Here is a 118,398-nt window from a genome sequence, read left to right as displayed (position 1 = left end):
TACAGTAGCCCAGGAAGCCACGTAACGGGGTCTCTTCCCACTGGCAGAGTTATGGCAGGAGGGAAAATGGGGAAGGGAGGAGTGTGAGAATGAGAACTAGGGGCAGAGCCAGTGGTTGGGCTAAAATAACGGAGATTTGGTAAGTTTCTAGGTGAACCGTTGCCCTCTACTCGATTGAAACAGAACAGTCCAGTGGATATCATAGACCATGTACTGCTAGCCATGAACGAATGGCGATTCTCCCTTGAGTGGAGGTGTGGGGACAGGGGCATGATTTTAGAGCAAATAGGCCTGAGGTCTAGCTCAGGGACCGAGGCAGAGGGACCACAGTGCTGCAGCTGTGAAGTTTCAAGCAGCCGCAGTGACCTCTCTGCAATTACTTGCTAGCAACAGATCCACTGCAGTAACTAAGAAACTTTCGTCCCCCAAATGGCTCAAGCGCCGAAGCTGCGTGAGACATCACAAACGTTTGGGTGACTTTTTGGTACCTCTGCACAGCTTAAGGCCGATCCAGACACAGGTTTTGTACTGGTTTTTGGATGGTATGGCCAGGTAACTGATGGGAACAAGCAGTCATGACACTAGCACCCGTAAAGCAGTGTGGCTGCGTCCCCAGTAAGGTTTCCAAGCTGATGTAGGTCAATCAGTACAAACACTGGCTCTGTCTCCACTGCATTGTAAACCCGGGTCTGGACAATTGCTGGACCCGGGTCTCACCACTATGCTAACGCGTCCACACTGCACTGTGCAGCCTTTCAGACTCCGGTCTGTGGTTTGAGCTGGGTCCCCCACTGCAAAATGACAGGGCTTGGACCTGAATCTCGGCAGGACTCAGGCTGACACCTAGGGTGACCAAATGTCCAGATTTTATAGGGACAGTCCCGATATTTGGGGCTTTTTCTTATATAGGCTCCTATTACCCCCCCACCTCGTCCCGATTTTTCACACTTCTTGTCTGGTCACCCTACTGACACCCCACCTCACTAGCAGGATCCAAGTCAGGCTGATTTGTGTGTGGACGGAAGTCAGACTTGGGCTCAAACCTTAGTCAGAGCCGACACTTGGATGTGCAGTGCAGACATACCCTCTGTGTCTAAAGCAGCCCTTCGTTTCTTTTGGCAACGGGAATTCTCAGGTCCCAAAGATTTCCAGCCTGTCCCCCAGCTTGGCTCAGCATCTCCTGGTGCCAGTCAACTGGCTGCTCAGAGCTGATTGGGTGCAAGCAGAACAGATGGCTTTGCTACCTGCTTAGGTACTTACAGGGCCACCACGACCCACAGTTTCTGAGTATCTATCTTTAACGTATTTCCTCTCAACACCCTGATGAGGTAGAACAGTGCTGTTATCCCCTTTTGAAAGCCAGAGACCAAGGCAGAGGGACCCCAAGGCCCGGATCCTCAAAGGTATTTCAGCACCTAATGCTCAACAGGAGGGTTAGGGACCTAACTACCTCTGAGGGCCTGGGCCTTAGTGACTTACCCAGCAAGAGGCACTGTGGCCTACTGCTGGTGCTGTGACCCACAGGAAGCCTGTTGCCGAGCCAGGAATTGAATCTTTGTCTCCCTAACTCCACACAAGTGTCCTAACCATAATGTGATCCTTCCTTACTCTAGAAGACTTGAACTCGCTGTATGTCAGTACTGCTCAGGTTTAAAGGCCACAGCCTGTCGCCAGGAGCCACCCAGTTACCGTTGCTAAGCTCACACAATTAGATTTACTGGCGTACTTGGGGGACTCTTCCCTAGATCTGGTTTCTGAATCTCTAGCCTGACAAACCCCAGCTCCTGCAATGTAAACACATCTCAAGGTCTATCACTGTGCAGGAGCAATAACTGCTTTGTTCAGCAAGGGTCCCTACGCAACAGCAACCAGCAGAGTAAATGTACAGCAAACAGGCAAGGGTAGAGATTTGCAATGTCAACAGGCCTCCACTTCCTGGGATCACTACGCAGGGCTGCTTCGCACTCCTATTTACTACCCATCAGTGTCTCACTGATTGGCCATCTTATTGCAACCGGGTGCTGTGGAAATGGACTGCTATTGCTGTAATCGGTGGGTAAGGCCACCACTTCTAGCAGAGGCAATTCTTCAGGCTGGCCTGGCTGTTGCTGCTGAGGGGCAGCTTTAGCCACAAGTGAGCTGCATTCAAAGGTCAGAACATTTGGTTATGGGTCTGCTCAGCCCTGTGGCCCCTTTTAAAAGCCAAAACACTTTTAAAAAGGAGATACGGCTCATCTGGACCTTGCCACGGAGAACCACCTGTGACACTGACAGCAACGATGGTGGGTGAAATTTTCAAAAGCACCAAAGTGACTTTGGAGGCTAAGGCTATATGATAGACTTCTGCCAGCACATCTATGTCAGTCAGGGACACGAGCAGATGTGATCCCTGACCAACATCATTGTGCCAGCAGCAGAAGCTGCTAGCATAGGCCCAGTTATATCAGCGTAGCTTTTACCGGGGTAGCTTGTTTCACTCCTGGGGGATGGTGGCGGTGGTTTTACTATTCAGCTACAAAACACAGCTTTACCAGTATGGCTGCATCCACACTAGCCATACTTTGTCAGTTTAAGACCCTGGTATAATAAAGCGCTCCTCATGTAGACATAGCTGAAGTCAGAAGCAGGCTCACAAATCACGTGGGTGCTTTTGAAAATTTAATCCTCTGGCTTGATCTATACTCAAAAAGTTTTGCAGCCATAGCTGTGCCCATTACAACGGGGAAGAGGGAGAAATTCACACCCCACCTGTTAAATCACACCACTGTTAAACCAATCACACTCCTACCTGTTAAAGCTATGCCCGCAAATGCCCTAGTGTAGACTCAGTTATATTGACAAAAAAGTCCCTTTGCCAGCATAGGTTTTTTTTGTTTTGGAAACTTTGCCCATATAAGTTGCGCTTCCACAAGGAGGGTTTGCGGGTATAACTGCACTGGGCGAACCCTTTTGTATGGAGACAAGACCTTTGGTCTCCTATGGAATTTGCCATGACAGTATTTTTAATTTGATCATTTGTGACCACGGTTGAATGCAAGCCCCATGGCTGAAAAGGACATACCCACTTGCATATGTTTGAAAGGCGCAACTAGCAGGAGGAAGAGATGTATAAACTAGTACACCACTCTTCTTTTTGTCTGCTGGTTATTGCATCTTTAGTGTCCTCAGTCCCTTTTGCTGTAGGTCTATTGAACTGCTGGCTCTTCTTGTCAGTTACATGCCCCACTGGAAGTGCTCTGCATAAGCTAACCTTCTCCCGGCTTCTACTTTAACTCTTTCCAAGGCATGGCCTTCAGTCTGGTTCCTTTTGGGTACAGGGAAGACCAATCCTTCCATACACTTTCCTCCAGTACCTCAACATGGCGTAACAGAACAGGCCATCAGCTTCTGCAAAAGCAGCTGCTGAAATCTTGCTATTGGCTTATTAATTCTGCAGTTTGGTCACATTCTTTGGAGGCGATGGACCCTAAGATAAATGGATACATTTCCAGGTAATTATGAAGCCAGAGCACCCTCTAGTGGCCAGTTAAAGAACATACAAGTATGTTTAACTAAATTACTATCATTTTAGGGATTCTTATGCTCAAATAAATTCGTTAGTCTCTAAGATGCCACAAGTACTCCTGTTCTTTTTAATTACCTTGTGTTTCAGATGCCAGTTCCATCTGGCTGTTTGCAATGGAGGGAAGGATGTTGCAACTTGCAGGGTTAAAGGGGTTGAACATCTCGGCAGTCAGACACCATGCTGAAGACAACATTAGAAACACTAAGAATGATCAAAGCTTCTGGGTTTAAAGTGAATATTTGCTTTATACTCCTAAGAAGGGCTTCCAAAGGTGTCAGCTAATGGCACATTTTCATGCATTTAAGGTAGATTGTGTAGTGGTGAACTGGCTGCCGGAATTTAGAAAACCTTCATATTACAGCAGTTTGGGGAAATGAAATAAGTAATGTACTTGGAATTTTTGTACTTCTTTTACTACTCTGGAACATGTGTTTATATCGCGACCCTCTCCTGCTTGACCTGGAAAATCATGATCTTGTGTTTAATGGTCTGTCACTATGAATGACTGCGGTATCTGAATGACCAGAATTGTCATTATAAACGGGCTATGACCTGATCCCTATGGGAGTCAGACAGGAATTCTCGCCTCCTATTTTACTCCATGAAGTGCACAATTGCCCAGAAGCATTATGGGAGGTTTATTTCATGCTCTTAAGCATCAGATATTGGCCAGTGCTGGAGGCAAGATACATGAAATGATAAACTAAGTCTGATCGGGTATGGCTAAGCTATGTCCCATTAGCTCTTCACTGGAGGATTAATAGGAGAGAAATGGACTGTGAGGGAGGCAAGCCTTGTTGACCATATATAAGCTGTTTTAGAAATTCAACTGCTATAAATTTTCTTCCTAAACCATAACGTATGCCATTCATACAGCAAAAGTGATACCTCACACATTCTTTTTTGCCTGTAAGCATGTAGACTAATGGATTATAAAATTACCAGGATACTTTATTTAGAGAATACTTTATTAGTTTCTGTAATCAAACCCATGTAAATAAGACCTTACATATTTAATACAGTGTATTACCCCTGTACAAATGGAAAAAAAATTAAGTTGAACATTTCTAGACCAATATGGCTGTTAATTTCTGTACAATGCCAACTCACAGTACAAGTGGGATACTTTTTTCCAAAGTTGACATCACAGCTAAAGTTTCCAAAAATTCAAATTATATATATATTTATATAAAAAGATAACCAATAGCGATTCACTAGGCATCAATAGCAGCAACAGCCTTTCCAGCTTCTGCAGTCATCTGAACAAAATTATACACATTAGACTTTCAGCATACTTCCTTCCAAAAAGTAAAAAAACAAAAAATCCCAGAAAAAACCAGCAAATTCTGTTACTGATGTGGTACCTGGTGCCTTTTATTAGCTTCTCAATCATTGTCTGGAAGAAAACATTATTAAAAACAGCTCTGGTATAGCACAGTCACTACTACATATCATAAGCAGGTACAGGATATTTTACATTCACAGAAGTATCATACAGTACTGTCCTACAGCTAGAATAATAGAGGATACAATTAAAAAGGCATTATTTGACTTGATTTCTACTTTCCAGCACACAGTGGGCAAGAAGGAGGTGCGATGCAGCTCTGACATAAGAATGCACCTTTTTAGATAAGGTTCTCTTTACTCTGATAAAGTTTCTCTTTAATCTAGCAGCACAGTTCTAAGTGCTCGTTGCTCTATACAGACAAAAGCTGGAAACTGGTTAAAGACTACTGGCTTCATACAAGGATAGCCAAACAGAAGTGAACAGAACTCATTTGACTATTAATGCAATTAGGCTTTTAAATCCAAGGGGTGAATGTCTGAGGGGGTATGGGTGTAGAGAGTAGCGTGTGTGCCAAGAGACACTTTACTGTCGTGATCTAAATACATCATCATATCAAACAAAAGCAACAGCAGTCAAACACTGCCTTTTTAGGGAAATTTGACACAATGTCAATGTCACTAATTGTGTTCTGTTACTTTAGATGCCATGTGGTGAAGGATAAGCTACTCTATGTGACTTGCCAATTATATTAATTCCCATTTCTTTATTGCAAAACAGCAGCCTCTCAAGTCACTAAAGAAGTAAAAATCACACACCTTACTCTGTCCAGCACTGTGTGTCTTCAGACTGCATGATTGGAGAGAGACAGCTTATAAAAGATGAAATAGCAGCTGAAGAACAGCAGAGCATGAATAAAAGAGTATTCATCCTCCCAGCTCTTCAGCCACCTTCTCCCCTGCTGTGCTATTTCCCATTATGTAGCTGGATGGCACACAGATGTGTATGTCAATATACCCACATACACTCCACCAAAGGCAGACCTCAGGCTAGGTTAGAGAAGCTGCAAGCCCAAAGAGACTGCGAGCTTTATTGGACCTGCAGCTGTTTATGTCTGTCAATGCCAGTAGCGTCTATCTCCCTTTATACTGTTTGGAGCCATGAAGGGATAGAAGATTATTGTTTTGCCCTTTGGGCTATGGGTTCACGCTGCTGTCATCTCTCACCCCGCCCTGCCCCCCAGCTTCATAGAAACACAGACTAAGATTTTGTTTCTTCTGTCTTGATTGCCTGAGGTTTGATTGGTCCAGTTCTAACAGGTTTTGTGGTGGCAGCAGGCGCAGGGGTGGGCTTTTCCTCCACTTTGTCCTGGCAGACCCCTGAGGAGTCCGTCATTGCCTCAGCGGGTTTGCTTCCACTTTCGTCCACTTTTTGAGCTTTGCCTCCTGTTGGTTTGCTCGGTTGTTGCTGCTCAGAAAAAAACCTGTGTGTGGATTGAAGAACCTCTGCTCTCTGTTTCGCCTTAAAAAAGGGAAAAAAACACATTTACTGATAGAACTTTAAGATAAAGGTATTTATTTCTTGTAGGGGTTACATTTTAAAAAGTTTCATGACCAATCAGATCGATCAGGATTTCCCCAAAGGGCAACATCTTGCTATGCTTTTAGTTTCTTCCCCAGGCACCCCCGGGCTTGAAAATGCCTTTCAATATAAAAATAAGTGTAGTGGTATGCCCAATCTTCCCTTGCCCTTCCTGCAGCTATTTCTAAACACCTTTTCCATCTTGGAAACATTTTGCTGACCTGGATCCCACTAAGTCCAAGATCTATTTTTAGGGAATGTTTAGAAACTCTGAAAACTGCAAAAAATCTTCACTTATAAATAAGTGTTAGACATCACAACAACATGCAAGCCCTTAATGTAAGTGCTCCTAGTACACGCCCCCCCCTTCCCCCCCCCCCCCCCCAGCCTTGTCTGACACTGGGAACTTTGACATTGTCACCCAGTTGCTCTAGCACTATTGTGACTCTGTCAGTACTAACAAGGGTTGTACAAGTGCAGACCAGCTTTTTGTCATTGCATCTTCTAGACTTGTTCTGAGCAGGGTTACGTGACAGCGGCAAAAATGTTGGCAACTGGCCTACACCAACCATCCCACTGTCACTAGAGCAACAGTGGGAGAATTTCAGAAAGTCTACAGTGCCAATACAGCCATAATGTCCGGATTCAAATTCTCCCCACACCTGAAGACCTCCCACCACTCCCCTCACAATACACAGAAGCTGTTGCCTAGGTTGGGTTAATTACGGTTTCTCTCAGGCTATATATACATTCTACAGCTTAAGTCAGTATAAGCTATGTTGCTCCAGGGTGCGAATAAGCCACCATCCTGAGCGACATTAAATTACACCGCCTTACTGTGGACAGCAGGAGAGCTTCTTCCAACCGACACACCGCTGCTCGTGGGGGCTGGAGTAATTAAGTCGATGCGAGAGCTCTCTGCCATTGGCTTAGAGAGTCTGCACTAGCAGCGCTACAGCGATAGCCTCAGGTACTGCCATTTTCCCAGGCTTGCAAGGTATGTAATTTAAGCCACTTGGTTACACGGTGCAAACTGCAACTTTACCCTCGCTCCTTTCTCTGTAAGGAATAGCACTATGCCGACTAACGCATGATTCTATAACCCTTATTCACACTGAGCAGCACTCATACAAATGCCCACTAAAGTCAAGGGACTGCTCATGTAAGTGCTACTCAACTCCAGTAGGAGTTGCACTCCTCAGGCCCTCTGCAAGCAAGTCCACTGTACAACACAAAAGTAATATGCTATCAAGAATGCTATGCATTTATAAGCAGGACCCCAAAGCACTCTGAACATGAATTAAGCATCAATACTCCTGTGGATAGGTATTCTATCGATTTTACGGATGGGGCAGAGACAGATTGCCTTCCCTCCGTGTAAGAATGGGAAAACAACCTAAGAATCCCAGCCCCCAGTCTACTCTACTGTAATGACTAACCAATTTTTCATGCAAGTAATGCAACCAACATTAATATTTATTAGTGATGGACCAACAGACTGTGGAACTAGTTGCATTTTAAATGAAGCAGCATGGGGACTTAAAACTCCTCTGTGCAGATTTGTTTGTTAGCTAAATCAGGATGTCTGAATGCTTTAATCACAAGTGACAAGGAATGACAGCAATGAATGTGAAATAATCATTTAAAGAATGTATATGGGGAGGTACAAAAAACAAGACTATGTAAGATTTATGTTTGCTGTCTTTTGAGGGCAAACTCAGATGTGACTGGCCTAATTCAGGATCAAATTTTATAGACGGATTAAGAACTAGTCAATTCTGGATAACATTAAGCCTAATTTGTTAGAATTTTGGACTAGCTGTAGCCCTATATAGGTAATTACTTACAAACTAAAAATATCTACAATTTAAGTGAAGGACAGTGAAAGTAACATCTCCCCAAATGCCTATTTTTTTTTTAAAAAAAAAGCTTGTTACATTACTTCTACACCCAGACACTGGAAGTGGCAACACAACTGAAGAAGAGTTCCTTTAGATGAAGTGCTATCCCCATGGGTAACTGATTCTGCAGAATACATGCAGATGTGTAAAGTGTATTATAATCTTATGGTGTCCCCACACAGACTCCCTGTGCCATTGCATCTGCTTCAGGAAATAATAACTTGCCTCTTCATGAAGGGTCCCAAAGTGCTTTACAAGTTTTTATATATGTTGATTCACATCATCTACTACTGAAATGCAGCCACCTCTTGGGTGGAATATGCCAGCTGTTTAAACAGTTTATAACAGGAACTGAGAAATAGGGAAAATATAATTCGGCCACATTACCAAAATTGGAAGTTGGCCAGTACACTTGGGGCTCATCTGGCTACACTCCCCCCCCTCCCGAAAACCAAACCAAAACAAAGGTTATAAGAGACTTTGAGTGACCACTAATAGTCAGGACCTTGGGTTTTACATCTCATTCAAAAGATGCAGTTTCCTGAAGCCTAAACCTCAGATTTCCCTCAAGAATGATAATTGTTTCATGGAGCCATTGGTCACAAAACCACCTGAGAATGGAAGCCTGCTGCCAATCACTACAGTTGCAATTCTTTAATAAAAAAATTAAAAAAAAAAAAAAAAAGGGGGGGGGGCGTAGTTTTAGTTTTTAGTCTCTACTAAGACATAAGGCCTGGATAAAGTGGTTAAGGGTCCAGAGGCATCGTAAGACATAGTTCATAGACACATTTTTGCCCTATGAGCTGTCAAGACTGAACTGGTGTTAACAGCACTGCTGTTCAAAATACTAACCTTTATGTCTTGTTCAGCCTTCATCGTAGCCTGGGCCTGATTGCCTCTGACTCCAGATAGTGATACACAAGGACCTCTGGCCACATGCTGTAAACGAGGGTGGCTCATAAGGCCTGTGGTCAGCTGAGGTGGCATCTGACTAGCCAGTGCCATTGGCGGCCTCTGAACAGGCGCTGGGAAGGTGTTAGTATGTGGGGCTCTTACCAATGGAGGGATCAGGTTAGGCTGAGAGAGAATCTAAGTGGGGGAAAAACAACAAACAACAAAAAACATTTAGCCATTAGAAAATTGCCAACCAGATCATATGTTGGCTTCTCCTTAGAGGGGGAAAAACATGCCTGCTCTGCCATTAAACTGATGTCAAGAAAGTAGGGGGATTTTTTTCTCTGTTAAGACAGGCCATGCTTGGACTCGGAAAAATAGAACCCCCAAGATGATGCTGTTGTGCTTAAAGTGCCCTAACAACTCAAAATTCTACATAAAAAAGTGGGGAAAAAAACCCCAAAATTAAGGCATGTTACCCTAGCAAGGCAGCACCTAAGGCATCACTAGTGAGAAATTTCTCCCTGCATCTGGCAGCATTTAGTGAACCCTTCAATCAAAAAAAACCAGACACAGAGATCCTTAAGTCAAACACTCTGAAACCAAACAGACGAATCCCAAAGAGTCCTTATCCACAGCATATATCATTTTCTCTCTAGTGGCTCAACGACATCCAGTTATAATCTGGAACAGTTACCTTTTTTAGGTGTTCACTGGAATTTTTTAAAAATAAATCATACTTTGGAACACTTCAGAACTGCATCTCAGACAAACGACTAGGAATCTGCTTAAGTTTTTAGAATCTTAAATATGCACTGGGACCCTTCGGAGATACTAAGTCCCCCCACTCCCCTATAGTAGTGTGTATAGAAATGAAGTTGTCTGGAGCTGTGTGGGGAAGCCTGCAAGGCACCTACCTGTACTAGAACTACTCAACCTAGTGCTATTAAGTGCCTCACTTTCAGATGCACCGATGTCCCTGAAAATTAAAATGCATGAAACACCAGAAACACGAGAAAACCTGCATTAACTAGCAAGGTTAACAACAAGTTTGCATTTAACTTGAATTCAGTTGCTTGATAAACAACATTCTTTATTAAATTTAGGGCTTATACTTTTAACCCATCAAAATAAAAACAGTGCCCACAGGTGAGTAGAGTTATAGTCACAGGATTAACTGAGGTATAGAAAAGCAAGTTTGCTTTCAGGAAGCCATCAGTTTCCCACCTGGGGTGCGAATTGTGCAGGAAATGGCTGTGTCATTCTCACAGCAGCAGCTGCTGACTGAAACTGCTTCTGGTAGACAATGCTGTTCATTTTATTGGACTGGTTGTTAGGACTTGTAGAAGCGGCCCTTGAAAAGAAACCAACACCAATTAGAATCAAGACATTGCTATCATCACAAGGATGCTTTTGTAATTAGCACCTCCCAGCTGAAATCTGAGCTCAAAGGAAAACTAGCATCAGATATTCCCTAGCAACTATCATTAGGATCCTCAAGGCAAATGAAGCCAGAACTGTAGCAAGTTAATATGGCAATCCAAAGGGGAAACAGTTGAGAGTCAGAATTACTGAACAGAATGAGCAACAGAATACAGAAGGAAAGTAAATGTTTTGGTCACAGACTTTACCTGGTGCCCCCACTATAAACTATCTCAGACTCAGTAAGCAAGACTGTTTGCTGTGTGTGGCCAGGTTCCCCCCCCCCCCCATTCCACTCCCTTTGTATTGTCTGATTCAGATCCTAAGCTTCTCAGCACTGGGGCCTGTGACATGCACCACGTACACATGCAGGACAGTTGATGCTCCCTAATCGTTTCCATTCTGACCTTTTCTCTTGCTCATAGCTTTCTGAAACTTTTGTTTTCAGGCTGAAGTTCTCCAGGTGTGGGATGAATTTTTTTAGTTTTTGTGAGAAGAAAAACCATGTCCCTCCATTACCATTTTGTTCTGTAACGTTTTGAACAGCCAAGCCGAAACAGATGAAGTTTGAAAGTTGATTTTTTGACAATGCAACAGCCTTCACCGAGGAGTAGTGCATGGCCTCGGTCATGAGGAAATGGGGTTTGATTTGCTTTAAATATCATGTATTAAACATGTGCAATATATTTTTGTTAAGATTGCTACATGAGCACTGATGCAGAGCGTGTGCATGTGGCACAGCTAAACTAAGTCACCCGAATTGTTTTATTAGTTTAAGTCAGTTTATTCCTACAATTTTCAACCTGAACAAGTTTAAATTATTACAACTCCGTGGCTCTCTGGAGTCTTCCAGCCCATCTGCCCGCTGGCCCAATGAAGATGAGTGGGCCCGAGGCCTCCATCAATATACCTTGGGTTCTGCTAAGGTGTGCAAGAGAAGGGATCTCTGCAGTAGTCCATAAAGTGCATGGGACAGGGCATTTCAGTAATTTCTCAAATATTTCCTGATTTTACACATTAACTGCCTTTTCTTTGCAACCCATCAGAATATTGGTGTCATGAAGACTGATGCTCCTTTTAATATTTTCTCCCTCCTCACCCCATCAAAATCTTCTTGCAATGAAAAATTGGAATTTCCATTCAAAATCTGTATTAAACACTGAAGAAGTACAATTCAAGGGATATTGTCAACTCGAGTAGTCCATTTTCTAACTACAGAAGGCACAACATTTTCAGTCCAATTACCATAGCGGAAAGAAGCTACTCACAAATTTAGATGCCTTAATTTGCATATCTGAGAAAACTGTGTAGCTAGTATTTTCTCCTTTGTATAAAGCAAGTAGTTTCTATCTTGCTGAAAAGACCTTAAGCTAAGCAGGGAACTGAAAATCCCTTGAGAGTCTCTCCCCTCATCCCTATCAGGAAGGTTTCAGGAAATAATATTAAAAGGCCGCTCGATCAGAAACTGGAATTATTCAATAAAAATCAGAAATGTCAAAATTAAAGTTGCACTTCAATGCTTAAATGTTTTTAATTTAGTAGGCACATGCTCAAACATAGTACTGTATACATTTTCCCCATGAATCTTAGGATACACATGAACTATTAAATCAATAATTGTATAAGAAAAAAGATTACTAACATGATGCTGAACATTATACTCTTAAACTTGTAGGAAAAAATATGGTAGTACTGTATTTAATACAATATAATTGAAGACCATCTTAAACGCACACACACAAGGGGGAAGAGCAAGTGTGTGCATATGCACTTAGCTTTGGCATTTCCCAATTGAGTACGTAATTATGAAATAATATACATACATTTATAGGTCCAATCCTATAGTCTTGATGCAGCCAAAACTCCCAAGCCTCTCAATGGGAGTTTTGTCTGCTTCAGAACTGTCACATGAGTAAGGATAGACAATTACAAAGATACAGGCAATGAATCAGTACTGTAATCACAATTTTTTTATTTCTGAATAAAAACAAATTACCTTGTGTTACACACAAAAAAACAAGAAAGCAGAAATGCTCTTCGCACAAAACCCTAAAACATTCCCAGACAACTGACTCTGTACATAAGCATCTTAACACAATTATTGTAATCTAATAGAACATTAAGCTTCAATGACTGAAACCAAGCAGGGATTTTGGAAGTGAAGAAGAGAATATATATGGCAGGTTAATTACCTGCCCACTAAATTTCAGCTATCTTGATGTCAACAAGCTATGTACCAACATGTGTGGATGCATTCAGAACCTCTATAGCCACAATATTATACAACAAACAAAAAATCTTTGGGATGATTTGAGACTATTTTAAAAAAAATCCAAGTAGTTAGATATTAAGGGCACATTGAGACTAAGTGGGCTCCATTCAGAACCAGACTTTTGCCCTTACAGGCCATACATTCAGCAAAGACCTAGGTAGTAGCACATGCCTGCGTCAACACTAGTGACATTAGGTTATACAAATGCTTGGGACTAAGATATACTTATTTCCAGGACACAATCAGAATATGTCAATACAAAAATGCTTTGAGGTTGTTCACCAATTGACATAACATTGGGGATCCACCTGAGCTCCTACATTGCATTAAGGGGGAAAACCACAGTCAAGTAAAATGGAACAACTAAAAGAAATATAACCTCCTGTTAAAATAAAGCGCACAAAACACTGAGGGCTGATACAGGTGAGATGTCCACATTGTGCAAAAGTGAATCTGAATTACAATTCATTTGTAGTCTTCACAGGCAATGTATGTTTACATTCCTCTGAAATCTTCAGAACTTTCTAGCTCTATTTCTGCATTGTTTTTTAAAACTTTTTAGTGCCTGCAATTCATTGCCGCCTCAGTTTCTGAAAATACACCCTTCTCCTTACTCCAGATACAGTCAGTCTGGGTTACAATACAATCTATTTCAGGCCCAGTAACTGGAAAAAAAAAACCTTTCCAGAACCAAAACCTCTTCCTCTCCTGGAAGTGTAATGGAGAGGTACAGTCTGAAGTCATTACAATCTTCATCCCCTGTATGTTGAAGGAGTGGAAAATCCTACTGGTTCTTAGTAATTTCCAAATTTTCACATACCAGAAGATTAGTATGAAATAAAGAGGGTCCTCTCCTTTTGCTACTTTTGAAATCTCTGGCCTGATGTAATACCAATTCAGTTGTTCAGACGGACAATAAAAAAACCCCACAAAGTACTTCAGATTTTTCATTAACTCCTAGTAGCCATAGATAGTTACAGTATGTCCTGTTTTCTAGCTTTTTCTATTAAAGGCTTTCCCCTCAAGTAGCATTGTGAGCAGTCACAAAAAGCTGTGTACCGGCAACATAAATCTCAACTTTATTAAATTTTCCTGCAAAATCTGCTACACTTTTTCCTACACCAGCCAAATAAACCTGCAAGCCAGTCTACATACTAATTTCAGAGTTTAAGAACAGTTTGTAAATCCTGCTCTGAAGTGAAAGACTCCATCAGAGTTGCTGTCATTATGTTTACTTTCTAAGGCATAGGGTTTTAAGAAGGGCTTTAGTTTATGCCCTAGGTAATGACGACAACCTTCAGTGCAGGTAAGAGAGTTCTACCCTTAAATTGAATAGATTCTAAAACCTATCCCAGTGCCATCCCAAAGTCTTTTCTGTCACTAATGTGTGTCTTTTCGCCACTATGCTCCCAGGAATCACTTCTAAAAACTGTTCAGTGTCATTTCAATTTCATTCACAAATTAAAAAAAATAATCTTCATGTTTCAGGGCAGTACCCTTCTGGCATAACCGTTAGGGGACCTGATGACATACTGTGATGCTGCACTAAGATTGTTGAGTGTTTAAGCATTATCATTTTGAAGTATTCATAGCCTTCACCCTCCCCCATTAACATTCATCTCTTTCAAAGAATTGATTGGTCGTGCATGAGCAAACAGCTAGTTACAATACTTAATATAGAACTGATTTTATATGAAATTCTGAGCTTAAAAAGGCTCATTTACCGGAAAGGACTGGAGGTTGGAGTGGTGCTTCTACCAGTAACTGGTGGAGTTCCTGGTTTAACATCAATGCCGCTTCCAAAGGCCTTAAGATCCATTTCTGACATCTGGAGAAAAATTATTAACAGCAGTTTAGCCCAAATGCATCACTTGTGGTTTAACACAAGTGCATCACTTATAAGGACAATCACAAATGGCCCATTCTATCCAGGCTGCTATTACGATGGGGGAAAAAACTAGTTGCTTGCAACCGAAGAACATCCAAGCACATGGCTGTCCTTCCCTGCATGCAATTACTCCTCATGACAGGGAAAGAGGTTACTCACCCTGTGCAATAACTGTAGTTTGAGATGCGTCTCCCTATCGAAGCTCCAACTTTAGGTAAGCATGTGCCCTACGTGTCTCCGATTAGAGATTTTTATTAGCAGTGTCCATTCAGTCTGTGCACATGCTACTGATTTCCTCAAGCCCCACGCTGAGGCTATATTAGGCTGTACAGGTGAACCGCCCTCAGTTCCTTCTCCATTGCTGTCTCAGAAGGAAACTTTGAAGCAGAGGGAAAGGAGGATGGGTAATGGCGCACCCAGAGGGGGACACATCTCAAAGAAGAGGTTACTCACTCTGAGCAGTAACTGTTATAAGTAGTGTCCCTATGAGTGCTCCACTTCAGGTGGAGCAGTAGCCCCATCAGGAGGGGGAAGCTTCAGAGTTGAGTCAATTACAGAGGAAAGAAATGCACTGCTAACTGCTGCATCAGATCTGGAGGCATCGGTTAAAGCAGAGTGTCTGGAGAATGTATGTACCGAAGACCATGTAGCAGCTCTGCAGACTTTAGCAACTGGGACATTTGTCATCTTGTTGAGTGAGCTGACACACCAACAGGAGATTGAGATGCTCACAGCAGTGTAACAGGTTGTAATGTACCCAGAAATCCATTTTGAAAGCCTTTGGGTAGAAAGAGCAGAGCCTTTTGATCTGTTTGCAAACTAAACCAACAGTTAGTGGAGTTACTAAATGGTTTAGTCCTATGTACATAGAAGGATAATGCTCTTCTGACATCTAGAGTATGGAGCACAGTCTCCACACTGGACTTGTGAGGTTTCTGAAAGAACACTAGCAGGTAAATGATCTGATTCAAATGAAACTCAGAGGACACTTTAGGAAGGAACTTGGAATGCAGACGTAAGGAAACCTTATCCTTGTAGAAAACTGTGAAAGGAGGATCTGCCATTAAGGCCCCATCTCTCTGACTCTGTGGGCTGAGATATTAGCAACCAGGAAGGCTGTTTTCATAGAGAAATCCGATAAAGAGCAGGTTGCCATCAGTTAGAGGGAAGACTTATAAGACTTAAGAACCAAAATAAAGGTTCCAAACAGAAGTAGGGACTTTCACAGAGAGATTTCCCAGGCCTTCCATGAACCTTGCAGATGTTGGCTGAGCAAACAGGGAGAACCCCTCAATAGTGGTATGAAAGGCTGTTAAAGACTGCCAGATAAACCTTGAGAGAACTAAGTTACAGCCCTGCTTTCTTTAGATGTAGCAGGTACTCCAGAACAAGAGGAGTGGGGCAGAATGTGGGACTGTCTCCTGGAGATCACACCAGCGACTAAATCATCTCCACTTGTGAAGGTAAGTATTTCTGGTAGAATCTTTCCTACTATTTAATATGTGCTGTACCTCTGCAAAACAGAACAACTCTAGCCCCATGAACCATCAAGGAGCCACGCCTTGAGGTGAAGAATGCTCAGAATGCAACAGTCACCGGCATCCTGAGAAAGGATTTGAGGCATGATTGGGAGACTTGTCGTCGTACAGCGAGCTAGATGAAACAGGTAAGTAAACCATGCTTGCCTTGACCACATCAGGGCTTAGAATGACTCTGGTCTTCTCCTATTTGATTTTGTTAACCATTCTGAGGATCAAACACATCCCTCAGGGAATTGGGACCTAAACTCCCCCTTGAATAAAAGAGGTGGCATTTTCTTTTTGTAGCTGTTGCAAAAACGTCCACTTCTGGGAATCCCCGAATCTGAAAAATGCCAACCAGGTTCTGGAGATTCAGCTCCCATTCGTAGTCTTGAGATAAATACCTGCTGAGAGCATCAGCCATGACGTTTTGTCTGCATAGAAGATACATTGCTGGGATTCCTATGTGATGTTTTATGTACTAGTTCCATAACCGTATCGCTTTGGGATCGAAGGAAGGGGATCTCGTTCCTCCCTGCCAATTGATTTAGAACATGCAGGCCATGTTGTCCATCATGATCCTTATGGATCTGTGCCTGATGAGAGGCAGAAAATGAAGGCACGTATTCTGACTGCGTTGAGCTCCAGCAAGTTGATATGGAGGATGGTTTCTTGGGTGACCATTTGCCCTGTACTATGAGAGCACCCAGGTGTGCCCCAGTGTTCGCTCTAATTTTTCCCACCCATGTGCGAAATGAATTTTGTTATGTGCACCAATATGAAGGTGATGTGTGACATCACCTTCATATTGGTGCACATAACAAAATTCATGTGGTGGGGGTGTGGCTGAGGGGTTCAGAGTGTGGGAGGGGGCTCAGGGCTGCGGCAGAGGTTTGGGTGCAGGAGATGAGGGCTCTGGGCTGGGGCCAGGGATGAGGGGCTCCAGGCTGAGGCAGAGGGTTGGGTGCAGGAGATGAGGGCTCTGGGATGCAGGAGGGTGCTCCAGGGCTACGGTGGGAGAGAGGAACCCCCCCGCAGCAGCACCTGGGCTGGGGGTGAGAGGCACCTCTCCCCACCGCGGGAGCTCTGGGGCTGAGGCTGCAGGATAGGCAGTCCTCCCCCAGCTGATCCAGGCTGGGAGAGGGCCGGCCCAGGCCATATTGCCCGGGGCTGTGCCAGGCTGCCCCACCCTGGCTGGGGCCGCGCCAGGGCCTAATCCGGCTGCGCTGCCCCAGCAGGCCTGGGCGCCCTGGCCAGTCCAGGCCGCAGGCTGAGTTGCAGGGGCAGCTCCCTGGGCAGGTTCCCTGAGCATCTGCGGGACACTAAATAGGCTGCTGTGAGGCCGTGCAGCTTACAGAGAATTTAGGTGTGTCCCCATCCTAACAGAGATGTATCCGTGGTTATGGTTACTGCTGGTGTCTGCTGAAGAAAAGGAATCTCTGCCCCTACATTGCAATGAATGTTCCATCAGTCTGGGGAATGAGTCACCTGCTGGGGAGTGTGTGTTTAGGAGTAAGCTGATCTGAGCCACCCCTGGCAACAGCAAAGCTGTAACCTCGCATGTTCTGTCACAAAGGTGCAAGCTGCCATGTGAACGAGGAATTGAAGACAGTTTTGAAATGAAGTCTGGGGGCTCCCTGCAGTAACTCTGAAAAGGTCTGATAATGTCACAAATCTGTCCATGGGAAGGAAGACCCTGGCTGCTAAAGAATCCAAGGATGCTCCTATAAATTGTACGTTCTGAACAGGAGCTGTGGAAAAATGTACACTATTCAACTGCAGACCCAAGTCTAAGAACAGAGAAAGCATTTTCGCTGTGGCAGAGGATACCTCTTGGATGACTAATCCTCGAGGTAGGGGAATACTATGATTGCCTGACGATGCAGGTAGGCAGCCATCACCGATCGAAATCTGAAAACCTTCAGAGCCAAGGAGAGACCCAACAAGAACACCTGATACTGAAAACGATCCTCACCTACAACAAAATGCAGGAACCTTCTGTAGGACTAGTGTATTGGTCAAGGGCCAAAAACCAACCCCCTGAATTTAGAGAAGGAATTATAGATGCCAGAGAATCACCATCCTAAACTTCTGAGGCCTCACGAGTTGGTTTAGGAACCTTAGATCTAGACTTGGTCTCCACCCTCCGTTTTAATTTGGTACAAGTAAATACCCCAATAGAAGCCTCTCCTCCATGCTGACTGGGGACAAGTTCTATTGCTCCTAAACAAAGAAGGGAGTTTATTTCCTGTCTGAACAGGGACTCATGAGAGGAGTCCATGAAGAGTGATGGAAAAGTGGAATGAGGAGGCTGGAGGTAAGTAAAATGGATGGTGTAGCATGATATTATTTCCATCACCCATTTGTCCAAGGTGATACACTCCCATGCTGGTTGGAAATGGGAGAATTGGTCTCCAAATGGAGGAAGGTGGGCAAAACATTATAGTTGGCAAGCGAACAGAAGTGGGGGGTTTGAACCTTTGAACATCCCGTCAAAACAGATGCTGTGATAATGAAGGCTGCTGCGTAGACACATCAGTTGGGTTAGAAGGTCTCTTTCTTTGGAAGTGGTCTCTTTCTAAGAGGTTCTGTTGGTCTCTGAAACCCAGAGAATCGCATCAGACCAGATCTTTGAGCCGTTCCTGATCTACTAAACTTCCTTTTGTTTGCAGGTGTGTAGACACCTAATGAGTGTAACGTGGCCCCACAATCCTTAAGGGTACGCAACGACTCATTGGTGTTTTCTGCAAACAGACCGAGTCCATCAAATGGAAAGTCCTCTATCATATTCTGGACTTCTCTGGGGAAGCCAGATAGCTGTAAACCAGGAAGCCTTGATCATCACCACTGTTGTAGAGATAGAGTGGGTTGCACTATCTGCAGCATCCAGAGTTGCTTGAAGAGATGTTCAGGCCAGTAATTGTCCCTCAGCCACTGTGACCTGAAACTGGTCCCTTTGGTTTGGCGGAAGTGTTCAACAAGCAATGCAAACTGTTTACAACTACATAAAATATACTTTGCCATCAGCACTGGGTAATTTACAATATGCATCTGTAGGGCTGCCAATGAAAAGGATTTTCTCCCAAGCAGGTCTAAGTGCTTCTGGTCTCAGTCATATGGGGTGGACTTATAATGATGTTGCTTGCCTGGTTCATTAACTGCATCAATCACAGAGTGTTAGGTGGAGGGTGGGAAGAACAAGAAAGAGTCCTTAGTGGACACGTAATTTTTTTGTTTGTTTTTTAAATTGGCCCTTTTACATGTTGCCCCTACTGTAGCTGGGGCTTGCCAAATGGTTTTCACAGTTTCCAGGAGAGCCTTGTTGATAGGAAGGGCAATTCTGGATGGTGTTGCAGAGTAAAGAGTATACAACATGTTGCGTTGGGATTATCTGTAGGGATTCTGCTACCTGCCTAACGAGATCCTGGAACTGCTGAAAGTCATCTGCCATAGATGGAGCAGGAGGCACTACAGCTTCACCCGGAGAAGATGACAAAATGGTAGCTTGAGGAGTGGCTTCTTCATCTGTCCTAGTTTCTTGGGCTTAAAATGTTTTCTCCTGTTGCTGGGCAGGAGAAGCTTGAGCCTCCCTACCATCCCAATAGCCAACTCTAAAATTAAAACACATTTGTATGGGTGGTGAGAGTTTGGGCACCCCTATTTGGAAAACAGGTTATGCAGCACGGGGAGTCCATATCAGGGCTCTTCCCTAGAAACTGAATCTTGGCAATTATTCTTTGTAAAGGTAAGCAGGAACTGTGCACAGCCTTCTGTACAGTAGGTCCTGGAGTAAAACAGATCCAAGCTGGCAACCAAGTCATCTTTTGCCCCAGACATACAACTACGAGACAGGTTCTGTCAGCTATTTAGACACTGCCTTTTAATAATGGCATTTATCAGGGTGCCAGTTGCAAATCAAAACAATGGGTGAACTTAAAACTTTTACTATGCTCCAAGCAAAAAAGTCTAAGACATTTTAATGCCAACTTTATGGAGGGTGATCGGTTTGAGGCATCAAAATATATTTTTTCAGTTATTTTAAAGTTGTTCTTAGAGATTCCCGGTAAACTTGACTCAAACACCTCACCTCTATAATTCCACCTTGTCAGAATCCCAAAGGTCAGGGAAAGGGCTCCTAGACTGGGATTGAGCCAGGTGCTCTGATTCCGAGTGATCATCTGTGCCTAGACTCCACCTGATGTGCTCTACTATTGCTGTCTCCAGCAGGATTAAAAACTGTAGAATACTTTATACTAAGTACAATTCCTCTGCATCTGCTGCAGAAATCACTAACTTGTCAATGCCCTGGCACAGAACTGTTTTTCAGAGTCCAAGATCCCTTTTTAAAATGGCTATTTTTCTAGCTTTATAAAAAATATCTTCCAACACAAACCATAGTCCTGCCTTTCTGAGCACAAACAGCCTCAAATCGTGGCCCTGAAGGTGTGAATTGCTCCTTTCATCATCCATATGAGTTAACTCAAATCTAAAAATTAATTTAGAATGTCAACTATTTCACTGCTGATCATTTTAGCAAAATCATCCAACTAATGTCCTTATCCCAAAGTTATGAACTGTCCCACATTCCTCCCCAGATGCCAAAAGCCCAAACTGTCCCCTATACAACTTCCAAAATGCCCCACCTTTCTTCCAGCAACTTCTAAAATGCAATTATGAATTGTAATACAAAAATGTGTGACACATTGCCTCAGTAAACACAGAGCTGGGATCAGGAGCACTGCTACTAGAGATACTGCTAGAGATATAATTGGGGCCATCCTTATCTTCAGAATGTCTATGAGCTGCTGTTGTTTCTGGTGATACCAACTGCATGGGATGTGCAGTAGTAGTACCATCATCATAAGCTACACATCCCAGTGTGGATTTGTCAACTTTTTAAAAAAAAAACTGAATCTTATAACCCTCTCTCTAAAAGTGCAAAGTTTCAAAAAGTTCAATGAATAGATGATTGTTGGGGGTGGAATAGATCTGGACAAGGAGAAGAAGTCTGGAGATAAATGTGAGAAGTGAGGGACATATGCTTGTTTTGTTAAAAAATTATATGTTTGCTGTTGAAGAAAAAAATGTAGAATACTTCACGTTGTTGTTTTAGTTAAAGATCTGTCAATTCCTCATAATCCCAACAGTCAAAATGTGAATTAGTGTGCTGATCATCTACTCTTAATTACTGAAACCCTTCTCCTCTCCTTCAAAGCTCCAGAGAATTCAACCTGACTACATATAAACTCATATCTTATCCCATAGCTCCTGACCCCTCTGATCTACCAATACCACACTCAATGCCCTCTTCGTCTGTTTCTGCCCACCTATGTGCCATTTACTGCACTGTTTCCTATGTATGGAAATGCCCTTGTCTGCCAAGCCATCATCATTTTATTAAAATCCCTCTAAGATGAGTTTCTTTCAAAATGCCACAAGAAGGAAGTTAATAATAAAAAAACCTTGCCTGAGCCACCAAGATATACACAGGGCTTAAAGTGCCCTACCTCCACATGCCTTTCCAATTGTTTGCTATCCTAGCCCCTTTTTATCATACCATGTCAAACTAAATTTTAAGATCATCTGGACAGGGACCTCAGTTCTTAAAAAAAACTGCCAACATGCTCACAACACTGCTGGATGCTGTAAAAATAGTGTACATTAGTAATGGAACATTTTCATTATTGCACTATAGGCTTAAATATGTAATTACCTTTCCAGTAGCAGCAATCATGCTGTGCTGAGTTCCTGCAGGGATCAATCCTCTGAAAGGCTGGCTTACTTGTGCAGGCCTACTCAGATTCTGAGCCTGAGCCTGTGGTGGGGCGTGCTGCAGTGGAGGCTGTAGGGACTGGGGTAGAGCAATTAGTGGCTGTCCTGTGGATCCAAAGTTGGGCAAAGAAAGCTGTGAGCCTGGTAAAGGTACAGTCACCTGGAGACAATAAGGAAATATCAGTACCACAGTACAAGCTTAATTACTTAACTATATCAAGATGGCTTAGTCATTAAATTATATTTCAGATTAAATTATATTTCACTTAATTAGTGAAACTATCACCCAGAGGGATGCAGGCAAATAAATCTCTTAATTTGTTATGTAGAGATTTTATAATTAGTTCTTTCTTAATCCATTTGGATAGTTGAACTTCAGAAACAGTTACAAATGCATCAAATTACAGGTTGGATCCTAACTGTACTATCATTTCAACAGCACTTCACAATAAAGTAAATTAAACTCAACTGATAATTACAACATAGTTACAAAAATGGCAATTTTCCATCAAACAGCTCAAATGATCAAGCTGTCTGCTGGGTATCAAAGTTAGACTTTACTTGCCAAAGAGCACACAAATGGAGTTTTAAGGTTAAAAACAGAAATGATAGACTACTATCCAACCACCTGACGACACCTTTTTGTATTAACAGGGGTCACCGTAACCAAATGTGCACACTAACAGCTGGATGGAAGTGATAAGGACTTGAAAATATTAGTCAGTCAAGTAATTATGTTAGTTTTTACATCTAATCTGTTTGTATGGTGCATAATCATAAACCCCTCACCCACCACACACACAAAAAATGTTTTGAGGGCCTCTAAAAGAATGATACAATATTCTCTAAAGTACAGTGAGTCAAGTTTAAATCAAGATTTACTGTAAGCAGCATAATGTTGGTTACAAGTAGCTATTTCACCAGAACCCCTGAAAACATTAAACACAAATACCCATAATTTTGACTTCCAAAGTCTTTCATTTGGAGGAGATATTAACTTTTTAGGATACTTCTAATCTACCAGATGATGGATTTTGCACTGTGTTTCAACAGGATTTAAAGTTTGTGGAGGTTTCCCTCATTCATACGGTTAATGTTTGACAGACTTGTCATAAAATAACCAATTGTTTGCATATGTTACAAATAAGTGTTAGAAAGTTGTCAAATCTAAACCTTAAGTTGTCAAAATGTGAGCCACTGAATGGTACTAGATTTGCAAACATCCCACCGTGCTTGCACAAGACAAAATCAAAATTTTTTTCCCTAATATAATCTTAAATTCCTTGGAAATACTCTGGCACCACAAACTTCAAAACTGGGAAGTGCTACAGAGCCACAGGATAAGACTAGATATACACAGGTAAGTATGACAGACAACTGCGTGCAAACTCAATCAACTTTGCATATTTGGGGTACACACATTGGTCCCCCTGGAAATGTGACTGGTCTTATAGGTTTCAGCTAGTCAGTGATGAGCCATAAGCCATCATTAGCAAACAGGCTATTTTGTTTGTCTGCTCTCTAAATGCTGTAATTACTTGGCTCTCTATGAAAGCGCTATTACCTCTGACTTGTTCCCATGAAAGACAGCAGATACTCGTATTACTTAACTGTTATGTACGGTATTGCTTCTACTATCACTAGACCAGGGGTTCTCAAATCGGGGGTTGGGACCACTCAGGGGGTCGCGAGGTTATTACATGGGGGGGAGGGAGGCTCGCAAGCTGTCAGCCTCCACCCCAAACCGGCTTTTCCTCCAGCATTTATAACGGTGTTAAATATACAAAAAAGCGTTTTTAATTTATACAGAGGGGTCGCACTCAGAGGCTTGCTACGTGAAAGGGGTCACCAGTACAAGTTTGAGAACCACTGCACTAGAGAGACAGGGGTGTAGGAACACTCTTTTGCCACTTATACAAGTGCATATTAATGACTTAAGTCTATCACTTGATTTTCTTGCAACTTGTGTGTCACTATGGTGGCTCTATTCTGAAAATTCTCAGCTCTAGGATCATGATCTTAAAATTTTTATTTTCCTACGTTGAAGTACACAATGTCAGAAAAAAACAGTCCATAAAATTGATAATAAAAAGAAATGCAATTTAGGAAATTTACCATGCCATAGTTTACCTGCTGAAGAGCACTGGGAGACGGAGCTGTATTATAGAAATTGCTCTGGCCAGGCTGTTGAACTTGTCCAGAATATAGACTGGAAGCCTGGGTGAGAGTAGCTCTGGCCTGGAAAGAAAGAAAGATTGACAAATTGCAACAGGATACCATTAAATTACTATCAATAACCAGGATTACTAAATGTTAAGAGCATGGCAATTTATTCTGGATTTAAAGTCAGTTCAATTGCAAAATTGCTACAGCGTAAGAAGTTGGAAAATTAGAGACATTTCAATTTGTGGTGAAGCCTCCATTTCTGTTTAAAACAATCCAAACACAGGACAGTGTCTTTATTGAAAAGTCAAGTCTTTATGTCTGTAAGTTGCAGAGGTATCCTCAAACTACATAGTTTGTTACAAGTGAATTGGAATGTTGGGGCACAAAACAGATTGCCTGGTAAAGATGATGAAAAGAAACCATTAAGATTTCCTGTAATGTGGCATCAATGCTACCTAGATATTATAGAGATGGGCATATCCGAATACAGATGAAACACGGTATTACAAAGGTCTTGGGGTTTCATAAATTTCAGTTTAAATACAAATTTCAGTTAACAGATATGGATATTTGGCATCTCACCTATCCAAGATGGTTAGAAGCAGGTCTGAATAATACAGAGTCCAATACCTTAATACTATAAAATGCAGTGTATAAGAAAATTCCTCCAGTATTCTTTATCATTATTTGCTCCAATAAGTGATACAGACCTCAACTTGAAAAAAAAATTCTCACCTGGAGAAGATGAGTATCAATGAGCTGAGAGCCTCCTAGTCCTGAAGCTTGACCAAGCTGATGTTCATACAAGATGGGAATAGGCTGAGTGTTAGAAGTCTGTTGAAATGCAAGACTTGATTGTGCCTTGGCAAGTTCCTGGTGCTGCACTGTTGGGAAATTGTGTAAGGCTGTGCCAGACAGAACTACTGGCGATGGTTGAGACAGACCACTTTGCATAAAAGCTTGCTGTGATCTACAAAAGAATAAGTAGTGTTTTAGGCTTTAGTTTGCATTACAGATACAATATATGAGAAACTGCCTTTGAAATTTAAAATACAACATTCTTTTTATAACAGAACTAGACCTGTATCGGCATTAAAATCAGAGAGCCAGATATTCAAAATGGTTGCACACACAACAGATCCCATTGAAGACAGTGTGAGCTGCTGGGTACTGGTCCTGAATGTATGGGAAGTCAACTAAACTTCAGATCTGAAAAAATATTTTGTAAGTTATTTTAATTTCTTTAGTATTAAAGTATATTCAACTATTTTAAATTACATAGAAGAAATGTTTAAATTAATTGCACTGCCACATGTGAAATCTGTCTGCTTCCAGTTCTTAGTCTTTGTCTTGTAGCATCAGGCAGAGGGAGGTACTACAGAGTTTAGTAGCAGCACCTCAGCATGAAAAAGTGTTTTGTTCTCTTGACCACAGATGACCCTAAGTACATTAATTCTTTGACTCCATAATACCTACTCACTTAGTCACTGGGTATCAATGGGTATTTTTAACAACGAATGTTTGGTATTATCTGAGACATTGACTGCTGGGAACAAGATCCTTAATATTTAAATTGATATTTGGTTTCCTTGCTCATTCTCCCCATACTACTCATTTTGGGTTTTTACACAGGAATACAGCAAAGCACTACCTAAAAGCCTCTCTCAGCCAGCAGTCAAAGACTAGAGGCTGCTTTCTTAGCCCATCTGGAAAAATCTGCCTTAGTTTTAGGAACAGGAGGGAGTCTCATTATTATGAGCAGCATAGGATCTGCAGAATAGGAGTTCTACTCCTGTGCATACGGGGCTCAACTCAGCTTCATTAAAGTCAATACAAAAGACTCCCAATGAAACGCTTAGGAGAGGCAGGAGACCGAGTTGTGAATGAAAGGATTTATGGACACTGAATTCAACAACATTCTGCTTGGCACAGTATTAGTGACATTTTGAATATGTGGATTTTTTGAGGGGAGTAAAAAGGGTGAGAAAATAAAATGTATAATGAACTCTGGCTGGTAAGTTAACTAGGGAGAGACCACAGTATTTCTAACAAGTTTTATTTTTGTAGGTCATCAACTGGTCCCTAAGCTTTGTAGTTCATTTTAAGTCAAATCTCTATTACTGGATCTCACGCCTGAATTCACAAACTAACAAGGATTTTAAGAGTTGCTATTAGGCTTCAATATTGGTCTGAAAAGGTGGGAGTGGTGAAAAAAAGAAATACTACAATGGATTGATCTCATTTGTTGCTTTTCCTTACTAAAGCAAAAACATTTACCTATATGGTTGTAAGGAAGAGTTGAACAATTCCTGAGCCTGGGAAACAGCAGGTGCTGCTCCTAAACTCAGTTGGGCTTGGTGTTGTCCTTGTAGAGGTGCATAGATGGGGATGGGAATCTGCTGAACTGAAGTGGGCTGTAACAAAAATAAATAATTAAATATCCAAGTGTAGAAACAGTCACATAAAAATCCTGGTAGCTGAAAATTGCCTAGTAAAAACCTTTAAGGGAAAAAATGCCTGTACCTAACATGCAATGGGATTTATAAAGGAATTAAGAGACTAAAAAGTAGCTGCACGTTAAACACAAAGGTTATACAGTGAACGCATGACAACTTTCTAAACTGAAAGTTAACTTTATTGAAGAGTTGACAGATTTGCCATTTCCAAATAAGTTGTAGAAAGAATCACAGTTCACTTCTTACTGAGGCAATGAACACAGCTATTTAAAGTTAATTTCTGTCTAAAAATTTGTTATGACAAACTTTACAGGCATTTGATTCTGATGACCAACAATAAAACAGAAAAAAATCCCAACAATCGCGCTCAAGAAATTCAGAACCATTACGAATGTGCAGTTGTTGTAATATAGCAACAAATGAGAAGTCAGAGTGCATGATAATGATAGTTTGCTCAGCTATCTGTAGTATATTTATTAAATGTAGGCCCCAGTAAACAGGGGTTAAAAGCAGCCCTGGAGAGGGCTGCAACTGGAAAAGCTGGGCTGATTAAGGAAGCAGATGCAGCTGTGGCCAGCTCAATCAGGGCCCAGCTGGCCCTTATAACAGGGCAGTGGGCCAGGAGCTGGGAGGAGTCCCTCTCACTGGAGAGAGAAGGACCTGGCTGCCTGGGGGCTGAGCAGTACTGGGGAAGGGCAGAGGGAGCTACGGAGCTCCAGCCTAGTGAAATCCCAGGCTGCAGGCCTTGCTAAAAGGCCCAAAGGGTACCTGAGGTGGAGCAGTGCTGGGGAAGGGCAGAGGAAGCGAGAGAGCTCCAGCCTAGCAACTCCCCAGGCTGCAGGCCTTGGCAAAGGCCCAAGCAGGTACTAGGGTTGCAAAGGTGCAGCCCAGGGTTAGGAAAGGTAGCAGGTCCAAACCCCCCTTGCCGATGATGAGTGGTTTATAGACAGCAGTCTGCCCCAGGGAGCGGGGGCTAGATGATGACCGGCAGTAGCCACTGAGGCAAGGTGGGGATAGGGGTTGGGGGCTTCCCTGGGAGGGGAGACCCAGAGACGGAGGGGTTACTGTTGCTGGGGCAGAACCCTGACTTAGAGGGGCACTGGGGTCTGGGAGGGACACGGGGCCAGTGGTAGGCGAGACACAGGCCTGCAGAGGGCACTCTGTGCTGGAAGAGCTAATTCCCTAGACGACCAGCAGGAGGAGCTGCAGGGTGAATCCTCACCCCATCACAAGGCCATTCAGTTGTTACTTTTCACAAGTGTTGCTTTTTTAAAAATTGGCTAACATTTTAGTCTATGGACTACATGCTGCATTCTTAATACTTGATCTTTATTACTCATACTCTGAGCCACTTTAGTCAGATATTCCATGTGACTTGAGCACTAATATTTTATAAACCATTGTAAGTCACTTGGACTTGATTCTCCCAGGCAGATGGACGGAGTACTTTAAAGTTAGCGGGAGATAAATCTAGGAGATCTAAAACACTTTTAAACCTTTTCCTTTACTCTCTTCTACAAGAGCTTTATATTTTTGGCCTATATGGGGATCCCATATTTAAAAACACCTAGATTCCTTCCTGATAGAAACTGACCATCACAAACAAGATTTATTGAGTATTTACAGCAGAGTTCACATTCAATTTTCTTGTTACATACATGAGAATTACTGCACTCATGTACACAGGTTTGCTTTGGGGAGACAGCTGGTACACTTCCTTAACTAGTTCACTTATTAAACTTCCTCAGTACCTAACTTTTGGCCATGGCTTTCAGGAACACTGTTCCATTATTGTGTAATAAGCAGTGTTCCATTATAAAAAATTAATAGTTCATAGAATAGGAACTCTAAGATAGCAGACAAAGACACAACAAGACCCAATGACTGGAAGTCAATTTAGAAGAATTCAAACTGGGAATAAGAACTTTTACAATGACAAGAGGGGAATCAACCACTGGAACAAGTTACAAAAGGAGCTGGCTAATTTATCAGAATCTGAATTCTTTAAAGAGAGGCTGGACCACTTTCTAGATTGGGGTAGGCAACCTATGGCACGTGTGCCGAAGGCAGCACGTGAGCTGATTTTCAGTGGCACTCACACTGCCCAGGTCCTGGCCACCGGTCCGGGGGGCTCTGCATTTTAAATGAAGTTTCTTAAACATTTTAAAAACCTTATTTACTTTACATACAACAATAGTTTAGTTCTATATTATAGACTTATAGAAAGAGGTCTTCTAAAAACGTTAAAATGTATTACTGGCACGCGAAACCTTAAATTAGAGTGAATAAATGAAGACTCGGCACACCACTTCTGAAAGATTGCCGACCCCTATAAAAATGATATGTTCTGATTCACCCACAAGTTACTGGACTCATTAGTATTCTTCCCTATTACATAAGCAAACAGCGTCCTCAACTGCAGGAAGAAAAACCATAGTGAGCACTTCTGGTGTGAACGTATACTCTTGTATGAAGCAGTACATTTCTTAGAATACGGGCTTCTACTGGAATACTGCTATAATGAAATCTTTGTTCACATGAATGTTGACTGAAAGACCATAAAAGGCTGTGTACATGGTCAAACTGAACTATGATAGATTGGGAATGCAATGCAATGCAATTTAGCATTTATAGATCTCTTTCCCCCCTGCAACTATCGGCTCCACTCAAGTTATAACAGCTTTACAATGAAGGTCCAGTAAGATGAATCCCCAAATACCTGAGAAAGTCCTGGTTGAAAACCTTGCTGTTGAGCCAGGGAAGGTGGAGCCAGACGTGCATGTTGAGTGCTGAATAAGTGGCTTGTGTCCATGTAGAAAGCTGGGATCTGAGCTGCAGGACCTCAGGAAAATATGAAAATTAGTGTCTGAATGTAACGTTTTCCTTCTGGGCAGATTTCCACATAGTGTTGGAACTGCAGCCAGAGAGGAAGTTTTCTATTTCATATTTACAAGTTAGATTAACTATTTGCCTGACTGCTGGCATTGGGGGTGGAGATTTGGAGTGGGAAGAGATTTTCAGTAAACTAGCGAACAGGAGAGTTTTGAGAGGGAGTTCTCCAGGTGAAGAAGGAGCAACTACGTGACTCTTGGGGTGAGTCTGTGGTGTATTTGCTCGGTTTAAGTTTATAGTGTGGTCTGTTTGGGGACTGTGCGCTGAGCCTAGCAGCCTGCTAAGCAAGGCTGAGAGCTTCCTAAGTAGGCTCTAGCCTGCCATCCTTGGATCCCTAATCCCTTCCAAATCCCTTCCAAACTCACGGAAAACAGGGGTTTAAAAAGCCAGCTCGTAAGTGACCAGAGGAGCTAGTGAACAAGAGCAGCAAATGGGAGTTTTACAAGGGAGTTTAGAGAGGGAACATGAAATCAAGATACACCTTATAAACATCCTCTAAACTTGGGCCAATAAAACTTGCTCCCCCACAAACCGCCCCCGAACAAAACACGGAAAAAAAACCATGCAAGAGTACAAAGAATGCAGGCAGAAGTCCAGCAGCAGAGTGGGCTATCCAGTATATTGCCCTGAATGCAGCAGGTACGATTACCTGCGTTATGGGCAGGTGGCATTGGTATGCATTTGGTGTAAGCAGCTACTGGCTCACAGAGATCAAGTACAGGCTCTTGAGACCAGAGTGGCTGAACTGGGGGATTGGATTATTAGAAATATTGATAGTTGGGCTTTTGATGGGAGAACTGCATGGTGAATTGCTTGCCGGATGTGAAGGTTGCGGATCTCTAGAGACATCTAGACAGATGTATGGGCAGTGCTAGGGAGGAGATGGTAGTCATGGTACATGTAGATACCAGTGACATTAGGGAAAGGTAGGAGAGAGGTCCTGGAGGCCATATTTAGGCCATGGTTGCATTCTCTGAAATTCTAGTTCCATGCCCAGGGCCAGTTAGGCAGAACTGTAGTGTCTCAATGTGTGGATGAAACAATAGTGTTAGGTGGAGGGATTCAGGCTTATTAGGAACCAGGGAACTTTTGGGGAAAGGAAGAGCATATATAGGAAGGATGGGCTCCACCTAAACCCGAACAGAACCAGACTGCTGGCATGTGAAATTTAAGACTGTAGAGAATTTTCTAAACTAAGGGCTGTGTCAAAGCTGACAGGTACAAAGGAGCACACGATTCAGACAGACACATCCCTTAGAGGAGGATTTATTAAAGGGGATTTTCTATATCCTAGTAAAGAGGAGAGGACAGAAGTTGATAAAGGACAGGTAGGAGCTGAAAATAACAGTCAAATGAAAAAGACTGATTCAATTACACACCTTGAAGGCAAACACCTAAACATTAACAAATTTTACAAGTGCGTGTACACAAATGCTAGAAGTCTAAATATTAAGATGGGTGAACTTGACTACCTGATATTAAGTGAGGATACTGACATAACACGCACCGCAGAAACTTGCAGAACGATGATAATCAATGGGGACAAAAATACCAGGGGACAAAATATATACAAATAACAGAGCAGGTTGTGTTGGTGGGAGTGTGGCACTATGTGTGAAAGAAAGCAGGGTCAACTAGAGTAAAAAAATGTTGGTGAATCAAACTGCACCATAGAATCTCTATGGATAGAAATTCCATGCTTGAATAATAATAATATAGCAGTAGGAATATACTACCAACCCCCTGACCAGGATGATGACAGTGACTGTGAAATGCTGAGGGAGATTAGAGAGGTTACAAAAACAGTAAACTGAGTAATAATGGCGGATTTCAACTATCCCCATATTGACTGGGAACACATCACTTCAGGATGGGATGCAGAGATAAAATTTCTAGACACCATTAATGACTATTTCTTGGAGCAGCTAGTCCTGGAACCCACAAAGAGAGGAGCAATTTTTAATTTGGTCCTAAGTAGTACACAGGATCTAGTTCAAGAGGTGAATATAGCTGAACTGCTCAGAAAGAACAACTGTAATGTAATTAAATCTAACATCCTTATAGGGGGAAAAATACCAAAGAAACCAACCACAGTAGCATTTAACTTCCAAAAGGGGAACTACACCAAAATGAAGAGGCTAGTTACGCAGACATTAAAAGGAACAGTCATAAGAGTGAAATGCCTGCAAGCTAAAACATTTTAAAAACACAATAGAGGCTCAAACTAAATGTATACCTCAAATAAAAACAAGTAAGAGGAACAAAAAATGCCACCATGGTTAAAAAACAGAGTAAAAGAGGCAGTTAGAGACAAAAAGATACCCTTTAAAAATTGGAAATCAAATCCTACTGAGGAAAACAGAAAGAACAAACTCTGGCAAGTCAAGTGTAAAAGTACAATAGGGCAGGCCAAAAAAGAATTTGAAGGGCAACTAGCAAAAGACTCAAAGACTATCAGCAAAAATTTTTGTTTAAGTTCATAAGCAGGAAGCCTGACATTCAGCTGGGCGGGCCACTGAACAACCAAGGTGCTAAAAGAGCACTCAAGGAAGACAAGCACGAGGGAGATTTCCACACCCAATTCTTTTTAGGTGACAAACCTGAGGAACTGTCCCTGATTGAGGTGTCCGTAGAGGTGGTTTTGGAACAAACTGGTAAAACAAACAGTAATAAAGTCACCAGGACCAGATGGTATTCACCCAAGAGTTCTCAAGGAACTCAAATATGAAATTGCAGAACCACTAACTGCAGTATTCAACCTATTGCTTAAATCAGCCTTTATACCAGATGCCTGGAGGATGGCTAACGTGACACTGGTTTTTAAAAAAAGGCGCTAGAGGCAACCCTGGCAATTGCAGGCTGGTAAGCCTAACTTCAGTACCAGGCAAATTGGTTGTAGCTATAGTAAACAGAATTATCAGACACACAGCTGAACAAAATCTGTTCGGGAAGAGTAACAGTTTTTGTAAAGAGAAATCATGCCTCACCAATCTACCAGAATTCTTTGGAGGGGGGAGGGGGGGGGGCGTTAAATAAACGTGGATGGGGTGATTCAGAGAGTGTACTTGGACTATCAGAAAGGCTTTGACAAAGTCCCTCACCAAAGGCTCTTAAGCAAAGTACCCAGTTATGGGATGAGAAGGAAGGTCATGCCATAGATCAGACACTGGTTAAAAGATAGGAAACAAAGGGTCAATTTTCACAGTGGAAACTGGTAAATAGCAGGAGTCCCCCAAGAATCTGAACTGGGACCTGTGCTGTTCAATATATTCATAAATGACCCGGAAAAAGGGTTAAACGGTGAGGTGGCAAAGTTTGCAGACGATACAAAATTACTCAAGATAGCTAAGTACAAAGCTGACTATGCAGAGTTACAAAGGGATCTCAAAACTGGGTGACTCGGCAAGAAAATTCAATGTTGATAAATGCAAAGAAAAGCATTCCAGAAAACATAATCCCAATGATGCATATAAAATGATGGGGTCTAAATTAGCTGTTACCACTCAAGAAATTTCTTTAAGTCATCGTAGATAGGTCTCAGAAAACGTCTGCTCAATATCCAGTCAAAAAAGCTGACAATGTTAGGAACCATTAGGAAAGGGATATATAGCAAGACAGAAAATATAATGCCACTATATAAATTCATTGTACTCCGCATCTTGAATACTGCATGCAGTTTTGGTCACCCATCTCAAAAAAGATATATTAGAACCAGAAAATTACAGAGAAGGGCAACAAAGGATTATGGGTATGGAACAGCTTCCATAAGCTATGTCTACACTACCGCGGTAAGTCGACCTACGCTATGCAACTCCAGCTACATGAATAACATAGCTGGAGTTGACGTACCTTAGGTCGACTTACCGCAGGGGGTCGATGGGAGAAAATCTCCCGTCGACTTACCTTACTCTTCTCATCGGGGGTAGAGTACAGGGGTTGACTGGAGAGTGAACTGCAGTCTATTTGGCAGGTTCTTTACCAGACCCGCTAAATCGACTGGTGGACTGATCTCAGAGCGTCAATCCCTGCTGTAGTGTAGACCTGCCCATAGAAGGGGAGGGATTGTTCATCTTAAAAAAAAGGGAACTTGGGGGGGGAAGGAGGATAGGATAGAGGTCTATAAAACCATGAACGGCATGGAGAAAGTGAATAAGTAAGTGTTATTCACCCGTACCCACTGCACAAGAATCCAATGAAAAACAAACAGAAGTACTTTTCCCCCCACAACACACACAGTCAACCCGTGGAATTCATTTCCAGGAGATGTTGTGAAGGCCAAAAGCGCAACTGGTTTCAAAAAATAATTAGAGAAGTTCTTGAAGGATAGGTCCATCAATGACTATTAGTCAAGATGGTCAGGGATGCAACCCCATGCTCTGGGTGTGTCACATAACCCCTGCCTTCCAGAAGCTGGACAACAGGGGATCGCTTGATAAATTGCCCTGTTCATTCTTCTGAAGTATCTGGCACCGGCCACTGCTCAGAAGACAGGATACTGGGCTAGATGGCCCACTGGTCTGAACCACTATGGCATTCTTATGTACAAGTGGAAGGTGGGCCCCACCTGCCCTTTGAGCTTTTGCATATTTATAAACTGTGCATATGCATCCTGAATCCCATGAAATTTAGTGGTATGGTAAATACTGGGCAAACCTCTAAACGCCCTATTTTATAACTAAGCATTGTGTGAAGAACATGTTAATTTATGCAATTTAAAGGAAAAAAACCATGTACATCTCTACCCTGATAAAACGCGACCCAATATAACACGGGTTCGCATATAGCTCAGTAACCCCGGGGCTCCAGCAGCGGGGCTCAGGCGACAATTTATAGGGCTCGGGGCTCCGGCTGCTGCGGGGAGCCCCGGGCCCTTTAAATCACTGCTGGAGCCCTACCGCTACCCTGGGGCTTGGCCGGCGATTTAAAGGGCCCAGGGCTCCCTGCAGCCAGAGCCCCGGGCTCTTTAAATCACCGCTGAAGCCCTGCCGCCGCTACCCCGATATAACGGGGTTTCACCTGTAACGCGGTAGGGATTTTTGGCTCCTGAGGACCACGTTATATCGGGGTAGAGGTGTAGTTTCTTTATAGTTACAGAAAGGTATCACTGAAGAGACACTGCTGCAATAGTTTATAAAATTAGACTAAAACCAGAAATGACTAAATTTAAACAAATACAGATTTAAAATTAAAAAATGCAAAGCAGGTTACAGCAAAAGGGATTAATACAGAGAAGATACAAACTTGTTTTATTTAATGGAAGTTTCTTTTGAAGTATGTTGGTCAATGTAACACCATTCCATATCCATATTGTGCAGGGCTTGACCACAACATATGCACAAGGTAATACTAGTGTATAAGCAGGTATGTAACCTGCCCTCTAGTCATTCTGTTTTTGCTGCAGGTGGTAAAAATGGAACGTAGAGTATGTAATAACTTAGAAGTACATCACTAACTTCAGACATAATTTCATCTGAGTTGTACTATGTTTTTTTTTTTTTTTTTTTTTTAAGTCCTACCAACTTGTTTAACTGAACTCCAAAGAAAACAAAGAACTAGCTAGCACCTTTCCCTTCCAACCTCACAAACACTATTACCTGCTGCAGACTGAGACACATAGACCTGTGGACTCTGCTGCTGCTGGGCAATGAGGGATGGCATGCAGCTTAACTGGGAGAAGTGACTGGCAGAAGCAAGGCTGTTTGTCTGCAACTGCTGTGGTTTCACTTTACAGATATTAGGAGGATCTGAAGTGGTTGTAGACTTTGTACTCAGTGAAGAGGTAGTGTATGTTCCAGCTCCTGGATTGGGGAAAAAAACATGTATCAAATGGTTTATTTAAAATGATCATTCAGAAACTCATCTTTGAGTAGGTCTGACAAAACGTTGGAAGCATCGACTACCACAGGCAAGGGTGAATAATAAAAAAGTACTTATAGAGATGGCTGTGTGGCTGGGGTGCCAAAACCTTACTATTTCTTAAAACATGATTGCGCTTTCTGTTCCAGTTATCCAGAGAATATCAGTTTGCCATAGTAAGAAACCTTCTTCAGTCACCTCAGCTGGGATTGGAGCACACCTTCCCTTTAAAGGTGTGCTCCAATTTTTCACATATGAGAAAATTTAATTGGATATCAAATTTTAATTTTTTTGCCACTTTTGTAAGCTATAGTGGGAGTCAAACACTTTCCCACTAATGTTTGTGCATAACAGTAGTGAAACCTGTGTTATCTGAAAGTCTTGTGGGATACTCTCATATTACATATGTTTGTATAGTGTCTACCACAAAGAGGCCTCAGTCAGCACTACTGAAAAACAAAATCTGGAAATTTTCAGACAACTGTGGGAACTGGGTAGCTGCCACAGCTACTGGTTTCCCCAAGGCCAGCTGCAAGAAGACTACAAGGAGGGGGAGAGCAGCTGTATTATACACAAAAAATTCTGTGCAGCCAGCTGAAGAGGAAGGTGGGTAAGAGGAGCTTCCTAAACAGTATCTTCCAGATCCACCCGACTAGAAAAGGGAAACAAGAAAAACCCCTCTCCCCAGCTGGATATGCAGTAAAATTATAGGGGAAATATCAGACCTCCCGATAAGAGGGTTTTGGTAAATTGTGGTTTGCACCGAACAGACTAGAACCCAATATCTAATCTCAAAGAAAGCGATGAGGTTGGCATGATCAAAGGATAACACAAGTAAACTGGATAAAGGGGGTGATGCAACACATAATATGCAATGTAAAGACTTATACCTGATAATGAAGTTGTAGGTGTAACTGATGCCACAGGAATAGGAGGCATTGATGCACTTGAGAAAGAGCTGTAAGTGCCACTACTTGGTCCACTGCTACTGCTACTGCTTCCACTGTTACCTCCAGTTATGGGAGATGCCGTTGAGGTTATTGGAGAACTCTTCTCCCCCACATTTGGAGAATTCTCCCATGCTTTACGTGCAGACTCCATCTATTTAGGAAAAAAAGGAAGTTTTTTCTTTTTTAAAAAGAGAAACAGGTTAGCTATTTAAAAGATTTTCTCTCTTCGGTTAGTCCTTCAGTTAACAATTCATTTTAGTTAAAAAGGAAGTACAGGCTACCTGCGAGCCTCCTTGCTTAACATTTGATCACTATGATTGCACAATGCTGTGTGTTCATGCAAAAAACCTATAACCCTAAGTGGGAGCTTCCAAATAGCTCCAACTGACAAAAGTAATCAACCATTTTAAATTTTCAGTATCCAAGATTAAATTTGCTCACACTGACTTGTCTCCTCCCCGCCCCCCCCAAACGAGGGGAGTGGGAGTAAGGGAAATATATTGTTTCATACATGCTTAAAATACCATAAAAATAGGTTCTAAAATAAAAACATTCGCTTTAAAATTAAATTGTTTTGATAAGTCACTGGTGCAAAAAAGGTAAGAAAGCGTTTCTGAGATTGGACATAGCTGATGCATGTTGCAATGAAAAATGTCAACCACAGAAGCGCAAGTTTCTATCTTCAGTATGATCCGTAACCATTTAAGGGAGTACAGAAAGATCATTTTTGTCAAAAAGGCATATTTGAATACAATGTCCATTTTATTTTGTAATTTTAACATAGGACTACACACCACCACATAACTAGTATGCTTGTTTGGCTGCATATTTTAAAACCTTAAAGAAAATAATTTGGGGCTGAAACTGTACCAAATATAAGTGTCTCATGCCCACTGCTCATGTTAGAGGAAAAAATAAATACACAAAAGGTCAAATCCTACTTTCTGTAATCATGGATGTATGTAATCTTGCATAGCAACAAATATAGTCAGAGTCAAACACGCTTTTGAAGTGTTTAAAAAAAATATGTATTTCTAAGCTGTTCCACAAACTGATCTAAACAACCTAGTGGTTGACTGGAGCCAAAAAAAAAATCCCAAGATTTTAGCACTATTATAATTTAACAGCAAACCTTTGAATTCCATGCAATAATTCTAGGGAGAATGTTGAGGGAGTATATTAAACTGACAAAGGGAAGGAAATTTTACTATAAATTTTCAAATTAGACTTGCCACAAACTTAAATCATTATTATGGTCCATGAAGTTCTACAATGACAAACGCCCACATATTTAAATGTTGAGGTTTAGCCATTGGAGACTATGGGTTCCATGTTGCAATTCTTCATTTATCAGATTACAAACTGTTGAGGGCAGGAACTATTTTCATTTGGTGCCTTGTTCAGAACCAAACTCATTCAGTGCTGAAAATGCACAAGTCTGATCAGAATGGCCTAGTCACTTGAACCAAGATGTAGCACTTCTTACTGGACAAGTAGTCTCTGATGGCCACACCTCCAATTATAACAGAGCATGGCTGCAACTACTTCATTTTACGGAAATTAGGTCCACATATCCCTAATTTAAGTTATTTGTCTATACATCATAGAAAATGATGGAAAAACCAATATAATTTGTATTTAAATTTCCACTGTTGAAGTGTAAAAAGGTATCCGACAGGAGGAACTATTTCAAGTTTCTTTTCCCTCCACACAAGTGCTTTTACACACTTCATAGAAAATATGTGACTTGACTACTTCCCTTTTGGGGACAGATTCTTCCCATAAAACACATGCACTGAGGCTGAGCCTCTTCTAATAAATATATCAAATGTGGGCCAGATTTGTTCACACCCCCTTCCACCCTCACACCAGATGAGTATTTCCCAAAACTGTAAGGAAAATATATTCTTAATAGTAATTTAAATTCCTTGAAGCATTCACATGTAGTGTTTTACATGGAGCAATCTCTGAGCGAGACTAAGACCTAGCACCTGCAGGTATGGATGAATGACGCTTTGCTCCTTGATACCTCAGAGTTCAGTGCCTGGATCTTGTGGAACCTTTCTTGTAGGTAAGCCATTGTCTCACCCGCATGCTATTTTGATCCTGAGGTAGACCATCTTCATAGGGAGAGCAGGGAGAACAAGTTTGTCACAAACCTGGTAAGAATAGATATATCTAAGACCTTAGATTCCTCAGCCAGGCTAGATCACTATCATTACCTTTGTAAACACCATAGGGGAAGATGACAGACAAGTAGTTTTTTTAACTAATATTGGTAATTTCTGGAGTCAAACTGAACTAGTGTCTGTGACAAGGGTCTGACCAGAATATGTAAATAAGCTTTTGCCAGGTCCATTGATGTTGGAAGGTCTCATGGAGTGGTTCCAGTGATAGCAGAAGCTAGAATCGCCATCCCGAATTTTGTCTTTTATCAACCCTATTCACCCTCTGGGACCAGATTGGCCCAGACTCCACCAGACCCTTTCTCTAACTATGAAGAGCATGCAGCAGAGTCCTGAACAGCTTCCTTCTTTAGGCTTTGTTTTCCTAGCTGTAGGATTAGGGCTCCTGCAGAATGTTAAGTTTCTCATCACCTCTCAAGATCAGAGAAAGGATGAAGGGATGTGAAATTCCAGGGAGTATCCATGCTACCTCTCTCCCACATACCAAATGTTTCAAACATGTTTGGGAGAAAGAAGTTCTCTCAATTCTAAGACCTTAGAGAAGCAGCAAGAGCATCCAGAATGATTTTGCCTTCTCTCTGTTTTTTTGATCTTTGTGGTTTTTCTCATCCGGGGGAGAGGGGGTGTGTTGGATAGTGGGGGCACGGAAAACACAACGGTCAACCTGAGGCCTCTCAGCTGTTGATACTGTTTGGGCCTTAGCCAACTCAAGTGCTCCAGGGTCCCAGCATTCAGAAGTCAATAAATGATTGCAGAGGAAGCAAGAGAAAACTTCCCTAAGAAAAAACAGTTTCTGTGAGCGAGGACAGAAAAACAGAGAGATTCCTTGCCAAATGACTTGGTTACTCACTTAGAACATTTAGATGCAACCCTGGAATTTAGAAGTATGTTGGGCAGGGAAGTTTAAGAGGATTGTGGACTTCCCCCCCAAAGAGCCCTTGATCAGAAAAGGCCTGGCTAAGTCCTAACATGGCTGACCTGTCTTTGCAAAGATGTCTCCTGAGAAGTCTTGGTTGATGTGAGGGAAGCAGAGATCCCAACAAGCCTTCCACTTGGAGTATCTTTCCCTGGCAGAGTGAAGCCCAGAGAAAGGAGCAATTGTGGCAGAGTCCCCCACCCCCTCCCATTTCTTCTGAGAGGATCTCCTTGCAGATGGAATGCTATGATAGGGGATGGAGGAACAAGAGGAGGCTGGAGCGTTATTCCATTCCAGAAGAAAAGCCTAGAAACTCTTGTTCCTCTAAGGGAGGAGGGTTGGAAGATAATGCTCCCTGCTGCCCTCAAAGCAGCTTTTAAAAGCGAGGATTACATTCAATAGGATGGGAGAATAGTAGCAATGTTCTGTTTGGGTACCAGAGACTCTGGCATGAAGATGGTAGGGGCATGGTCAAGTCCTAGAATGCCCTGAAAAAGTGTGAACTGCCTTTGGTATTTGCAGGAAGAGATGCAAACCCTGAATGTCTGAGTAGAGGGCATGATACGGGGGGGAAAAAGGCTTCCCAAAATGTTGTAGACTCAAAGCACTGCAGCATAGATTTTAGACAAAATTCCTCATCAGACCTACTGTGGAGATAGCTATCATCTATCAAGTGTTTATTAGGACAATTAAATCACCCTGGTATAGAGGTGCCCCAACAAAGTTACAGGACAAGAAAATATACACAAAAGGAACTCTCTGCTCAGCAGGTGTGAAACTGTGCTCACGATGGGTAATAATCCTACCTGTATCAAGTGTTTAGTGAATGAACTACGTATTTCCAGATGTTGTTCTAAGTTTAACATTTAAAGGTAACAATTTAAAAAAGTGCTTCCAGACACCAGAAAGTTAGATTATTGATAAATAATAAATTACATTTCAAATTTTAGCAGGCTAGCAGAGTTCCCCTTGCTAAATTACTCTTCCTTCTCTATCACCTCCCCAAATTAAAACCACTCTTCTGACCTCACACTTTTTTTTCTTAAAATAGACTAATTTTTCCTGGCTGAGACACTTTAAACATATACAAACAAAAAGAGGGGAGGATAATTAACAGTAACTAGGGTTGCACCACTGGGTTGTGCTGTATCGTAATGATACGGACTATGAAAACTGGAAAGAAACTTTCATCCATCACAAAACCAGTTCAGTGAGAAATTCTCACTGGGAGTTGCATGAAAATTCCTTGAAAGCCAGTTAGCTATGCATCCAATCCTCTTTCGAGTGAGTTCTAGTTTGGACAACATTCTGCCTTCTGAAAATTAGAGGAAGTTGCAATGCTTTTACTAGTTCAGTGTATAAAAGCACTATCACATAGCTCATCTATGGCACTGGAAAGGATAGACTCTCCTAAAAATGCTGTAGCCAAAGGACAGAGACCAGCTTAATAATGTTAGTGAGTTATATAGCACACAATCCAAACCCTCCCAACATCAGACTACATACATGCCATAGACCAAATGCTCTCACATACTTGCTCCACACTGCACAATAAAGGAGCGTGAAATGTCAACCACCACAAGTATAGCAAAGCACTTTTGTACTAGTTTATATGAGACAATAGCTGTTGACATAAAATAACTTACTGCCAACCTACTTTTCATTATTTACTACTCCAATCATCTAACTGTACAAGTCACACATCACTAATCAAAACGAAAGAGCTAAGAAAGTCAAGTACTGCTTGCTGAAGCCAATGCACTGCTCAGTTTTTAAAAACCTGTACAACCATCAATCTGTAACCAGCTTGTTTTAAACAGACCTATCCACCAATACGTCAAAATATGACAGGTTTCTGTCATGAGCAGCATGCCACAATATTTACACTCTTACATGTGTCTCCCTAGAATTAACTCTTAGGGTAGTGGGAGTCAAGATTGAGGCCAAGTGTTAATGCAAAATGGGGTTAAAGAGATTTATAATTTAATGCATTCCCTTTGATACACCCTTTTGTTTCAGCCATCTGTTTATATGCAAAAGCAGTTCAGAAGAGGAAACAAAGGAAGGCTCTAAAAAGGTTCACCAGCAAGTTCTCCATTATCTTTTTCCCTTGCATGCAAGAAAATGACCCTTAGAGGGATGTGGTACATACCTTGAGGGTGAGGTCCACGGTAGCGGGAGAAACTGGAGTTAGGCTGGAGCTCTGTTGTAGAGTCTCCCTCCTAGGGAGGGGAAGGGTGTGGGGCAGGGGCACCTGAAAGGCAGGCAACACACATCACATTCTAACTAAGTCTGCTACAAAAGCCCCTTAAGAGCATATGCTCAAGTGGTGCTAATAAATTAAATTTTCTTCGAGGCTTGAGCTTTTAGCAGGGATGTTTTGACAAACTAGGATGAAAATTTGGAGGGGAAAGGTTATTTAATATGTGTTCATGTAATACCGGTCATCTCTGAGAGTGACTGCAGGCTTATTTGTCCATGCACCAATGTTTTCTGTATAGTCAAATGTCATTTAGCTCTTTGGGAATTTAGCCCAAAATATATTTTTAGTTCAATGGGGTACAAAATTATTCCCAAATCAAGCCTGGCCCTATTAGGATCCAAACTCTGAGATGCAACTTCTACAAAAAAAAGAGAGAAAGAAACTATGTTCTTCAAAGTCACAGGACCACAAAATAAGCAAAACTATACCTGGCAACTAATGCTTGCATATGGCTATTTCTAGTTTCCTAGCTCTCTTTCAATAGGACTCTCATACAAAGGCCAAGTTTAGGAGAAAGAATGCAAATTTGACAAAATGCAATCAATTGTTGCACAAGAAAAAGCTAATGATGGATTTGCTCAAGGTCCTAAACACAAGATCTGAGAAAGTGTTGCTATAATCCTTGGTATAGTAATAGTCTCTTACTCCTATCTATCACCAACTCTTAGATTAGGCACAGAGCATACAGAGCTGCCACATAATGAGATTAATCTCAAAATACATGTACTGAAACTTTGAAACTAGACAAAAGCACGAATCTGTTGTTGCTGGGAACCCATATTTCCTATGTGTGTATCCAACTCTAGCAGGCAACAAGGCAATACACCAAGTTCAGCAGGACCAAGGAATTACAAGACAAAGTATCGTATTTTGCCTATGATAGGAGTCTACCACTAACAAATAGCACAAAAAAAAAAATCACAGCATTATGAACGGAAGAGGTGCGCAGGAGTAGCTACAAACACCATTGCCACAAAAATGCATTAAGGATGTTGCTATCACTAAATTCATTTAATAGGAATAAAGTTTATTTTAAAATTATAAGCTCTCTCGGGAGAGATGTAGGAGTAGGACCTGTCACAATTCCCCCAAATCCAGTCAACTCTGAGCTAGTTATATTTGCATTGCTCAAAATAGCAGAATCACAAGATCCAGGTTCCTACTCTTGACAGAGACCCACCAAGTTCAAGATACATTTGAAGTCACTATGAGTCATACGCTAATTAGTACTCTCTCTCACCATATAAGAAAAACTAATACAGACAACAAATCCCACAAAGCCAGGATTGCTGGCTTTGTGGGAAGTACTTCAAGCATTATGACTGAACTCTGCTGTCTACTTTAAACACTCCACTAAGTTGGTTCCCTCACATTTGATAGCCACAATTAATTTCAGGATCCAGATCAAATTAATTCTTTAGGGGACTTTCCTTAGCCTAGCTTACAGACTCCATCTCTAACTACTAGTACAGGCCTCTTCTTTCCCTTAGTCTCACAAATGCTGTTGAGGGTAACTTCTCTGTAATTCCTGCTATCTGGAACTGTCTTCCTGAATCTTGACCCCATCTCTTTTCAAGTATCCTCTAAAAAATATCTTTCCCTTACATAGGCTTCCAAATTTTTCGTTATTTAAAAACAAGAAACACCACGTAACACACAAAGAACTCAGACAGGTACTAACCAAACTGAAGTTGTTGGTTGGTTGGTGTTTTTTTTTTTTTTTTTTTTTTTACAGTGGAATTACACAATGAGCAGCTGGTTAACATAATGGAAACCTAATTAATAGCTAACTGAATGTAACATTCTGTGCTTTTAAAAAGGAAGACAAGAGTATAAATACATTTTCCCTGTCCCAAGTCAAGAGATTCACTACAATAGACTTACATTAGTCACCAAAGTCTCCTCCATTTTTGTACTGCTAGCAGCCACACTGTTAGGATGAGAAGAAGGTGTAGTGTAGTCTGTCACAGACTCCTGTGAAGAAAAATAAGTCCATTAAAATGAACCCCCTATCTAAACTAGGTTTTCTAGTCTCAGGCTTAGTCTTTTCAGACAGTGGTTTGACTATCTTTTACATAGAGGCAGTTCACCAAGCAGTATGATGACAGAATTTCATCACACCTATTAATTTATTTTCTCAGAAGGCACGTCCAGCAATTCTCACTGCTGAGTTACTTTGCACTAGAAGAATTTGTGGAAAATTTCAGCTCTGTCAGAGGCAGCATATCCCAGAAAAGCCTCGCCTTTAATCATGTATGTGGTTCAGATGATAACTTTTAGAAGTTAAATACAACTTTTAATATTAGGCACACGGCTATAAAACAGAAGAAAACAGTATAAAATAAGATCAGATGTTTCTTAAGTAAGCAGATGAAAGATAAGGCTCTCCAGATTAAAAAAAAGAATGGAAGGGATGAATATGCACTTTTCTCTAAAGGGCTGAGACTTTTCTTTTTCTGAAAAGATGAACAGGTGGAGAAATCAAAGTGCACATACAAGAAATTTCACTGGTGGCAAGTGGCCAGTGAAAGAAACTGATCTGGAAATGGCAAGATCTTAGCAAGTTTTAAAAAGGTAACTAAGAAGTCAACTCAAAGCAAAAAATTAAGAATTTTTACTAGCTCATTACAGGATGAAAAACTCCTCGCACTAGTTCCTGAAGTCATTAAAATTCTTGTATGAGCATTCAAAGCCAACTCTTGGGAATACAAAGACAGGTTTTAATACCCTCTTCCAAACAGCATTTCTGTCTCCAGGATTCCTTTTCTAAAGCTATACTACCATGCCTAGTGCGACTAGATAGAGTTGTAGAATTAGTCCTTGCAAAAGGATGTTGGGTCTTGTCTGGAACCAAAAGGAGGACCAAATTGCCATTTCTAGGTCTGCTAATTACTATGTGAGACTAACTTTTTAAAAACACTTCCTGAGTTCAGAAATATTGGGAAAAAGTATAAAGATGATCCTTGGCCCAATACTAGTGGAGAGACAGTCAACTGCTATTGTTCCTGGATCCCTTCTGGAAAGTACCTTTTATGATTTTTCCATGGATGATGGATGATTTCCCCCTTGGATTTTTCTGCCTGGAAAGTGATTTCATGGTGTAGATGAGGATGAAAGTTCCAGTCTTCCTTATCCAGGATCATTCTGCTGCGCTCACCTGCCCTCCTATTTAGGTTTCCCTGCACTAAGATCCAAGGTTCACTTAACTGAACTAGCTGCCGCCAGTGATTGCCAGGATACTGTACGTACATCCCCCTTTGTTCAATAAAGTCATTGTCCTCAATCCTCATTAGGTGATGACTTCCTGCAGGAACATTTCCAGGGAACAAGCTAGGTGTGTTGCTGGATATTGATCTGAAATTCCTGCTCTGTGTTCTCTGTATTGATATTGGCTTCCAATGAGGTCTCTCCATTGAGTTGGTATCCACTGCCACCACTCCCTACTAGGGCTGGTGAAGAGAAATAACTTGAATAATATGGTTTAGTTCTTGTCCTCCTCTGGTTGTCAAAGTACATGGAATACATACTTCTGACCACACTCTTCCAAGTATGATCTCAGGATGCAGTATTCACTGGAGTGGTCACTTGTGGAACCTGATCCGAAGATCCTAGCACAGGGGTTCTCAAACTGGGGGTCGGGACCCCTCAGGGGGTCGCAAGGTTATTAAATGGGGGGTCATGAACTGTCAGCCTCCACCCGAAACCCCGCTTCGCATCCAGCATTTATAATGGTGTTAAATATATAAAAATGTGTTTTTAATTTATAGGGGGGGGGGGTCGCACTCAGAAGCTTGCTATTTGAATGGGGTCACCAGTACAAAAGTTTGACAACTGCTGTCCTAGCAGCCTGAACAGAGATGTTCTAGCAGGCATTGTAAAGTTAGGTGCTTTACATGTCAAAACCAAAGTAACTTCTAAAAGGTGCAAAGAGCCTGCACCAGGCTTCTCATTATCTTCACTCTTACAGGGCTGAACATTATTTGGGACAAGACTGAAATGAGTTCACTTTCACTAGCAACGTTGCTGTATTTGCCACTTACTAAGTTATAGGTCTTTATGACAATAAGAGGCCTGATTCTTCATATTATGCCAGTGTAATTACACTGAACTAGTAACAGTGGAGGATCAAGCCCACTGCCTACCTATGAAAACAGGTGTATACCCACTGCATTTCTCAAGGCTGTGATAGTCACTATCAAGATATTGATTAAACCCCCAAGAAGTCATCAGCACAACCAAAGGAAGGGTGTCTTGACAAGATGTTCTTGTTTCAGAAAGACTTGACGAACTTCATCAGGAAGGGTGCGAATCAGAATGCAAAGGTACATAGTCACTAAATCAATGAATATCAAACTGCCAGGGAGATGGCAGACAGAACTGACAGTAGATGCTTCACATTTAAACTTCTTCCTCGTGAAGCTGTTGAGGCATTTAAAATCTAGGATTTCTATCAACCTACCATTCTTTGAGACTATAAATAAAATTGCACATATGCTTGAATTTTACAATCAAATATATTTAAATAACCCAACAGAAGTTAAGTGTCTTCAGGATGTTGGCCTAGAATACCAATCAAGTGTCTTAACTACAAGAAACAATGCACAAACTGTCTGTTTAGGCAACACCCTTCTTGTTGGAAGAATTTTTTTACTGAACTAAAAATTAAAGGTTGCTAGAAACGCAAGGTGGGTGAGGTAAAATATTTTATTAGACCAATTTGTGTTGGTGAAAAAGACAAGCTTTCAAGCTACACAGAGCTCTTCAGGTCTGTGAAAGGTACTCAGTGTTATAGATGTTCCACAAAGTGGAACAGATGGTTTAGCATAAGTAGCTAACCTATTGTAAAAGACAATTTAAGGTGAAGTGGCCAATTAACACCTCAGCAGTCAAGACAAAAAGTGGAGGTTATGGAGCTAGAATGCTGTAATGAGGCATAAATCCAGTGTCTTTATTAAAACCATGATTTTGAATGTCTAGCAAAGTTATGAATTTAAGCTTCCGGGGTTGTCTTTAGAAGGTATTATGCAGGCTCCCTTTGAGGAAGAGGACAGAGATGGAGTGACAGCTGGAGCCAGAATATGAAACAACAGCGGCTGTTATTGTCAATGAATGTCAATTTCACCGCTGGTAGGCTCCCTGTCCTTGAGATGGGAGCCTAGTAGTGCCAAGAATCCTGGTTGCAGATGTGGCTCCCAGGGCTGCTGCTGCCGTGTGGAGACCCTGGCAGCTCCCAGAATCCTGGCTCCAGTTGGGCACTTGCAGACTGGCTACTGTGTTGCAGGGAACCTGCCAGCCTACACTCCAGCTGTGAGCCCTGCTCTGGGCTGACAGTTTGGGTTGTCAGCCTCGGGTCAAGGGGGCTCCAGCTGTGAGCCCTGTGCGGGGCTGTCAGCCCCAGGATGGTGGGGCTCCAGCTGTCAGTGCCCCACAATGCCCCACTTCAGTCAGTGGAAGCACTCCAGGTGAGGACACGCACAAAAAACAGAAGCAGCACAGGACTTGGCTACACTTGCAAGTTAGAGCGCATTAAAGCAGTCCCAGGCGCCCTAACTCACGACCTGTCCACGCTGGCAAGGCACTTAGAGCGCCTGGACTCTGCAGCTGGAGTGCTCCTGGTAATCCACCTCCATGAGAAGCATAACGCTTTCTGCGCCTCAGCTGAAATGCCCCAGCATCAGTGTGAATGAGGTGTTGCATTACTGCGCTTTGATCGGCCTCTGGAAACTTCCCATAATCCCCTTAAGTCAAATGGCCACTCTTGCGGATATGCCTTTGCAAAGCTCCGTTTCTGACAGCCGGCATGCTTATCTGCTCTGGGACAAAGCAACCATTAGTGTGGAATGTTGTTGCTGTGAGTGTGTGAGAGAGAGGCGAGGGGGGGGGTGGTCTGCTGCTGTCTGAAACTTACAAGACAGCATGCTGACATGCTCTCTGCTCCCCAAAAACCCACTCCCCCCCACACATATACACAACACACTCCCTGTCACACTCCACTCCCCCCCCCCCCATTTGAAAAGCATATTGCAGCCACTTGCATGCTGGGATAGCTACCAGAATGCACTGCTCTCTGTCGCATTGCAAGAGCTGCTAATGTGGCCATGCCAGTGCGCTTGAATCTGACAGTGTGGACACACCGCAGAGCTTTTCCTACTGTGCTCTCCGAGGGCTGGTTTAACTCACATCTGCAAGTGTAGCCATGCCATAGTGTGGATGTGAAACACCGCTTTAATTACTGCAGATGGCTGTACCTGGACGTAAGTCAACTTAATTTTGTAGTGCAGCCAAGCCCTAACCCACTAACGCCATTTTTGTCCTGCAGAGGTGTTAACTGGCCACTTCACCTTAAATGGTCTCTTACAATGTGTTAACTATTTACTCTAAATCTGTTCCACCTTTTATTTAGTTATGATTAAGGCTACATTTATGTCACAGAAGTCACAGAACCCTTCCAGAGACCTCCCCGACATTCTCTGCTTCATCCCCAGGGGTTGTGGGACTCTTGAGCTGGCAGCCAGTGGGGCCCTGGCAGGGTAGCAGCGACAAGAGGCCCCCTGCAAGGTTCCAGCGACAGGTGACAAGACTCCTGAGGGGGTCCTCCTCAGGGTTCCAGCAATGGGCGACAGCCTCGCAGGGGGAGGGGGGAAGAATGCCTTGGGCAAGCGGCTGGGGGTGCCCCATTTTCTCTTTGGGATATATCGTCACCCTGCAGCTTCCATTAACTACAAGTCAGTACCAGATGGATTCCATTACTTTCAAAACTGGTAGGACCGATCTTGTTGACTGTACTTATGAATTGCAAGATGTGGTATACATATCATTTTAGTGATTTCTGGGGGAGGTGGAGAGGCCAGTGTGGTTTATTTATTTAGATTTAGAAGACAGCAAGGGGTGTCTCACCATAGAAATATAAAACTGTTGAAACAAATGGGATGCGGCAGCAACTCCAAAAAGCATGTCTGTCTCTTCTCATATTATATGGATCATCATCATGCGGACATGTTCTATATTTATAATGTAAAAAGCATGACTAAACAGCATGGGTGCTCTCATTATGGAGCTTTTTTTGAATGGGTGAAGTACTCTGCTCTGGTTCTGGAGTAGCAGACAAGGTATCCTTGACTGTTGCAACCTGACAGAGATGGAAAACTCACCAGCCTCTTATGTGAGCAATAGACTTCTTTTTTTTTTGGTAGTAAAAGGACTGCTCACTGTGTTTAGCTTAAAAACTTTAAAATCACTTGTAAAGCTTGAAAGTTTTTCTTCTAAATACAGCTTTCCTGCTTGGTTTTATACGCGAAATTTAAGATTTGTCTACCTGTTTTTCATGGAGGACTCTATTATGATATCTCAATAATGAGTGAAATTTGAACAGAGAGGGCAAGGAATATTTAGATAAACTGTTGAAAACACTGTTTTGTTAACACCTATTTAACTCAAACAGCTGGGAGAAAAGATCTGTGAGAACATTTCAGCTAAGGGCTGGGATAGCTCGCATTTCAGCACTCTGGTCCTTTAAGCTTTCCTGCAGACACCAGACTTGATACTCCTGATAGCTTCAACTTGCGTTTAAAAAAAAAAATTAACACAAACCCACCCTTTCAGGCCTTCTTTGTACTTAATAAAGGAGCCAAAATATCACAAAAGCCAATTTCTCCCTTTGTGGGTTGCCTGTGACTTCTTGGGATTAGGGAGAGGACAAAAGGATATCAATGTATGCTGCTAGTGCTACTATCCAGGGCCTTGCTTTTGGGTAGTCAGCTGAGGCACCTTTCCCATTCTGAATGCTTCCTGGGAAGAGTCAGGCAAAGATGATTATGTTCTCCTTACCCTGATAGGCCTCAATGGGATGCTCTGGTCCTAGAACAAGAGGTTACAAAAAACCCATTGGGTTCTGACAATAAAGGAACTAGGCCCAAGCCAGGATGTACAAGTAAGATGCAGTCATGGTCTCCCCTGCCAGTCACCAATATCACCACTTCAGGCCCTCAGAAGTTACACTTCTCATCTTACCAGTTTTTGGTGGGCTCAAGCCATTTAAGTCTGCTGGTTCAGGGAAGCCAATTCACAGATACAGACAAGATTAAAAACTGCAGCACTGACAATTTACTCAAACTCGCCAACACACCTTAAAACAAAAACTTTCCACTGCTGGCAACAGGAAAAATACCATTCAAAATTTATTAGGCTAGAACAGAGATTTCAGAGACAACCTCTTCTCCATGGCAGAGGTTATGTACCATCCCTCATGTCTCTCAAGGGTGAACCTTTCCAAGGATGTGCAGCCTCCAATAACTGCTCTGCAGATTGCTTCCAGTTCACTGGGGAGCATGTGGCAACTCAGCTTGAAGGATCACAGATATGCTCTCAGCTTTTTTTAAGTTGTTTCGGCTAACTTAGAACTATTTAAACAACATTCTTGGAGTCACTAGTATCTCAGATTCCTCAATATATCAAGTACAATGTCAATGCTAGCAATAGAGCAATACTTCCTGCTCAAGACTGACTATCTGCAGGCAACTGGGACAGAATATTACAAACTGGAAGTCCCGAGTCATTAAATTAAATTGTCTTGCCAGTGGGTGGTATGTGTCCACCGGCTACAGAAACAACCACTAGTTCCTATTTAAAATGTCCACTTCCCCACCTCCAGTTGATGGGTAAGGAGCTCAATTTCTGCAGTCATGTTCTCAATCTTTGTGCTCAGTCTTGCACTGGCTGTGTGCTGGGCTAGTCCTTTGGTGTAAATTCAAGTAATTTGTAGGCCGCTTTAAAGTTATATTGGATTCAACAGACCCCAGAGGAGCTATCACAGCAGCAGAGGATCACTGGGAAGCCTTGGTTATTCCTCCCCTCCCCCCCATTTTGTGCTGTCAGTACAGCATAGCTAAGGATCAGGGCTGAAAGCAAGCAAAGTAGAGGTCTTCCTGTTAAGTGTTATTACAAAAGGTCTACATAAAATCAGAGAGCAATCTACAGAGAACGTACAGTGACGCTTAAGCATCTTCACCACATTCCACAGAGGGAATTAGGTAAAATTTTCAAAAGCACTGAAGTCTCATTGAAACTCAATAGGATTTGGACATCTAAATTCTTTACGTGCTTTTGAAAATGTTTCCATCCTAAAGCTTATCTTGAAGCATGCTGTTTCCTTTGCTGTGGTACTCAAACTTGCAAATTGAGTACCCCTCCAACATTTTGCTACAACTCTCTGATGATGGTTGACCATATCGCTCTTGTGCAACTTGGATAAACTTCAAATCAGGCACTGAGTGTAAGGCTTCTGCCTACTCCAACCTCTTTAGTGCTATTCCCCACAGACCAGAACCTAGGGCTCACGGCACAGACTTCTTTTCTATAGCTTAGTGAGCACTTGTAATCACTGGTGAGGCGGTGTAACAGTTTAGAACACTTCAACCCCAGTCACATACAGGGCACATGATCCACAGCAGTGCTCCATTTTAAATATTCCTTCCTGAGAACAACTACAGGCAAACGGACTAACTTTTCAACTCCAGTGCTTTGTAAGTTCTTCTATGTAATATCTGAATGATTTCATCAGCAGGCAACTAAATGTCATAGCTGAATTCAGACATTAAATGACCAATGTAATGGGTTACAGTTAATGAAATGTTATCTCTTTTACACACATTGTTCAGTAATGTTCAAGAAATGCGCCACTTTTTGTCTTACCTTTGTATTTGTTCCAAACTCTGGAGCAGAGACAGAGATCATTGTTCCTATTTCAGTACTCAGTTCATTTGCGGCTTTGGTTTCTTTTGTCGAAACAGGGTCTGGACTCCTGACAGCGGTGGGACTGGGCTTCTCCTGTCCCTCGGGCTCTCCCTGCTGGGCATCCTTCACCTTTCTGTTCTTTAGCGAACGCTCTTTCCCAATAGGACCAGGTTTATATTCTTTGTTTTCTACTGGACTCAAGTCTGGAAGCTAAATTAGTGTTTTAACTTGTCAGTGTTGGCTGTTTGTTTTTTTAAAAACAAGGAAGTTGTAACGTAAAATCTTTATATGCTCAGGAGAGTAAAAGAGTCAAAACATTTTGTTGACATCTACCAAGACTCAAAAGTCTGTGACTGTTCCTTGAGGGTGTAAACAGTAGGTTTGGGTTTTTTTGTTTGTTTGTTTTTTTAAATTAAAGAAAGGGTAGTTTAGTTAGAGATGTTAATCTGGCAGCAGATGAGTACCTGAAACATGTCAACTGAAAGCACCAATTACCAGCAGGAAGCCAAAGATCTAGACTGAAGAGCTACTATGAGTGCTATATCAAATGGCATAGGATTAAATTGTCAGTCTAAAGATTAAAAGTGACCTGCAAAGAAGAAAAAATTGCACTAGTGAACTTTAAAATATATTGTCTAAAGAGAGCCCAAATTTTTTTTTCTAGCAATGTTTAACAGATTTTTTTAGCCTTACTAATATCAGGAATATCAAGTCTTCTGTTTTTGCTGGAGCCCTAGAAAAATGGAGGTGGAGGGTTCTCAGCCCTCAGCTGAAGAGACACTGCGGTATGGATATTTTCCAGAGCTTTCCTCCACAGTGTTTGCACTAAAAAGGTTTTAAACACAAACTCAAATTTGCAAGTGTTTCCCTGTCTTCTTCTGCAGGAGTGGTGGCTGTGATGGTATGTGGCTATATTATAAATGTTTTAAAATGTAAATTTGATTACTGTATAACTGTGTTATACAGGGACAGCGTTGGTCTGTGGCCACAAAGGAAGAATAAGTTTAATACCATGCTATGACACTCAGAAGCCACTCCCTTCTTAATAGATGGTGACACCAGCAGAGGGTGGACTGCATGAAGCAGTTCAGTGGCTACTACTGTGGGGCAGCAGGAGCAGCATAATATCTCTTTAAAGCTAGTGGGCTAGTGTAGGCAGGGCAGCCCTCAAAATCCTACTGCATTAATGGAGACTAAGGGTGGGCAGGGTAGAGACTGGCAGTTTCTCTCTCACCACAAGTACTTCATGGCAAGGAATGAGGAGGTTAATTGCTCCAGAGGCAGGTAAAGAAGACCCTTCTTTACATGTCTGCCTACTGGGAGGCCCCTAAATGGAGACAAAGACAACTCCTACCCAGAGAGTTTGCACCTGTAGGGCTCAAAAAGTTGTTGAGAAAGGAGGGGAAAACGTGTTGGCTACAGTGGCCACTTAAGTCCCTCACTCCTGCAGCAGACGGTTCTGCCTTACCCTTCCTCTCCTCTCCCATCCCATCCCCAAGCACAGTACATTGCAGTGTAGTTAAAGCAGTAGAACCTTCTAGTGCAGAGAAGTCCTAAACGTTTGAGCCTTAACTAAAAACTTTGGGTTTAGTTTTACTGAAAATCTCTTCCCCCAATCAACAGCTCACTTCATTCTCTTGTCTTATGAGGTTATAGTCCTACCAGCAAAAACAAAGTAGAGAAGACCTGATATTTGTAACATAGAAACAAGCAGAAAAAACAGACTGTCTACCTGTATAATCTGTATACTTTATAAGCTAACAAAATGGCATTTTTTACCTTTGCAGATCACATTTACATAAATCCAATACAAGTGATTTGACACACATACAATATACACACTTTCTTAATGCAAGACTGAGTTCAGTTATATTTTATAAGGTTGTTGATTACTAATGTATTTTCATCAAGTCAATTACATGAACCTTTAGTCTAAGTAGTCCTCTGCTGCTATTAACTTTAATTATGCAAATATCACTGGATTACAGGCTACCTGGGCAGTGTAACAGTTATAATGACCTTCAATCTTCTCAGTTATGATGGGGTAAGTAACCAATTTGTCTTCAGAAAAAAACCTAAGGGGTTCCCAGTAGACAAGTGTACTGGGACCACTGCTGGGACTCAGGCAACAGGAAGAGGACCTGGGAACTCAGGGCTGGGGTCAGTACCTTAACCACCAACTTATTCCAAAAAGCTGGAAAGGGCTGCTGCAGGGTGAGAAGCTGGTGTTCCTCCTCTATTCCCCAACTTTTCTTGTCCCCCTATTTCCTACAAGGCTGTGTATTTGGTGAGGAAGAGAGGTCAAGACCGATTTGGTTAGCAGACAATCCAGTCTGTCCTATACCACAGGAGTTTTCTCCTCCATCCTCTCTAGACTGCTAAATATTCCTGCGGGGATAAGCACTTTGGCATACAACAAGCAAAGGAAGATCAGTTAGGGGCTCTAAACATGACAGTATAAATAATATAATGTATATACACAATTTTTAAAGGAAAACCAAGATTGGCCATTTATTGATACATTCATTGTTATGAAAAAGTGACTTTAGAGACATCATCCCCACTTTAAAAAAGTAGGTTTGGATGTTATGAAGGAGGCTTAGATTGCCCAGACAGCATATATTTGTACTTTAATCTTTTTACATGGCTGATTTGGTAACTGTGTAAGCTGATGCACAGCATCTTCTCTGACTGACACACAGTGGGAAAAGAGGCCTGTCTTATTTGGATCGTACTTGTAACAGTTCCTTTAATTTTTTTCAAGCCACAGTTTTGGTATTTTTCCTTTTGACTGGACTTCTCTGCCACCCAGGAGCCCACTAGACAGGCTTCTACTGTTAACTAAAGATCTTCTCCCTTACCTTTTGTGCTTTGATGGGTCCTGCCCGAGGCTGCTTCTGTCTTTGCTCTTTTGGTTCAGGTATTTTGTCAGTGGGCTTCTCTGAAAGCACAGGGCCAACTTCACTGTCACTACCACTAGAAGCTGGGGCTCCAAATTGAATTGTTTCTATTCCAAGCTCGACTCCACTTTCCTGTCCAGACTTTGTTCCCTAGTTAAGGTAACAACATACATTAAAACTTCCAACAAATTCTCAACCAGAATGTTGCCTTAAAATAGGCTTTTACCTTGATTTTAATGTAGTTATATACTTAAGCATACAAAAGTCAGGAAATGGAACATAAGCACATGAAAGGCTGGTTAAAATTTGATGCAACCCACATGGTCCTTATTTTTAAAAACAAACTGTGACAGTGTACCCCACAAGGCTTTATGGGGGGGTGCTCATAAATGTATGTATGATATAACTGGAATAGGGTTTTGCTACATATGCCATGGAACATATCTATGTAAAGGTTATGATCTACTGGTTATGTTCATCCTAGTTGTATGCAGGCACCATCCGTGTGGTCAAAGTTATGAACATTGGCTGTATAATTGCTTGATTTCTAAGTAGCCTTAGTTAGAACATTTGGTCACTTCTTGGGAAAGGAATGTGCAAATTAGGTGCTCAATCAGGAAGCACTTAACAGACAAAAGAGCTTGGAAGACTCCAATCCACATAAGAAGTCTACCTGAGGACATTCAAGGTAGCATGTGGGTAATGGCTACTACCTGCAAGTCCTGAGTCATGCATGGGCATGTGATTTGCCCATGTGATTCCGAATCTCCATTTTGTGACTGGATTCTACACAGGGTGAGGAGGGGGTCTCCAGCCACAAGAGAAAGTCTATTTAAACCCCTGGGAGACCCCTCCATTTTGTCTTCAGCTGGCTAAAGAAGGAGCCTCTCAACCCCCCCCCCCCCCCCCCCCGGATACTTGAAGAAAACTGGAACAAAGGACAGTAACTACAGGGGGTGTGAGTGATTGCTGGACCCAGGCTAGAAGGAGATTAGCCTGTAAAAGGGAGCATTCTGGAACTGGTGAGGATCTTATCTGTATTTAGTTTGATTAGACATAGATTTGCGCATTTTATTTTATTTTGCTTGGTGACTTACTTTGTTCTGTCTGTTACTACTTGGAACTACTTAAATCCTACTTTCTGTATTTAATAAAATCACTTTTTACTTATTAACTCAGAGTATGTATTAATACCTGGGGGAGCAAACAACCGTGCATCTCTCTCTATCAGTGTTATAGAGGGAGAACAATTTATGAATTTACCCCACATAAGCTTTATACAGGGTAAAACGGATTTATTTGGGTTTAGACCCCATTGGGAGTTGGGCATCTGAGTGCTAAAGACAAGCACACTTCTGTGAGCTGTTTTCAGGTAAACCTGCAGCTTTGGGGCAAGTAATTCAGACCCTGGGTCTGTGTTGGAGCAGACGGGAGTGTCTGGTTCAGCAAGACAGGGTGCTGGAGTCCTGAGCTGGCAGGGAAAATAGGAACAGGGGTAGTCTTGGCACATCAGTTGGCAGCTCCCGGGGGGTTTCTGTGATCCAAGCCGTCACACAAACATTTTTAGTTCTCATTACTTGAGAATGGAATATCAGGGCCAAGTGTAAAAATAGCAGGTTGAAGCTGGTTTTGAGGCAATATCTAGGTTTCTTCTAAGAAATATTTGTTCAGCTAATTGAATTTAATACTAAACAAGCATACACCCTTTTGTTAAAATTTTAATTCTCTTAGTATCCTGTTGCTGGCATTAGGGAAAGCTGTAATGACAAACATTTTAGAGAAATTACGTAATTTTTTTCAATTTTCAAATACTTGTGTAATTTAAAAAAGTAAAGTTAAAAATGCATTTTGCAACAATTAATTAAGTATACAGTAACTCCTCACTTAACGTTGTAGTTATCTTCCTGAAAACTGTGACTTTAAGCAAAATGATGTTAAGCAAATCCAATTTCCCCATAAGAATTAATGTAAATGAGGGGGTTAGGTTCCAGGGAAATTTTTTTCACCAGACAAAAGATTTTATTTATATATATGTGTGTGTGCATATACACACACACACACACACACACTATAAGTTTTAAACAAACAATTTAATACTGGTACATAGTGATGATGATTGTGAAGCTTGGTTGAGGTGGAGGAGTCAGAGGGTGGGATATTTCCCTTACTGCTAAATGATGAACTAGCAATTGGCTGAGCCCTCAAGGGTTAACTCTCTCTCTACACAAGGCAGCAGGAATGAGGGAGATATGTGCATTTCCCCTAAGTACACTGCCTTGTTAATTAGATCAGCTTGCTGTTAGGCAGCTGCTGCAAGCTCCCTCCCTCCTGAGTCCTGGTCTGTCCCCCCTGCTCTATGGAAGATGGGGTAAGCAGGGTGCAGGAGCAGGGGGACACTGCCCCCCTCTTCCTCCGCCCCCCACAGCAAACAGGAGTCTCGGGGAGCAGCTCCAAGGCAGAGGGCAGGAGCAGCACATGGCAGTAGGGGGAGGGACTCAGCTGAACTGCAGGCAGCTGCTGCACAGGGAACTTAGGGAAACGGGGAGCTGATAGGGGGCTGTCGGTCCACACTGGTTCCAAGCCCCCACCAGCTAGCTGCAAGGGGCTGGTCTTCCTGCAAGCAGTGGACAAAGCAGGTGGCTGCCAAACGACGTTAGAAGGGAGCATTACACAACTTTAAACGAGCATGTTCCCTAATTGATCAGCAACATAACAAAACAACGTTAACCGGGACGACTTTAAGTGAGGCGTTACTGTACATTAGTTTCTGAGAGTTGAATCTTAAAGCATTTGCTAAACTAGTACTCCATAATCAAACTAACAAGTTAACTGCTGCAAGTTTATTGGTTTAAGTTTTATAATTCTAAACTATGAAGTTTACAAGTTTTTCTAATTATTAACACTGTCTCAATAAGAATTTTTGCTGTAACTGCTCTCAGTAAGAAATTAGATAAATGCCCTGGTCTACACTGGGGGTGGGAGGGATCGATCTAAGTTACGCAACTTCAGCTACGTGAACGTAGCTGAAGTCGACGTACTTAGATCGACTTACCGTGGTGTCACCGCGGTGAGTCGACTGCTGCGCTCCCCCGTCGACTCTGCCTGCAACTCTCACAGCGCTGGAGTACAGGAGTCGACAGGAGAGCGCTCGGGGGTCGATTTATCGCGTCTAGACTAGACGCGATAAATCGATCCCCGCTGGATCGATCGCTGCCTGCCGATCCTGCGGGTAGTGTAGACACACCCAATCTATATTATTCAGTAATTACATTTAGCTAAAGAAAAATAATACACAGTTTGAAAACACTGGATAATTGTGACAATCTCCTTGGCAAAGGGTCCCCTGGATCTTTGCAAACAACTCTTCTTAGACCTGACAACACTGCTTACAAGGTATTTGTCCATAAAGGGTAACATATAAGGCCTCTGTTGAAAGCTTGCAACTTACTGTTGTTCATAATCATGGCATGGTATGTGTACAGATAATATCGGAGGAATAATGTAACTATACTGAAATTTATGCCCTTATGATCTTAAGGTTATAAGGAGTCACCTTGGAGTAATGTTACTTGGCGACAGCCTATTCATGCAGGATTGGATTACCACTCCTCCAAACTTAGCCAGTGATGTAATGCAAGGCTCAATGATCTAATATTGCCCCATCATAGAACAGACAATAGAAAACCATCACAGGCAACTTCAAACAATCAAAACCACTTGGAGATGAAAAAGCAACATTATAACAGACCGTGGATTGCCCTGCCTATGAATAAAGACAAAAAGACTGTTTCAGTATAAGAGTGGGAAGAGGCACTCTGGATCCATTCACTGAGGAGACATCTTGTAGAATGGGGATATTTTTCATGAAAGATTGGCTCTTGGAAGTCAGCCAGCTCTACAACAGATGGAACTTTGGGAGAGAGGGGGACCTATTTTATTAAATAGGAAAGTGTAGGTCCCAGTTCATGTTTTATGATTTTGTTTTTTGTATTGTAACCATTTGTTTCCACCACTGTCTTATTTCTAGTGGAATCTCTATTCTTTCTTAAATAAACCTTTTATTTCATTATAAGTGTTCTGTACAGTGCTCTCTGCAGTGATTTAAGTAAAACTGGTAACTGGAGTACAGAGGATTTCTGTGGGTAACTGCTTTCAGGGTCTGGATATCACATGGGAGCACTTCAAGGGAACTTGGAGACTAGGGAGCACCTGCTGTTAATCTGCAAGGAAAGGACAGGGCTGGCATAGCCCAGAGAAGAGGAGAGGGCTGCTAGTGTTAAGGAGCTAAACACCCAGTTACTACAAGAAAGACTCCCTCACTCTGGAGGCAGGGGGCAACAAGGTGACTCTCAGTCCTGGGTACTTTGAGAACTGTCACAATAATCTTATTTCATTTGTCCCACCATCTGCAAGATACAAATTGAGTTATCTTCAGATGTTCTTGATTGTTTTTAGTTTTATCCTTACCTCTGGAGATGTAGCTGATCCAAATGATGTCAAAGGCTTATTCCATGCACTGACTGAAGGGGGTTGTGGTGGACTAATGGGTCCCACTAAAAGTCCAGAGAATACAGTGAAGTCAAAACTACAATTAATCCATGGTTATTTAGATTCATAAGTACACAACTGAATGGACAATGAAACCACAGCTACTTGATTTCACAGCGTGTTTGATTCTAGAACTTCATTTCAGCTTTTAACAGTAAGTCCCTTATTAAGTCAACCTCGATTGGCCTAATTAGCATATTTGGAAACATGCACAAATTTGACAAAGAAACCCATGTTTGAGACCAATGGCAGTTACTTGTACACTGGGAATACAGAATGTGGTGACTGCAGCAAAGAAGTTACTCAACATTTTATAGAAGAGCTCTCTCATCTCAGGGAACCTGGGAGACTATCGCTCAGCAGTCTTGCAGAACATTTCATAGCAGCATATTCTCTGTGCCATATGAGAACTATACCTGCAGGCCAGGATGTTTGAGACCTCCAGAAACATCTCTCACCAACCCAAACCCTCCAACCACAATGTTTCTCTTCTATCCCTCCCAGGCAAAAAGAAAAAGTCAAAAGATGCCACTTACATTTCTTGGAGATGTCATTAACAACAGTTGTTGATGCCACTTTATTTTCCCATAATTCAGCCCCTAGAGCAGGATGGGACTGTGCATTCTGCAGAGCTTTGCCTGTTGCTGTATATTCTGTGCTGCTTGTTCCTCCTGTTGTTTGGTTTTGAGGCTGAACTGAAGCCTGTGGCTGGCTTGGAGTCTGCGATGCACTCTGAGGCTGTACCTGTACTTGTGCCTGAGCTTGTACTTGCTGTGCTGCTGCTGCTGCCGCGTGCTGTTGCTGCTTTTTTGCAAACCTGGGAGGAAGCTTGGAATTCTGACCTCTTCCTTTTTCACCTGAGCTCTTTTTGGTCCAAACCTAAGAATAAAATTGACATTACAGAAGGCTAAGCCATTTAGAAAGTCTGTATTTTTCTGTCAGTTGTAGAGTATGGGAAAAGGACAAAGCAGGAATCTTGAACATTTTTTCAGAGACTTTTTTTTCTAATGTACTAACCATTTGAATAATGAAAAAGTTAAACATATCCCATGTTTTTGGCCAAGAAATTTTCATATAGAATTGTGACACAAAGGCAATAGCCAGGGGCGGCTCTATGTTTTTTGCCGCCCCAAGCACGGCAGTCAGGCAGCCTCCGGCGGCATGCGGATTCGGCGGTGTTTATGCGGGTGATCTGCCGGTCCCGCGCATTCGGCGTGCCCGCCGCCGAAACTGCGGGACCGGCAGACCTCCCGCAGGCATGCCGCCGAAGGCTGCCTTACTGCCGCCCTCACGGCAACCGGCACACCGCCCCCCGCAGCTTCCCGCCCCAGGCACGCGCTTGCTGCACTGGTGCCTGGAGCCGCCCCGGCAATAGCATAACAAAGCATTTTTACTGTAAGCCCAAAAGCAAGCTTTCAAGTTAGTTACAGTAGCCGACATATTAACTTTGAAATACCCAAATTACAGTGGCAGTGGGTATTGAAAGAGTAAGAGGCACAAGAGGAGAAACATAAGGGGAGGCAAGATGACCTGCATAACTAAGGCTAAACAATTTAAATTAAAAATTAACTAGAATACTGCAATTTGAATGGTGAAAAACAGCTGTGTGGAAACAGATTTTGCACTGTTGCATAGTCCTTTACAAAAAAATTTGCAAGTGTGTAACTGCTTGTAACAGGTGCAAAGGATGACGTTCTTGATCAACATACCTGCACTGTTTGTTCTTCCTTCTTTCTGCGCTCCTCATCTTGCAAACGTTTTTGTTGTTTCTTTGACACCACTTCAGTAAAGCCATCATCATTCAAGTTAGACGGAAAGTCTTCAATTACTGTCACTTCAGGATGGTCATCAATGATCACAACACCTGCAGATGAGCCAAAAATGTACATTTTTTCCTTCCATTTCAACAGTTTCAGACCCAATATTAAGAATTTTGGAATAAAAACAAATTCCACTAGCACTGCATAGCTTCATACAATTGCAGCCAAAAATGACCATCCTAGTAATGTTTAAGTTCCCTCACGCAGACCATCCTTTTGCTGGTGGACTTCAAGAAAAAGGATTTAATACAGAAGCCTTCAATTAATGGCTCTTCAAAGAGAGACCATACTTTGTACAAAAAAGTTCCATAAAACAAAGAGCTAAAGAAAAACAGCGACTAGTTTAAATAGAAAAATGATGCATTCTGGACACTAACTGCAAACCTGTCGATGTTATTTATTGAGTTTACAACAGTAACATCCTCTCCTGTTTTCCACGTGCAAAGAGATACAAAATACCTGATGACAACATCAGGTGTGGAATGATAGCTTGAAAAAAGTTACAGGAATGAGACTGTACAAAAGAAGTGTCCCTCTTAAAATAGGTAATAACTATTTTACATATGTATACACAAATATAAAATTTTATTACCCATTTTTAAAAGGGATACATGCCACAGGACTCATTCATTGCTGCACAGGGGGCAGTGTCTGAATATTGGGATATAAACAGCCTTTAAAAAATATGCACCAACTTTTCTTCTTTCCACAGTTCCCAAATATATCTAATTCCAGAAGGAGGAACGCTAATGTATTAATAGGTTTTTTTGGTTACCACAAATTTCCATCAACACATACTTGCATAGTTGTTGAGGTCAAATTGGGATAGAGCATCCACCTTCTCCTTGGGTTTCTTTGGACCTGGTTTGGGCTCATCCCTCTTTTTGCCACTGGCATCCTTGGAGGTCTTTTGCATTACAGCATTACCACCACCTTCTTCTTGATGCAAGGAATTACTGATGGTGGGATCTATAGCAGTCATGCTTCCTGCTTGGTCTTCAAATGGCCTACATCAGACAAAATTATAGACAGAACTAGCCACCATCCCCAGAGTACCCTCAGAAACAGCAAAACCTCATCTGTATGCAGATCACATTACCGCGTTAAAAGCATCTACTGTGCATCATCATTAGCTGGCTAAGATGTGTGGCTACTGCTTTATTAGTTCCCCATTGAGGCTGCACCTATTAGAGATGCTTACAGATTTGGAACACAGACCAGTCAAAAAGTCAACACGCACAGTAGACACTTTAGCCATATAGGTGTAAGCATCGCTAATAGGTGCAGTCTCAATAGGAAACTAATAAAGCAGTAGCCATACATCTTAGCCAGCTAATGATGATGCACAGTAGACCCTTTAACCATATAAAGAAGGTACAACATTTTCATTTCAACTGCCATTCTTTCACCACACTGAATAAGTGAATGACCCATATCCACCCCAAATGTGAAGCTAAAGCCTCCACTGAAAAGTTGCTGTGTAACACACCATAGAAATTTGTAGACTTTGCAATATATGCTCCATATTTAATTGGGTTTGGTATAACTGCAGCATGGACTTATTGATATGTTAGTAACAACTACTGCAGCCAGTTGCAGGCCAGTGGAAAAACTACAGAATTCTGCCTTTTTGTTGTCGAACACTGGAAATTCTGCAAGTATTATATAAAAGCTTTTTCAACGTTTTATAACGGAAGGACCAACAGCTTAGAATATTCAGAAAAAGTTTTCAAGACAGGGCATTGCTAAAGTAGCCAAGTCTTCAATGGGAGTTCAGCAGCCCACTACATAGCATTCCCTAACCTGGTGCAGAAGATGCTGTCAAACCATCATGCAGTTGCTACAGGGCATGAGAAACCAATCCCAGAGACGAAGGGCAGGCTTCAATCAGATCAGCATGTAAAGGTAAGCATAACAATTTCATTTCTAATACTGAGCAACATGCCCAAGTGGAGCTGAAAAACTCTCCTTAACTGGAGAGTACATACTTCATTTAGTTAATTGATTTTCTACTAGAAATTGAGATGGGGGTCCTGATGGGATAAATACAGTGAAAGGATTAAAGCAATAGACTGTAGAGTTGTGATTTAAATCAACTGGATTATGTTTAATGCTAAATTTCATGGGGATGAATGTAGTTTACACCTGTGACAACAGAGTTGGCATTTTTCTGCCAGGGTGTTTTAATATGGTACACTGATACTGGAAAGCTCTGTTCTTTTCCCCTCCACTCTCACAGGCTTGAAGTGATTCAGATGAAAGCTTCCTTTCTGTACAAAAGGCCCAAAACAAAAGCCCAGCATTGTGGAGCCGTCTAACACTATCCTCCACTGACCATGGTCAGATTATGAATGGCTATGCAATCTGCAACAGGAAATTAGTGAATGTTAGAGCCTTTTGTGTTTGTACAGTAACTATATATTGTGGGTGCTACTGGAAACAAATAATAGATACTTACCCTCGTTTCCCACTTCTTAATGGAGGGCCACTCCGCCTTTCACTCCTAGGCCCTGAGAAATTCCTTCCAGCCTTTGGTGGCCCACTGTTGCCACGGCGATTCTGGCGATCTATTCCAGGCCGCTGACTAGAGAAACTTCGCTTAGATATTTCTCTTTTTGGAGCTACGGCATTTTCTCCTGCTTTGGCAACTATCTGTGTGGTCACATCTGCCATTTTTTTTTCATCCCTCTCTCGCCTCTCATTGAAGTCACTACTTTCCGAGGCAGTTTCCCATTCTTCATTTGCCTGGTCTGAAGAATTTTGATTGGACAAGTCTGGTGTCTTACTCCCTGAAATATCCAAAGCAGTGCTGGATGCTTCATTAACTGCATTAACAACTGTAGCACTTGTCGATGAGCTAGTTGCTGCTTCATTTATTTTTGATGCAGCTTCCCTTTCTTTTAGACGTCTAAAGCGTGGTGGTTTATCTTGCCTTGGTGGTCGTGCAGGCCTTTGCCTTCGAGGCCTCTCTCTAGTTGGATCAAACTTCCTCTCAAATTTTGGAGGTCTCTTATCAATGGGCACAGGACCATAGTGTTCATGTCTTCTTGGTGGCTCCTCCTCTTCCGGTTTAATGATCTCTGTTTGTCTTGGATTCCACTGACTGTCTCTATAGCCTGGCCTCCTTAATGTAGATGGTCGTGGTGGGCGCCCACCTGGATCCCTACCACCACGTCTATACATTCCCCCTCTGCCACGTCTTGAAGGTTCTCCTTTAGGAAGGAATCCTGGTTTTGGTTTATTCTCTTCCTCCCTGATATAAGTTTTCTCTAGGGATCTATTGTCAACTCTAACATTGTTTTCAGGTTTGAAAGACAGCAGAGGCTTTGGAGGTTTCTTGCCATCAGCTCTCTCCTCTCTCTTTGGGTGTTTACCTTTGCTTAAACTGTCTTTGTCCGAAAGAAGAGTATCACTAGCACTTTCGTGAACTTCGCTGTCAGAATCAGTTTCTGAACCTCGCTGTCTTCGCCGTTTGGGGACTATTTCAAAATCAGAACTCTCACTACGAGTTTCACTTTCTTCTCTCTGTCTAAGAGGCCCCAAAGGCACATGGTCTGCCCTAGGCTTAGTGTCTCTATAATGTGGACAGTCCCTATTATGGCCTCTACCTCCCCGACCTCGTCCTCCATAAGAACCTCTGTAGCTGCGACCCCTAGAATAATACTCTCCACGGCCTCTGCCCCTATATCCCTGATCTGGGAACCAGTCTCTATCCCGAGCCTCTTTCCAGTACGTTCTGGGTGGTAAACCAGGTTCTCTCTTTACTGGCCTGGTTTCTAGGCGAGGTTTCTCTACAATATGTTCTTTGCCAACAGCTCTCTCTGGTTGTTTTTCTTCCTTAATTGTGTTAACAGGTTGCTGAACAGGTGGTGGCTGGACTGCAGGTGATGGCTGCTGAACAGTAGGTTGCTGAACAGGTGAAGGCGGCTGGACTGCAGATGAAGGCTGCTGGGCCGCAGGTGAAGGCGGCTGAGCTGCAGATTTAATGGCAGCCTCAAGTTGACTGCTATCTGTACTTTCTGAAATCTGAGCCGTATCTTGTGGTATCTTTTTAGCTAAAGAAGCACTGTCTGGGGTGGACTTTTCTGGCTCTGACTGGGGAGGTGACAGTTGTGCCTGCTCCTTCTTTTCTGTCTTTTCAGACTTGCCAGCTTTTTCATTAGCCAGCTTTTCTCCTTCCTTTTCCTTCCTCTGCTCACGTTCTTCCCTCTGCTCACGCTCTTCTTTCATATCTCGAAGAACAGGTTTTTTAATAGGGCCAGATCTTCTTACTGGTCTATCACTACCTTCTTCTCGTCTGCCATAGCCTGGCCTGGGACCCCATCTGGTTTCAGATTTAGGCTTGAAAGGTTTTTCAGATTTTGGCCCCTCTGATGTTCTATTACTCATGAAACCTTCTTTTTTTGGCTTAATCTCTGGTCTTTCTGCTGTCTCAGCATACCTACTACTTATTTTAGGGACATTTGGTATTGTCTCATTCTTTTGCTCTTCTGATTTTAGAGAATGACTTGAACCATGGGAAATGCTTCTCTTCAAAACAGAATGACTCTCTCCTCCGGGTACCAGCTCCTCCTGAGAGCTGTGTGCAATGTTCTCATCAGCTACTTCAAAGCTAACTGCTGGATTAGGCATGTCAGTTTGGAGAGGTTGTACGTCTTCCAAAGACCTGCTTGGGAATTTTTGTACATCCACCTCACTTGGTTCTCTAAAAAAGTCTGTCTTTTGTTGAGAATCCAACTGTTTGTGTTCTACAGGGTAAGCAGTGGTAACAGCAATTTGTTCTTCTTCCAAATGTGCTTCAGACCTAAGTGAAGAAGCAATTAAATAAGTTTCTAATGGAACAAAGTTTAATTTAACCATATTTACAACTGGATTCTCTAACATCCCTGTAACATGTTAAAGGACTTTTGCCTCATCTATGGAAGTTTTAAGAGGAGGAACAAGGTATCTGTCATGGTGTGAGGGAATCTATTATTGTTAACAGTTAAGTCAAAACTTTGAATGAGCCAGCATATTAGTAAATTATCACCACAAGTACTACATCAGTTCAATGTAAGTAAAAGTAATTACTGGGGTCACATTTAAGAAAGTGTCAACAGAAGCTCAGAGGCTGACTGAATAAGGATCAAAATAACCATCTGACCATCTTATAAGCAGTTTTATTTTCATAGTTAACTGTTTTATCAGTGTGAAGTGGACTACAGCTGTTCAAGGTGGAGACCACATGCAGGGTGTCCTGCCTGATTCCTGAAACATGGGAATGTATCACAGTTCCCACTACTTGGTACCCCCCACTAATAACTAAGCCAATCTCCAGCTATTAAGGATTAGGATGAGACGTTCATGGGGCCAGATTACTTCATATCCACCTACTATGGGGTTCTTGGGATACTGTCAGGGACAGGATAACTAGATTAGATGGCTCAAACCTGTTGTCCAGTATAGCAATTCCAATGCACACACAATTGTTCAGTCACAGAACCTTTGAGTTAGGTATGGACTCTTCCTTGCATCTTCCTTAAAACCATACCTGTCAGCCAGATGCCATAAAGCATAGCTGGTTAAATTTAATAACTCACATGTCCCTAAGTCATCCGTACCTATCTCCTTGGTAGCAACAACTGATCATGATCACTGACTAATTCACAGTTGCAAGTATGGCCTACATATCTAAACAAACATAGGAGTCTGGCTGACATGAGTGGCACGTAGAAATACACAAATCAGGCGGGGCTCACCTCAAATCCTCAGGCTCTTCTAGCACTTTAGGAGGAGCACTAGCCTGTTGAGGTTCTGTATGGGGATAAGGATCTGAACCCCACATCATGCGGGGCTCTGACAGTGGTACAGTATGTTCTCTTGCCGATCGAGCAATATGTTCGAATGAATCTGAACCAGTTCCTGACCCTTCCATCTGGTCTCTTCTCATTAATGGTTTGGGAGGCATAATTCCTGTGATCAAGAGATTCAAGTTAAACAGTTGAAATTAATGGCTCAAAATACATTGATTATTGTGACACAGAGCCAGAAAAGGTTACACAACTAGCAGACTAATTGACCCAGAGTCAACCTTTAGAGATATATTAGTAGATAATGTTCATGTTTTGTGTGTTTACATATCTAGTTAGAGGTTGACAATGTAACCAAACAGTTGCTGTCTATCACTGTATTCTGTTATTCAGAGATCAAAAGGAGATATTAACATTGAAATCAATTGTGAATGTAATGATATCACAGTCTTAGTTTCTCTTTGAAGTATGTAACAACTACCTGTAAATGGCAGGAGATAGGCAATTGCCTTATGTTAATCCATGTAGCTAATTACTGGTGATGCTTAGGAAATAGGAGGTTACTTCAAAGACACTATTCTTCACTCAAGGAACACCTGCTGTCAAGAGGCTGACAATAGCCTGCAAAGGGTCTATAAAAACTCTTGGGCCCTGATCCTTTTCATCTTAGATCTGCTTAAGCTTCATCGGGGGAAATTTGAGTTGCAAGACTGAGGTCTCCAATCCCATCTGGAACACCCTTATATTGGATATTTGGGCATTGGTCTATAACCTGATGAACTGATACTGGGAAGGACTCTTTCCAACTCTAAAGCTCACCATCTCTACTATGAAACTGAGGTAAGAACTCTATTCAAGTCTGTATGTATAATAATCTTTTAACCAATACTCTTTCTTCTTTCTTAATAAATCTTAGTTTTAGTTAATAAGAATTGGCTGTAAGCGTGTATTTGGGTAAGATCTGAAATAGGCATTAACTTGGCGGGTAATGTGTCTGATCCTTCGGGATTGGTAGAACTTTTTTCATATGATGAATAAGATCTTCAGAGTAACCAGTAAGGTATTGCAGAAACTGTTTTGTTGCTGGCTTGGGGAATCTAAGTATTAGAATAACTACCAGTTTTGAGGATTGTCTGCCCTAAATGAGCTCTCTCAGCATGGCATCCCTGGAACCCCAGTCACAATTACATAAAAGACAGGATTTGAAGAATTTAAACTCTAGCTACGCTGAAAAAAAAATCAGCAGGATGATGAGCAGAGAACTCGTATACTGATGTCCCCTTCTGACACTTCCCCATCAAGTACAGGGGCTGCAGGAGTCGCTCCCACCATACAGAGCCTTCTGCTCATGTTCTTGCTGCCACTATTGGGCCTCCTGCCCTAGACATCCTCAACAGCAGCATCTGACAGCCTCTTTACTATTCCACAACAGCAGCAGCATATAGTAATCTGTTATTTAGGTTTGGTTTACATTCAGTTTGGAAAGTATAAGGGCTAGAGTTTCACTTAAAGCTTTGGTTCTGCAGAAATTGATGGGACTTGCCCAGGATAGGCTCCTAATCACCTTGGGCAAGAGGATTTTTCAAACCTTGAATATCAAGAAATTAAGAGGGAAAGAATATTCTTGTTACATTACTTAGAACAGATATTTCTACCTTTGTATTGCTTCCCCAAATTCTCACCCACCCTGTGAATGTCACCTCACTTTCCCTTCTCTTTTCACATGCCAGCTAGCTGGAGAGTCCCCTCTACCAGACATTTATCATCTTTAAATCCTAGCATCAACAGGAATCAGAGGGGTAGCCGTGTTAGTCTGGATCTGTAAAAAGCAACAGAGGGTCCTGTGGCACCTTTAAGACTAGCAGATGTATTGGAGCATAAGCTTTCGTGGGTGAATGCCCACTTCGTCAGACGCATGACAGGGATGCAAATGGCAATACTGGAGATTAAAAGCATGTTCTGTGCTGAGATAACAGGCTGAAAACTTTGAAATTATTGCTGCAATGTTTCATAAGTGCTAGTATTTGATTGCTAGCATGTGAAAACTATGTATCCTAGCACTGTACACTATTCTGAAAAGTCTTAACCTGCATTACTCACATTTTCCACAAACTTGGGTCAAAAATGAGATGGTTGGCCAATGGTGGTGAGGCTTATAGCAAAGTTTTTAACACAAACATAACCAGTCACTACCACATCACTGCAATATAGTAGCAAACTATGTTTTTATTTTATAATCATGTATGGGAATGCAGTAAGATACAAGTATAGTGCACCATTTTTCTAATGAGATTGCTTTCTGTATAAATATCAGATCAGGCATTTAGTACTTATGTACTGGCTTGATGTTTCCAGTCAGTGGACAAACAGTGGGTTAGGGAAAGAATCTTCTACTGTTCAAAAATACTGCGAGAACGTTCACTGAGAATGCAGGCTAGGTTTTACCTGGATGCATAGGAGGCATATCAATAGTAGGCCTTCCTGACATCATTCGTGGGTCCATGTAAGGCTGCATCATAAGCCACCGTGGATCAAAGCCCATAGAAGCTAAATGCTGAGGATGTGGCTGCATGGGCTGGTAAAGGGGTCTATGCTGGGGAGGAGGGACAGGACCACTGGAAGGTTGTGATGGAGCAGACTGTGGAAGCACCCCTTGCTGCTGCTGCCACTGTTGCTGTTTCATCTGTTCCTACAACGTACAGATATGCAACATTAAAAGAAGGCTCATTCATAATATGAAGTGACTTGCATGCGATTCAAATAATCCTTGGAAACTAGCGATAAGAGCCAGTTATCTCCAGAAAAGGGTCTATCAGACTGCAGAATTAGTTAATTTAAGGACAAAGCACAATAATCCAGAATGTGTCAAATGCATTGGGATAAACTGGAGTAAAAAGATTAAGGGGGAAAACAGGAAATAGAACAAATAAAATTGAAACGCCCTCACCCCCAAATTAGCTACAAAGTCTGCATGGTTTTCAGTGAGAAGCAGGGCAGGGCAATCTGTACTGTAATACAGAAATTTTGCAGGATATCTTTCAGGCAAGTTATTTTATAGATTTAATACTCAAAGGTATCAACATGTATGAATCCTTTAGGAAATATTGATTAACATCACATTCTACAATCCCAACGTTCTGCAAATACAGATCAATGGTCTACACCCAGCAACTGGTGTAAAAAAAACCCACTACATTTTAACAACGCTTTTATTTTTGGCTCAATTGGACATCTTGCCTTCATAGAAAAAGGCAAATAAACTGCCTCTATAGAAGTATCCCTGCCAGTACTGCAGACAACAATACAAGACTGAAAACATTCTAGTATCTTTATGAAAGATATCACCCAGTAATGAGTTTCATCTCCAGTGTGAGGATTAGGAGTCCCAAGATCAGACCTGTACTCCATTACTCAGTGGTAAATAAGCCCTTTATTTTTTGATGCTAATGGATTGGTTGCTTACCTGTTGCCTCTGAAATCTTGGTGGCAGCGACTTCTGAAACTGTTTAGAGTAGCCTGAGGAAACAGCAGGTCGAGGCTGAGACCCTGAATCTGGCTCACTTTCATGAGCCACCTGTGAACTCTCTTTTTCATTCCGACTACTGTCTTGTCTGGTAAAAATTGGCTGTCCCTCTGCTATAAAAATATTCAAAGTTAGTTTGCACCTACCACATGTATTATAGGTCATAAGCTAGTCTTCACTTTCACATTAATCTGCTGCCTATCAGATAGTCAGTCTATCCTAACTTTAAAAAGATATGGCTTTCTAAAGTGAAAACACCCTGAATACTTATCAATTATTCTTTTAGTGTTCTGCTAGGCTAATTCTATTAATGAAAAACAAAAAGGTTACAGTGGAGAAATGAAAATTAGTCACTGGAGACCACAGATCAACAGCTACTAATTCATCTCACATATGGAGTATATTCTATTGTTTACCTAAGTAAACTGTGTAGCTAACCGCATTGCTGTTTATGTTGTAAAATTAATATATATATAGGATTGCTATGCAGCCAAGTTTATGCTGACGTACAACTCAAGTTTTGAATTGCCTGACTTATTTTGATTATGCAACCTATAGGCTGATTTACAATAATTTTGCACTTAAAAAAAAAAAAAAAAAAAAGAAAAGAAATTTGCCTGTGCTTAGTAAGAGCTGGTATGTAAATAGTCCCAATTAGGTGCTGAAGAAGACCAAAATAAATGGTGGAAACTAGTGGATGCTCTCAGCACCTGAGGGTGTGGGAGGATAAAGACAAAGAAGAGAATTAGGTGCTTAAGCTCACAATTTACTACAGGTAATGGATGAAGTTTAAATGTGTGCTTGTAGCAGCTTTTTTTTGGGGGGGGGGAGAAGGGGGGGTTACTGTTCTGCAAGGCTGGATTAACAGAATAGTAACATCACAAAAACATCTGTTTACTTATACTATGCTGCCTGTATCTTGGCAAGACTGATGTCTTTTTCCCTCTTTATAAGAAGAAAGCTTAGATTTTGCAGAATGCAGCAAAAATTGCAATGTGTGGGATTCACAATTTTTTCATGAATAACTCGTTTTCCTGATGAAGTACAGCATTCAGGTCTGGGTCCTGAATCAATTAGTGAATTGGGGTTGCAATGTGCCCATGGCAATGTGTGTTGCATATGATCAAAGATAACTGTACAAATTAAAAATCCTGAATTATATTAATCTCAGTGGTTCCTTATTTTTAAAAAAGGACAGCCTATAACAATTCATACAAACCTTTCTCTTCCTTATTACTGCTGTTTTCACTTTCTTCTTGTTTTTCTACTATTACAGGTGCTAGCACTGGTTCTTGAGGCTCAGGCTTCTCAGGCTCTGGTTTCTCTTCTGTTTTCTCTTTCTCCTCCTTTTCTCTCTCTTCTCTCTCCTTCTCCTGTTCCTTTGCTTTCTCCTCCTTCTCTCTCTCTTCTCTCTCCTTCTCCTGTTCCTTTGCTTTCTCCTCCTTTTCTCTCTCTTCTCTCTCCTTCTCCTGTTCCCTCTCCTTTTCTTTTTCCCTCTCCCTTTCCCTCTCCTTCTCTCTCTCCCTTTCCCTCTCCCTCTCCTTCTCTCTCTCCCTTTCCCTCTCCTTCAGAGGGTCTTCCCGGGATGGTTTGGTCACGCAGCCAAATTTCTCATTTAACCGTTTTAGCTTCTCAGCACAAGCTGCTTTTCTTTGTTCTTCCATTCTTCGCTCCTCCTCCTCTCGCCGCTTACGGGCTCTCTCCACTGCTGCTGAAATTTCTGCTTGTTGTCTTCGTCTCTGCTTCCAAATTTCATCTTCATCTGGTACCAGTTTAGGGGTTAAGGGGCCCTGTCTTCCAGGTCCTGCCTGGCGATCTGGAGGTGGAGGCTGTAACATTAATATAAGTAATGTAGTACATATCAAGCAAACCTTTAGTATTCAAATCACCTGGCTATATATAACAATATGCAGTAATCCGTATTTGACTGGCACCTTCAAAACAGAACCACCCAACCTGTGAGTTGCTAGCAGGTTTGTGGGGCATAAGGCTGGTCCTAATTTCCTGCTGTAATTCAGGTCTATTGACTGGTGCTCTTGTTTTTTCTGATTTTAGGGCAGTGGTTTTAAAACTTTTGTACTGGTGACCCCATTCACATAGCAAGTCTCTGAATGCGACCCTCCTTATAAATTAAAAACATAATATATTTAACACCATTATAAATGCTGGAGGCAAAGCAGGGTTTGGGGTGGAGGCTGATAGCTCGCGATGCCGAGAGCAGTGACTGCTACTTGTGAAATCAGGAAGAGCGGGAAGCAATGTTTCAGAATCCCTGAACCCCCACTCACTCCTGCAGCAAGAATTGGAGACATGGAGCTGTCCCCACCACTCCCAGCAGCTGGGCAGAGGGTGTGGATGAAAAAGACAGGAAAATAATTTTACCACTGTCCGAAGTTCCCTCAAGAACCTCAGGAGTTATTAGATTCTGGGACCCACAATTAGAGAAAAGTTGAGAATTATTGTCTTAAAAGTTTCGGCTGGTGCATTTAATTAATTTTGATACCCGCTTTCACAAATTTTTACTCATGGCCATTTATTTTAACAAAAAATGTGGGTGTGTAAGCCACAATGGTGGTGTTGAAAGAACTGGATTTCAGGTAATCTAACAAGCACTGTACTGCAAAACTTGCTGGGGATCACCAGTGATTTTATTTCAGCTGAAAATAAATGAAGGCGTACACATCTGAATGGAAAGAAAGGGAGATAAAGATTGGGCCTGGCCGGGGCACCCCTTCTCCCGCAGGGACAGCCAGATGTAAAACTGTGCAAAAGGCTGCCCCTGAAATCTCCTTTGGGAGTATGTAAGATCCACAAAGCACCACTGGGGAAAAAATTCTAGGCAGGAGCCAGAGAAACTTAAGCCAGCAGGAGCAGACACTGAAGCATCCTCAGCAGGGATTCTTAGACACTGATGCTGCCAGACTGCATTCTACAGTTTACACACTGGACATTCTTTTCTGTGCTGTTTGCGCTAATCCCTTCATGTTTTTCCTCTCAATATCTTCACCTCAGCTGCACTCCACTCCTACTTTCAGTCTCTTCTCCTTCCCCTTGGTATTCCATTGAGCTAGTCTCCACATAAAGCTTCACCCACTGAATTAATCCCTCCTCACCCATGTGTAAAAAACTAACCATCATGAAACATACAACATTTGCAAGCCACCACTCTGTTCCCTCTATTTGTGTTACATTCCTTTCCCTGAGTTTTTGTCTTGTCTATTTAAACTAAGACCTTTGGGGCAGGGACTGTCTATTACTTTACTTTGTAGAGTGTCTAGCAACAATTTTCAATTATTGGCAACTAGAAGCTACTCTAATAGAAATAATAAATTCTGCATCATTCTTGTTGATCATCACACAAAATGCCTAATACTATTATAATCTTTCTTCCTTACAGGTGGAGCATACAGTCTGTTAATTCTCCCCCTCAAATTCTCTCTGATACAGTTAAGCATTTGACACTGGGAATCAAGATTCTCCAATGTAAATCAGATCTTCTGTCTTCTCCTACCGGTTGAGGAATAGATTTTGGATGAAGTGCAGAACCGCCCCTCTCATGTACAGAAGACTGTGCTGGTGTCAGACCCCGCTCCTATTGAACAAAGAAAACAGTGTTGGAGTAACTAGCTTAATGGAATGTATGGTCAGTCTTGCAGATCCTCTAAATAGAGACTGGTTTCCTGCTGCGTTTAACCATGTCAACGTGGACCATCTGAGTTCTGTGAAGAAGTTTAGATACAAATACAGAAGGGCAACAAAGTAGTTTTCACTTTTATGTTCAAGGGCAAAGTAACAGTCATATATCCAAGGAGCAGAATTTGGATTTAACACTGAAAAAAATCCCATATGCTTTCTATAATTCAGATAAGTGACAATTCCTGAAAGATTTTAAGTGCCTTCCCCCCCCCCCCAATTAAAATTAAATATATTAAGTAAAACTTGGATTAAGTAAGGTTTATTTGATGCACATTTCAGGCTTCCTTGTCTTCACTGTAACTGGTGAAAGGAGGGGGGAAAAGTTTACCTTTTCAGTGAAATTCTCAGACAAAGCCAGAACTTACTTCCCTGAAAAACAATACTAAAGAGTACATCTCCAGTTGGGACCTGGGCAGAACCTACATTATGCACTTGCAGATCTCTCTGTGCTATGGGGTCAATTACAAAATAGAAGCCCTGAAGTGTTGCGTTTCTACAGAGTCTGTGTCTGTGTCTCTCCAAGACAGGTTGCCTGAAAGGGCTCTATTTAGAAGCAAGCTGAGCAAAAGTTCTTTTCTCCCACTGGCCCAATCTAGCAGCGTGCTGTAACAGGCTCAAGGAAAGTTAAAAAAATCTTGACAAATAGAGTGCAGTGAGAAGAACTAAAATAAAGTTTTTGATATCCATCAAAGAAGCTTGAATTGGCTATTCAGGGAAAAACAAAACTTGCTCCTGAAGTATTGGAAAAAGGAAGCATGTTGCAGACTGCACTTGCTGTTTTAGTTACAGAGCTGACACTTTTTGAAGGACACAAAGCAGACCTACTCAGGTAGAGAGATGTCATGATATCACAGTGGCTGCCACTGAGCAGTTACAATAAGGATAAAACAAACACAGCAAGTAAAAGTGACTTCATAGCACCCTGTAGTAACTTTGGTAAAAGCATGTTTTAATGGCAATCACTTAAGACTTTCGAAGTGTCTAGGGAGGAAGAATGGGGAAGAATCCACAGAAAGGATTCTCAAGGCACAGGTAAGAGAAAATAAAACAAAAACAAACCTGGTCAAATTGAGTGCTTTTGCCATAGGGACCTCTGGCTCCTGGTGACTGTGGAGGAGCCTGGGTAGAGGATTTACTGCTAGACCGTTCTTCTGCTTCTTTCTGTCCATCAGGGCTCTCAGAGTCTTTTGAAGGCATATGTTCATCACTGCATATAAAAAAATAAATCAAACTGAGGGTCTGTTTTGAGTACACTTTCAGTAATACTTCTTTTCTCCCACTTTCTGCCATTTTTAGACTGCAAGCTCTACAGGGCAAGGACTGTCCTTTTACTACATGTACACATAGCATCTCACACAATGGGGCCTCAATACTGATTGTTTTATGTTACATTAATGCCAGGAGACCCCAATCAATTCATCATTTGAGAAACTAAGTTGTCAGCACTGATGGTCCACTGAACTTTCCCAAAGAAGTTTTTCACCTACATTAGAACATGACCTACACGTGTGGCAGCTCAGAAGGCTTGGAACATCAAATTACCTGCTTTCCCTTTTATCTTTCTGATTACTTCCTTGCTCATCATCATCGCTGAAGTTCAACTGCTCGGTGTAATCTACTTCACTCTGAGCACCTATCATAGGAGCAAAAATTCAGATTAATATATTAAAAGTGTTCAGCATGCAAAGAGCAAGAGTCTTCATAGGTTCAATGTTCTCACCAGCCCAGCCTTCATCAGCTTCAGCATCCAGATTATCAAATTTATCAAGTTCCTTGAGTTCATTAGCACTAAGGATGGACGGACGCTCGACGGGTTCTGAGCACCAAGAGGGCCCTCTTCCCCGTGGGCCTCTAGAACAAAGGAAGAATGCAAACAAAACAAAACAAAACAATCAGTTTATACAGCAATATCTGCTCTCCCCACGATAGCAACTAAGATCTTTAAAAATCACTATATAAAAGATTAATTTGTAGTTGAAGACTAAAGCAATAGGCTATTTTAAGTATACATTACTGCTTTTCCCTTATTAGCAGAGGCACAAAGTTTATACTACTTAGCCATGTTTAGCACATTCTGTATTATTTTATGTATAATTACTGATTAAACAATCAGTTATTATTTGTGAACATCAAAAGAAAAGGGAAGGAGGAATATTTCTGAATCAAGTAGTTTTATAATGGGGAAAACTGAGTGAAAGGGCCCCGGGTTTCCCTTCTTATTTGTGCATCTCACACAAAGCACCATTACAAGGTGAGTAAATACTGTTTTGGTTTTTATAAATACTGAAAAAGGGTTCTCTAGATTGAAACTGTCATTCAGTGATTTTTTAATCTCTTGGAAGGGGAGAATGAAGTTTATATTGATCAGAAATGAAGAGTTCAGGCTGCAGGAGGGGGCTCTGGGATGATTTTGGGGTGTAGAAAGGTGCTCCGGGCTGGGATCAAGGGGTTCAGAGGGCGGGAGGGGGATCATGGCTGGGGCAGGAGGTTGGGGCGTGGGGGGAGGCTCAGGGGTGCAGGCTCCGGGCGGTGCTTACCTCAAGCAGCTCGCGGAAGAAGCGGCATGTCTCTTCTCTGGCTCCTATGCGGAGGTGTGGCCAGGCAGCTCTGCACGCTGTCCCGTCCACAGGTACTGCCCCTGCAGCTCCCATTGGCCGTGCAGAGCAGAGCCCCCTGGCTGCCCCTATGCGTAGGAGCTGGAGGGGGGGCCATGCTGCTGCTTCTGGGAGCCGCATGGAGCAGCCCCCAACCCTGCTCTCTGGCTGGAGCGGGGCAAGCCCCAGACCCCACTCCCCAGCGGGAGCTCGAGGGCTGGATAAAAACAGCTGGCGGGCCGAATGTGGCTCGCAGGCCGTAGTTTGCCCACCCCCGTGCTAGATTGTATATGCAGCCCTGCTTTTATCACACAAAACAAAGAGCTGCCCTTCTGGGTCAGATTAATGGTCCATCTAGCCCAATATATGGTGTCCAACAATGGCCAGTACCAGAGATTCAGGGGGAGTATACAGAACAGGTCAGTTGGAAGGATTCATCCCATCTTCCCCCTCCCCTCTTCTGGCACTCAGAGCTTTAGGGTTGCATCCCTGACCATCTTGGCTAACAGATATATTGTGGGAAAGGGTAAACGATACTTCTCTATTCACTTTTTCCACACCATTCATGATTTTATAGATCTCTCTCATATCTCCCCACTGGTGTCTTTTCTTAGCTGAACAATCCTAATCTTTTTAGTTTCTCCTTGTATAGAAGCCATTCTAAACTCCTGATCATCTTCAATGCTCTTCTCTGAATCTTTTCCAGATCCACTATATCCTTTCTGAGATGGACTGACCAGAACTGGACACAGCATTCAAGGTGTGGGCGCACCATGGTTTTACATAGTGACATATATTTGGTCACTACTCATGCAATTCTAGTATTTATGAAAGTTATTACCTGCTAGCCTCAGATGAAGTAGGGAACCTGCTGGGACCCTGCATTGCAGGATATGCCATTCTAGGATATTGATTAAACATCTAGGAAAGGAAGCCAAAAATTACCAAACTGGCTTTTAGATATAGGAAAAACTGATTTAAAAATATAGCTTCATTAGAACTGCCAATGCCACTACTACAGAAGCCCTTATGAAAGAAAGATTCTGTCTTACAATCCAAGGAGATTCTGTTTTACAATCCAAGGAGACTTAAATAGTGGGTTGAGCTCACAAATTACAATTCCCTCACTTAAAGGTAGGTAGTTGCCCTGCATGACATGTTGAAACTAAAGACAGATGGAGTCATGACAGGGCTCCATATACATTAATGCTTGTCAGTGGATATCAGCTGTGGCTGCACACCAGATTCTCTTTCCATAGGAAAGATATGGTCTAATAGGAAGATCAGGCAGTATGAGACTAAATTACAAACCAAGTAACCTCCTGCCAGAAGGCTGGGGCTGGCTTTAATATGTCAATAGAACTTGCTCTTGGAAAAGGAGGTGTGCAAGCTTTCCCCTAGGAATAGCACCTATAAACCACCTTAATGGGAAGAGAAGAGGAAGAAAAACCCACACAGTCCCAAAACCTCTGTACAAAGAAGAACAAAAAGAGTTAACTTTTTTTCTTGATTTGTGCACCATTTAGAAACCAAGCCAATAAGTGCCCCAGAGAAGGAAGATGATGTTTCAGGTTAACTATCTAATGTTAGTATCCTATTGAGTCAACCACTCACACCGATACTTATATAAGATACAGTAGTTACTTACATAGGGTGGCATCATTGCTTTGTACTGGGAAGAGACAGCAGGTTGTTGCTGACCATTCAGCTTGGGTTGAGGTGGCTGTGTTACCCGAATATCCCTTTTCTCTGCTGCCTTGGGGACATCATTCTGTTCTACTGGTCCTGTTGCACTACCATCTTCTTGGCCAAGAGGCTTAACTTCTTGATCAGTTGGAGAATTTGGGGTGTTGAGATTCTTAACTCCACCTTCTCTCCAACTAGCAACATCTGCATGGAAGGAACCAGTAGGGGAGAAAGACAAGCACAACTTTAAATATGCTTCTGATTTGTAACAAAGTAAATAACACTTCTTATCAAATTGTTTTCTGTGATGTAGCAACACCAGTGCAAATGAGGAACATGCCTTGTAGTCTGTTATTCAGGCAGGTGGCAGCCACTGCAGATAAAGGGATTGTTGGTTCCCATTCCTCCTCAGCCCATCTCCAGATTGCTCTTCTCTGAGAACTTCCAGCGATGAAATTTAAACTGGCTAGCCTGCTCTACGCTCCACAGCTTATGGGATGACTTAGGAGGGGTATCAGTTTTCTAGGCAGAATCCAAGTACACCTCTACCCCATATAACGCTGTCCTCGGGAGCCAAAAAAATCTTACCGCGTTATATCGAACTTGTTTTGATCCAACCGAGTGCGCAGCGCCGCCCCCTGCCGGAGCACTGCTTTACTGCATTATATCCGAATTCGTGTTATATCGGGTCGTGTTATATTGGGGTAGAGGTGTATCTAGAAGCTCCCAGACAGATTCCACCATCTGTTATACAAAGGGGTGGACAGGAAGCACTAGCTATAAGAGCTGTCCTCAAAGAAACATGGAGATCTAGCAAAAAATCCATGACGACTATGCAGAAGAAATTGAGACTGGAACATTAGACAGGCAAGGCAAATTTTCCTACTTTCTCCCACTCCTTGCTGGTTTATTCTTCACCCGCAAACCAGCTTAGATTCTGATCAAATATACTGCTTCAGTCAGAGGTACCAGTGGCGGGTGTATAGAAGACAGGTAGGAAAAAAATGGAGATGTGAATGCTAAGGGAAGGGGGAGAATGGTTTAAAGGAGCTATGGAAGCCAAAATCCCTTTTTCTGACTACTACCTGCCTCAGGCCTGGTTTACACTACATTTAGGTCCACCTAATCTGCCTTATATGGACCTAATTATGTCAGTGTACACACTACAGCCTTGTCCCACCAATTTAAGTGCCCTACTACACCAACATAATGGCTGCACAGGTGGCAGCTACAGTACAGAAAATACTTCCCATGATCATTTGATTGGGACAAGGATGATGAATTTTAAGTGGAGAAGAAAAAAAAGTCACTTTGTTTTCCTGTAAGGAACAGTATTGCTGGAATCAAAGGTGTGGTTCCTGACTCCCAAGCCCCAGCGGCTACACAGCTCACTCACACACTACTTCTGAGATGAAAGCAACCTCCTGTAGGTGCTGTGTGGCCTTGATTTGTTCTGGCCACATCTAGCTCTCTGCAGGTGAGAGAGGTTCAGCTTGTTAAAGTCTTAGTCAGAGTGTCTCAAACTTTCAAAGTACGGACCATATCTTATCAGAGAATATCTTGTAGACCAACTTTCCTCCCATTCACAGTTCTGCAGACCACACTTCCTCCCATTTGTGCTTATGTAACCAGCCACCCTTTGGTAACTCCATGAACTGCTCACATGGTGAATAATATTAGCAAAGTATTTTTTATTTGTCATGACATTTAGCAACTAGAAATAAGAAGGTGCCAGCACCATTTGAATGTGACTAGCAAGTACTCTTTGGACCATGAGTGGACAGTTGACCACAGTTTGGGAACCTCTGAAGGGAACCATAGCCTAGGACTAAGGGAAATATTAATGTATCTTATTTCTATATGTAGACATTGTGCTGGAACAGAAGTGAAAGTGTGAAAATTTCCCCAGAGTAATCTCTCAGTAAAAGGTAAACACTGATATTTAAATAAGACAAACACAAGGTTGTAGATTCAAAGAAAAGTAAAATGAGTAAACAAAAAAGCTGACAATATACTGAGGCAGACAGGTATGAAAATATAATCTGGAAGAACATGCTCATACAAATCTGCAAGTGTATGTAATGTAGAATTTAGGCCAATTCACGTTTGTCAATTTTCTGTTGAGTGTTTGAACTTCTAAATGACAACATTCCATTTATTTCATAGTGCACACCAGAAATCCTTAGTAAAACCCTATACCAAATTGTGGTGGGGCAGCTGCCCCACACCGGGGAGAAGGGTTAAGGCAGCCTTGGAGAGGTTGCGCAGAACCCCGCCAATCAGGAAAGGGCTCACTGGAAGAGCCAATCAAGAGAAGGCTTGCTGGTGCAGCTCATATATAAAAGGCTGCTCAGTAGAGCAAAGGCAGTCTCTTCCTGGAGGGCAAAGGGGAAGGACTGTCTGCTGAGGAGCATCGGAGATACTGCAGTGCTGGGCAGGGTACCGGAACAATAGGGGAGCTCTTGGCTGACCATGGCCAGACTAAGGCCCTGAAGTAAGGGCAGGGAAGATGCTAGGGCTACAGGGGAAGTGGCCCAGGGAAAGTAGGCAGTGGGAATAGGAGGAGGGGCAGTAAGTGGTTGCCAGCTATAGGGTCCCTGGGCCAGGACCCAGAGTAGCGGCCAGGCCTGGGTCCTTGCTCCCCTTTACCCCTACTTGCCAATGAGGAGAGTGGCCTAAATCCAGACTGCAGTTTGCCCCTGAAGCCAGGGGCAAGACTAGAGACTGCAGTTGGCTACTGAGGCAAGTGGAAGGACTGAGGACCGCCTGCCCCCAGAAAGGAGGGAGACAGCGGGCTGGGGCACAGCCGAAGGGCCGTGTCCCGAAGAGGACACTGCAGTCCAGGAGCGACCCGGGTCCAGATGGTGGAGACGGTAGAGGAAGTGGAAGTAACAGCAAGTGACACCCCGCTAGTAAAAGGCACCCTTCCCAGCACAACCAGCAGGAGGCACCGTAGTGAGTCAGTCTCACACCGCTACACAAATGAAAATTTGGCATGCATCTTCACAAGACTTTTAAGGTATACCTACTTTGTGGCCGTAAACTGGGTCCAGGTCCATAGGGCTCTTCAGGTGCATCTTTCTCTTTCCCTGACTTTTCCTGATCCCCAGCTGCCTGCAGACTGGGAAACTCTTGCTGGAAATAACTGTTTACTGGGACACTTGGACCTAGACAATTACAAAAAAACAGTGTTACAAGTTTCAATAATGAATATAGTTTAGAAAATAGGACCCTATAGCTTGCCAACCATAAAGTTTTACTTTAAAAAGCTATACTATTTTTCAAATAAAACAAAACTGCGTATTTCATCCAAGTTTAAAATAATCGTTTGTGAAATTCCATATTCACTACTGAATACCAGGAGTAGTTAAATCCACTGAGCCAATTTACTTTCTTGTTGTACATAATGTTAGCTGGATCAAGATAAGAGGACAAAAAAAGTGCTAGAATAGCAATAATGGATCATTTGAACTACCTAAAATATTAACTGGTATTATGTCACATGGGGACAGCTTGAATAAGCAATTTCTCAACATCATGAATGCCAGCTTCTTGAATTAGCTACTTCTGGAGTACGCAAACACTACTCTTGGCTTAGTTTAAGGTAGCATGTTTAAGAAACAACCTGTGGTTGAGTTAACAACAGTGATCACAATAAACTTTAAGCTTAAGATCCTCTTGGAAGAACTCTACCAAAAATTAGTATGGTAACACTAAACCTTCAGAAGGGAAATTTTTAGGATGTTAGGTACTTTCTAACTAGCTTCCTCAAGAAAATAGTTCAGTAAAATTGAGCATGGAGGCTAGCTTAAAATTAACTGCAAAGGGGGGCGGGGGGGGAAGTGTTTGTGCCATTTTGCTTTATGATATGTAAAGAAGCCGTAGATAGATTTTACTTAAAACAAAAATTTAAAATTGGAAATTAAGATAATCTTTCTTGGTTATGTATAAGATGATATGAACTGCAGATCTAGTAGGACTATAACATTCCAAATGCCAAGGAAATGAAGTTTAATTGAGAACGGAAGTGACTTTTAGTCAAACTGTTTAAACCTTTTTCTTTGTCAAAACAAGTTAGAAGGACAGATCTTTGAATGTTTCCAAATCCCCAACCCTTCAGCTGAAGGTAAAGAAAGCTTGCAATCATTCTCTGGTCCTCCAAGGAGCCCCTTTTTGTTCTGAAGGGAAGATAAGACTATATTCTTGATGTTGTGAGGTAAGAATGAAGCACAAACCAAAGTTCTCAAAAGAATCTTTCATGCTTTCTTTATACAAACAAGGAAAGAGGGCAAACACCCAACATTTCCCCCCATGATTAACCGTTTGGGGATCTTGAAAGCTCTGGTATAACCAATCCTCACTTTGCCAAGATGTATATATATATATTTTTTAAGCTTTATCATGGGGGTCAGCAGATTGGGGTCTCTGGAAGCCCTGCTATTACTGAGAAGACATTTCCTACTGCTAACAGTGAGTGGCAGGCAGTAGAAGTCACTTCATACAGCTGCTCCTATGAGGCAAAAGCAACTTTTCCAGGATGTCTTACAGTAAGCAGGATTTGGGAGGTGGTGGTGGTAAATGTTTATGCATCTTCAAAATACTGCCTGTGTGACCATAAAGTCTGAATCAAGCGATTCTGTCTGCAAAGTAACAGTTTCCTTAGTGATAAACTTGACAATCAAAGCAAGTGGAGTCAATCTGAAATAACCACTGTCAGCTAGTGAACATTTCAGCTGTTAGAGACTTTAAAGATGGTGTTGAGACAACTACATTTTTCTTTATCTCCTACACAACAAGATCTAAAGATATGCTGCAACTGGTCAGGCATTGCACAAAGCTTCTGAGCTCTAGAAGTCTTTCCTTCTTAGTTAATTTTTCACATTATAAACATAAAACATAGCGAGAGACAAGAATGGAGCTGTGGAGAGGGAATTTAAGGAACACTTATCAACAGACAAGAAAAAAATCCTATTATATCATGAAGGATCAGTCAGCTGAATTTTATTCTCCCCAAGAGACAGCTAGAAATGCACAAGTTCCATCAACCAAGAACAGGCCGGAAATATAAGTTCATAACTTGTATGGCAGGTTCATCTGCAATCTCAAACTGAAGGATATTGGAATCAGTCCAAGACAAAAAGTATAATTTCCCTATTCCCCAAAATATCAACTTCCTGTCCAAACACCATATCGTGGCTAGTTGCATGAGATGAGACAACCATCTGGTTTAGTTCTCAAGACAGCTATAAAATCATTAACTAAATTCAAATAGACATCATCTGTATGCATCTCGATGTCACCAAGCATAGTCTAATTCCTTTGCCACCTCAAAGAAGAAGGTTTTACTGCAGAAGGGTGATGTGTAACCCAGTATGAGTCAGATCTTATCCCACTCACAGGACACTCACGCAAGACAAACTACAGTAACTCCTCGCTTAACGTTGTAGTTATGTTCTTGAAAAATGCGACTTTAAGCGAAACGATGTTAAGTGAATCCACTTTCCCCATAAGAATTAATGTAAATAGGGGGAAGGGGCTATGTTCCAGGGAAATTTTTTTCATCAGACAAAAGACTATCTATATCTATGTGTGTGTTTTAAACAAACGATTTAATACTATACACAGCAATGATGATTATGAAGCTTGGTTGAGGTGGTGAAGTCAGAGGGTGGAAGAGGGTGGGATATTTCCCAGGGAATGCCTTACTGGCTAAATGATGAACTAGCACTCGGCTGAGCCCTCAAGGGTTAACACATTGTTGTTAATGTAGCCTCACACTCTACAAGACAGCACAAAAGGAGGGAGGGGAGACATGAGCATTGCCCTTTAAGTACACTGACCTCACTCTAAGTACATTGCCTTTTTAAGTAGATTAGCAAGTTGAGACAGCCGCTGCTGCCAGAAAGCTTCCTCCTTCCTGAGCCCTGTCGTCCCCGCCTCTATGGAGATGGGGTAAGTGGGGGGCAGGAGCAGGGGGGAGGGGGACACCCTGACATTAGCACCCCTTTCCTCCCCCCTCCCTTGCACAGCAAGCAGGAGGCTCCCGGGAGCAGTTCCAAGGCAGAGGACAGGAGCAGTACATGGCAGTGGGGGGGTGGGGGGTGACAGCTGAACTGCCAGCAATTGATAGCCTGCTGGGCGGCTGCCGCACAGGGAACTTAGGGGAGCAGGGAGTTGATGGAGGGCTGCCGGTCCACCCTGGTTCCAAGCCCCCACCAGCTAGCTCCAGTGGGCTGCTCTTTCTGCAAGCAGTGGACAAAGTAGGTGACTGCTAAACAATGTTATAAGGGAGCATTACACGGGTCACTTGCTGGAAGATTCTCTGCACCTTGAAGTCTTTAAACCATGATTTGAGGACTTCAATGGCTCAGACACAGGTTTGATACAGGAGTGGGTGGGTGAGATTCTGTGGCCTGCACTGTGCAGGAGGTCAGACTAGATGATCATAATGGTCCCTTCTGACCTTAAAGTCTATGATTCTATGAACTTTAAATGAGCATGTTCTCTAATTGATCAACAATGTAACAAAAAAACAACAACGTTAACTGGGACGACTTTAAGTGAGGAGTTACTGTATCAGATCTAGTTTTGGAGTGAGAGATTTCCTATATTCAAGGATGGATGCCATATTAAACTTTAGGAAGGGCAGTGGGATGCCAACAATCTAGAATTGCCAACTTGATCCTAATATTTGCCCCACAATACAGCATCCAAAGACCTTATGTACAAGAATACATTAAAACATGCAAAAACTATGTCTATGCCTACAATAACAGAGGCTCAGAAGTTATTTCCATTGATCTTTCAGAGTAAGTTCACACTATGAGGATGGTTTGGACAAAGACAGATCACCACAATGCTGCAACCAAATCTGTTATTCAGTCAGAAGAGGCTTACAAGCAGATCTCTCAAAATTAAGCCAATAAAAGGGATCATGACTTATTTTCTGTGTTGTAAACAAAATTGCTTCCTGATTCATTGTCTAATAAAAGTGTGTTATTTCTCTGGTCAATTACTGATAGTAAAAGGTCAAACTTTTATCCTAGAATAGTAATGAAAATGCTGAAGAACTTAAGATTCACATTCATGGACATAATCTACCATTTCTTTCATATTGTAAGAAAAAAAACACCACTATTAATTCTTTCCCAGGAAAACTACTTGAGTCAATACTCTTTGGCTTTAAAAATACTGCAAGAGCTATACACAGCAACAAGTGGAAAAAACCATCTTGTAGCAGATATGCTGTTTGAACTGCAGTTACTAAACTTCATGGTTCCAGATTTTTGGTTTATGCTAAACATATACACCAGGGGTCGGCAACGTTTGGCACGCGGCTCGCCAGGGTAAGCACCCTAGCGGGCCGGGCCAGTTTATTTACCTGCTGACGCGGCAGGTTCGGCCGATCGCGGCCCCCACTCGCCGCGGTTCGCCGTCCCGGGCCAATGGGGGCGGCAGGAAGCCGCGGCCAGCACATCCCTCGCCCGCGCCGCTTCCCGCCACCCCCATTGGCCCGGGACGGCGAACCGCGACGAGTGGGGGCCGCGATCGGCCGAACCTGCCGCGTCAGCAGGTAAATAAACTGGCCCAGCCCGCTAGGGTGCTTACCCTGGCGAGCCGCGTGCCAAACATTGCCGACCTGATATACACGATTAGCTTGACCACTGGGTGTTTACTGTTCCCCCTCCCATGCCAGAGAAGAGCTACACACATCCCTGCCACGGGCTGAGAATTTCTTTATTTTCCTTCCTCTCTTAACCCTGCCATATTCAAGGACTTGCACCCCAGCCATCATCTTCCCCAGGAACGCCAGCAAAGGAGGGCTGTAAAATTCCCTGTGAAACCAATCAATAACACTACTGCTAAGTTGGCTTCAGGGATTCACTTGAGTGACAAGGCACTCCCTCACCTTAGAGGCAAGGAAGTTGTCTTCACAACACTCTCAGCCCCTGCTGTCCTAGGGAACAAGAGACAGGACCAAAAGAATATTGAGCCCAGATCTCCCACATAGCAGTGCCAAGCACAAATACTAGACCACTGGGCCAGCCTGGGTTTCCTCCACTTTAAACTTCACTTACCATCGCCTTGCCCACCTTGCTTGGTACTGGCCCATGATTTGGCAACAGGAGCTACTTCTGGAGGAGCAGGAACTACAGGTTTTGGCTGTGTCTGCGGCACTTCTGGTTGTCTGAAATGAAAAGAAACGCACTCATTCTTCACGGATGGAGGAGAGATTTGTTCTCAGGACAGAATGAGCAATTTTGTCAGAAGTATTAACTTATTCTGCTCACTTGTGCCTGTGATAATTATGGCATTGGAAGAACTAGGAACTGAAGTCCTAATCTGCAACACAATTGTACACCCAGTATGAACACAGGTTTACTTATTGTCATGCTATGTCCTAAAATCCTGATATGGATGCAACATTCTGGAAATGAACAGTAATTTACTCTACAAGTCTTCTCTTCTGAGCAAACTGTAAGACATAAAACTGAATTATGTTTACCCAATATTGGCTACTGTTTAGCCATGCATCAAAATACTTAAGATGACACCACTCAAAGGTAAATGTAAGTACTTTATTAGTCACTGCCTCCCATCCCTTTATACTCCCCCCTTTAAGCGATGAGAGAAGTAATACCAGAATAATGAAGATCTATGGTCAGTAAATTAAGTGAGATTTGATATGTAAGAAACAGCTGCCAAGATGAGACTTCAATATTATATTTGCAGTATTTTGGTGCACAGGAAGATAGCAATTAAACTAGATAGGATACAAAATTACATCTAAAATAAAGCAGAATTTTGCTTAATTTTTGTTTTTGTTTTAAAAAGATGACGACTGAAAAGGTGTTGGTTTTAACCTATGAATCCCTAAATGACTTGAGACCTGGTTAACACTTAAAGGAAATACTACTAGAGGAGAGGCAGATAACAGTTGTAATATAGATAAAAACACAGCCATAATAGTTAAATTTGTGAACAGCACTGAAAAAGTTATAGCTCTTCATTTGGAATATATGTAGGCATACTGTCTCCAGTGTAAGAATAATGAAATTCATTTCAACCAGCCTCATGTGGTGAAAGCCTCCCTGCCAACAATTAATATGGCATTATTTCCTCTATGATAATATCCCGACATTTTAGGCTTTTTGTCACACAGCCACCAACTTCCTATTTTTCCTCTGGCCTTCATTAAGGTGTTTGCAGTATGACAGGACTTTCACAAGTTATACTGAATGAAATCAGTAAGTTGTTCTGTTGTCGCTTACTTTTCTTCCTCATGCTGTTCCTGTTTAGAAGCCCATCCTGTGCCATCTTTAGGCACAATGATTACATTAGGATCATTGCCTTTGTTCTCTGCTTTGAGACTAGGGAGGTTAGCAGGGGGAGGCATCCTCCGTGAAATGGCAACTTTTCCAAGACTCTGTAATCCATGGCGTGCAGCAACTGTATGCCAAAAAGAAGAAAACATTAATTTTCACTTTTTTCCTTAAAATTCACAATGTTCATGTAAAGCTACAGATTTAGTAGAAGAAAAAATTGTTTTACCACAATATTTAAAAAAAAAAAAAAAAAGGGGCACTCAAGATTAAAAAGCAAGTCCCTTGAAATCTACATCTCACTGTCAAGCAGGAGTTATAAATTCCTTGCTTAGAAGAGTTCTGAAATAGTTTTCGTAGTTTTGAAGCTAATTTATTCTGATGTCCTCAGGATCAAACTGAAAATAGAGGATATGAGCCCCAAATTTACAGAAATGTTTCAAAACTAAAAAAACCCTTTAGATATGGCAAAGATCCTTTTGCAGGACTTCAGAAAGAACATGTAGATGGGTTTCCCACCACAGCGTGGAATGAAAATGATATCACTTTAAGAGAAATTGCAACTGACCAAAACAATGAAAGTGACCGTATACTATTCAAAGGCACAAATAAACTGAAAAAAATTCTCTAACATCTTCCAAATTATAGTAATCTCAGAGGTTACTTGGAACAGATTAACTGCAATATTATTAGATACAATTTTCAAAGTTAACTATGTCCATTTAAACATACTTAAAAGAGGGTCTTCAAAGATAGAATGGTAACTTAAAAATATAACTAACAGTCAACATTCCTTCTAACATTTGCCTGGTTCAATTCAGACCTAAAATTCAAGGCTCTCAGGGAATTTGAGTGTCATATTAGGGAAACAATATGATTAACCTTACTTTTAATGAAAGAGTAACTACATTGGTTTAATCTGGCATATTGCAGACAGACACTCCACAAGCTCTCTGTAGCTCTGTCAGAGGACCTGAAATGGAAGGTACCCATTCCTTGTCTCACTAGTTAAAAAAGCGAAACAGAACTTTTTCCACCAATGGGGATTAAGAACCAATTAAACAAAATCCAGCAAAAAACAGGAGATCAAAGATCTCTGCTTTAGGAACTAAATCAACTAAGTCCAATTCAACAAAAAAGTTTGTTTGCGTTGTATGGGGAGATTAGCAATACCCTGAAGCAGAAGGCTCACAATACAGCCACAAAGGTGAATATGCTATTATCATACCATTGTTTTCCTCTTAGCTGTCTCCATTTTATTACATTGCTACAAAGACTGCAAGTAGACAACAGTAAAATGCAACCATATTTTTATAAAGTATTATTTATACCTTAAGACTACAACTCCACTTACTATAGGAATGGAAGGAGTGCTCTGACCCCCGAAATTGAAGAACTATGTTACAAGTAACCATAAGTAATATTAAAACTAAAGTCTTTGCTACCATGCTTTCCATCTAGCAGCTTTCTATAACATACAATTTGACATCTTGTTGCATTTACATCACATACTCCACATGACCAATCTCAAATATAACTGTACTTACTAGCAGAGTTACAGAACATAAAAATAAGTCAACTCAATTTACTCACCTGTGGTTTTCTGTGTTTCCAATGACTTTCCCTTGTAAGTATTAAATAGACTGAGTGTTGCATACTTTGTTTTTCCATCCTTTGCTTTTGTGCTCTGGCTTGACTTTTCCGACATTTCGATGGAAACTCATCGAGTCTGGTACCTCCTGCTCACCCCTCAAAACCAATCTTAGTATAAAAGAAAGGAAGAGTCAATTTCAAATCAAATCCTATATTACATTTTTAAATAAAAAGTTCATAAATACTCAAGTTAATTGAGAACATATTCTTAGTGCATTGGAAGTTAGCGATATTTCACCTAGAACACTCTGGGTACTGTCATTTTAGAAGGCATTAAATTCATAAACTCAGCAATTTTTGTAATACTAAAGCAACTATTTTAAAGGATTTCAGATTTAGCAATTTGAACTTTTTAATTACCTAAGTTATAAAGGGGCAACTTCTGGTCAATACAAAATCCTATGGAAAATGTAAGTCAAAAGTGATAAAGTGATGCACTGGTTATTCCTGCTGAGTTGGATTCTCTGCTCTCAGTATTTTTGCCCAATACCAGATAATGGAAGGAGAGCTGCTCCTGGTACTTCTGCCCAAACACAGAGGATGGAAAGAGAGTGCTTTTTTGGAACATGAAACCTATTCCAACCGGCATGTTTATTGAACAAACACATCCTCCCCACACGCTGCCTCCACAGAGAACAGGGTGTTTTTTTGTTTGTTTGTTTGAATTTGGGCATGCACACCTTTGGAAAGAATTATTTTCCACTGGAAGAGGAGTTTCTCAGGAATTCTGAATGGACTGCACTGCTTATAAAAAGGGCAAATGCCCCCAAAACATTTCTACAGAGTTTCACCCCTCACCAGCCATGTTCAGTGACTTCACCCACTCCAGCAGTCAGTAGTGTTGCTACCGCCAACTTTGCTGTGCAATACATTGGAAATATTTGGAGGTTCAGAAAAACAGCTCCAGCTCCTGATACCCAGCTTCCTCCCAGTTAGGATCCATCATGGAGACAACAACAAACCAGTTTCTGAACCAACCAGTCTGTTCCCTATCAAAACCTGGGTCATAACTGAACTTGCTTGCAGGCTTTGTATTAAGGGAAGGAAAACTCCTTCAGTGGAGCTCCACATAGGGAAACATAACTATTTCATTTTGTCCCAAAGGCTTCAGGAAAAGCATTAGTACACGAATACCAATTTTTCCCTGCTCCTGTACCTCCTCCCTCGCAGAGGTCAGTAATTCTTGTCAAAGTACGTTTGTTCTATGCTGGATGCACAGCTCACTGGCTACAATCCTGTCAGCAGAGGGAGGGAGAAGCTTGCTGTGGATGCGTTTGTGTATGGACCAAGACTCTATGGTTCTCAAAGCCACGGGTACCTCCAAAAATGTACACATCCTTCAGATCAAAGCAACTTAAGTGGGCAAGGCTAATCAGCAAGCTTTATCTTCACTCTTAATAGCCCTAAACAAGGTTGTTTTCAGGGGGCAGGAACTTAGATGGTATGTGGAACCACAGAAGTAGTTACGGTAGCTAGCTGTCTCTCCTATGCTCAGGAGAAGTTCTTCACATCAGGGTCCTTTCTCACTTAAAATTTTTCTCAACCTCTGCCCCCCAAGTCACCAACACCCACCTTCCTCCCAGAAAGGAAAAGAAAAGGAGATAAGAAGAGAGATGGCAGTATCCCCAGCTCAGTCTTGAAATGCTGAATTGGAGTGATTTACGCCCATAACACAACAAGCAGCTACTATTTCACTGGTCCCCTTCTACGAGCTTCTATGGTGGCCTACTAGCTTAGTCTGTCTTCTTTTTGCCACATGATGGGTTTGAGCTACAAGTGCTGTGGTCTAGGAGTTCATACCAGTTATGCTATTCCTTCTTCAGGGCTATCTGACAGTAAAGATCAGGACTGATAACTAAAAGTGTTATCCCAAATACGACATACCGTGAAGATCTTACAACAGGGCCACTGGTGTTTAGTGTGTTTTAATGTAGAATGCGCCCCTAAGCGGCAGTGTTCCTGCTAAATGTGGTTGCCTGTGTTCCACACCAGCGAGCGTACAATTAAGTGAAACACTTTTATACAGATAATTTCATCTTAGTGAAACTGGAAATATGGCATGTGCATGACCAAGCTGTGATGTAAGAGATGCTGTTATCCAACCTATCCATTTTTCAACACTCAGGGAAAGTTTAATTTATATTTGCATGCTAATTAACACGCCCTTGCTCAATGTTCAGTAACCTACGTCCTCCCCCTACAACAGAGGTGGGCAAACTACGGCCCGCGGGCCCATTCTCCCTGTCCCCTGAGTTCCTGGCTGGGGAGGCTAGCCCCCAGCCCTTCCCCTGCTGTTCCCCCTCCCCCGCAGCCTCAGCTTACTGCGCCACCGGCGCAATGCTCTGAGCGATGGAGCGGTAAGCTCCTGGGGCAGCGCAGCTGCAGAGCCTGACCTGAACCAGTGCTCTGTGCTGCACGGTGCATGTCATGGTGCAGCTGCGCCGCCAGCCACCGGTGCTCCAGGCAGCAGGGAACGGGGTAGGGGGGTTGGATAGAGGGCAGAGGAGTTCGGGGGGTGGTCAGGGGCCGGGGCGGTCAGAGGGCAGGGAGGTTGAATGGGGGCAAGGGTTCCAAGGGCGGTCAGGGAGAAGGGGTGTTTGGATGGGGCAGGGGTCCCGGGGGGCAGTCAGGAATGAGAGGAGGGGTTGGATGGGCGTCTGGGGGCAGTCAGGGGTGGGGATTCCGGGGGCAGTCAGGGGACAGGGAGATGGGGTGGTTGGATGGGGCAGGGGTCCCGGGAGGGCAGTCAGGAAGGTGAGGGGGTGTTGGATGGGGAAGTGGGGGCAGTTAGGGGCGGGGGCGGTCAAGAGAAGGGGTGGTTGGATGGGGCAGGGGTCTCGGGGGGGGAGGCAGTCAGGAAGGAGAGGGGGGTTGGATGGGGCAGCAGGGGGGCAGTTAGGGGCAGGAGGTCCGGGGGTGGTCAGGGGACAGGGAAGGGGAATGGGGCAGGAGTCCGGGGGCGGTCAGGGGACGGGGGGGTTGGATGGGGCAGGAGTCTCGGGGAGCAGTCAGGGGCGAGAAGCGGGAGGGTCGGATAGGGGGAGGGGCCGGGCCACGCCTGCCACATCTAACCGGCCCTCCATACAATTTCTGAAACCTGAAGCGGCCCTCAGGCCAAAAAGTTTGCCCACCCCGCCCTACACCCAGCTGCCACAACTTGTATAAATAACAAATTTAACTCTTGAAATAGCCTTTTACCAGAAATTAAAAAGCAGGTAAAAGCCTATTGCACAGATCATAGGCCCTCAGAGGTTACCCGGCCCTTACCTTCGTATCCTCTTCCAAAATGCCACAGGCAATGTTAGCAGTATCACTTTTTTCTATCCACTTCTAACCTTTTCCAGAGTATGTTCTCTCTTTTCCTCCTATGTATATTATCTGTTTTATACAGCATTTTCTGCTCACCTTGCCCTGATGGCTCCTTCTGGGTTCTTCCCATGCTCACCAGAAGGCTACATGTTGCTCAGAGTGGTTGCAGACACCACTTCACAGCTGAGCCAACTAAGTGAAGCCTGGCACAATCTGATGGATGATCCTACAGCCATGTAAATGGTAGCTATTCTTGCAGAAAAGGAAGCAACATTTCAAAAGCTTAAGAATCATCTCTACTCTCAAGGCCAATAGAACAGTAGCACTACTGGAAGGCATCTCCTGCAAGCCTTTACAGACTTGTGGTTAGGAAGCTGCCACACCAGGTTCCCAAATCAATCTCCCAGAAGGAGCCATCAGGGCAAGGTGAGCAGAAAATGCTGTACAGTTATGCACTTAACCCTAGCAATAATGTACTGTGCTCAATGTACTCAAGTACTCATCTATCCTAATAGTCTAATTAAAAACTAATTTCCTCTTTACCAAGATTCACACTGCTCTTCGTTGAGAGCTATTTCCAAGCCAAAGTTCAACTTTCAAACCACCATTTTAGCTGCAGCACTGCTCAAAAATGAGGATTTTTTTAAAATTATACTTTGTATAATCAAACAAGCAGACAAAAAGGGGGAGTGAGAGGATGAGGTAATGAAATTAACAGAGTTTAGCAGAAAAATAAGTCTCACATCACCAATTGCCTAACCAATACCAGAAGTAACTTGTAGGCATCATAGCAGAGAACGGATTTAAAATAATGCAAAGTTTTTGCTCAAACTCTCCAAAAACTTTTCCCTTTGGGCAGAAACCACAGATGGAAAACTTTAATCTATAAAGTGAAAGTTACAGAAAGTTATGGTTTAGTGAAAACAGGGAATTGCAACAGCAACAGTTAGGCAACTTTAACAGCAATTCTTGCTAGAATGACCATTAAAGCTTTATGGGAATGCATAAAAACTCTGTATTTAAGTTGTCTTTATACTGATTTTGTTAACGTGCCATAGATGATTGTTCTATGCTGCCTTATGTTTATTTTTACATTATGTATTTTGCCATGGTTGGTTATATTTAAGTTCAACTAAAAACTGCATGAAGATGATGATTAAACTGATTCCTCAGTAAACTGGTCCCTGGGAAACTTTTTGAATTAGGTCGGTCAATACATTTTCATATTTAACTTAGTATAGGCATACAACTGAGTGCCAAAGAATATGGACTTCTAAGATAAAAATTTTGACCAGGCCCTAAACCCACACAACCTCTGCTCTTATTTATGCATGCAATCATGCTCCATAGTGCCATACACTGGATGTATTAAGTACATATAAACATATGCTCAGCTGAGGTTTTTAGATTCATTCGGCACACCAACTTCTTCAAAGTTAGTCCTTGCTAACATTTGTACTTTTAATCAATTAAAAAACTAGCCTGCTTAATATCTGATCTCCATTAGTTAACTTTTAATATTTACTATCAAATGTGCATCCATTAAGAGAAAACTATGCCAATCTGTTATTAGACATCTGAATCACAATATCAAACAAATCAGTTAATTAAAGGATATGTGATGGCTGCATGCCCTCAGGAAAGCAGAAGCATGCAATTTTAATTCTCTAATCACTCACTAAAATTAAATAATTAACCTGTTAGGAAGGAAAGGGATGTGCTACAGTAAATGAAGTAATAGCAACTGGCAGGGTTCACTGCATCCAAAAAAGAAGTTTAATATGGTCAATGAACCATTTCGGGTCACTATAGTTACCATTTGCACAATTACATAAGGCATTATGCTCCTTAACTTTTGGAGCAAAGATAGTACTTTCAGCCACTTAAACTTAATACTGTCAACAAATAAGTTATGACATAAAAGTTAACTGTCATAATAAGACTTATACAAATAAATTTTCATCAGTTAAGCCTACAGAAGTTACTGTACTTTATACTATACTATTTTTCAGATTACAATAAGAAGTTTTCTGTCACTTATTTAGGTCCAGAGTTAAAGCACAGGGTATTATGATATGTATATCTCCTGTACTCTGAGATCCTTCTAGTATGTAAAAGCACACCATATCAAGGCCCCATTATATTCCATTATTTTGTGGCCATAGATTATTGCAGAATGGTGGTCCAGAAAATAAGCTCATTTAAATGAAATTTCTCTCCCCCAAATGGGAAGGAAACCTTCCAAACATGAATACACTAGAGAACAATTTAACTATTAGAAAATATTTTAAATTTTGCACTTTGCAAGATTAAGACTAACTGCAGACTAATCAAGGAAGAACTTGCAGCACATGCAAAGGGTTGTCTTCTCTTTATAGAAAACCACAAAAGGTGAATCCCATATAAAGAAGCTCCTTCAACTATTAGGAGGATGTGAATGCCTCTAGCAAGTCCCTTTTCTTGAAAGTGGCCTATGTAGAGGAGTTTATCTGAATGTAATATCTCTTAAGGATAGTCTATCCCCTACATTTTGTAGTTTAGTTACTTCCTCTATATTTTCTCTCACATTTCTCCCACAGAATGGTGGTTTTTATTTATTTATATATATATTATATATATACACACACACACACACACACACACACACTTCTCATCACCTCATATTAAAGTGTCCAGTAAGATTTCTACGTTCTAGTAGTCCAGAGATAGAGCATACACATGCTAAAGACAGAAATGAAAGGGGGAGATGAGAAATGTTTGCAGCAATGCGAAGGTAAGATGTCAACTCCCCCCCCCAACAGCTTATGATAAAGAGGAGGATGCTGGAATGAGACTCCTATCATGGTGCTATCCCTGAGGCATGCTCAGGGGCTCCATATCTTATGATCCTTCAACTAGTAGCTTTCTGATCAATCTGAAGCACAATCTGCTGCAAATCCCTGACTACTAAAAAAAGCCTCAGTTTCCTACCACTGGAGTCCTCCTGGTTGGTGCAAGCATCAACTGGGGCATCTGTTACTCTATCCCTACATATTTTATATATTGTTAATTTTTTTTAACCTCGAAAAATAGAAGTTATACTTCAAAGAACTGCATAACACATCAGGCACCTTCTCTGCAACATCAGTCAGGACTATCTAATTTGACAACATTTTGGCAAAGTGGTTTTATCTGATGTACAAATATACAATACTCTACAATAGTTAACTAATCATATGCTGTACTTACATCATGATTTCTTCTCAGGATCTCTCAAAGTTTTACAAATATTAGCTAGATAATCACCAGAATAATTGATAGAAGATAGGCAAATATCCTCATATTATAGAGTGGAAAAGAAGTGCCAAAGGTCACACAGTAAACCAATGCCACGGCTTGGCAAAGAAGGATGGTCCGTAGTGGACAGACTCAGAACTGGACTCAATTCCCAGCTCTGCCAAAGACTTCCTGTGCAATCATAGGCAACTCACAATTCCTCATCTTAAAGAGGGCCTCATGATATTTACCACGTTATGAAAATAAACTCATTAATGTCTGTGAGGCACACATATACCACAGTAATGGAAGCCATATAAGTATCTAGGTAAATTGCACGGAAGTCAGTATTCCTGGGTTCCTTTCTATATTCTTTTCTAACCACTTCCTCTAGAAAGCGTAATCTTTCCCCTCTTAGAAGTAGGGTATTAATATCAGTTTGACAGTCATGTCAAGCTACAGTGCCAACATTGCCAAAACACACCCTCATTAATGGATACCCTGAAAAATAAGTCTCAGGTAAATCTTCAAACTACTGAGGAAGAGTGAAGACTTAATTGGTGTCTTTTTGCTACCCGGGTGATTAAATGTAATGGTCTGTGTTCCTCCAAACCCATTACTACTGGCTTTAGGAGAATGGTCCTGCTACTTTATTAAATTGTCTCACATGCAGAACAGGCCAGATGAAGAATAAGGTGTTAAAAGCTGCAACAAGAATGGAAAATTTTCACTGTAACTGTAAATCTGGCATATTTCCAGATTCTACATCTTTAACCAAGCAGAGAAGTTGCTTCACAACTGCAAAACATCACTATGATCTATGGTTAGAATGAACCTCACTATATCCTGAAAAGTATGTGAAATTTGGTAAAAAATTGAATTTGTGGGTCATCTGAAAAACGGACTGTTTACTCTAACATAGCAACAGATCAAGACTTATAAGTGGATTCTGGGGACTTGGAACCAGAAGTGACTTCCCTATTTTATTTATTTATTTATTTATTTTTGACAGTCCAACTTTTACTTTAAGCATTCCTGATTTATGGCCCATTTATAACACACTATCTTTAATAAATACTCTCAGATTCCCAATATGTTATTAGGATTTTAATGTTTTATCAAAAGTGACAGAGTGTCCTGTGGCACCTTATAGACTAACAGACGTATTGGAGCATAAGCTTTCGTGGGTGAATGAATACCCACTTCATCATATTCATCTGACGAAGTGGGTATTCACCCACGAAAGCTTATGCTCCAATACATCTGTTAGTCTATAAGATGTCACAAGACTCTGTCGCTTTTTACAGATCCAGACTGACACGGCTACCCTTCTGATACTTGACACAATGTTTTATCAGTAAGCGCTAAACAGCTTTTAGATATTAACCCCATATCACAAACTTAAATATTTTAATGTGATAGACTAAAAGTTTCAATGGTAAGCAAAAACTGAATGCAGTGTGGGGTTTTCCCTGTTCTGGCCACAGACCTCGCAGCTGCTACACTCCACATCTGCATAAAGTTGGAGAAAAACCACTGAGAAAACACTAAAAGTAATAAAATAAAAAACAACACTACGTTAATGCGAACATTAAGGTTGCACATGGCTATTCAAGTCACAAAAAGTAAAACGGTGAAATGTACAACCTTAACCCCGTTGACTTGTGCACATCTACTACACGATAGTCCAACTGTGTGAGATCTTATTTCCAGCCGCAAGGCTACAGTAACTTAAGCTGCCAACTTTCACTTTGGGGACTGAAATTTTCCAAGCTTGATCTCTGCCCAAAGATGAATTTTGATCAAAAATGGTTCAGCCATTGGGAGTACGAGGTGAGCATGTGTGGGAGGGAGAACACAAAATTTCCCTATTAGTAAGAGACACCTTTTTCTAACAGGCACCAAAATGACTTGGAGTAGAAAGCTGATGTTTGGCATGAAAATAGCCCTCATTAAGTAATACCTTTCAGCAGTGAAAGGTGGCTTTTATTGACAGTATGAGCCTCTTCAGGCAGAAATTTTTCAGCACTTGTTTAGCAGTGTTAGAGATAAGGTAGGCTGCACCTCTACATCCAATCAGGCTAACTTACCTGAAAACTACAAAAACAGACCCAGCGAATGACTAACCACTTCCAGAAACCCTTGGCTCACTTATTCCACATTTTATTAGGCAGAAGCTCCAAGGACTTGGAGGCAAGCAGCTCTTTCCTTTGGACGTTGTAAGATGCATGAGGATAGAGTGTTCTAGTGTTATCTAGACAGAAATCCCAGGATGTTGAACTTTTCCTATCATTTATTTAAACATGAAAAATACGGAGGAAAAAACTGTTAAGATTGTCAGAGCAAAAAAGAGCCAATTTTAGGTCGTTGATGACACACTTTTAAATACAGGTGTATGTTTAAACTGATTTAATTAAACTAATGCAAGTTTGTGCATAGCCATTCTTATTTTGTTTTACAAAAGTTTTAGTGCCGTTAAAAAAAAAACTGATTAAGCTGAAGATTAAACAAAATAAGTGCGTACACACAAACTTGCACCAGCTTAATTTAAAAAACATCTTAATTAGTGCCTTACACAAGTTTTTTAAAAACAGATTGTGCAGTGTTTTGCTACATCTTTAAGATGTAGATAGATGGTCTGTCAAGTTTTCTTCCCTAAAATATCAAGGATCTCAGGTCTGGCCTGAGAGCAAGTCCTCCAGAAAAAACTATGGACATCTCAGATCATGCTCATTAAGAGCTCTTGAGCTTAAAGTGTGGTAATTATGGTGTCTTTAACAAAGACATCCACAGGGACTAAAACTCCTTGACCCGCTCAACGATTGCTTTCATTCCTGTAATGTCATTATTTCACTAATTCTACAGTCATTTTTCAGAGAAGACAAGATCTAAATTTCTAATGTAAGAACAAGCTGCTTAGATTTCATTAAACTGCAAAAACACACACAATTGCAAAAGAGCCCTTAACCAAATCAAAATCCAACTCCCCTTACCACCAAAAAAACCACTCAACCTCGCCTCACCCCCACAACTCTTCCCCCCACTAGGGCTGAGAAGAGGGAACAAGGAGTTGAAGAATTTACTCCTGGGGGAATTCTGTGCCAAAAAATTTAAAAATGTGCAAAAAAATTAAAAATTCTGCACACAATATTTTCAAATTCTGCAAAATTCTGCATATTTTATTTGTCAAAATAACACAATATAATCACACCAGTTTCAATTATTTTTGGTCATTTATTTCAAAGTATCTGTCAGCAAGTATGCCGGACAACAATACAGACAACAAAACAGATTCCTTACTAGGCATATTAATACAGAACTCTGAGGAATAATTAATTTAAACTACAATTCAGAACTGTATTTTCTGCACCCCTTTGAAGCAGTGCAAAGGCTTGGGGGAGTCAGTGATAATGGAGGAGCTGAAGGAGAGGGAAGTAATTGCTGGGAAGGAACCAGAGTGTGGAGGGTTGTTGGGTATAGGTGGGAAAAGTATGGAGTAGGGTTTTTTTTAGGGTTGGGGAGGGATTGTTAGGGAGCTTCCCCCATGTAGACCCTGGCTGACCCCTAGCCTCTCCCATTCAGTCAGGCACATCTGCCCGTCCCCATGTGTCCCTCCACCCCCACTCACACACCCCCTCCCAACTCCCATGTGTGTCTGTGCCCCTACTCAGCCAACCCCTGTCCCTATGTGGCCCTGCACCCCTTCCCCCATCCTGATGTGGCCCCCCTCTCCCCTGTGGTCCTTGGCCTCCATTCCCATTCAGCCCCTGTCCCAGTCTGTCCTCCCCCACTAGCGTTTATGAGTCCCTGCCTGACCCTGCAGCAGCCCCATGCTGTTTGTCTCCCCATATCCCCCGTCTCCTGATCTGGCCTGACAGGCACTGTGAAGAAGGCAGGCTCTCTCTCTTCCCTAGCTGGCCAGGAGCTGCTGCTCTGTTCTATCGCCACAGTACCCTCTGGTGGGCAAAAGGCAGAACTGCAGCAACTTTCCGGCAGACTTTTTCTGCACAAAAAGTTAAAAATGCGTGGCTCATTAATTATGCATACAGTGGCGCAGAATTCCCCCAGGAGTAAAGCATTAATTGGTCAGGGATGATAATGCAGATAAAGAGGCAACAGATGAACAAATCTCACTTTATGCCTCTAACCAGTTTTGAAAATACATACTTAACTGAGCACTTATAATGTGCATGTACAATTATTCCCTTTAAATGCAAACTTCCCAACACAAAAGCTGTGTTTCAATAATAGCCATTTCTATGCTGCGTTCAACATGCCTTACAGTGGTTTTCAAACTTTTTTTCTGGCAACCTAGTTGAAGAAAATTGTTGATGCCCACGACCCAACAGAGCTGGGGATGAGGGGTTTGTGGAAGGGGCTCAGGGCTGGGACAGAGGGTTGGGGTGCAGGGGTGAGGGCTGCGAGGTGGGGCCGGGAATGAGGGGTTCAGTGTGTGGGAGGGGGCTCCTTGCTGGGGCAGGGATGAGAGGTTTGGGGTACAGGAAGGGGCTCAGCCCAGTCGGCAGTGCTGACCAGAGCCAACGCGACCCAGTGCCTTACATTCCGTGACCGAGTACTGGGTCTCGAACCGCAGTTTGAAAACCACTGCCTTATAACATGCCCTCTAGCTTCATTAAAGCCAACTTTAAATCTAATCAATTTTTAAAATGGATTAAGAGTAGTTTAGAGTACTAAGTCTTCCCTAAATTCCCCATATAAATTTACTGGTTTTACAAAATCATATTGCCTAAAAGTGTTAAATATTAAGAAAAGGGGACAAGAGTAAGGTACATAACAGAACCTTTTAATAGAGCACATCTGTAAACACTTGCGTCCAAGATGCGACACTTGAACTTGCTCTACTCATCATGAAGCATCAATGCTTCACCACATATGCAATGTCTAGCAAGCTTCCCCTACCATTTCTTGAATTACAGTTAAGAATGTTAAAGCCTACACAGTTGCCAAACACTGCAGCAGTTACATAACCTATGCCAGATATACAACATAAAAAAAACCCTGTTCAAAATACAATCTCATACTTATGAATTACAAGATTCCATCAGATGAAGAGTCTTGACTGAGGGGACTGGTAGTGGCATAGAGTCTGTTTTGTAGAGGTTCTTATACCACTCAGCATTGTAGTATCTGATTGTCTTTAGTTCAGGGGTCGGCAACCTACGGCACGCGAGCCGATTCTGAGTGGCACGCAGCTCCCTGCCGAGGTCCCGGCCCCCAGCCCCACTCAGCCCCCCCACCCACCGCTCCCCCCTGCGGGGGCAGGAGGCAGAAGCTTGGTTCTGCAGCAGCCAAGCTTCCCCCCTCCCCCGCTTCTTCCCCCAGCATGGTGCTTTCCAGCCCCTCCTCCTCTCTGTCCCTGCACCAATCAGCTGATGGCCCTAGTGAGGAGGAGGGGGAAGAGCGGCAGCGTGCACACAGCTCCATAGAGGATGCAGAGAGAGGTAGGGACGGAGCCTGGGGGAAGGGGGTGGAACAGGGCATATCCCTTCCAGCCCCCTGCCATGAGCCGCTCAGGGCAGGGGGCTGGGGGCACCCCCACGAGCCGAGCACCCCAGCCTTCTGCCCTGCACCCCCCCACCCCTCTGCCCTGAACACCCCCACCCCACAGCCCCATCCCTCTGCCCTGAACCCCCACACACACTCAGCCTTCTGCCCTGCACCCCCCACACCCCCCAGCCCTCTGCCCTGAACCCACCCCACCCCAACACTCACCCAGCCTTCTGCCCTGCACCCCACACACCCCAGCCCTCTGCCCTGAACCCCCCCACCCCAACACACACCCAGCCCTCTGCCCTGAACTCTGAACCCCCCGACACCCCCCAGCCTTCTGCCCTGAAGCCCCTCCCCCAGCCCTCTGCCCTGACCCCGAAACACCCCCCCCCCCCAGGTCGGGGGTCCCGGCCGCAGGCCCTGATCAGCCCGCTGCCAGCCTAGGTGAACAGAACCCCAGGCTGGCAGCGAGCTGAGCAGGCTGGTGGCATAAGATCAGCATTTTCATTTAATTTTAAATGATGCTTCTTAAACATTTTGAAAACCTTGTTTACTTTACGTACAATAGTTTAGTTATATAATATAGACTTATAGAAAGAGACCTTCTAAAAACGTTAAAATGTATTACTGGCATGCGAAACCTTAAATTAGAGTGAATAAATGAAGACTCGGCACACCACTTCTGAAAGGTTGCTGACCCCTGCTTTAGTTCATTATACGATATCCAGTATAGCCAATCCCAATTGTTCAAATGCGTTTAGACCCAAAAATTATAAGATTGGCTTAAAAAGTAATGAGATCTTGAAAAATAATCAGCTGGGGTTCTTTTCATTTGCCTTCTGGTTTTTCAGCCTTTAGGGCAGTGGGTTTCAAACTGCAGGTCACGACCCAGTACTGGGTCACGGAATGTAAGGCGCTGGGTCGCGGTGGTTCTGGTCAGCACTGCCGACCAGGCTGTTAGAAGTCCTGTCGGTGGTGCTGCCTGACTAAGGCAGGCTAGTCCCTAGCTGTTCTGACACTACGCTGGGCCCGGAAGGGGCCAGGAGCAGGTCCGGCTCCTAGGCAGGGGGACCACGGGGCTCCGCACGCTGCCCCCCGCCCCAAGCACCAGCTCCACACTCCCATTGGCCAGTTCCCAGCCAATGGGAGCTGGGGAGGAGAGGGCGGGGCGTTGCCTGCAGGCAAGAGCCACTAGGAGCCGGACCTGCTGCTGGCTGCTTCTGGGGTGCAGCGCAGTCTGCAGTGCCAGGACAGGCTGGAAGCCTGCTCTAGCATCCCCACTGCGCCGCTGCCCGAGGTAAACCCATGCCCCAACCCCCTGCTGCCAGCCCCGAGCCCTCCCCAACGCAGAGCCCCTTTCTGCACCCCAAACTCCTCATCCCTGGACCCACCCAAGAGCCTGCTTCCCCAGCCCAGAGCCCTGACCCCCTCCTGCGCTTCAATCCCGCAGCCCAATCCCGTGTCCCAGCCCTGAGCTCCCCAAACCCAGAGCCCCTTCTTGCACCCCAAACTCCTCATCCCCGGCCCCACAGCCTGCCCCTCCAGCCCTGACCCCCTCCCACACCCCAAACCCCTCATTCCCTGCAGCCCTCACCCCAGGACCTTAACCCTGAGCCCCTCCCAAACCCTTATCCCCAGCTCTGTTGGGCCCTGGGCATCAACAGTTTTCTTCAACTGGGTCGCCAGAAAAAAAGTTTGAAAACCACTGCTTAAGGGTATGCTTGGGTCATATTTTCAAACTCTTCCCTGCAATCATGAGGGTTAGAAACTTTTTTAAATGAAAGATGAAATTTTCATGTAAGCAGATAATTCCAGGAAGGGGGGGGAGGGAGGGTTTAAGAAAAAAGGATAAAATATTGTGAGTCTCATGATCAAATTGCAAGAGTTGGTAAGCCTGTGTATTTTACCTTCACTTCACTACATCAAATCCAGCTCAAGGCTGTAATGACCAAAAGTTACCATTCAGAAGGTGTTCATTGGCTTACAGAAAAGAACTGGTGTGGTCTTAGTCCAATCACATACATCACAATAATGCTGAGTTGACTATTTGGCTTTGTCTTCCATTGTAAATACCACTACATTGCTTTCTCTGTAAAACACAACACATTTATAATTTTGGATGATTAATCTAAAGTTCTGTATAATGTTTATTATATTTACTTGATATGGCTTTCCATAGAGCTACCTGAAGTAAATAGGGACGTACGTCAAAAAAAAATTGGTACTAGATGAGATCCTTGTTGGCAAACTCAAAAGCTAATTACTAGTGGTCTGTACAGTGAAATTCCACTCCCTTCTTGGGGTGATCCTCCTTTATGGGAAGGCCAAGGCACAATGGCAGAGAAGTATGGGGAAGTTTGTCCTTTCACTGGTTTACTCTATTTCTGTTGAGTTTTCATTTTCCAGGGCTGTCAGTACAGCACATTTCAGCAGTACCCAAGTTCATTAAATGCCACCAGAGCTCAAGCACTGAATGCAACATCACTGGATGAGAAAGACAAAGCTGATCCAACATATGGAAAGACTGCTGGTGACAGAGGTTATCATGAAGGAGCGAAAGCCTGTTCAAGACACTGATCCAGGACCATACTACATATACTCAGGGAATTCTGTGCCAAAAAGTTAAAAATTCTGCAAAATTCTGCATATTTTATTTGTCAAAACAACATAATCTAAGCACACCAGTTTCAATTATTTTAGTAATTTATTTCAAAATACCTGTCAGCAAGTATGTCTGTAACAAAAAAGACAACAAAAAAAGATTCCCCCAGGAGTAGAAATTTAAAGAAACCCCTTCGACAACCCAGCTCCTGTTTCTATTATGCTTTATTGGGCGCCTCAGTCTGTCTCTCACATGGGCCAGCTGAGCACAACTTGGAGGAAAACTCTGCCCCTCGAGTCTCAGACACCCACAGCCCCTCCCCCCTCCCAGAGCCCAGTCATAGGGTGCCCCCCAGCCCAGACACCTGCAGACCCACCCCCCCCAGAGCCCAGCCATGGGGCACCCCTCCCAGTCCAGACACCCGCACCCCCTATCCCCCAGTGATCCAGAAAGAGAGCCAACCTGATGCTGGCTCCCGGGCGTGTATGGAGTTTCTTGCATGCCGCCTCCTTCCTTCAGAGCATGCTGGGAACCACAGCTGCCTGGAACTCTCCAGCTTCCCCCCCCCAGCATCCTGTATTTGTAAGCTGGAGAGCCAGACTCTCCTGGGTCCAGCAGCCCCTAGTGGCGGCCAGCAGCTCTGCAGCACCAATTCTGCAGGGAAAAATGAAATTCTGCACAGAACATTAATTCTGCACAAATTCTGCATTGCCCCATATTCCCCCAAGAGTATACATAAAAGAGGAAAACAATTACAGAGCTGCAATTGCACTGAAGGGTTACAGTGACTACATAAAACACTTAAGTGATCTGTCATCACCAAAGCCCTTTGATAGTATTATAAGCCTATAATTCAGTTATCAGTTTGTTCTATATAACTCAGACTAACAGAAAGACATGCTTATTATAATAAGTAATCAGAAGTAAAAGATACCTGGTTTCGCAATCATTCAAGACTGTACTTCATTAAGAAAGAGCTGTGAACACACCCCAACTCTGAGTGCTGGCACATCTTCAAATTAATCAACAATCACTACTTAAAAGTTATTTAAGTAATTCCTTTGTCATTGACAATTTTTATGTAAGTCTGTGCATAGGTAATATGCTGACACAATATGGCTGTTTACAGAATCCATTAAGACTTAAGAATTGTAATTAGAGTAAACTCTAAAACGTGACTTGCTAATGCATCTTGAAGAAAAAATGAAAATATATATTTTCTACTAAAAATAATAGCAATATGAGACCCCTCTGGCAGCTCACGTTTAAGGTGAGTTATTTTATGCTTATTTAACTTGACAGTTCTTTTAATGTTTGCATTTCTTTGTCAGAGTACAATACCTTGCTAAAAAACTGCACTGCAAGGTTTTTACTTTTTCAACTACTTTACAAAGGTGCTTAAGTAATTTTCTGGCAATTAAGAGACTGCCACATATTAACCTATGTTGAAATTTAGTCTTACAGAAAAAAAATACTGAAGTGAAGCCATGAAGAAAAGTATATCAAAACAGACAGTCACTATCTAATACAGCATAACAAATGTAAGTTTATCGACAATATTAAAATCACATGGCATGTGTTCACTCCTTTAAAATGAATGGGAGGCAGGGATCATGACAGCACAGGTATTTTTTCACCCTGGCTAGTATGTTTATTTCTTGGGATAGCAGGTGTCAGGCAGACACACATCACCTCCATATTACATAAGAACGGCCCTACTGGGTCAGACCAAAGGTCCATCTAGCCTAATATCCTGCCTTCCGACAGTGGCCGGTGCCATGTGCCCCAGAAGGAATGAACAGATCCACTCCGTCACTCATTCCCAGGTTCTGGCAAACAGAGGCTAGGGACACCATTCCTGTCCAATAGCCATTGATGGACCTATCCTCCATGAATTTATCTAGTTCTTTTTTGAACCCTGTTATGGTACATAGCACATAACAAAATTCATGTGGCGGAGCGCAGACAAGGGGCACAGGGCTGAGGTGCAGGGGAGGGGGGGTTCCAGCTGGGATGCAGGCTCTGGGATGGGGATGGGGATGCAGCGGGGCTCCCCGGTGGGTAGAGAGGACTCTCCCCATCCCCTCCCCAGCGCTCTCTCTCCCCGCAGCAGCACCTGGGCTGGGAGGGAGAGGCGTCTCTCCCCTGGCCCCGGCAGGTCTGGGCTAGGGGCACCTGTCCCCCGGCCGCAGCAGATTCAGGGCTGGGCTGGGGGAAGGGGCACCTGTCCCCATGACCGTGGCAGGTTCGGGGTGGGCTGGATCGTGGGAGGGGCACCGCAGCAGGTCTGGGGCTTGGGGAGAGGCATCTCTCCCTGCCACAGCCTGAGCGCCTGCATGGCGCTTAATATGCAGCTGCGCAGCCACACAGCTTAGAGGGAACTAAGGTGTCAGGTAATTTATTTCCCCAATCTTGGTAAAATACACAGATGATTTGCTAGAAGGACTGCAAGAATTCTTCATAGAATGAGGAAAAAAAGTTGTAAATACATTTCAAAACTAAGTGCCAAAGCACTGAATATTTCATTCTTTAGTATAAATACCAAAGAAATATAATTTTTAAGTGACTACTACCAAAGCAAGTCACGTGCATGCTATCAACGAGCAGTATTAGCCTAGTAGGTAGGTAAATTATCCTTTTCATAAAGGATATTTCGCCTGTACTACCAACCACTGTGAATCACTTTATTCTATTAAACAAAGAAGAGAATTTATCTGTTTAAACAAGTTTTTCAATTACTGATTAAGGTAAATTCACCTTGGGTATAACTGATCTCTGTGAGTCTTCCTTTAAAAATGACCAACCATCTTAAAAATTGGACATGCGCCTACATTATGTAAAGAAGAGCCTAAAGAGGGTCTTTTTAAAGGGTCTTTCTGTTTGGTTTTTTACCTAAGAAATATCAGGATGCTACTGGTTCTGCTGGAGGACTTCAAGGGAAGGGTTTTGTCTCTCAAGTGTGGATAGTGAGCTCTTACACCTCAAATCAGTCATTTTTCTTCCAAATGTTTATTAGGCACTGAAGTTAAGCAGACATTACAAAAGTTTAAAACCGTGACTACAAAGCCTTCCCCCTCAATTATTTAGCTTTTAGTCTCATGTGATTTTATTTTTATTACTTCTCAAGACACCACAGGCCAACCCGACACAATGGAATTTCAGAAAAACATTTTATCTTCTGAACTGCTGAACCAATGGTAACACTATGAGGGTTTTCATCCTAAATTCCCTACTGTACACCCCACCCCCAATTTCAAATAAAAAAGTGACCATAAGAAGTTTTAGACTAAAACCTTTCAGAACTTCATACATCACCAAGCAGCAAAAAAGGGACAAGTCCAAGTTTTTGCTTTTGCAGACTACCTTTAAGCAAAGCTGGGGGGTTGCCAGATGAAAATCTTATGAAAAGAAGGACTTAAAATGCTTCAAAAGCAGTGAAAAAATGCCTCAATGGGGCAACAGGTTAGTCTAACCATGACTGCATACTGATGAGTCCTCTGGAAAAAAGGAAACCATCCTGAAAAAAACATCTTTAATTTAAAAAAGCCTAATAGATTCTGCAATGCCTATGTTTTCTCACTTGCTACAAGAGGTTTGGACGTGGATGGGGAGAAAACTGGTGTAGAACGAGCAGAAATGGTGTTACTGGTGAAAGAAATGGACTGCTTGTACCTTCCAGTAAGTGGGCATCATGCCATCCTTTTCTGATAAGGTAACAATGTTAGGGTACTACTGGATTTGCTTCTACATACACAAAGCAATAGTGAAAGGCCATGCAGTTCCAGCTGCAGATGATCAGCAGACTGACTTCTCTCAGATGTAGGCCTCGTAACAGTCACCTATGCCTTTGAAGCCTCCTGGACATTTTACTGTGGTGCACTCTTCCCAGGACCGTTCTTGATAAACCTCCAGAAACATAAGCTGGTGCAAAACAGATGCCCACCTTTTGAGCAGACCATGTTGCTAGGTTCATAACACTTGTGTTAGTTATCTTTAATTCAGATTCCTAATGTGCAGAATTCCAAGGACCAATATAACATGAGGGACTGGAGCTGAGATAATCCGCTGTTGCTTCTCTGCTCCTCACCAATGTCATCTGTCTGTTTTTCCATTCTCCCTCTAGTCTCTCCTATACTATCCCTCAAGCATTCCCAGCACCCGCGCAAGCTCTGAAATAAGGCCGCTTGAGTTGGTGGGCAGCTTCTTGCTCCCCGCACAGCTGATTTTTCACAAAGAGCCACTTCCTGATCAGTGCCCCTAGGCTCCCACAGCCAGGCTAAGCATCCTGCAGGCTCCCAACATGAAATAGAAGGTGGAATTGGCAGTAGAAAGATTAAAAGGCAGACCAGAAGAGCTTCCCCACTTGGAACAGCTCAGCCCAGGAATGCTGTCCTGGCCTCCCATTCCATGTGCCAGTATCACCTAATCCCCAACTCCATCCTACAGTAATGACCACTTTTGACAGAGAAAGTTTCCCCCCAGAATCCTCTCGGCCCCAGCCTTCTTTCTCAAACAACCACAACTCTCATTCTGGTGCTGGCTTCTCCCAGCACCATCTCTCTCCTTCAGGCCTCAAACACAGCATTTAAAGGATATCAGCCCCCAGCCACAGAAAAATTAAAGCTTGTCTTACTAATGGGTCGTTTTTAGGTAGACACTGGATTTTCAATCCTCTGCTGAGAGATCAATTCCAAAAAGCATAAGTAGCAGCAGCAAGAAGTTTTTCAGAGCAGCCTCTAGACCAGGGGTGGGCAAACTTTTGGCCCGATGGCCACATCTGGGTGGGGAAATTGTACACAGGGCCATAAATGTAGGGCTGGAGGTGCGGGAGGGGGTGAAGTGTGAAGGAAGGGGCTCAAGGCAAGGGGTTGGGATGCAGGAGGGAAGCTCAGGGCAGGGGTTCAGGGTGAAGGAGGGGTTGCGGCAGGGGGTTGGGCTGCAGGAGGGGTTCGGACTCCAGCCCTGCTTACCTTGAGCGGCTCCGGGGTGGCAACAGGGCTAAGGCAGGCTCCCTGCCTGCCCTGGCCCCACGCCGCTCCCAGAAGTGGCCAGCATGTCCGGCAGTGGCTCCTAGGGGTGGGGCAGGCGGCTCTGCTGCACATTGCCCTTGCCTGCGGGTACCACCCCCGAAGCTCCCATTGGCCACGGTTCCCCGTTCCTGGCCAATGGGAGTTGCGGGGGGCGGTGCCTGCAGGTGAGGGCAGCTCATGGAACCCTCTGCCCCTCCCCCAGGGGCCTAAGAGACGTAGTGCCAGCCACTTCCGGGAGTGGCGCGGGGCCAGGGCAGGCAGGGAGCCTGCCTTAGCCCTGCTGCGCCAGGGGGCTGGCAATCCCAAGGGCCGGACTGAAAGCCCTGATGGGCCAGATCTGGCCCGTGGGCTGTACTTTGCTCTCCTCTGCTCTAGACTCAGCTCCCGTCAGGAAATTTTTTCAGGGCAACTCCCATGCCCAACTGCAAATTAAACTTTATTCCAGAATTCTTTATATCAATGCACAAAAGATGTTCTAGTGGTTTTTAAGTGTTTAAGCCCTTCTTTCCACTCTAGAAATGAATTTGCCAGAATAAACATGATTTGTGCCTTCTATGTCCCCTATCTACTTTTTACTTCTCAATACATCTATGCTGTAGGAGAAGGTGCTATTCAAAAGAAGAAGTGCACAATAAGGGCTTGTGTACATGGGGAAATTGACTGGACTAACTATTCTTGGGGGAAAACGTAAGGACACTAATTTTTCTGGAATAAAATGACATTCTTGAATGCTGTGTTCACACAGGGAGCTATTATGGAACTTCAGAACAGTTTATTCCATAATATATCTACTTGTAATGTCTCAAACACTTTATTCTATATACAATATTTTGTTTTTGTTTGTTTTGTTGAAAATAACCTGACTGCAATATCCTCTCTGACTTGTGAGGATGGAAAGAATTTCATGTGGACTAATCCATTGCTTTCAAAAAATCTGCCAGCTGTAGTGTGGGGAAAAAGCTTAATTTACATTTTATTATGCAAAATCAAGCTTCAGGGACTTTTCTTGGACTTCAACCACAAGTGTAAACAGTATCACAGGGCAAGACCCATAAATGAAATAATTTATTTTTGACAAGTGAAAAAGTTGTCAGAGAGCAAAATACTATAGGGGACTACACATCCTTAATTGGAACTCATCAACTTACGTTTTGAATTTTATTCTTGAAGCAGTGAGAAGTCAAACAACTGGGGGGGGGGAAAGAAAACCTTTTTCAAGAGGTTCTTCGCCACTAACAGTCTTCTGACAGGGTGGATAAAAATTAATGATTTTTTTGATAAAATGCTTTTTGAGGAAAACCCTATCTAAAGATGTATCTTAATTAAAACTACTATAGCTCAAAGATATCTCATCATGGAATTGGGATTATAAATTCTAATTCTATGGTATGAGACAATATATTCATGTAATTTTTAAGAAAAGTTTTGTAAATGAGTTCCAATAGTTCATGGATTAGGGACCCAATCTTATGGGATTCCAGGGGCTTCTGTATAGATTATTTAGGTTAATCTTCTTATCTACCCAATGGGACTCAGTGCTCAGTCTAGAAGATACTATCAGATATGCTTAGTTTTGCAGTTCTCAAACTTTGGATTTGTCTCTCCAGAGATAAAATCCTTGTTAACAGCAAAAAAATAAATAAATATATAAATAAATAAAATATAATATAGAGGTGACAAATAACAGACCTCAACCCTATTGTCCCTCTGCAAATTTGTGTACACAGAGTCAATCCCTTACCTCTCTCTAAAAGTGCAAAGTTTCAAAAAATTCAATTAATAGAAGATTATTGGGGACGGAATAGATCTGGACAAGGAGAAGAAATCTGGAGATAAATGTGAGAAGGGAGGGAAAGACAGTAGAAACAAAAGTGAAACTGTTTGAGCAGCATATTCCAGAAGTCTTGTGGTCTTTGAGTGTAGCCTTCATTGATTTGAGATCTACCATATCATTCTCTCACTAGAAGGGAAAAATCTATAATGGCAGCAGGCCGTAAAAGAGAGACAGTTTGGGAATAAGAACCATTTATGAAATATATGTTTGCTGATGATGTTTTAAAGAAAGTCACACCAATGAACGGGTGGAAGTCACTTAAGCACTTGGATTCAGGAGACTGTTGAAGTGATAATCTCACTTTTAACAGCAATAACTTCTTCTGCTGGTGTAGAAAGTTCCTTTGGACTAATTCATTCCAAATTGAGAAATCGTTTGGGACCTGAAAAAGCAGGAAAGCTTGTTTTTCTTTTCCAGATTATGAACAAACAGGAAAATGAAGATGAAGATGACTGAGTTAGCTGCAGAAGCCAATATTTTAAGTTTCTCATGTTGACCTGGCTGACAGTTGATTTAATTTCTGTTTGTTTTTTAATATTTCATTTAACTTTTTTAGTTAACAATTTTAACAAAAACAAACCTGATTTTAAAAAACTTGAATGTTTAATTAACTTCAAAAATTCATATGCTTGTTTTGTTAAAATATTATATGTTTGCTGTTGAAGTAAAAAATCCAGAATACATAACGTTGTTGTTTTAGTTAAATAAAGCAATTTAAATGTCTGTCTGGTGATGTTCTCCTAACACAGCATGGCAAGAAAATCCTCCAAATAGTAATGATTAAACTGTTGAATTGGAGATAGTTCACCTCCCAATGACTTCATAAATATCTGCTTTAATTACCTTTGGTAAATGAAATAACCAAACAATCTTTCATTTTCTGATACAGCTGTAAAACTAATCTAAAAAGTTTTCAAAATAAATCACTTTAAAAATGTATAGTGTGTACCTTCTAAAAATGAAACCTACATCTATCTCTGAGTTGTGAAGAATATGTATTAAGGTTATAACAACTAACAAGAATGCACTTTTATGTAGAAATCCATGATTAAATCGAGTCTTCCTGACTAGTGACTTAAATAATGATTTAAATCAAATCCACCCTGTCTTCTGAAAAACTGAAGTTTAATTCACCAAATGGAACTGATTTAATCTCAGCAGACATTTATATTTCACATTTTAAATACTGATACAAATATTTAACTTAAATTAAGGTAGTACGAGAAAAATACTCTAGATATATTCACTTATAAAAGTTTCTTAAACTATTAGTTTTGCAAATATACTGTAAACCTGGTTATCTCTAGACCTTTGTGCTTTTAGTAAAAAAAAAAAAAATACAGACAAAAGGAAAAGTATTAAAGGTCACGTGATTATCTGTTTTTTTCTTCTTTTTTTTTTTTTTTTTAAAGCTGGGCTTGTGCCTTTTTTTGCTACTTTATGATGCATGAGGAAGGCCTGAAAGGGTTTACTTGCCCTTTTTAAGTTAATTTTTCTAAGCAAGCAAGCAAAAAAGTCAGGAATATCACAGGGGCTTGTTGTGATGCAATGATAATGGTACTCTGCAGAGGGTTCCATGTGAAGATAGTTGGGGCTCAGCCGGAGGGACGAGGGGGAGGGGGGGCTAGAGCTCAGCATGGGGGCTGGGTGTGGGGGGTCCAGATGCTGGGGGAGTAGGACTCAGTGGGATGGGGATCCAGATGCAACTGGTTGAAGCTCAGTGGGGTGGGGATCTAGGTGCAGGGGGCTCATAGGGGTGGTCCAGGTGCAGGGGGAGTTGGGGTCATTGAGGGGTGAGGCTTGGCAAGAGGGTCTAGGCATGAGGGGGACTGGATGCATGCGGGTTGGGTGGATGGGGGAGCAGCTCCCTGCACAGGGATCCCTCCCCCTGCAGCAGAGGAGCAATGGCTGCAGGAAGCAGGGGGAGTTTTCAGAGCTTCCTGCAGCCGGGGGTGGGTCTGACCCAGCCCCGGATGCCATGCAAGGGAAGAGGAAGTCCTGTCCTCCCCAGCCTAGCAGCTGAGGCGGGCACAGGGTAGGAGCCACCAATCAGGTCTTCCTCCCCCCTTCTGCCCCACATTGATTTACCTCTCTGCCAGCTGCCCTGGGCACCCAAAACATACTGTTGGGAAGGGTCACATGACCGCTTTTGTGGCTTCCCCGTCAGACAGTAATTTTTCTGCAAGGAAGCAAAGAAATCTGCGGGGGACAAATTCTGCGCATGCGCAGTGGCACATAATTCCCCCCGGAGTATAATGTAAAAACACAAGCAGGAAAACATAAAAAAATCAGACCTCCTTCAGTCATAAAATATCAAAAACTGACAGTCTGTTTTTTCCCTTGCATGGGTATCTTTTAAGACTTGTTTTACACATACCTTGGACACAAAGGTACAGTGTTTGCTTCTGACCTGTGTTTTTGCACTTGTAGTCTCATTTTGCCATGAACTAAGAGTACTAGATTAAATTTAAAGAGTACAAATCATAAAAAACTCAACATGCGTTAGCGCAATCTGTAACTAACAGCTTATAAAGAAATGCTAAAGAATTAAAGTTATGTAGTGTCTGAGGTATTCATAATAAAAACAGTAGTCTATTTGTTAGTTTGTACACTGTAGATATTGAAACTGTTTTCATCTCTGCATATTACAGTATCTTTGTACTTTATTACAATTTCTATCTCCATCTTCTGCTCCTTGTGTATTTTTGAACTCTTATGCGGTCACAACTTCATATTTTTTTTCTAGTTTTACAAACCTATCCAATGTTCATCTTTTTTCACACCTTTCAGCTGTGTTCTTTTCTGACCTGTTTCTGTCCATGTTATAGCAAATACATTATAAATTCTGTGTCCGGATCTATAAAACTAAAACTAAGGGTTGAAAAAATTACAGGGCAAACAGAATGGACTACTAAAGCCTTAGGTCAATACAAACAATGAGCAAAGTTTCTACCAGTAAGCAACATGGTAATTCCATGATGTCAAGTCCAGCATCCATCCCTAGCTAATGGAAATGGGGAAGGTGTTATCAGGTTACTTTTCTCTTATACCCTGCTTGAAGACTCCATCATTTACAGCAACCACTGGATTCAGGGTGTCTGATAAATTTGAAATTCCTCTCCTTCTTACCCAGGTTTGTTGCTAGAAGAGAGAAATAATTCTCTCAACCCATAACTCTAAAGTCTCATGGCTAGTGTGAGGGCTTCTTCCCCCTCAATATCTCCATCATCTGGTCTTTTCATCTTCATATCACATAACTCTGTAGCCTAGACTAGGTAAGTCTACATAAGGTAGCTTATGTCAACCCAACTATGTCAGTGTCTCCACTACAGACTTGCTAAGTGCCCAATTACACCATCATAACAACTCCATCTCCTTGAGAGGCATAGGGCTTATGTCTGTGTAGTTAGGGCAACACCATGTCTGTGTAGACACTGCATTCCTTACATGGGCTGTTGGCTATCATTCTTGTCAATTTCACGGTTCCTGGAACCATGAAATTGACAAGAAAGTCGGCTATGGAGCCAGGCTGCTGTCAGGTCTCCACTCCAAACTGGGCTGCCACCCAAGCTCCCAGCTTGGGCTGCTGCCCGGGCTCCCCACTCCGAGCGCTGCTGCCCCCCAGGTCCTGGATCACCGCTAGAAGCACGGCAGCTGACCGGACTCTGGGGTGGATCTACCTGCCAGAGGCGAGAAGCCCCAGGTGGCTGTCCCCCTGGTCCTGACTGGGAGCAGGGAGGCAAGAAGCCCCAAGGGAAAGCTGGGCTCCAGTGCGGAGCTGCACAGAACTGAGAGCTCTGGCTCTCAGCCCACCCCAGTGCCCCTCTTCAGTCGGTGAAAGCACTCCTAGTGCACCACGGACAGAAGGAGAGTAGTGTGAAAGTGGCCGCTGTAAGTCAACCTAAGACAAGTCGATTTAAGACTGTAGTGTAGACTTGCCCCAAATCTTTTGTCCAGGCCCTCATAACAATTACATAGAGCTTTTTTATCAGATCTCAGAATGCATTCGAAAGGTACAGTCCTCAAAGCAGAGCTTGTGAAGAATGGTTTGCACATATACATCACAATTTATCTATCATACTAAGGACTTTACAAAAGTGGTAATCTCCATTTTACAAATTAAGAAAATTAGGCAGTGCAGTGACTGGGTACACTCAAGGCCACAGCATGTCAGTCAGAGCAGAACACAGGTGATGAGTCCCAGTCTCCATCTAGATATTAGACTATGCTGCCTCCCATTTTAGCTCCACTGAAATCCATTATAAATATACCTTCTTAAAAGGTAAGTGGCATCTTTTAATGTTTATCATTAACTGATCGCATCAGAGAACGTGCTGCACTCCATGACACAAACCATGCTTTTGTCAAAGGCACACCAAGTCCTAAGAACTGAAAATGTTCATTTCTTAATTCAAAGAACAACACTGAGTAACAAACATACTATAATGCCCCTATATTAAGCTTGATAAAAAAAAATGACATTTTACTCTGAACATCATAGTATGGAAAGAAAAACTGAGAACTGACAAGCTTCTAGCAGCACAGATATTAAAGGTGACCTGCCAGGGGAATAAAATTAATTTTGTGCCCATTTTGCTTCTCTGTTATGTAGGAAGGAGACTGGAAGATTTCTTTCAAAAAAAATTTTACATTAGAAATTCACATCTTGCCTACCCAGAAATTCTATAGAAGACTGAAGGACAAGTGGAATTATATCACACTAGATAAGAGACTGAAAACTAAACTACCAAGAGGGAAATGGAATTTTTAATCTAACTGTTCAAAACTTTGTAGCTTATTTTTGCCAACACCTATTTGACTCAAATGCTTGAGAAACACTTGGGAAGGAAAAATGGACTTTGAATTAAGGGGTAAAAAAACCTCCTATTACACATCTGAGACCAGAACAAACAGGGAAGATCTGTCTGGCATTCCTGTTATTTAACACAAAAACACAACAATAAAAAAAAAAAAAAAAAAAAGAAAACCCACAGAATGTCACTGCCCTCACCCCCCAAATGTCCCCCTTCAGACCTTTTTCATACATTCCACTCTTTTCTTCATGAATTCGTATTTCCCTTTGTAAGTCTCTTTTAAAAACTCAAGTCTGGAATCCTCTGGGACAGGCTGGGCGGGGGCAATGGGATAATGAGAAACACACTGGAACAGCATGTATATTGGACAACACTTTTGACTACAGACAGGGATGCTTCCTCTTGATTAATCAGCAAAGAAACATTGTATTTTCTTGGAAACCTGTTGAGCTGTGTCTGCAATTAACCTTTGCCCCCAAAATTTCCAACCATTGCTTCCCTCAGTGGTGACTCCCAGAATGCTTAATGTAGACCAGCAGCAGGTCTAGACAGCACCATGTTAAAATGCCAGCAGCCTCCTGGAACCATGTCTACACTAGCACTCCTACTGCTGCTAACAATGGCATAAACAAGACTTTAGTGAGCTGCGTTTTAGTCTGAAGCTAAACGAAATAATCCTGCAATGTCTGCTCACCCTATTCACCTCAAGAATTATGAGTACAAAAATGTCAGTGTCTCATCATAACCTAGACATTATAGGGCATAGGACCTTGGAAATAATAGGCGAGTATCCCATAATACGGACATAAAATTGGAATAAAAACTGCAACTACAAACTAACGTCAACTGCATTAAGTACATAGCCCATGCCTTCCTGTATCTTGACCATTGAAATATTTTTAGGGTAAGAAGAAGAAAGAGATAAGATAACTAAACTGCATTGACCAGAAAGACCCTCTGATGCCCCATGCCTCCAATCTTGCAACAACCCATTTGTGTGATCAGTTGCCTCAATGGGGAGGAAAAAGCTCAGTTTCACCATACAATATTCCTGTACCAAGTGCCTTCCCCTTCGTGGCTATTCATACAGCTAGGGGTGAGCAGGGAAGAGATTGTACTTCTGCAGCGCCCCATGGAGCTCACAGTGCCTGCAAGGAGCAGGACCAATCGATCACTCTGGTCATGGAGCCAAGAGGGAAATACAGGCTCAACCCAACCCAGCCTCAAGAAGGGGAAGAAAAAAGGACCCATTACTCACTGCAAAGAAATACGGGCCCTTTGCTCAGCCCCAGGGATCAGCACTACGGGGCTGGGGCCCCTTCCACCCGCGCCTCTCCCCCCTTACAAGCACTATGGAGCTGGGGTCACTTCCCCGCCCGCCCGCCTCGTTTCACCCTCCCCCGGAGCAGCGCTATGGGGCTCGGGCCTCTTCCCCCCGCGCCTTACCTCACCTCCCCGCAGAGCAGCACCGTAGGCTAGGCCCCTTACCCGGCCCTCTTTCCCCCTCCCCCACAGGAGAAAGCAAAAGAAGGCTAACGGGGAGCCCCCCTCCTCATCATCTCCTCCCAGGGAAGGTTTCGGGGAGCCCTCTCCCTTCTCCATGCCAGCGGGCCAAACTCTCTCCCCTCGCCGCAGCCCCTGCACCTCCACGCTCCCCCCACGCCGAGCGGAAGCGGGACCCAGACGGAGCCCCCCCGGGCCATGCGGCGCAGGCCGCTCTCATCTGACTGCCGCTCCCACCGGCTCCAGGGGCCCGGCCCCGCCCGGCCGCGGGGGAAGCGGCGGGGAGCCCTCTCCCCTAAGGGAGGACCCTGCCGGCCAGCTCCCCTCTCCCGGCCCCCCTGCGGTCTCTTACCTGGCACGCAGCGTCCGGGGCCGGCGTTCTGGCCTGTACCCGGCTGCGGGACTCGGTGAGGCCGCTGCCGCCGCGCGAACCGCCTCCACACAGAGGCCAAGATGGCGGGCGGCCAAGCCGGCGCCAACGGCGTCTGACCTCACCGCGCAGCGCCCACGCAACGCCGGTCACGTGATGCCCGGCTGCCGCAGTAGCCTGGGCGGATTCCTCCTCTCCGCGGAGCCGATAGCGCCACCTGCAGGAGCCTTCTGGAACTGCCCCTCCAAGGAGGCAGGCACTGCTGCGGGTGTGGGAACTGCAGGGCACGTGGCTTTTGTTTCTCCAGGGTTCAGATATGTGTCTCTTTTGGGGTCAGCCCAAGGGAGATTGGAAAAGCTCCAGATTCCTCCCTGGCCTTCCTGACTCTTGCAGGACACAGCAAAGTTTGCAAAGCTCAGCAAATCTGAGGCCCGTGCTGGGCTTGTAATAAAGCTGTGCTGGTTGGATGCTGGGTTAGGAACTATCACACAGTCCGCTAGCACACCTTGGCAAAGAGCGGGTACAGACGCCCCCCAGGTTATGCAAACCTGACTTACCCAAATCCGCACTTACGGAAAAAGTTCCGTTAGCTAGAAATAGGGTTTTTTTGTTTTGTTTTTTGTTTATTTGCGTAATGGTCAGGTATACATTTCCGACTTACGCAAAATTCGAGTTACGCAAGGCGTTCTGGAATGGAATGCTTGCATAAATCGGGGAGCATCTGTATTGCCAGCTTGCCAACATCCAGGAATCAGGCTAAAAAAATCATGAGATTGGCTTCAAAATCACGAGATTTTAAAAATAAATGGGAAGTTCTTTCCCATCCCCTCCCTTTTATTTTCTGAGTTTGTGAATTGCACACAGGTTACATTTCCAATCTTTTCTCTGCAAGGACGAGAGCTAGAAAATAAGACCTGCTATACACACGGGGTATGTCTACACTGCAGTTAAAAACCTGCGGCTGCCCATACCAGTTGACTCAGGTTGGTGGTGCTCAGGCTAAGGGGTTGTTTAATTGCAGTGTAGACATTTGGGTTCAGGCTGAAACCCGGGTTCTAGGATCCTAGAGATGGGAGAATCCCAGAGGTGGGGTTGCAGCAATTAAATAGCCCTCGAGCCTG

At 42.6% G+C, this 118,398-nt stretch overlaps 1 protein-coding gene across 1 annotated transcript; it reads right to left on the bottom strand.

Moving 5' to 3' along the window:
* Positions 1-4,869: 4,869 nt before the first annotated feature.
* Positions 4,870-117,367, bottom strand: PRRC2C (proline rich coiled-coil 2C). The gene is given in 35 exon segments (XM_065409932.1): positions 4,870-6,371; positions 9,185-9,421; positions 10,454-10,580; positions 14,645-14,748; positions 22,042-22,260; positions 24,231-24,338; positions 25,002-25,236; positions 26,544-26,680; positions 29,442-29,554; positions 35,209-35,412; positions 36,361-36,571; positions 41,675-41,776; positions 43,670-43,759; positions 51,476-51,727; positions 54,379-54,567; positions 58,885-58,970; positions 59,502-59,844; positions 60,675-60,829; positions 61,584-61,792; positions 63,244-65,589; positions 66,524-66,737; positions 69,020-69,263; positions 70,038-70,207; positions 71,317-71,926; positions 73,609-73,689; positions 74,853-75,000; positions 75,336-75,426; positions 75,514-75,644; positions 77,229-77,308; positions 78,036-78,277; positions 81,103-81,225; positions 86,143-86,261; positions 87,346-87,523; positions 88,990-89,157; positions 117,260-117,367. Coding segments are annotated over 34 exon segments (8,274 nt in total). The 5' UTR covers positions 89,105-89,157; positions 117,260-117,367; the 3' UTR covers positions 4,870-6,110.
* Positions 117,368-118,398: the final 1,031 nt, after the last annotated feature.

This window comes from Emys orbicularis, chromosome 8 (genome assembly GCF_028017835.1).
Source record: "Emys orbicularis isolate rEmyOrb1 chromosome 8, rEmyOrb1.hap1, whole genome shotgun sequence".
NCBI lineage: Eukaryota > Metazoa > Chordata > Testudines > Emydidae > Emys > Emys orbicularis.
This window is presented reverse-complemented; position numbering and strand designations above follow the sequence as displayed.